Here is a 144,179-nt window from a genome sequence, read left to right on the forward strand (position 1 = left end):
GGGCACAACCCCCTCCTCTCTCGCCCTTCATCACCAGCCTCTGCAGGGAGGGCGCCTGCCAAGGCCCAGGGAAGACCTTGCCCTCCCCAAAGGTTACAGGGCTGGGGGGGGGGGGCTTCTGCCCTAAAGACCCCGGCGGAGGATAACCCTCGTCCCCCACTTTCTTTCTTTCTTTCTTTCTTTCTTTCTTTCTTTCTTTCTTTCTTCTTCCTCCTCTGAGGGAGAAGAAGGAGGCTGCCTGGGAGCCAAGGACCCCGCCACGAGGGGCTGCGGGCCCCTTCCTTCCTTCCTTCCTTCCATCCTTCCTTCCTTCCTTCCCTCCCTTCTTTCTTGCCTTCCTTGCTTCACTTCCTTTACCTCCCTCCCTTCCTTCTTTTCCCTTCCCTCCTCCCTTCCTCTCCTCCTCCCTTCTATCCTTTACTCCCTCCCCTTCTTTTCTTCTTCCTTCCCTTCCCTCCTCCTTTCTTTCCTCTCCTCCATCCTCCTGCCCTTCCCTCTTCCCTTCCTCCCTCTTTTCCTCCATTTGTCCGTCCCTTCTTCCCTTCCTCCTTTGCTTCCTCCCCTCCTTCCTTCCTCCTCCTTCGTTCCTTCATCCCCTCCTTCCCTCCCTCCCCCTTCTTTCCTCCTTCCTTCCCCTCTCCTTCCCTCTTCTCTTCTTTTCCCTGCTCCCTCTACCCCTTGTTCCCTCCCCCCTCTCCTTTCCCTCCTTCCTTCCCTCCATCCTTCCCTCTCCCCTCCCCTTCCCTCCCAAGAGCAGCGCCGCCCCTCTTTTGAGCGGCGGCGGAGGGGACCCCCCTTTCCCTCCCCTCTCCTCCGGCCAAAGAGAGAAGAAGGGAAGGAGAAGAAGAAGGAGGAGAAGAGACGCCGCTTCTTCTTCCTCCTCCTCCTCCGCCTGCCTTTCCCTCTCCTTCTCCTTCCCTTCCCTTCCTTCCTCCGGGGGAAACTTTCCTCTGGTCCTCCCTGGGAAGAGGAGAGGAGAGGATGCGGCGGAGGAGCCCCCTTCGCTGCAGCCCATGAGGAAGAGCAGCAGCAGCAGCAGCAGCAGCAGCAGCAGCAGCAGGAGCCCTGGCTAGGGACCCCTCCCCTGGGAAAGGGAGATGGGCTACTACAGCGACCCCACCTCCAGCCGGGACCTGCTGGGCAACCGGACTCTGCTCTTCATCTTCGTCTGCGCCTTCGCCGTGGTCACCTTGGTCCAGCAGATCCTCTACGGCAGGAACTACTACCTGAGGAGGTCAGGAAGGAGCAGCAGGAGCAGGAGAGGGAAGAAACTTCTCACCTGGAGGGTGGAGGGGGATCCAGCAGATGGGGGCCTATTTCCACACACACACACACACACACACACACACACACACGTGTGTGTGTGTGTATGCATATAGTTGTGGTTGTGTGCCTTTAAGCCTTTCCCGACTTACGGGGAGCCTAAGGCACTGAACCTGTCATGGGGTTTTCTTGGCAAGTGTGTTCAGAGGGGGGTTGCCTTTGACATCCTCTGAGGCTGAGAGAGTGTAGGTTTATGTGGCTGAGCCAAATTCGAACCCTGGTCTCCAGAGTCCTAGTCCAACACTCAAACCACTATGTCACACTGGCTCCCATATGCAGAAATGATCCAGTTAGATACCCCTTTACGGGTCATTGGTACGGAAATCTGGGATTTGCCAGTGCCTTCCTCTGAGGCTGAGAGAGTGTGGCTTGCCCAAGGTCTTGCCCAGTGTTTTTTTCATGGCCCAATGGGGAATCGCACTCTGGGCTCCAGAGTCCTAGTCCAACACTCAAACCACTCTGCTGCACTGGCTCTAACATTAGTATTCAGTGAGATATCTTGACACTTGTCTAGTCCCTTCATAGCTGCCATTAGTCTTCTTTTCAGATTTCTTAGCTGCAGTCAAGAAATTCTCTACAAATCCCAGAATTGGATAGCAGAGAGCCATGGCTGTTGCAGTGGTGTCAAATTGGATTATTTCAGCAGTGCAGCTGCAGCCTAACGCTTTGGAGGTTTTGAAAGAGGCTGGATAGCCATCTGCCTGGGATGCTTTGATGGTGTCTTCCAAGTTCCAACAAGGTGGAATGGGGTTGGAGTAGATGGTTCTTGGGGTCTCTTCCAACTCTAGAATTCTGTGATCCCAGATTCACCCAAAAGGGATACCTTTATGGGGCCAGCCAGAATGCAGGTTGCATGCTTCACAGCTTGCTTTATCAGGCAAAGGTGTGAACAATATTTAACAGCCTTTGAGTTGACCCTGACTCATGGCAACCCTGTGGATGAGACATCTCCAAGACTCCCCATCCTCCACTGCTCTGCTTAGGTCCTGTAAATTCATACCCATGACCTCCCTCGATAGTCTATCCATCCGCCTCTCTTTCTGCTTCCCTCCACCTTTCCTAGCATTATTGTCTTTTCTAATGAGCCTTGCCTTCTCATAATGTGTCTGAAGTACATCAGCCTCCGTTTGACCATCTTGGCTTCCAGGGAGCTTTCAGGCTCGATCTCTTCAAGGGCCCATTTGTTTTTCTTTTTGCATCCACAGTATCCTCAGCACTCTTCTCCAGCACCACATCTCAAACAAATTTATTATCTGTTTTCCCACTTCCTTCATTGTCCATCTCCTGCATCTGTTCCTGGTGATGGGCAACACAATGCCCTGGACAATTCTAACTCGAGTGCTCATTTGTATATCTTTACCTTTTAGGATCTTTTCTAGTTCTTAAATTGCCCTTCCTATTCCTAGTCTTCTTCAGATTCCTTAACTGCAGCCCCCCTTCTGATCCATTTTCGATCTTAGCTGGGGCAATTCTTTTACTATTTCTGTTTCCTCATACCTTGGTTGAATGTATGAAGTTCCTCCGTGGTTGTTATTAAAAATCATACAGGAGAGAAAACTATATTATGAGGATGTTAGGCAGAAGCTTGCATGTTGCCAAGATGCAGCTATTCTCAATCCAGGTGGCATTAGAGTGATGCTAGGAAGTATCATTGTAGGTATGTGAGGAGCTTGTTTGGATTCCCTTTGAGAGATCTTGGGATGTGAGGTTGTGACAGTGTGATACAGCGGATAGAGAGATGGGTGGATTGAGCCCTGGCTCAGCCAGGAAGAAGTTCATGGCTTGATTCATTGGCTGGTAGTCATTCCATGGCTCCATTCCAGGGTTGTTACTGTGAGGACGGTGGAGGGAAAGGGAGAGCCCTGTATGCCCACCTTATTTATGTTCACTGGAGGAAAGGTGGATTGTTAATGTCATAAATATGTGATGAATACCAACAAAGAACCTTATGTGTACGTGTGTGTTGTGTGCCTTCAAGTCATTTCTGATCCTAAGGCAACCCAATCCTGGGGTTTTCTTGGCAAGATTTGTTCAGAGGAGGTTTGCATTGCCTTCCCCTGAGGCTGAGAAAGTGTGATTTGCCCAAGGTCATCCAGTGGGTCTCATGGCCAAGCTGGGACTCAAACCCTGGTCTCCAGAGTCATAGTCCAAGTCTCCAAACACTAAGTCATGCTGGCTCTAAACCTATCTATACATGACTATTAAAATCAGCAGCCTAATTATGTTGATAATACAAATAATCATAATAGGATTACTAGTATTATTTTGGTCATCCTCTTCTGGACATGCTCCAGCTTGTCAATTTGTTGTTGTTGTTGTTGTTTTTGTTGTTGTTGTTGTGTGCCTTCAAGTTGTTTGCAACTAACCCTGAGGCAAACCTATCATAGGATTTTCATGGCAAGATTGGTTCAGAGAAGGCTTGCTATTGCTTCCCTCTGAGGGTGAGAGAGTGTGCCTTGCCCAAAGTTATCCAGTGGGTTTCATGGCTTAGCTGGGAATCAAATCCTGGTCTCCAGGGTCATAACACAACACTTAAACCATTACGCCAGCCTTATAAAACCAACAGTGTATTTCCAAAAACAGGAACCAGAGAGTGAGCCCTGACTGAGCTCAGTACAACTTACTCCTGCACAGGATTGCATTCTCTGACCTTTTCCCTCTGACCTTTTCCATTGGGACTTTAAACCTCTGAGCACATGTGCATAGGATAAGGCCGCTTGATAGCTGTTATTCTCTCCCCACGTGCAATTCCTGTTTAACACAGTCGGAGTGACATCTGAGTCAAGATGCGCTGCACTCCGCCGTTTTGGATTTCTTGTGACATATGCTTTTATGTGCTAGAGCCCACCTCCTGCAACAGATGCAGGAAGTGGCATTATCTCTTGGCAGAGATATATGGCTCTGTGTGTGTGTGTGTGTGTGTGTGTATAGACAGACAGACAGACACACACACACACACACACTCACACATTTAATGGGCATATGGGAGAGCCACATAACCATAAAATACCACAATTAACAGTCAGTGGCAATGCAGAGTGTAAAGAGATAGTTATCAGTGAAGCAAGCAAGCTCAAGCCTGGATGGGTATACATTCCTGGCTACTTCTGCAAAATCTAGAAAGCACATCCAGGGGTAGCTGTGTTGGCCATACATAAAATACATTATGCAAGTTTTCAAAGCTCCACTGGAGCTTCAAAAGCTGGCATCATGTATTTTGTACCTTGTAGTTGGACAATAGAGGTATCACTGTTCTCTGGATTTTGGATGTTATCGTAATCTGCAAAAACTCTTACAGTAATTCCCTTCTATGCATGTTTTTACTCAGTCTTGAGCTTGAGGACTGTGCTTAGGGTAAACCTTGCACCCCACATTTTAACATTTAAGGGTATATCTTGTCACCCTTATTCAAAATATTCAAGCCATTGGGAGAGTCTCAGCTAGGTGAAACTTGACGAATGTAGGAGCAGCTCACTCCATGACCCACCAGCTGGTCCCTTTTGCAAAAGGCATACAGATAGAATTAAATAACTCTGAGTTCAGTCATTTGTTTTGAGTATCGGAAATGAAGGGAGCTTCAGTGCATGAACACATTCACCCCTTATTTCTGATTTCCCATTTCAACTATGTAATTGAGAGTGGAGACATGTTGACTGGGGGATGCTGGGAGGCTGTTGTGTTAAAAGTAACTTTTCCATATGATGATCTAGATCTACTGTACCTGTTACACACACCTGCCATAAGCAACTTGCTTGCTTGCATTCTGGAGACTGTTTGAATAGGACTGGTTGAACTGGACCACAAATCCTCAGTTGTACTGGAACAAGATAGGAATGAGACTGAAGACCTCTTAAACAGTGGAGTGGATTGTACAATTTTTGGGTTTTGGAACCTTGAATTTGAATGTTTCTCCACCTGATTATTCTCTAAATATAGACAGCTAGCAGGTCAGGGACAGACAGGGCTAGTAACCTCCCTGCTTGCAGCATTTTCTGCTTGTTGAAGAGAGTGTGTTACATAGGTATAAGATTGGGAAATGAGAAAGTTCACAGAAAGAATCAGGAGGTTCTGAGTTTTGTCTGCTTTTGTAATCCTGGCTAGCAGACACCAATAAATTAAATCACAGTTAAGCCTTATTAATAACAGATCTCTGGAGTGTTGTAGTTATTACTTGCTTAATAAAAGCAATAAATGGTCCCTTTAAATTGAGAGCATAGTAGAGAGGAAATGGAAAGAGGTTCAACAGAGAAAATGCCTTTTTAAATGTACGGTAATTGCAGATTATTTCACTGGGGTGTTACTGCCATGTAAGGCAGCATCTATACTGTGAAATTAATGCAGTTTGACACCACTTTAACTGCCATGGCTCAGTGCTATGGAATTCTGGGATTTGAAGTTTGTGAGATATTTAGCATTCTCTGTCAGAGATCTGTGGTTGCAGAACAAATTACAAATCCCAAGATTCCATAGGAGGGAGAAATAATAGTTAAAGTGGGGTCAAACTGCATTAATTCTGTAGTGTGGCAACAGTCTTTTAAGTGGGCTTCACATTGCAACTTCATATACTTACTTTTTGTGTAGGTTTAGCAAAGGATTGCATTATGAATTCCTGAAGCCCCTATGTTATATTTGCCCAAATTATTAATTTTCTTAATAAAATTGTATATCTTGCTTCAGTAAATTCAAGGTAGCACACATGGCTTTCTACCTCATCGCCTTATCTCCAGGGGGGAAATCCTGTGAGTTAGGTTAGACTGAGAATGTGTGAATGGCCAAAATCATCTAGGCTGCATCTGTACTGCAGAAATAATCCAGTTTGACACCACTTTAACAGCCATGGCTCAGTGCTATGGAATTCTGGGATTTGTAGCATCAGAGCTCTCTGACAGAGAGGGCTATATGTCTCACAAAACTACAGTTCTCAGAATTCCATAGCATTGAGCCATGGCAGTTAAAGTGTCAAACCAAATTATTTCTGCAGTGCAGATGCAGTCCTAGTGAGTTTCATAGCTCAGTTCAGATTTGAACCCCATGTCAGTCCGTGTCAGGCACTCTAACTACTGCATTGCATTGTCATATTAGGTGACTTTGGCCATCTGATTGCACCCAGACCTTTCCTCATCACATTATAGAAATTAGAATATTGATCTACCTATAGTATTGTTCAAAGGATTAAGGAGCAAATCACATGTGAAACAGACTTCTTGAAAGCACAATATGTATAAGCTAAATGATGTGGTCAAAGTATGACAGCCTCATTTTAGTCATCTTGAGGCCCAGTCCTTAGGACTGGAGCATGGCTTTGGCGCAGCTTCCAGCCTCTTAAGACACATGCATCATTTAAATAGCATACCTCCAAAGTGACTTGAAGCAGTTTTATTTTGGCTTGTCTGTTCAGGCCCTTGGTTTCCAAGGAGAGTTCAGTCTTGAAATCTGTTCTAGGACCCATTTGTTTGTCTTTTTGGCAATTATGTCCTCAGCACTCTTCTCCAGAACTACATCTTAAATAGCTGATTTTCTTTCTATCTGCTTTCTTCACTGTCCGGCTCTCACATCTGTACAATACTGAAATGGCCTTGTCCATCTAATTCAGTGGGGGCATTAAAATGGGAAGTATTTATAAGAGAAGGCACTCTTTCAGGCAACTTGGTTGTAGTCAGAGCAGCACTTTAAGTTGGGCCCATGAAGTGGAGTTAGGACCCATGTACAGCTCATTATTGTAGGCCAGATAGGTGGCTGCAGAGAAGGGAAAATCAGACCTCTAGAGATAAAGCATTAAACCTGGAATTCTTATGGTGCTGCTTGAAACATCACTTTCTGTTCTGTCATCACATTTGTTCAGAAAGCTCCTTCCACAGAAACAACCGTTAAATGCAAGTTCAGAATATTTCTCCTCCTACATTGAATATTTTTAAAAGCAATCTTGACTTTCCATGATGCTGGGGTAATTTACGCCAGAGGAGGCCACGGTTGCTGAATAGGTCTTCTGCAGCATTCTCCAGCAGCTGACAGAACCATTCTGGGTTGTTTGTCATGCAGCAGATATTTAATTGCTTCTCTTTAAATAGCTGTAATTTAGACGATTATAAAACCAAACGTCTCCTGATGTGGCAGAGGCAGTTAATGGGAACAGAATACAAAAGAAACAGTGCTTGAAAAAATAATAGTGGTATGCTATAAATGGTTATCAGACCCTGTTCTTGACACCACCATTCTCATGGTGTGTTTTTTTTTTTTTTAATTCTGTATCTATATCAAGCTCTTTCTGCAATGAGTATATGGTGGTATGTATAGGTTTTGGAGCTTATTTTTCTGGACTACAACTCCCATGAACCACACAGAATTCATGGCCATTGGCCATACCACTGACCATGATGACAAGGGAATACTAGGGATTGTAGTCCAGAAAAGTAACTTTCCCAAGCTTGGATCTGAAACATTGGTGTCCACTACATCTTACAATGAAAGGTCCTTAATCTTGCATTCCAAATCTTTTGTTGGTCAGTTTTATTCAAAGTGGCTTACAAGAAAAGAGGACAGAAATTCTGTATCCCTAAGACTGGTGTAGAAAAGGGAAATAATGACAATGACAATACAGGATTGAGTCTCCCTTATCCAAACTGCTTGGATCAGAGGTGTTTTGGATCTTTCTTTTTTTCTTTCTTTTTTAATTTTGGAACACTTGTATTTGCATGAATGTACATAAATAGAGATCTTGGAGATGGAACCCAAGACTAAACACAAAGTTCATTTATGTTTCATATACACCTCATACACTTATCCTGGAGGTAATTTCATACCCAGTATTTTTAATAATTTTGTGCATGAAACAAAGTTTGCGTACACTGAACCATCAGAAAGCAAGGGTATCACCATCTCAGCCACCTATGAAAAAAGTTTCTGGATAAGGGAGACTCAAGCTGTCATTGGATTACAGATGTGGCAATCATCAGGAGACGGCAGAATAAAAGACAAATAGAAGGAAATATTATGAAATAATGAGACTTACAAACAGAGGTCCCAAACACACTGCAGGAATAATCCAATTTGAGACTGCTTTAACTGTCCTGGTTCAATGCTAGGGAATTCTGGGAACTATAGTTTTGGGAAACATTTAGCCTTCTCTGTCAGAGAGCTCTGGGGCCACAATAAAATACAGTTCCCAGGACTCAGGGACGTAGTTAAGGGGGGGGGGGGTTCAGGGATCTGGACCCCCCCCCTTCCAGGAGAGAAAAGGGCCCTTGTTGGAGCGTGCGCGTGCACGCGCACAGCCCCAAAGAAACGCCGGGGAGAGCGCCAGTCTTGCTCTCCTCTAGGCTTCAGGAGGAGCAGAAGTGGCGCTCTCCCTGGCGTTTTTTGGGGGCTGTGCGCGTGCACACGCGCGCTCCAACAAAGGCCCTTTTCTCTCCTCCCGGCCCTGGCAAAGCCAGGAGGAGCGCAAGTGCCGCCCCTAAACTTTTTGCGGGGCCTGAGGGGGAGGAGCCAAAAAGCCCTGGAGGAGAGGGAGGGAGGGACAAGAAGCTGCATCAAGCTGCATTCACACTAAAGAAATAACCAGGTTTGGCAGCAACTTAACTCTTTTGTGGCTCATGGCTATGGAATTCTGGGAGTATGTTCTGTGGTCCAGATATTGAGGCTTGGCTCTATTCTGGCTCATTGCTATGGAATTCTGGGAGTTGGAGTATGTTCTGGGGTCCAGATATCAAGGCTTGGCTCTATTCTGGCTCACTGCTATGGAATTCTGGGAGTTGGAGTATGTTCTGGGGTCCAGATATTGAGGCATGGCTCTTTTCTGGCTCATGGCTATAGTACACATCCTACATTTCAGACTTCTGCCTAGAAGGAATTTCAAAAGTCCTCATTTTTTATAAGATGAGCAGATGTCCTCCTTTTATAGGACGTGTCCTATGTTTCAACCTTCTGGCCTGGATGAATGTAAAAATGTCTTCCATTTTTGGTAGGATGACATACATCCTCCTTTATCCAGGATACGGCACACATTTCAGCCCAGGAGCAATGTCAAAACATCCTCCATTTTATCAGGGCGACCAGACATCATTCTTTATCCAAGACACGTCCTACATTTCTGCCCAGGAGGAATTTCAAAACATCCTGGTTTGCCAGCCTTTCCTTGAGGCTGAGAGTGTGTGACTTCCTTGCCTAGTGGGTCTTCTTGGTTTGTTCAGAGAGTTTGCCTTTGCCAGCCTTTCCTTGAGGCTGAGAGTGTGTGATTTACTTGCCTAGTGGGTTTTCTTGCTTTGTTCAGAGAGTCTGCCTTTGGTGACTTGGGTGTGTGCGAGTGTGTGCCTTCAAGAGGTTTTCTTGGGAGGTTTGTTCAGAGAGGGTTTGACTTTGCCATCCTCTGAGGCTGAGAGAATGTGACTTGCCCAATGGTTTTTGGGGATTTGCCTTCACCTTCCCTTAAGGCTGAGAGAGTGTGACAAGCGCTGTGATGTCCCTTGTGTGCCGCACAATTTGGACATGATGCATAAGCCACGTCATCGACACGTACCCCGTGTAAGATATTTAGCCTTCTCTGTTGGAGAGAATCAGGTTTTCATTGAATCCTCGTCTCCAGAGTCATAGAATCCTAGAGTTGGAAGAGACTGCAAGGGCCACCCAGTCCAACTCCTTTATTCTGCCATGCAGGAACTCTCAATTAAAACATCCCCATTGACAGATGGCCATCCAGCCTCTGCTTAAAGACCTCCAAAGAAGGAGACTCTGCTGTACTCTGAAGAAGGAGTGTGTTCCACTGTTGAACAGCCCTTACTCTCAGGAAGTTCCTCCTAGTCTAACACACAAAGCTATATCCCAACCTCCTATCCAGGAAGAATGTCAAAATGTTCTCCATTTTGAGCATGACTGAGAAACACGAATTTATATTGTTTTTTTTTTAATGTTTTTGGCTTTTAGTTGGTGTGTTCTCCATTTTTGAACATCCTATAATTTGTCCTACATTTTGTCGTGCATCATGTCCTACATTTTTCCTACATTTTGTGTCTTGGGGGGGCTCTTAGCAACTCAAAATGGTGGCACTTAGTCTGGACCCCCCCCCTTCCCAAAATCCTGGCTACGTCCCTGCAGGACTCCCTAGCACTGAACTAAGGCAGTTAAAGCAATCTCAAATTAGATTACTTCTGAAGTGTATTTTGGACCTGAGATTCAGTATGTAGAGGGATCTTGTAGCACCTTTGAGACTGACTGAAAGAAAGAGGTTGGCAACATGAGCTTTCATAGACTTCAGTCTGCTGCCTCAGATACTTTGGGCCAGAAGTATCTGAGGAAGTAGACTGAAGTCTATGAAAGCTCATGCTGCCAATTTCTTTCTTATCAATTAGTCTCAAAGGTGCTACAAGATCTCTATATACTGATTCTACAGGCTACCAAACTGAGATTTAGGAGATTACCGCATATCGTTCTCAGAACGTTCTGCACGTAACGTGATGAGAACGTTCCTGGAACGGATATTACCGCATTGAGTAAACTGGAACGTGATCAGAACGTGATTGGAACGCATTTTACCGCACAGCGCTTCCTTTTTCTTGAAACCGTTCTCAGAACGGTTTGCTGTATTACGTTTTGTGGGCTGTGTACTGATGACGTCGCCACTCAGTGGATGGACGGCTCGGGAGAGGCGCTGCTCCCAGGAAAGAGGAAAAAGGGAGGCTTGGGGCATGGAGCTCGCCTCTCCTGAGTCCCTCGGCTTACTGAAATCCCTCACCTCCCTTCCCCATAGGAATCAATCCAGAAACGGAGTTTAAAAGGAGCAGAGAGCCCTATGGGTCTTCATCTGGGGAGGCAGAGGTTGCTTGGCTATGGGGATGTCCTGCCATCTCTCTCTCTCCCCCTCTTTCCCCATAGGAATCAATCCAAAAATGGAGTTTAAAAGGAGCAGAGAGCCCTATGGGTCTTCATCTGGGGAGGCAGAGGTTGCTTGGCTATGGGGATGTCCTGCCATCTCTCTCTCTCCCCCTCTTTCCCCATAGGAATCAATCCAAAAATGGAGTTTAAAATCTCTCCCAGATGCAGACCCAAAGGGCTTGCCTCTGCTCCTTTTAAACTCAGTTTTTGGATTGATTTCTACGGGGAAGGGAGGTGGGGAATTTCAGTAAGCCTAGGGACTCTGGCCGGGAGAGTGCTTCTCAGCCTCACTGAGAAGTCTTCCCTCCGAAGATTCCCTTGGGAGGGAAGGAAGGCAAGCCCCCCCCCCCCCAGCTTGTCTTCCCTCCGAAGGGAGTCCGAGGATTCTCTTGGGAGGGAAGGAAGGCAAGCCCCTATAAAACGTTGGGGCTTCATATGCTGGCATATGTTTGAAGAAAATAGGATAAAACCTATGTAACTTGATGGGCCAAGGGCAGAGTCCCCTCCTTGGCAGCCTGGGCTTTAAGGGAGCTCCACGGAGGTCCCTTCAAGCGGAGGGAAAGGGAGGGGACTGGACCAAGGGCAGAGCCCCGGCAGCCATTGCAGCTCTTTAAACCGGTTAGAAAAGAAGAGTCCTCTGCTGTCATCCCATTTCCCCTTTTTGGCAGCTTGACACCCTTTTGCTCCTGTGTGTGTGCATGTAATGTGTGCCTTCAGGTTGTGAGCTTCCCTCCCCGCTTTAACTCTTGTCTGGCTCTTTGCTATGGAATTCTGGGAGTTGTTTGCTTGCTTTTGTGTGGTGCTCCAAACAGAGGAGCTTTTGTGGGTTCCCTCCTGGAGGGAAGGAGGAGAAGGTCCTGGGCATCCCTGCCTCCTGCATTGTGACAGCACAGGAGCCCCACTGGACATGACACTAGAGGCCCCCGCAGAAGCAGCCAGACCCTCTCCCTCTTGCTCTCTGCTCTGGTCTCCTCTTTCCCTCTTTCTTTCTCTCTCTTTCCCTGCTTTCCTCTTCTCTTCCTTGTCCCACCTTTCCTCCCTTTTTCCTTCCTTCCCTCCCTCCTTCTTCCCCCCCCTCTCTCGCTCTCTCTCTCTCTCACACACACACACACACACCTTCCCTCACTGCAGTCGCTGGCCTGCCTGCCTCCCTGCCTGTCATTCTTTCAGCCAATCAGGAGACGGAGGAATGAGAGAACGGATTTGAGAACGATATGAATACCGCACAGACCTCTGTTGGAACGTTCTCATCACGTTACAGCACTCTGGGAACACATTCAATCTGTACCCTCCTGGAACACATGTAGAACACATTTAGAACGTTCTCAGAACCCAATTGGAACACATATGTGCGGTATTCTTAAATGTGTTCCGTTCTCATCACGTTCTGAGAACGTTCTCAGAACGCAGTGCGGTAATCTCCTTAGTTTCTCTGGGAAAAGAAAACAACAGTGGTTCCAGTGATGATAGGTGCTCTATGAGCAATTCCCAATGGACTGCCAAAAAATCTGAATGAAATCTCCATAGATAGGTTTGTTGTTGCTGTTGTTGCAGGTACCCTGGAGTTGGACGCAACTCATGGTGACCCTGTGGATGAGACTTCTCCAAGATCCCCTGTCCCCCCACTGCTCTGCTTAGGTCATGCAGATTCTGGCCCGTGGCCTCTCTGATTTTGTCCAGCCATTTGGCTTGTGGTCTTACTTTCTTTCTATTGCCATCTACCTTCCCTAGCACTTTTCCCCCCTAGTGAATCCTGCCTTCTCATGATGTGGCCAAAGTACAACAGTCTTAGTTTCATCATCTTGGCTTCTAGGCCCCTGTTCTAGGTGTAATCTGTTCAAGGAGCACTTTTATCCATGTACACTAGTTTGCATTAGTGCTGATGCTACTTGGAATATACCATATAGTCTGATAATAGCTCACTGATTCCTAGATTCTTGGATATAATTCAAATCACTGATGGTCCAAAACTGGTCAGTAACATTTGATGGATGATGAAACCAAGATGATGATGGCAATGATAGTCCTTATAGCCACTACAGAAGTAGAAATTTGAGCAGTTTGTACCTTCTCACGTGACACCTGATGAAATTCCCTAAATCTCAGCCCAAAAGATGACAACACACTTTAGAAGGGGAATTGAACCAGTGGAGCACTAGGTGGGAAATAAAGGTCTCTATGCTTTTCCAGCTAAACGAAGACCTCAAAAATCGGTGAACTGAAAGCATCTGTTTGTTCAGAAAGTTCAGATTGTTTTGTTCTATTTGGATTAGTTTAGTTATGATCAGATAACACTGGATGAACAAAGAAGGGGAAATGCATAGTAGGATGTTGAATTGTAGACAGGCTTCCAATGGTATGTTAGCATACACAGTGTGTGAACACTTAGAATTTGCCAAATTTATTTTGGGTTTTCTACTATCTGTTCCTTATTAAATGGTTTGGCATGTTTTAAGATTATTGGCATGGGCTGAAATCTTGCATCAAAGAGTGGCAACATAACTTTATGCTCATGGTGTTATACCTCCATTGAACCATGCCATTTTTGAATTGCAAGGATGCACAACCTAGTGTGCGTTGCATATTGATATGCAGTGCCCCAACCCTGCCCTCACTTTTAATTAATGCACAGTGTGCAACAGTGCACAATGTGAAGTGAACAACACACAGTATGCAATCATGTGCAATGACATGATATGAATAACTCCATTTTCATAACCAACTGAATATGAATGTTACGTATCGGCCAAAAAAAGTACAATTGCTTCAATAAGGGAACTTAAGAATGTGTAAGACACCAACAGGATGGCAGTCATGATTGAAAGCATGCTTCATATTCAGAGCTTGGAAACATTTCTTTTTTGGACTACAAATTTATTAGGCAAGAAGAGTGCCCCTTCGGGCTGGGAAATTTTAGGAGTTGTACTACAAAAAGCTTATACTGGCAAACTCTGCTTGCATTGAAATGATGCATTGGGCCAGAAGTCATGCTAGGGCCTCTCAGAAGGAGCATTCTCTTATTTGAGGCATTGTAATTTGGCCCTTGTCTTCTTTCTGGATGTAACCCCTCTCTCCAATTTTCTCTAATATGAAAACATATTGCAACACCCCCAGCTCTTTGGACCATAGAGAATGCTGGTGTAACATTTGCAGCCCATCCCTGGTGGTCAAGTGCAGCACTCATAGCCGGGCCTTTGGCTGTCATATGCCACACTCGCAGCCCAATTCTAGCTGCCAAGTGTGGGTTGAAGGGTATGAACAGGCGGAATGATCACTCAGTCCTGGGCTCAAGAAGGTTGTTCTATTTATTTAAGAAAGAGAGAGAATAAAGAATAAAGCAGAGATCAGTTTCCAGCAAGCAACCAAATGCATATAAAAGAGAAACAGATAAATCTAGCAGGCACTCTCTAACTTCAAACTAACTAACTAACTAACAACAACAACAACAATAAATACACATTAACTTGTGAAAAGGAAAGAAACCAGACAAACAGTGGCACTGCACACCATGGCAGAGCACACATGTACACATTGTCCACACAGGACTACAAGCTGGTCTGCAAAGCAAAGATCCTTTGTTTGCTAGCATCTTATATATTGTTGTCTTTTTCCTACCAGCTTAGCATATACTATGTCATCATCTACCCTACAGAGTCTGTGCCCAAGGAGAAGGGGGAAGAAAGCAAATTATTTATTCTTCAAATTGTTTATTTATTAAATCTCCAGGTGCCAGGAAGAGCTGGGAGTCTTATCTCTTAGCTCTGGAATGCCATCTCTTCTCCCCTCCGTGCCATCTTGGAGCAAGGGAGAACCTTCCTTGATCCATTCTCTGACAGAATACATGAGGACGACACATTTTTAAGACTAACTGCAGCCTGAACCAAGATTTTCCTAAAGCTATAAAGGCAAAGGCTGACGCTTGATCATATTATAAGCAGGACAGATTTGGGTGTGCTGGGGAAGTAAAAGGTATCCTCCCTGGTAACAAACAGCATGAAGGAGCTAGAATGGGAACTGGATGGCCCTCTAAATCTTGTGATTTCCAGTGTAGCCAGCATGGTGTAGTGCAGGGGTAGGCAACCTTTTTGAGCCTGGGGCCGGGTTGCTGTCCCTCAGACAACTGGGGGGCCGAAGCCGGGGGGGAGCTTCCACCCTCCGGGGGCGGGGCCGCATGCCGGGGACGGAGATTCCACCCTCTGGGGGTGGGGCTTTCTCTGCTCCCTTTCCCGACCTCCAGCTGTCTGAGAGACAGCTAGAAGTGGGGAGGGGGATTGGGAGAGGGGGGTGACAGGCGTGCGCCTGCTCCTCCAGCCCTTCCTTGGCCCCCAGCTGCCTCTCAGAGACAGCTGGGGACCAGTAAGGGCCCGTGAGGGGCAGGAGCAACAGGAAGGAAACCTCAGGTCTGCCGAAGCCCCGCAGGGAGAAGGAGGAGGAGGAGGCTGGCGGCCTCTGCTCCTTTCCTCACGGCTGGGCTTTGTCTGGCAGCTGCGGGAAGGGAAGGAAGGACGAGGAGGACCCTCGCCCCCTTCCTTCCCTCCCCGCTGCTGTCTGGCAGCTGCGGGAAGGGAAAGGAGGAGGAGGAGGACCCCCACCCCCTTCCTTCCCTCCCTGCGGCTGTCTGGCAGCCACGGGAAGGGAAAGAAGGACGAGGAGGACCCCCGCCCCAGGAGGAGAAACTCCTTCTATTTAGCCCTGCACACGGCCCTGCAGGTGCTCGCAGGGCTACAGGAAGCTGCCGGTGGGCGGCGGCGGCGGCGCACTGTGCGCGCTGCTGCTGCCACGCCTGCCTCTGCGCGTTCTTCCTTCGCCTCCTCGGCCATGGAGGCCGTCTGCGGCCCACCATCCTCAGCGCCCTCCCTGCCGCCACGGTACCGCCTGGTGTTGGTGGCAATCGGCAGCAGGACCGGGCTGGGGCCTGATCTGGCTTGTGGGCCGGGGGTTACCGACCCCTGGTGTAGTGGTTTGAACATTGAACTATGACTCTGGAGACCAGGGCTGAAATTTTAACTGGGCCATGTAAACCCACTGTGTGACATTGGATAAGTCACATTTTCTCATTCTCATAGGATGGCAATGGCAAACTCCCTCTGAAGAACCTTGCTAAGAAAACCCCATGACAGGTTTGGCTTAGGGTTGACATAAATTAGAAACAACTTGAAGGCACACAACAACAACACTTAACTTCCAGCAGCTCTAACCAGCCTGAAGTACTCTGGTAGTTGCATTCCAACAACATCTGGAGTTCTGCATTATTCCTACGCTTGATCTGAAAACAACAGGGAAGGGATGGGAGAACCTTTCTTCAGCTGAGGTCTGAATTGTCAGAATAATAATGTCAGTGGTAGTGTTGCCAGGTTTAGTGTTACCAGCAATAAGGGACAGTTAAAATTTATGACATGTGTAGTTGACTGTCAGAAAGTAGCTATTAATAAGTTTGTGACCTATCAAAATACCAGATTAAAGTATTAATTTCAGTTAATGTAGCCATGTATTTTTCTGTAAAATTAACATATTGTTCCCATTGATAAATTACATGATACACATATTGCTGTCTTTATTATGGTCCCACACCCAAAAATATAGGTTTCTTTCTTGTTTTGGCATCTTGTTCAGTCTATATAAAAGGAAAAGCTTTCCTGGTCTCAGATAAGAGGACATCCCTTGTAATAAGGGACACCTGCCAGTCTGGTAAAGGATAAGATTTCCAATTTTCAAATTAGAGATATTTCATATAATAGGGGACACCTGGCAACTTTAGGGAGTACTAACCACAGCCAAAAGTAAGTGTGTGTGTGTGTGTGTATGTATGGGGTTATCCCCTTTCTTTTGGCTACCTTATTTTTTTTTCTTTCTCTTCTCCCAGCATTTGTTGGGTTAAAGAGACAGATCACTCTTAGCAGAGATGAAATTGCTTGATTTGAACTGAATGCTTACAGAGGGCTTCTGAAATTAGGCCAAAGGCATATAATTATAGTGTGAGTTGATGCTACAGAAGGACTACAGGTTGTCCACCTCATGCACCTCTGGTCTGTGTGTAGTAGGCAGACAAAGAATGGACAAGAAAGTCTTAACGTTTGGTTGTTGGAGATGAGAAAACAGTTTGAGCAATTCAGACAAATAATAGAGGCGGGAGAGAGCTCTGTCTTTTGCAATGTGACGATTGAAAGAAATGAACTGTCATCATTTGTGTTAATCTTTTGGGCAAAAGGCTTCATGTACACCATTCACAAAAAGAGCCTAATTGTGGGTTTTATGAGATGGGTGGGATCATTTTTTGAGCACAAGTGCAAGATCTGCATTGTGTGTGGTGTTTAAATGTATTATTCTGCACCATTTACCCATATTCAGAAGTAAATTTGCCTGTTTGAATGTAATCTCTCCCCCCTCCCTGCCCCTTTCTGCTGTCTCTCATTTCTTCTGCCAATTGCATTACATAATGCTCTTTCCTTTGTGGACCTTAACAAAACAGAAAGGGTGGAAAGAGATCACACGCACTTGAACAGGGATGTAAAAACTGCAGGAATTTGCAAGTGCTAGCAGTTTAATTGTTCTCTATGAGGTACTATTTTGACTCTGAAAGTATCACCATACCATAGCTCCTGGTACATATATTAGTACTTCTACTAATCTGCAACCTTGTTAACAGCAGGAACATTTTCTTCTGACTCACTGGAAGTTGTTTGCCTTTCTCCCTCTCACATTTTTTTGACAAAGAAACTATAAGCAAATTGTCAAAAGGATCCTTGTTTTAACATAATTTTACTCTCCTCCTTTCTCATCTACAAAGATCTCAGCCAGGTTTGCAGCCATTCACAACCCCTTCCTCCAAAAACATTATTTAAAAAGTACCATTAAGTGGATAAGCCTTCTTTTTCAGAAACTCATAAACAGTTAAAGAAGAGATGATGCATAAAATGTGTTGAAAATGGCCATCAGGAACTCAGTTCATATCTCTGAGAATTTGAGCTGAGCTTACAACAGCTGAAATTTTGGACTATAACTCCCAAAATCCGTATGGCCACCATGTCCTGTGCCTGGTTGGCTGTGGGATTCTAAGAGCTGTGAACCAAGAAAGTAATCTTTCCAATTTTTGAATTTTTCAAGCTTCTAGATTGAGAATGCGAAACCTGTTGCCTTCAGACTGGAAACCTGATGCCTGTTCTACTGCAGCCTCCAGCATACTCCATGCTGGATGGGGACAGTGGAGGTGCAGTGCAGCAATATAGGAGGGCCAAAGATGGGTTGGGAATTCAGAGAAAGATGGACTAAAGCAAGATGAAGGAACATGGTTCCTGCATACCTAATAAGTGTTTAGAATAGGAGATGGGCATGACTGACCATAGCTGCTGTAGCTCCTGGTTTTACATGACTGTAAAGGTGAAGGAGCAGTGATGGCGAAGGCTCTCAAGGTTTGGGCACCAGGGCTTTTTGGTTAGCAGGGAAAATAAAATCATCTGTCACTCTGCTCAGTCTTTACTGATTTCTCTTGCTTAGTTGCAATTCATGATAGTATACAGCATGGTGTAGTGGTTTGAACATTGGACTATTACTCTGGAGATCAGGGTTACAATCCCAACACAGCCATGTAAACGTACTGGGTGACCTTGGGCAGGTCACACTCTCTTCAGCCTCAAAGGATGGCAATGGCAAACCTCTTCTAAGGAAACTTGACAAGAAAATAATGCGACAGGTTCACCTTACGGTTGCCATAAGTCGGAAACAACATGAAAGCAGACAACAGTGATAACTCTCTCTCTCTCTCTCTCTCTCTCTCTCTCTGTGTGTGTGTGTGTGTGTGTGTGTGCATAAGACAGGGAGATAATTTTCTCAGCAACAATATATTGTTGTGAATTCTCCCTGTGACCAAAATGGTACATCTGAACTGGGAACCATGCTCTATGACAGTGATTTAAGGAGCTGGGTATGTTTAGCCTGGAGAAGAGATGGTTAAGAGGTCATATGATAGCCCTGTTTAAGTATTTGAAGGGGTGTCATACTGAGGATGGATCAAGCTTGTTTTCTGCTGATCCAGAGATTAGGACATGGAGCAATGGATTCAAATTAGAAGAAAAGAGATTTCATCTCAACATTAAGAAGAACCTCCTGAGAGTAAGATCTGTTTGACAGTGTAACACAGTCACTCAGAGAGTAGTGGAGTCTCCTTCTTTGAAAGTTTTTAAATAGAGGCTGGAAGGCCATCTGTTAGGAGTGCTTGGATTGTGTATTCCTGCATGAAAAGAGGTTGGACTAGATGGCCCTTGTGGTCTCTTCCAACTCCATGATTCTGTGATTCTGTTTTGTTGTTGCTTGGTCTTGATTGGGCAATTATGACCCATTAGATTTACAAAATACGTCTCGTAGTAGAGATATAAACTGCTAGGATTAGTTTGTAGTTATGGATTGATGTCTGTATTTTTAAAGCTTTATTTATTGCATTACAACGACAGCAACAATCATCATCATCATCCCTCCCCATTTGCCCCTCTCCCAGCTTAGCAGTTTTTATAAAAAGAAAGAAATGGAAATGGGCCTTGTTCAATGCTATTACCTTCATATAAATTCTAACATAATAATAGACTCCGTAATTTTTTTTAAAAGGAGTGTTCAAATTAATCCTCCAAATTACACTTATTTTAACCCTTCTGCTCTGTATTTCTGCCTCATATCTGTGTTTTCAGCATTAATATATTGAGTAAAAATATACTAGCTTAAATAAAATGCTTTTGGTTTTGCTTTTGGTTTGCTCAATAAAATATTATAAGATAATTTTGACAATATTATAAAAAGTCTGTAATGACTATAAACCTTTTTTTTACAGATAATGTATACTTGTGACCATTTTCCTATCCATGAGCTATCATCAATCTGATGAAATCCTTATATAAAAAAATGTATTGTTATTCTTTTCAAAAAGACCTAATAGACATCACTTAGGATCCTTCACAATTAGTTTCTTTAAAGTAGAAGAAAGCTCTTGAATTATTAAGTCCAAGAAGGAACGGACATGTTGGCAACATCACTAAATATATATATGCGCCAAGGGGTGCCCCAGAACTACAATGCCTCAAAGATAGATGTCATCCTAAATCCTTGTGCTCTTGCTGCCTGTATTTTTGGACTTTCCTTGGGGGCATGGTTATCATGAACACCTGCCACTGTGACATTTATTACAGCACCAGTTCACAGGGGCCATGTCCTTTCTTGTAACTCACCACGCGAAGAAAGTAGAGATGTGAAGACCTAGAAAAAAACTTGACAAATTCAGAAAACCTCTTGGAAGTCTCAGCTAAATGGGCTTTGGAGCATTCTTTTTTAGAATGAAGAATAAAGAATGTAAGACAAAGTATTCATGTATTTGCTCCTCCAACTTTATTTCTAAAAGCTATATAGCCGATAAGCTTTTATGTAAGTCTGCATTTTGTGGAAACCTGAGGCACTAGAAATTTCTGGCTGATAATTCTAAATACCTCACTAAACTACAAATTCCAGGACTCTGTAGGAAGGAACAATGGGATTTAAAGGATTCATGGTGCTATAACTGCACAGTCTGAAAGGGCTCATGCTTAGTCTCTGAAATGCAGCAGAAGTTCAGAGAAAATGTTGCTTCCCTACTCTCGCCAGTGTTACGCTTGGAGTTGTGAGGTCAGGGAACAGGTAAGAAACAAGTTTCTCTCTCCTAACAGTTCTAGAATAGACATATGCATTGGGGAGCTGGTAACTTCCATGTCACTGGGGTGGTGAATCCTCTCTGGATTTAACTTTAACTTTAAAAGGAGTTGTCCAAGGTGCTGAACCCTGTCCCCCAAATAGGGTTGCAGAGATCTTGCAGCACCTTTGAGACTAACTGAAGGATGGAAGTGGGTAGCATGTGCTCTCTTGTAGGCCTGAATCTACTTCCAGTAGGTTCAAGTCTGCAAAAGCTCAGGCTACTAACTCCTCTCTTTCAGTTTGTCTCAAAGGTGCTGCATGATCCCTTTGCATAATGATTTTCCAGACTAACACAGCTATGTCTTTGAATTCTACTGTAAATAGATTGAGCATCTTGGATGTTTTTTTAAAAAATCCAGACTATAATTTAGAGCAAATTCATGGTTTCCTGGATATGGCAGCCACCAGACACTTAGGACGCCATCACACCAGCCTGTTATCCCACAGCAACCGCATCATAAGATACAGATGACATACCAGTTTAAAAACACTCACTATTGCATTTTCTGTAATTGTGCAATTGTGCCATTGGTTTGAAAACACACATTTGATTGCATCCTGTGCTTCTCGTCTTCCAGTTCTCTCTTTTCCTGTCTTATCTTCCCCCCACCCCACTCCCTCCCTTTCTGTAGGCTTTGCAGATTGGGTCTTCCCCAAAAGATTATTTTTAAAAAAATGTCAGGAGGAGAAGCAGATGTGGACCCATGGGAAATGTGTTAGAAAAATATCTCTTGCTCTGTCAAAGGGAACAACTCTGCTGTCAACCATGGGAGGGGAGAGATGCAGTGTGACAGGCCCAACAGGAGGGCATGTTGGATTAAGGCAGTGCTTCTCAATTATTTTCTGTCATGCCCCCCCCCCCCCCGCCCCAGGAAGAAGAAAACATTTCGCGCCCCCCGCACGACTGTAAATAGTATAATTTGCCTATAAAATTGTTATAAGTACACCTCTGCATAACAGAGCCTCGCGCCCCCCTTTATGGAGCCTCGCGCCCCCCCTGGGGGGCCCGCCCCACTATTTGAGAAAGGCTGGATTAAGGAGAGGGGGTGTTTCCTGGGTGGGAGAGGAGTGAAATGGGAGCTAACCTTGCTAAGCCTCCTTCTTTCTTCCCCAGGGCTCTTTCTTAGGCCTTTGCCATGGCAGCCTGTTGTCTAAAAGTGAGAGGGGGAGGGAAGGGGAGAGGAGAAGAATCATGCCTACCCATGCCATGTGGCTGTTGGTATTGGAACTGTAGCAGAAGGAACCTATCACAGTAGGGGCAGAAGGGGAAAAGTCATGCTACTGAACACCATTGATGGGTTTCCCTGTCAATGAAAAGGTGTACTCCACCAATTAAATAAAGCAGCAAAGAGGTATCATGTGACAAGTACTGCCCCCAAAATGCTATTATCCTGCTGTAATTTTGGTTTACCAGCTTGTGTGATAAACTCCTTTGTGTGATTAGCCAGAGTGACCATGAATTTCAGAGGCAAGTGAACTGTGTTGTTGTTATTGTATGTCTTCAAGTAATTTTCTGCCTCAGTGCCTCAAGAGAGATTGGTTCCATGTATTTATTTTCATAACAGACCTCTCATCTTCCAACAATTTGTGTAGTTCAGGAGGGCCACATGTGGCCCCCCAAACTCCTTGGACTTCCCTTTGTTCGTTTCAATCCCCACAAGAAGAATGTATTCAAGAATGACTGTTCACCTTGTAAATAGCATCATAGAATCATAGAATCATAGAGTTGGAAGAGACTGCAAGGGCCATCCAGTCCAACTCCCTGCCATGCAGGAAATCCAGATCAAAGCATCCCCGACAGATGGCCATCCAGCCTCCGTTTGAAGACCTCCAAGGAGGAAGACTCCATTACACTCCTAGGAAGTGTGTTCCACTGCCGAACAGCCCTTACTGTCAGGAAGTTCCTCCTAATGTTGAGGTGGAACCTCTTTTCCTGCAGCTTGCATCCATTGCTCTGGGTCCTAGTCTCTGGAGCAGCAGATAACAAGCTTGCTCCCTCCTCAATATGACATCCCTTCAAATATTTAAATAGGGCTATCATATCACCTCTTAACCTCCTTTTCTCCAGGCTAAACATACCCAGCTCCCTAAGGGCATGGTTTCCAGACCTTTCACCATTTTGGTCGCCCTCCTTTGGACACGCTCCAGTTTCTCAATGTCCTTTTTGAATTGTGGTGCCCAGAACTGGACACAATATTCCAGGTGGGGCCTGACCAGAGCAGAATATAGTGGCACTATTACTTCCTTTGATCTAGACACTATACTTCTATTGATGCAGCCTAAAATCGCATTGGCCTTGTTAGCTGCCGCATCGCACTGTTGACTCATGTTTAACTTGTGGTCTACTTGGACTCCTAGATCCCTTTCACATGTTGTCTCCTTAAGCCAGGTGTCTCCCATCCTATATCTGTGCATTTCATTTTTTCGCCCTAAGTGCAGTACCTTACATTTCTCCCTGTTGAAGTTCATTCTGTTAGCTGTGGCCCAGCTTTCTAGTCTATTCAGGTCATTTTGAATTGTGATCCTGTCCTCTGGAGTATTAGCTATTCCTCCTAATTTGGTGTCATCTGCAAATTTGATAAGTATTCCCCCATTTTTTTCCTCCAAGTCATTGATAAAGATGTTGATGAAGATGATGAAAATAGGTTGCGGGACACCGCCTGGAGTATAGTGTAGTGGTTAGACCTTAGGAAATCAGTGTTCAGATCCCTGCATAGCCATGGAAATCCAGTTAGTGACCTTGCATTCACATCCCTGCTCAGCTATGGAAGCCCATTTGGGTGATTCATGTAGTGATTCTCAGCCTAAGAGGAATGGCAATCATCCTCTGAACAAATCTTTCCAAGAAAACCCTAGGAGATTGATTGCTTGATTTGATTGATATCCTGCTTTTCTCCTGAATGAGCCTCAAAGTGGCTTACAGTATACATTATAACTGAATGTCTCAAACAATATGAAGTATAAAATAGGATAGGATTGCCCTAGGTCAGAGTTGACCTTAAGTACACTTCTAGGGAGCAGTGGTGATTTTGAGGTTACTCCTTGTCCTACTCCTGACTTCTTAATGTTACACCTACCCAGTCTGGCCCAGCTCCATCAGGGCTAGGCTGAAGAAAGAGTCTCCTCCCTGCATAACTGTCATCTTTCGGCCCGAGAGGGAGAGAATTAGGCTGGCCCAGCTCCATCAGGGCTAGGCTGAAGAAGAAGAGCCCTCCCTCCAGTCCATCTGCTTTGGTCCAGGCCCCAGAGGGAGAGAAGAATGCTGGACCTGATCCCCCCCCCCCCCCCACCATTTCCTTCTCCTTTTGTGTCGTGTCTTTTTAGATTGTAAGCCTGAGGGCAGGGAACTGTCTATTATCCCCTCTGTTGTAAGCTGCCCGGATTCCCAGTGATTGGGCGGTATATAAATAAATCCTATTATTATTATTACCCCTACACCAGTAAAACCTTCTTACTCCTTTACTCCTACTTCCCAGTCCTGGGGAACAGCCCCAGTTGTTTTTCAAGGCTGGTGTGTGTAAGTGTTTCTCTTTGTCTCCCAGTCCCTACCCCAGTGCAGTATATTAAAATTGTTTTGAGGTGTTTGCATGTACAATATAATAACAGGGATAAGGAGCAACAAATATATTTTGTTACTCCTTATTCCTACTTCTACTCCTGTAAAAACCTCTTACTCCTTTACTCCTTACTTATTACTCCTATTCTCCAGCCCTGAGTAATATAATAATAAAATGCTGTCCTGAACTTTTTAATGCAGTGCGCCCGTGTCTTATGCAGCTTTAACCATATGTGGGAAGCCACGCGGGAGCGCGGGGGGCACAAGGGGCAGTGCATCCCATTGGAATGAATATGGCGCACGCTCATGGCACATGCACACCACCGTGCCACTGCATTGCCGCATGCACAAGCCCCATTCATTCCAATGCAGCTTGAGCATGTGTGGAATTCGGCTTACGTGGGTGTGTGTGTGTGTCCGGAACAGATCCCCCACATAAGCTGAGGGCGTGCTGTATTAACAAAAATGTCTATCTTTTGGAATCAGATGTGGACTTGTAGCTGTGGCCCTTTTTAAAAATAATTTTTTGGTAGTCTGTGAGCACACATTCACATCCTGCATCTCAGGGTCACAGACTGGAATCCAGATCTGCTGCAGATCCTCACACCTTGTTTAGCTCCCCTTTAAACCACCAGCACATCATAGCATCATAGAATCATAGAGTTGGAAGAGACCACAAGCGCCATCCAGTCCAACCCCCTGCCATGCAGGAAATCACAATCAAAGCATCCCTGACAGATGGTCATCCAGCCTCTGTTTGAAGACCTCCAAGGAAGGAGACTCCACTACATTCTGAGGGAGTGTGTTCCACTGTTGAACAGCCCTTTCTGTCAGGAAGTTCCTCCTAATGTTGAGGTGGAATCTCTTTTCCTGCAGTTTGTAAGCAAGAAATTTCATAAATGGACTACACATGTTGCAAAGAAAATATACCTTTTGTCTTTCTGTATACTCTATGTTCTAGCACTATGGGAAAGGCTTGGCAGCTACCTCATCCCATGCATAATTTTTTTGTAAAAATTTTAAATCTTCCCCTCTTACTTTCTTCTTTCATTTAGGGGGAGAAAATCTCAAACTTCTTTACTTGCAGGAAATGAACAAATGGAATTAGTACAAACTGGATGAGAATTTTCAGAATGCCATCTCAAGGCAGCTGTCAGATACTGTCAAAACATTGACTGCTGCTGCAAAATTGTCCCATGTCAGAGGCAGATGATGAATAGCAAATGTTCACTGAATACTGCAAACAGAGAGAGGATTTGGAGAGCACGCTGGCCATCGGAATCAAAGGAAGAATTTTGACAAGAGTAATTCGGTGAAGGACTTTGTTTCAGCTCTAATTCAGTAAACTAGGCCATATTATTCTGTTCCTTCTCTTTTAAGAAAGGGGAGGGGATGCCTTTTACTGTAGCTAAATGCCTTCTTGTCATTCTCAACCATGATTAATATGTACGTTTCCTTTTTGATGGTTAAATCCAAGTGTATTTATTGCTCAGTATGGCTGCAGAGCTGTAGGGCACGTGGGGACAAAACTTGCCAGTTCCCCTTGAGCAACCTTGAGCTCACTCTTGCTTCTGTCGGATCAATTCCACTCAGTGCTTGCCTCATTCTGCTACAGAGCCCTTTGTTGACAATTGTTATCCATTTCCCCCATCAGTTGCTGTGTACAGCTTGCCATACTGAAAAAGGCCATGCTGGCACAATGGGGGTATGTCCGCTTTGTACTGGCACAGTCCCTAAGTGTCATTCTGCTAGCAGTGGAGGGAGGGATGATGGAAGGGAGGACAGTATTAGACAACACTATGTTGTAATGGTTATTGAAGTAAGTCAAGATGGAAAGTGCAAAGGCAGGTTTATAGGTGAATGTTACGATAACAAAAATAATGACCGCTGATGATTTACATAAGTTTAAAGTAGATAATTAAGACATTGAAATAGTTCAAGATTTTCCATACTTTGGTTCAGCCATTAATCAAAATAGAGAGTGCAGAAAAGAAGGTTAGGACTTGGATGGGCAGCTATGAAAGAATTAGACAAGTGTCAAAATATATAGTTGAATACTGAAATTAGGATTGTCATGCCATCGTGTGTACATGTGTGTGTGTTAATATGAGAATTCAGGCTGAGTATCCCTTATCTGCAATGCTTGAGATTAGAAGTGTTTTGGATTTCTGATTTTTTTTTTTTTTTAGATCTTGGAATATTTGCATATACCAAATGAGAGTAAAGACATACAACTGAGCATTAAACTTAGAATCATCCAGTCTATTGTATTTCCCATTGCCATGTATGGCTGTGAGAGATGGGCAGTTAAGAAGGAAGATAAAAAGAAAATAATCTCATCTGAGATGTGGTACTGGAGAAGAGTGCTGAGAATACCATGGATAGCCAAAAGGGACGAACAAATGGGTCCTTTAACAGATCAAGCCTGAACTCTCCCTGGAAGCCAAGATGACCAAATTCAGCCTGCTGTACTTTGGCCACATCGTGATAAAACATGACTCATTAGAAAAGGCAATTATGCTAAGAAAGGTGGAAGGTGATAGAAAGAGGAGAAGATGGCATGCCAGATGGCTAGACTCAGTCAGGGAAGCCATGGGCCTGAATCTACAAGACCTAAGCAGAGCAATGGAGGATAGAAGGGCTTGGAGATGTCTCATTCACAGGGTTGCCATGAGTTGAGCTTGGCTCGAGGGCAGTTAACACTAACAATAACAAATGATATATGATATTCAACCTGAATTAATATAGCAATACATTTTTTTTACTTATTTGAAATTCTGGTTTTGACCTATAAAGTCCTAGATGGGTTTGTGAAGTTGAAGGCTTTCATGGCCGGCATCCATAGTTTTTAGTGGTTTTTTGGGCTATGTGGCCATGTTTTAGATGAGTTTATTCCTGATGTTTTGCCAGCATCTGTGGCTGGCATCTTCAGAAAATGCCAGCCACAGATGTTGTCAAAACTTCAGGAATAAACTCATCTAGAGCATGGCCACATAGCCCTAAAACCCCACAAAAAACCTATATGGGTTGTTTCCAGGTTATGTGAAGAACTCTGTATCCCCTTATGAACTTGTCCATGTTTTGAGATCTTCTGGGGAGGCCCTTCTCTCTGTCCTGCCACTCATACAGGTATATTTGGTGGGAATGTGAAATAGGGCATTCTCAGCCGCCTCCTTCAGGGCATGGAACTCCCTTCCCAAATAAGTTAGACTAACACTTTCTAATTTTCCTTCCCTGTAAACAGATGATTTTAACAAGCCTTTGAGGACTGATTTTTTAGGTGGGATGTGCACTGTTTTTTACTTTATTCTACGTGTATTTAACTGGTTTTTAATTTTTTTGATGGTTGAATCACTTTTTAACTTTTGTATTTTGCAAACTTTACTATTTTTTAAAATATGTTGTAAACCGCTTTGTTTCCTGAATTGGGCCAAAGCCAGGATAATAATAATAATAATAATAATAATAATAATAATAATTTCACTTTTTGTATTGCATAGTAATAGTGGTAGTTTGGGCATTGTTACAACATAAAATTACATTTGGATTCAAATGAAAATTAAACACTGGCAAATAAGTCAACTATAAAATTAAAGAAATGGCTTTCAAACATAGATCAAGAGACTGCAGTGTTGGCAGAATAAAGTATGTGGGCCCAGAGCTGGAAGAATAAAAATACCACAGAATAAAATAACCTCACTAAAATCGTATTAACGCAAAACCGTATTGATAAAACCATGCCCATAGTTGTACACATGTTTCCAGCAGAGGTCTCCAGAAATCCATTTCAAATAAGGAATGGCCAGACTTTGAGACTGTTATTGATTGATTGATTACAGTTCCCAGAATCCTCTAGCCATAGTGACAGTGACATGTTGTCTGTGGTACATAGGGAGTTGTAGTCCAAAAAAGAAACATTTTCAGGCTTTAATCTGGAATGCAGGAACTCTGCAAAAGAGAATCCACAACAAATACAAAACATTGAATGTCCTCTTTGATGCTAATTGACTGTTAATGTCTTTGATCTGGTTGTGGATGAAAGTATTTCTGAAGAGGAACCCAAAAGGAATGAGCGTGTGGGAAAGGATAGAACATAGTTTGCTCATTCTGTAATTGCTCTTGACCTGGCTCTCTCTTTGGGGCTTTTCTGTGCTTTATTCAGTAAATCAAATTTAACAGATGTCCATTGCACACACAACTCTTGCCTCTTGGATCAAGGCCAAAGCAAGATCAGTCATGCTACTTTGGGGAATGAACATTTGTATCTTATGAGGGAAGGCTTAACATACTTGCCCTTCAGATAGCAGGCAGTGAGAGGATCCAATTAAGCATTGCAAATGCTAAGAGACTTCAAGTTAGGATGTGGTTATAATGAAGCCAGTGGCTTATTATATAATAAAGTCCAAGCCCTAAGGCTGGGACAGTATGTGATGTAGTGCATCATCCAAAACTCTACATTTGGCTGGGAGAGTTCACATCTAAATTGCTTCTCCAAAATGTTCTCAGGAAGCGTAGTCTCTCTTGGCTTCAGAGCTACATCATCTATTTGGAGAAGGCCCATGTAGTGGTGTCTGGTGGCTTCCATGTCAGTGGGGCAGTGATCCACTCGAAGGTTTAGTCCAGATTTTAAAGGCACTATCCCTCCCCATACCCAAAATGACACCTCAGCTTGCTCCTTTAAAATTTAGACACATTCACCACCCTCTGTTGTTACTGGGCACATGGCATAGCTCATTTGGGGAGTACTGCATGTGGGTGGCCAATTGCATTTTTCTTGCTAAGAGGTCCATGCCAGCTTTTACCAGGTTGGACAATTGATGAGAGGCTGTTTTGCACTCCTCACCCCATCTAGGGGGCACCACCAGCATGCCCAGTGTAAGATGTTGCAACATTACCAGTTTTGTTTTTGGCCATTTTAAAAAGTTTTTAAGGAGTGCTGTGAGTTGGGGGCTTAAAGAGTTTGACCAGAACACTTTATAGTCCACAAGTGGGCAGCTGCACAGAGGGCAAGGTCTATTTCCCCAGTCTTCTCCCATCTGCTGGGTCACACTGACATATTTTGGCCTCTCCAAAGTGATGCAGCATCACTTCTGGCTGCAGTTCTGGCCAATTCTCAGCTAGTTTTTAACATTTATTTTGTGTTTTGGGGATGTTTGGGCTTGGAGGATCAAGGGAAGCCAACCATTGTGGTTTGGTTGTATTTGGGGCACTTTGGGGCAAAATATAACTCAAGGTTTTTTTAAAAAAAGAAAACAGTCTGGGAGTTTCAGGGCCCTCACTTAGAATCACAGAATGATAGAGTTGGAAGAGACTTTGAGGGCCATCCAGTCCAACCCCCTGTCATGCAGAAATACTCAAGTCAAAGCACCTCTGACAGATGGCCATTCAGCCTCTGTTTAAAAACCTCCAAAGAAAGAAACTCCACCACTTTCCAAGGCTGTGTCTTCCACTGTTGAACAGCTCTTACTGTCAGGATGTTATTCCTAATGTTGAGGTAGAATCTCTTTTCCATTGCTCTGTCTCTGATCTAATACAAGGAGAGACGGGATTAAATAAACACTATTATTATTATTCTCTAGAGCAGCAGAAAACAATCTTGCTCCATCCTCAATATGACACTTCTTCAAATATTTAAACAGGGTTATTATATCACCTCTTAACCGTCTCTTCTCCAAGCTAAACATACTCAGCTCCCTAATAGGGCATGGTTTCCAGACTTTTCACCATTTTGCTTGCCCTCCTTAGAAGTCCTAGGGCTGCATGTAGCCTATGGGCTGCACTTCATCCACTGCTGTTGTCATCTGAAACAACTACTTCAAGAAGTAGATTCTGGAGGACATCAGTGACTGACCCCTTGTTAATCTTAGATGTTATGAAGGACAATATCCAGTTGTCAGTACTTGTTTGTTTCTTTGTTTGTTTATCACTACCACCTTTCTCTCAATATTGCACCCAAAGCAGCTAACAATATAATCTTTTTGTCTATTAATGCCAGACTTGCCTGAATTGGCTGTATCATTCCAAATGTGCTTATTGTTAGTTTTGAATAAAAAGTTCCCTGAAATATCTTCTCTTCTTTCTGTAGTGTTAGGAATCTATTCTTATTCTTTCTGTGTTATTTCAGTGCAAGGAAGGAATGGAGGTGTGCTTAATGAAGCCGATGCTTTGCTGGACATTACTTTTTTAAACAGACATTTGGTACTTCTGATGTCATTCCTTCCTTCCTCTGAATGTTCAGGGGAATGCAACTAGGAGTCTCTGAACAAATCTTGCCAAGAAACTCCATGATAGGTTTGTCTTAGAGCTGTTGTCATAAATTGGAAATGACTTAGAGGCACATAATAACACAATAAGATATGGGGAAAACTACTACAAATACAGGACCTACAGGGCTGCTTATCTTTTAAAAAATTTCCCCCTGAAATCTAGTCTTCAGATTAAAGAAGGGAGGAGGGAAATAACCCACTTTACCACAATCTTTCAGAATAAGATGGGTCTTTTCATTCTTCCTACTTTTGTTGGAAACTGTATTCTGTGATCGATTATATATCACTGATGCTGAAAAGAACTGAGCCGATGAAAGATTTGAAATATCAACTGCCTCATTTTCTCACTAGTAGGCTGCAGTTTAGCTGGCAGAATGGAGAGGAAATGGCCAATTGGACCAGCAGCCTCAATTTCACGGATGGCGGAGCTCTGAGGAGTGGCGGTAACACAGGCACCAGGTACAAACACAGATGACATGATGCTGGAAGGGACAGATGCTTTCACCAGGGACTCTTTTGTGCTACACAGTTATAGCATTATGATTCCACTTTGACTGACATGGCAATATCCTGTAGTTCAGCGAAGCACTAGAGCTCTCTCTGGCTGAGAATTCTTGGTACCACAATTCAAAAAGGATGTTGAGAAACGAGTGTGTCCAGAGGAGGGTGGCCAAAATGGTGAAAAGTCTGGAAACCATGCCCTATAAGGCGTGATTTAGAGAGCTGGGGATGTTTAGCCTGGAGAAGAGAAAGTTAAGAGGTGATATGAGAGCCCTGTTTAAATATTTAAAGGAATGTCATATTGAGGATTGAGCAAGCTTGTTTTCCGCTGCTCCAGAGACTAGGACCTGGAGCAATAGTAAATAAATCAGAGTTTTTATTTGTTATTTTTATACCTAAATGGTTTGTTTTACTTGTTATTTTTAGATTGATTGTTTTTCCAATATTAGCTCCTCTCTTTTATCCATATTCTTGGTTAAAGTTGTTTTCTCAATATTTATCTTTAAACCTGAGATATTCCCAAATTCTCTAACTTTCATTATTAAGGATTTCAAAGACAATAAAGACAATACTGAGTCCTCAGTGAAAGCCTTGTGAAATTCTCTAAATTCTCTAAATTTCATTAAGGATTTTATATCATTAGTAGGGTCACTTAAAGGCAATACTGAATCGTCAGTGAAAGCCTTGAACTTAAACTCACTACCTTTAATTTTTATCTCCTTTATATTTAAGTCACTTTATATATCAATTAAGAGGCCCTCTAAAGTCATGATAAATAATAGTAGGGACAAGGGACAACCCTGCCTTGTACTTTATGTAATTCTAATTACTTTGTTGGGATGTCATATTAAGGTGGAGCAAGCTTGTTTTCTGATGCTCCAGAGAATAGGACATGGAGCGATGGATGCAAGCTACAGGTAAAGAGATTCCACCTAAACATTAGGAGGCACTTTGTGACAGTTAATACTGTTCAACAGTGGAATACTCTCCCTCACAGTGTAGTGGAGTCTCCTTCTTTGGAGGTTTTTAAACAGAGGCTGGATGGCCATCTATCAGAGGTGCTTTGATTCTGTGTTCCTGTATGGCAGGGGGTTGGACTGTATGGCCTTTGTGGTTTCTTCCAACTCTGTGATTTTATGAATTCTAAATGCTCCTCCCTAAATGCCACATCCCAAGATTCATAGCACAGAGTCGAGGCAGTTAAAGTGGAATAATAACCCTGAGACTGTGTAGTGTGAAAGAATCCCAGTAAGTCATTTCATAATTCGATGGTAGAGCTGGAGCATTGGAAAGTTTGTTTTGCACTGGAGATTCTGAGAGCTGTAGTGTAAAAAAGGAATGTTTCCAAGCTCTGCCGGCAGGTGGTATTTACCATGTCAGTGGGACAATGAATTTGTTCTGGGTTTTAGTGCAACCTTTAAAAGAGCTGAGTGTGAGTGTGTGTGTGTGTGTGTGTGTGGTGTTTCTTCAAGTTGTTTCCATATGGTGATCCTAAGGCAAACCTATCATGGAATTTTCTTGGCAAGATTTGTTCATAGGAGGTTTGCCATTGCCTTCCCCTGAGGCTGAGAACATGTGACTTGCCCAAGGTGATCCAGTGGGTTTTCATGGTCTCCAGAGTTGCAGAATTATAGTCCAACACTCAAACCACTATGCCATGCTGGCTCACAGAGTTGAGCACTGCCCCCAGATTTGTTCCTTGGGTAGTTCTTTTAAAGGTCAGACTGAAACTCAAAGCAGATTTACTCCTCCACTGACATGGAAGCCACCAGCTAGTACTTCTGGGTGGAGCTAATCCTTTGCTTAAGATGTGAGATGGTGTGTTCCAGGTTCAGGTGGTCAGCATGAGGCGTTTGGGAGATCCTGGTCTGAATCCCAGGGAAACCTCCTGCTGGTTCTGGTTGACAGGACTGGAATAGAAAGACCAATGGTCCTGTTGAGCTTAAACCTTCTTCCAACTTTGCTATATTTTCAGGGGCTTGTCCTGATTAAGGTGGACAATTTTGGATCTAGCATTTGGGTACTGATGGGTACCATTTAAAAAACAACAAAACAAGGCTCCAGAGTCTAGACTGAGGGCAGGAATTATCTCTATGTAGATTGCCCCAGGATGATGATGCCCATTCCTAGTGAGGGCAATTCAGTTTTATTGACAAGACAGCTACTTGCCCTTGTATGAAGAAATCTATACTGGTTGAGTCTCCCTTATCTGAAATGCTTGGGGCTAGAAATACTTTGGATTTCAGATTCCCCTCCCCCCCCCCAAGATTTTAGAATATTTGCATATACACAATGAGATAACTTGGAGAAGGGACCCAAGTCTAAATGCAATATTCATTTGTTTCATACACACCTTACACACATGAAAAAGAAGTTTCATAATACACCTTGTATACATACCCTGAATGTAATTTTATACAATACTTTAAATAGTTTTGTGCATGAAACAAAGTATGTGTACACTGAACCATCAAAAATCTAAGGTGTCACTGCCCCAGCCATGTTTTGGATTTTAGAGCATTTCAGATTTTGGATGTTCAAAAAAGGGATACTCAGCCTGTATAATGTGATCTGCATGAACCATTAATAGTTGGCAGGAGGTTTGATTTGCCCCCCTGTGCAATCTTTCTTAAAGCAGACAAATAGGTTATTTAAATTTTAGGTATTTATTTATTTTGGCTCAGTTATGTTTTAAATGTGTTTTACATGGTTCCATCTTTGTGCATTTAATTTAATATTATTATTATTATTATTATTATTATTATTATTATTATTATTATTATTTAGGTGTAACTTGCTGTAATGGGTTGTATACCATCTTGGTTTCTGCATAGGGAAAAATATAAATAAAATAAAATAGTGCATTTCAAGCATTTAAACAATGGGTCATATGCATGGTTTGTAGGCATAATCCTTATTGCTATTCTGTAAGGGCATCCTATATTGTTATTTCTATATTGGAGATGCCAAAGTAGGGTGGATTGGCTCACTTAATTTCTTTTTTTCAAACTAAAGATTTTGAAGCTGAAAATTAAGAAGGAGGTAAATCAAACATACATATGTACACATGTAATGTATTCTTCCCAGAGAACTGAAAGACCTTGTGCAGAGCCATCTTTACCTGTGGTAGGCAGACTTGTACATCTGTTGTCTCTGATCACAGATTGTTTGCTGCTTTAGAAAACATGCAAAATCTTCAAAGAAACCTGGGGCCATTTCACACTACACAGTTCTAATACTAAGATGGGCAGGTTACCACAGGCAAGTCCTGTAGTATCTTGCCTGTGGTTCCATCTCAAGTCAGTCCCTAGGATGGTGTGGTGACAGGGGGGTGGGGGTATTCACATGCTAGCCCACAGCCACACCATGGATCTGCTGCTGCTGCAGCACACTCCTTACATGCCGCTGATCTTGCACCCTCTCCGCAGACCATAAAGGTGAAAGTGGGGTATCTGACTACACCCACATTGCCATCACAGGCTGTGGCAGACACCTTCAGAGAGGATGCCACAGTGGCAGTAGGTAAGGAGTCAATGGGCTTGTCCAGTCTGCCAGCTGTTACATCTGAGTTTCACAAAAACTTTGCTTCACACAGCTGGGCTTTTTAGACTGGATTGCCTTTTGGACTGGGATTGTACCAGATCCTAAGGATCTGTGTCCAGTTTGCCCAAGCTTGGCCAGTGACTATTGGCCTGTGTCATCTGGCTAGGCCAACACCAGGAGAACATGGGCCTTTTGTCCTGTATGTGTACAGCCTCACAATTCCACTTTAATTGGCATGGCTGTGTCCTGTGGAATCCTGAGATTTGTAGTTTGGTGAGGCACTAGAGCTCTCTAGCTGAGAATTCTGAATACTCCTCTTTTAACTGCAGGTCCCAGGATTTCATAGGATGGAGCATGAGAGCCAACATGGAACCATAGTGTTGTCACTGTGTAGTGTGGAAGGGCTCATGATCTCTCTGATTAAGAAATCTCAGTGCCCTATTCTAAATTGCCAATCCTAGGATTCTGGAGGATGCAGCCATGACAGTCTATGTGGTATCAGTGTTATAATCATGTAGAGTGAAAATGCCACTAGGCTATACAACCAATTGTCAGGGGGGAAGGCAGAAGACTGTTTCTTCATCATACATCCTAATTCAGCATTGGGAATATGTGGGCTTTGAGTAGTTGTAGGATTGTGACTCCCATCAGTCATAGCAGACATAGACAGAGGTGAGGGGTGTTGGGAATTGCAGTCTAATAACCACATGCAGATCTGCTCTTTGTGGGTATTATGTGTAAACCACTATGGAGTGAGAGGTGCAGTATCATGTACATGTACAGGCAAACATCTATTTGTTTACCAGTTCACACTCTGAATGCTATTCCTAATCCTGTTTTGTACTCCTTAAGTTTAAAATGAATTAAGTTTAAAATTAATTAAAGCTATGTGTACAGAAGAGTTTTTGTAAAACCTGTCAAGCAAAGTGTTTTTACTTGCTGGCTACAACAGTTTGTTTAATTGCCTTTTACCTTTTTGTCATTAGGGTTTTTTAGATGTATGTGCCATGTTTTAATTCATGATGTGAGCCACCTTGGGTCCTAAATTGGGACAAAGAATATTAAAACCATAGAATTACAGAACTGAAAGAGACCACAAGGGCCATTCAGTCTAGGCCCCTGCCATGCAGGAAGACACAGCTGAAGCACCCCCAACAGATGAACATCCAGCCTCCGTTTATAAACCTCCAAAGTAGGAGACGCCACTATGCTGGGGCCTCTCCTGTTCTCCAAGAATTCTCAAAGATTATTGCCAGTGATTCTGCGATTATTTCTGCCAGTTCTTGTAATACCCTTGGATGAAGTTCATATGACCCTGGAGACATGAATTCATTTAGAATAGTCAGGTGTTCCTGCACTACCTCTTTAGCTATTCTGTGCTGCATTTTCCTTATTGCTCCATTTCCCCCTGGTTGACCATTGTTCTCCTTCTCAGAAAAGACCGAGGCAAAGAAAGTGTTGAGTAGTTCTGCATTCTCTCTGTTCCCTGTTAGCATTTCACCATCTTCTCCATGCAGTGGCCTTACCATTTCCTTGCTGTAAGGATGGATTTTTGTTTTAAAAAAAAAATAAACATTTCCACTTAGGCATAGTGTTAGCAGCTGTGGTTCAACACTAATGGGGAAGAGAAACTGGCTGTAATGCTCCCTACAAGTCATGTGCTACTGTACAGGATCATAAGGATGTGAAGGCAGGGATGGCTTTAGAGTTCTCTAGACATAAGCATTAAGCTTATATAGTGCTGCATTCATTTTGAAGGTCAGACGTAGCATGTGATGCAATGTGAACCTGAGCAAAGAATATAGAGAAAGCTGATCAGTACAGTAAATTCTAAAAGGCTAATATGTCTCCTGTACAGCAGTAGTTTCAAGAGCCAGGTTGTTAGCATTTGCAAAATGCATCACTCTGAAACCACTGACCTTCCTTTAATTTTCTTTAAAAAAAAGGCTTGGGGAATTTTGGCCCTTGGTATTTTCTCCAGTCAGTGGCTATTTAAGGCCCAAAAAGCTCTTGCATAGAATTCAGTTTTTGTTTTTTCATTCTGCATGGGGTCACTTGAAATTGTGTTGTGATTTGCACCCCAGCAGTCTATTGCCTGGAACTGTCCAAAATATTCCCACACAACTTGTGACCCATCAGGTTCAATGCATCCCATCAGCCACTTAACAGCCTATCAGGAACTCACTAAATGTTACAACTGAACTTGAAATTACAGTTAATGAACTGGATGAGTTCCAGGGCATTAGCTCTTTAATGGAAAATTTATATCAAAGCTAGAAATAACCTGGAACAGATTGGTATAAATTCTTATACTACAAAAAAGAAAAGCAGGTCAACATGTTTCACGAAGTTTTTTATTCAAAGCTGACAATAAGCACATGTGAAATGAAACAACTAGGCCTGATAAGTAAATGTATAAAAGTGTATAAGTAAATAAAAAGATTTTGAACCTTTTAGAAAATACCTAAAAGCTTCTTCCAAAATGCATACGGAACTGATTCATTTTTCACCAGCTGCCACTTTTCTTATGATTGCTGTTTTGGTATTCAGATTTACAGATTTGTGCTTTTTTAAAAAAACAAATTTGCTTGGGATAACTGGTGAAGTGTGCCTAACTGGCCTCTCCGTTTCTCTGTTTTGCTGTTCCCACATGCACAGTGAGGGATCCTGGGTGCAGATGCTCTTTACCTTACCTGTTGTAAGGAGACACTTGCAGCCACAGTAGGTTTGGGTAGAGTAGAATCCCATTCTTTCCCAGGTCAAGCTTTATTGCATTGTTTACTGCAGGTTGTATTTCTCCAGCTCTCCATCACCAGCTTCCCATTGCTGTTGGAACTAAAAAAACCTTCCCACTAGCTAGACAGAGGACAAAGAGGAGGGGGACCTAAGTGGATATTAAAAGGGCTTTGTAAAAAAGAATTTGTCAGAACCCTTGTTAACTTAGGTATGTCTCTATTGCTTATTTCATTATTAGATTTTTAATTCCACCGTTTGTTTGAGGCAAGGTGGACAGCTTCCTGCACATTCTCACATGTCCCCCATTTCCATTAAATTTTTTATTGAAGAATCCCCTTTGCCAGGCTGTTTCAAAGTTCAAGGAGAATTAGAACTTGGCTGTCCTCACTCTAGTCTAATACACTAATCCGTTGAGAATGACTTGATACCTGAGTAAGCTGCAGAAAAAGTCATGACCTTTGGCCACTACTTTCCTCAAGGCATTTGATTTAGAAGGGTCATCTGCAAACTTTCTGCAATGATACTGGAATCTTAGGGATCAGTTGTTAATTGTTATGAAGTCAGCTTTAACTTATGGTGACCCTATGAATGAGCGACTTTCAAGATGTCCTGCCATCACCAGCCCTGCTCAGGCCCTTCATAGTCAGGGCAGTACTTCCTTGATCGAGTCTATCCCCCTGTAACACTGGTCCAAAACGCACTGCAGAAATAATCCAATTTGCGACCGCTTTAATCACCCTGGCTCAATACAGTGGACTCTTGTTATCGTCTGGGGTATGGCTTTACGACACCCTCCACCCCGTGGATATCAAAATCTGTGGATGCTAAAGTCCCATTAAATACAATGGGATAGTAAAATTGTGTCCTGTATATAAAATGGCAAAATCAAGATTTGCTATTTGGAATTTCTACTTTTAAAAAAAATATTTTTAAGCCGTGGATACTTGAATCCATGGATAAAAAAATCAGTGGATAAGGACTGTACTTGGAATTCTGGGAACTGTAGTTTTGTGAAACATTTAGCCTTCTCTGTCAGAGAGCTCTGGTGCCACAATTACAGTTCCCAGGATTCCCTAGCACTGAGCCAGGGCAGTTAAAGTGGACTCAAACTGGATGATTTCTGCATTGTGTTTTGGACCAAAGTCTTCCTCTTTTCCTACTGTCTCCCACTTTACCAATCATTATTGGCTTTGCTAATGAGTCATGTTGGAGTTTATCAAACGGGAAGAATTTCTCTTAAATTCGAATGAAAAGAAAGTGGGGCCAGAACGCATTCACTTAAAGTCGCTAGTTTCGCGCAATTACGTGAATGCGCATTGTGTTCGAACTGATTTCCCATTGCCTGAAAATTGAATGCCATTGCCTGAATTTGCGTGTGGCAGTCTATAACGCAATAACGTGAAACCACATGATTGCATTTGGACTGACTTCCCATTGCTCGAATTTGTGTGTAGTGGGTTATCACGCAATAACGTTAAACCCCATGATTGTGTTCAGATTGCCATTGGATTATACTTCCAATTCTCCTTGTCTGATAAAGTCCGGTGTCTCATGACATATGGAAAGTAGGATAGCTTCAGTTTCTTTTGGCTTCTAGGGGGACTTCAGGATTGCTTTGCTTTCCAGTACCATTTTTCAAATAGAGTTGCTACATTTTCAAAATACCAGTAAGGGACAGTTGAAACTCTTGACATATATGTCAACTCTTGACATATGTTTGCTGCCTTGGGTCCCATTTTGGGAGAAAGGTGGGATAAAAATACAATAAAAAAATAAATATAAGATTGACAGTCATGAAGTACTAATTAACAGTGATCTGCCTAAATGTCAAATTAAAGTGTTGATTTCTGTTAACATAGCCATTCATTTCTTTGTAAAATTAACATATTGAACACACTCATAAATTACATGAGGCACACATTTTTGTTTTTAATGGAGTACCCAAAACATATAAGGGTTTTGGGGCACTTTTTGTTCAGACTGTATAAAAGCAAAAGCCTTTAAACTCTCAAACAGGGAACATACTTTTAAATAAGGGACACCTGTTACTCCTTATTTTTGCTAACTGCTGTTGAATCAGCTTTGACCCATAGTGGCCCTTTGAATGAAAGACCTCCAAGTCACCCTATCATCCTCAGTCCTGCTCAGATCTTGAAGAATCAGGGCCAAGGTTTCCTTGATTGAATCTATCCATCTGAAATGCAGTCTTCCTTTTTTGCCTTCTGCCTTCTACATACCCAAGCATCATTGTCTTTTCCAGTGAGTCATGTCTTCTCATAAGACACCCATGTACAACAGTCTCAGTTTCATCATCTTGGCTTCTAGGGATAGTTCAGGCCTCATTTGCTCCAAAACACCAGTTGTTTGTCTTTTTAATAGTCCATAGTACCCACAGAACTCTTCTGACTGCAGCACCATATTTCAAATGACTTGATTCTATCAGCTTTCTTCACTGTCCAGTTTTCACAAGCATGAGCAGAAATGGGAAATACAATGGTATGGACAATCCTGAGTTTGATATTACATTGAATATGTTTACACTTCATGATCTTATCTAACTGCTTCATAGATGCTCTTCCAAGTCCTAGTCTTGTTCTGATTTCTTGGTTGCAGTCTCCATTCTGATTAATGACTGAGCCAAGGTATGGAAAATCTTGAACTATTTCAATGTCTTCATTATTTATTTTAAAGTTATGCAGTTCATCTGTGGTCATTATTTTTTTTTGTTTTCTCTGTGTTTTACTGTAAATCTGCACTTGCACTTTCTAGTCCTATTAGGGACAAACTTTTCAACCTTTGGAATCCTCTATAATAATGTACACCTGACAACCCTGATTCCAAATAAGTTGATTTCCTTCCTGTCAGCTTTCTTCACTGTCCTTCACTGCCATCACTTCACTTGGTATTGGACATACCCAGCCTCAAGGCTCTTGCTGTTGGAGTGTTACAAAGCCAGCTGTTTGGCAAGGTAACTTTGCTATAAGGAAATGTTGTGGTTTTTATCCTTTGATAGCAGGAGGCATCGAGAATATGTATTTATTTATTATGTGAATGCCAAACTTGCTGTTTAGCACAAAGGCTCCAACATCAAGAAATGAGAGAAATCACCATTAAAAATCCTGGCAACACTAAAACCACTAACAAGAAGGTCAGAATAAAAAACAAACAAGCCCAAAGTGTTAGTGATTTTGACAGAAGGGACTTTATTGTCTGTTGGAAAGGACTGTTGCAGTTTTTGGTTCACATGCTTTATTTTAGTATTTCCTGTGCTTAGAACTGTACTCTTGAGGACTGTATTCTGACTGTTTCTCATTATTTAGTTTTCTACTCTGTAAACAATTATTGATGTTAAAAAACTGGGATATGGATTAGGCAAATAAACAAGCCCAAACATCTCAGAAGGCATGTGCAAAGGGGGAAAAGGTGTAGCAATGAGCAAGCGATAAACCAAACCGTATTTAGCCCCAGGCAAGTTGCTGTGGAGAGGGCATTTGAAACCTGGCATGTCACCATCAAGTCTCTCCTTACCTAATTTTCTCTGGAAGTAATGTAGCCAGGTTTATGAGGGAAAAGGTTTAAAGTTCACCAATCCTAAATCAGAAGACCAGAATCAGAATTGTGAGTAAATCAGAAAAACAGATTGGCAGTCAGAGGAATTATTTTAAGAGTGACTGGATGTGTTGCAGTGCCTGTCTGTACTCCCATTGCTTTAACCCAACCTAGTTTAAAGCAGCCATCCCTGGTTCATAGTGAAACTCAGAGTGGATTCATCATTCATTCTTCTGACCTGAGAGTCACCATTTTCAACTTTCCACAGGATAAGGGCACATTTTTAAAAAATGGGGACTCCTGTCCCAAAGCAAAGCACTATGTGGACTATTCCAGCAGCATTGTAAGGAAGTAGAAACCTATTTTGTATGAGCAAATAAACACTAAACTGACTTCTGTCTACCAGCCATCATGCTGCTGAACTTGAGGTTGCTCAAGTAAGGCTGAGTGCAGCAAATAGGGTGATTTCCTTTCTCTGCTCTTAATGCAGCTTTTAAAAGTCTGCATAATTGCATTGTTCACAGTGAGAGTAAGGAGATGTGCAAGCCACACTGGCGGCAGCAAGCGTATGGGCAGAAATGCAGAGATTTTTCAGGGGGAGGTGTCACAAGTGCTGCATTTGGTAAGAGGCCTTTTTGCACAGCTGCAAACTGACTGCGCTAATCAGTTGCAGAGGAGGATGTGAGTTGGGAGAGACAGTAATTCAGGGGTGGGAGCAGCAATGTAGCTATGGGGTGTGTATGTGCAAAATGAGGGCATTGCCCCCTCCCCCAAATAAGTATTCTGCCCAACCAAATGACATTTTCATTCATTCTTCACATTTCTAGCACGGCAGTACCTTAATATTTCAGTAATATGCAGTAACAATTAGTAATACTGCTTAGGCATCCAAAGAAAAGGGACAGGCAAAGGCTAAAATTGTAGAGACATAGAGCTGGAATAGATCACCAGGGGCCTTCTGCTATGCAGGTATACACAATTAAAGTGCTCCCTGTGACAGGTAGCCATCCAACCTCTATTGAAAAACCTCCAAAGGGGCCAGATAGGCCAAAATAAAGCTGCTTTGGGTCACTTTGGAGGTATGCTGTTTAAATGCTGCATGTGTCCTAAGAGGCCGGAAGCCGGGCCAAAGCTACGCTCCAATCCTAAGGACTGGAGCACAGATTTTGGCCTCTTAAGATGCATGTGTCATTTAAACAGCATACCTCCAAAATGACCCGAAGCAGCTTTATTTTGGGCTTCATTCCCACCTCCATAGTTACACTCTATGAGAAACATATGACTTTACAGATGTAGTTGTACTGTGATTCCCAGTAATCTTCACCATTGGCTATGCTGACTAGAGCAACAGCAAGTGCTGCCTAGCAACATCTGGAGGGCAACAGAAGTCCCTTGTTTTAAAGCAAAACAAATGAGCAGAGGAAGAAACTGGCAAAACCACCTCTGAGGATTCATTGCCTAAGAAAACCCTATGAAATTCATTGAGTTGCCTAAGTCAACAGGTGGCCTGAAAGAAGTTACATGCACACACATATTTTGTGCAGCATCTGGTGTAACATTTGGTGTGTCTGTGTGTGAGAGAGCAAGAGTGAGAGAGTGAGCACTAACACGACATTAATGCCTTTTGGGGAGCATGGGCTTTAGAGTGTACTTATAACCCAGCCTAAATTCTGGCCTTCTTCCAGCATAGTTTTGTAGTTTGCTAAAATTTTATTTAGTGCTGGGCAAACATTTCCTTGCTGTTCCTTCTTCCGCCTAGAGCCCAGGTTTACTTCATTGTTTGCTTGTTTTTGAGCCACTTATCTGGGTAAACAGGAAACAACTGAGGGGAAAACTGCAGGATACCTTGGAAAATGTTTATAGCCTTCTTATCAAATTGGCTGGCAGCCCCATCTCCAAACTTCTCTCTTTCTTTCGCTCTTGGAAGTCCTTTATGAGCCAACTTTCCCTCTTGTCTGTCAGATCCCCATAAGCCAGATGAGCTGTTGAAATGTGATTATTATTATTATTATTATTATTATTATTATTATTTCTAATTTAGGAATGTCAGGCAGCACAACCACTCCATGGCAGACATGGAGATTGATTCACCCATCTTCATTTACTTTTCCCTGTGATCATGGGCTAATAGCTTCATGGTAAAGGAGCATCCTTTAATCTGCCACAGATTTCTATTTAGAAAGGCAAAGGCAGCTCCAAAGGTGGTGACTCTGGACTTACTGGGATGGTGAATCTGTTCCAGATTTTAGTCTGAACCTTAATAGTCTTTTTCAAAGTGCTGAACCGATTTTGGGGGATAGGATTTAACACCTTGAATAGCTTCTTTTAAGTTAAGACTGAAACCCATAACAGAGTCACTGCCCAAGTGACCTCAGGGCTATTTGGTAGTCTGGTCCTAGCTATGCCAGTGGTCTGTCTTGGCCACTTCTGTACCCATCAGACTTGCAAGGGCTTCTGAACTTGGGCATCCATGTTTTATCCACCAGATTACCTTTGAAAACCACCCAGGAACTTTGGTTGGCTATAAACAGAATAAGTTAGGATCATATTAGAAAGACTTTCACTTGCTCATCCTCTAATGTCGTGTATGCCATCCTCTGTCAACAAGGCCCTTCAGCACCCTACAGTGGGCAAACAGGCAAGTCTCTGTGCTAGAGGATGTCAGATATTAGGAATAGGAATACACAAAAACCTGTTGCAGAACATTTCAGTTTTCCTAGCCATTCCATCTCTAACCTCAGGACAGCTGTCCTTGAACAAAAAAAGTACTGCAAAGGAAGACTGGAAAGAGAAATAGCTAAATTAGAATATATCTACAAACTCTATTGAGTTTGTTGATGGGCAGGAAAGCAATTTTAAAAAATGTTTAACAGCAACAACACACCTACCAAAGCATACTTGTTTGAAGAATCAGTGACAGCCCTCTATTTCTGAAGACGCAAAGCTGACTATAAGCTAGTCTCTTTTGCACTGCAGAAATAATGCAGCTTGAGAACACTTTGACTGCCATGGCTCAATGCTATGGAATTCTTGGATTTGTAGTTTCCTGTGGCACCAGAGCTGTCTGTCAGAAAAGACTAAATATCTCACAAGAATACAATTCCCAGAATTCCATAGCATTGAGCCTTGGCAGTTCAAGTGGTGCCAAACTGGATTATTTCTGCAGTGGAGATGCAGCTCATAAGATTTATCCATTGCTTTTGGGGGAATGCATAGGTTCCAGAGAGGCATGGGAGATGTAAATCAGTGGTCCTCCAGGTATTTTGCATATCAATTGCCACAGCAATGGTGAGGAATTGTGGGAGTTGGAGTCCAAAATATCTGTACAACCAAAGTTTGAGAACTGCTGGTAGACATTACATAATCCAACTGCCCCAAAAGGCATTTTTTCTACTTTAGCACAGATAATGTTCCCAAAGGAGGACTGTGGTCATTCAGGTTTGAAATGTAAAGGCAAAGGAGAGGACATACAAGAATGAGATAACACATCCTGTTTATTGCTGTCCTCAGTCTTAAGCTTAATTACACGTTTTGCATGTCTCCCATCAAAACTAATGAACGAGTGCTGGGAAAAAGCCAGTAGAATGGATTTTTGCTATATGAGTCTACCTAAGTTTTATGATACAGTACTTGGGGGAAGGCTTCATCTCAGTTGCAATGTCAAAATCAGTTCCCAGTATGGACACCCTGACCGTAGATGGACTGCGGTCAGACAGTGAATCTGTGTGGAAAGATCATTATCCTTGGCTGGATCCACACTGCAGAAATAATCCAGTTTGATGCCACTTTAACTACCATGGCTGAATGCCATGGAATTCTGGGAATTGTAGTTTTGTGAAATATTTAGCCTTCTCTATCAGAGAGCTTTGGTGCAGTAACAAACTACAGCCCCCAGAATTTCATAGCATTGAGCCATGGTAATCAAACTGGATTATTTCTGCAGTGCGGATGCAGCCCTTGAGCGAAGAGATTCCCTTCTCCTCCTGAACCAATCCTGTACCAGGAGCAAAGAACAGCTTTATTGGAACAAATCAGAAATGTATAAGCTCACACTGTGAAAATACAAAAAGCTGTAAACCCATGTTTGCAGTAGAGAGGTTCTCATGACTTCATTAGATGAAAAGTATCATTTCAGAATTAATTTTAACAACCAACAATGAGATATTTGTTTCCTTAGCATTGGTTAGTCTATGCTGCCCAAATGTAACAGTAAATGATACATTGAGCGGTGAGAACCAGAATTTCCATCAGCTTGCAACCAACTGCAACAATATAACATTCCAGGCTGGCCAAGGTCAATTTCCACTCTGCGTATCCACACCCGCACGGTCAGTATGGTTGAACTGTAGTTTGCTAATGATACAGTAATTGATTTTAGATATTTGTGAAATTTTCTTCATCTATAGAAAATCAGACCTTGAGAGCATCTAGTTTGACCCCAACTAAAAGGGAACTTGGGACTCTTGCTTTGAACTTTATAAATAATTGAATTACTGATGAGCTCTCAGGACTTTGCTTACAGGCAAATCTATTTAGGATGCAGGAAAGGGCCTTCTTGATAGTTGCTCCCAGACAGTGGAGCTGCTCCCCATGGAAGACTAGGGTCCAAAACACACTGCAGACATAATCCAGTTTGAGGCCACTTTAACTACCCTGGCTCAGTGCAAGGGAATTGTAGTTTCTTGTGGCACCAGAGTTCTCTCACAGAGAAGGCTAAATGTCTTACAAAACTATAGTTCCCAGAATTCCCTAGCATTGAGACAGGGCAGTTAAAACAGTCGCAAACTGGATTATTTCTGCAGTGTGTTTTGGGCCTAGGCTAGTCATTTCTCTGTGTTTTTAGTTTAGACAGGTTTTTCGATATTGGCTGATTGATGAAGAATAATTGTTTAACAGAGGGGGCTGTGCTTTTGCCTTCATTTTTTAAATGTTTCAAACTGTTTTAATTTAGTGGTTTTTTAAAAATAGAATTGCTTATTTGTTTGATTTTTTAAAAAAGCCTTTTGTACCATAAATTGCTTTAACTGTGTTTATCAGTAAATTGCCTTGGTTTCCGTATTGGAAGAAAAACAGGATACAGACACACAAATGAAAAAGAGAAATGAGATAGCCTTTTTTTCCAGAAAGAAAGACATGATTCAACTAATGTTAGAGACTGGCAAGTTTCAGACTATAGCAGCTGGGTTTCACCCTTGCCTAAGTTTCAAAAAATTTGTGCAAGCGATCAATTCAGACCTTTGCTAGGGGAGATCTTTCCTAACACAAAATCCCAGATGCACAAAATAGCAATAGCTGTATTGGCCGACCAAAATACATCATGCAATCCTCTGAAGCTTCACTTGCATTTTCATCAGGCAAAGATGCTAACAATCATACAGGAGAAGAAAAGTGATGATGTCAGAATCACAGGCCTACATTTTGTCTCAGTTGTTGCTTCTGTTATCAGATGGTCCGGAGGGATCTCAGTGCAGGTAGAGGCATCTGCCCTTCTTGTCCTGACACTCTCCTGATACTTCTTTGGTCATCTCCTGCTGCTCCAAAATAAAAAGAACGAACAGGGCTGTAGCTCAAGACAGATGGAACAAGGCAGCATACTCCTGCTTTCATTTAAATTCTTAGTTGTTAGGGTCTCCCAGTTTATTTGAATGGACACTTGATTGCTCTGGACCATTGGGAGGTGGTTGGGAAATGAGAGATTTTGCTGTATGCACAGATTTGAACTGACATGGGGAACATGTAAAGCAATATAGAGAATTGCTCTTCTCAGTTCTTTCAAGCACATTTCCTCTAGCTTCTGGGTGCATGCAGCTAAAGTTTGGAAATGGCTGTGCTGTCTGGGGGAGCCTGGGAGTTGTAGTCCAAAAAAGTAACTTTTGTGCATAACAGTATACTATGGTCTGTGCATAACTTTGCAGGTGAATAGTGTCAGTGATGGTTTCCACTCAGGTTAAATAAATAAATAAGTAGTTTCTGGTGTCTTGCAAAGAGATGTGTACATGTTTATGCTTATTTGATAAAATGGTAAGTTGTGATTAAATTTTTTTTCTTTTCTTTTCCTTCTGTCTCTCCCTCCTGCTCACTTCATCCCATTTAGGTATTTTGAATTTTACGAAGGTCCTTTAGAGTTCAACTCTTCAAAATGCCTGGAACTGAGAAGGGGTATCACTGATGTGAAGGTGCTCTCAATGTAAGTAGCAGACATGTTCTTTCATTTCAGCCAGACAAAATTGGGGTTGAGTCACCACTTAGGTATAAAGCTCAGGGAGGACTCCACTTTAGTGTCTGGTCATGGGTTTGCTTGGTAATAAGAAGCAGAATGGCAGTGTGAGAGGATTACTTTTTAGACTATATCTCCCAGAATCCCCAACAGGCATGGTGGCCATATCAGCGGAGGATTCTGGAGTTATAGCTCACCTACCTACCCCTGCAAAAATACACATTCCAACTGTCCTGATTTGGTAGGGACTGTGCTGATTAATACCCAGACATCTGATTTTTTCCAGCTGCATTTAAAATGTCCCAGTTTCTCTCTCCTGCTCCCATTTTCCCTTTTTGCCTTTGGCTTATTTCAGTTTCTGCAAATTGAGTTTGAAGTGCAAAACTGGTTTGCACTCAATTAATTCAGCAGGAAGCAAAGGAGGGGAGAAGGTGGAATCTTGTCCCAGTAGACTCAAGCAAAAGGAAACTGCTGTAGCTTTTCCTAGCTTGTCTGTTTTTTTCTGTTCTCATTAATAACTTTTGCCATCTTGACCTTACTTAAATGTTGCTTGGCCATACATGTCCCAATTTTCATCTGTGAAATGCTAGAGGGTGTGAAATAACTTCTCCCAGCTCTGTTTAGAATGCTAAAGGAAAGGCATCGTTAGAAGAGAACTGTGGGGGAAGGCCCAGTTAGGAAGGTTAATACAAAAGAGGCAAAAAGTCCCAGGATATTTAGAAAAATGGACATTATTCTTTTAAGACCAACACATTCCAGACAGAAAATATTTGTGTGGCCCTCATCAGGGACTGTTATGGAGGGCAATACTTACACATTAATAAGTATAGATTAAAATGCATTAAAATAAGTACAATATCTGAATGCACATTTCTCTTTTTCTCATATTAGTTTACAGATGCAGTTAGTATCTATAAGGCATACCAAAGTAATCCAGATAGAGTACATTACTCTGCATAAACCTATAAAACATAATAGGAGTCTGCCTGTAGGGATTTCAATAAAATGTGTCTATGTTTGATAAACAAACAAACTGATCATTTTTTAAAAGTATAGTAGCCAATAGAAATAAAAGTAGGGGTCACAAGGATGCAACCCTCTGTTCTGTTGCTCCTCCCAGCATCTCCCACCATCAGCTATGCTGACTAGAATTGCTGGGATTTACAATCCAGTGATACCTGGAGATCCTAAGTATTACTTTCTTACTCTGGAGGAGATACCAAGAACCCAGCATCTGTGGGCATCAGCCATGTAGTCCTACCTGTCGGCAATAGCATTAACTTCCCACAATGCCCCCATTGTAGTAACATTCAAGACATCATGGGAAATCAAAATGTCCTTTGGGTATATTCATACCCAAGGATTTAGAATGGTGCCCTCAAAGGGCACTTAGCTATTGCCCTCCTCAAAATCTGAGTATTCCCCTCGTCCCAGTCTCAAGGTGGCAGTTAGCATTGGGAATGACATAAAATACCATGTTGGCCATGCTGAATCAGCATATCTGACTCACCACCTCCTCTGTTGGGATGTGCATTGATGTGTTTTCTCAGCATGTTTAGCTTCCCTTCCAAAACCCATTTCTCCCTACCTCCACACCCTGCACACCTTTTTGCTATTCTCTACCTTGGGAAGATGCCCACATTTTCATGCTCTGCTGGTCTAAAGCACAAAATGACCTAGTTCTTTAAGTATGGCTTATGGAAAATAGTCATACCACTTTTAAATATTAAACCCCTACTCTGCAGAAGAGCCATAGGAGAAAAGAACCTTGTTGCATTCAAGAAAAGGTTATACAGTACAGAAATGCACATGGGTATATAACTTTTAATGGCTTTCTAATCTGGTATGCCCTCTTTAGAAAGAGACGATTTCCCGATAGATCTGAGGTGCCCTCTTCTGAAGCACTAGAGGTTGATGCATATTTAAAGACAGGTTGTCAGGTGATTTAGAAACCAGCTGCCCCTCAAAGTTTCTTGAAGGTGGCTTGTCAGAAAGGCAGGCAAAAATGTCCATCATTGATTTATGGACAGACAAAAATTTCCATCATTTTGATGGATAGGGTGTGTGGAAAGAGAGGTCTGGTAAACTGCAAGTCTCCCAACTGCCCCTCCAGTGTGTGTGTGCGCACACACACAGTCTATGAGGGTGGGAGGGAGGCTCTTGTCATTCTGAACAACTGTGTCTCAGGGGTCTAAATTACCACCATTGCCATGACAGTAACTCATTTTATTTTTATTGGAGGAAATCCTGTCCTTTGGATCATATCTCAATTTCATCAGTGAGGGCCTAAGGGTCTTCTCAGTACTACCCCCCAAAAAACTACAATTCCCAGAATTCCCTATCCAGCATGGCCACAGTTCTGCAGAGCTTTTAGAATCTTGAGGGGAAAACTCAAGGGTTTAATTGTGCAAAAGTGAGACACCATTTCTCTGACTAACTTATTTTAGTAACATGCTGAGTCAAACCATTAGTCAGTTTACTCCAGTATTTTCAGTTATTGCCACCTAATACTGAATACAGTGTTGTCAAGTACATATTCTTTAACTGTCCCGATTAATCTTCTGGCATTCCAGTTTTTTCAGCTGCTTTTAAAATGTCCCAATTTCTCTCTCCTCCAACTACTTCCCCGCTTTGTCCTTGGCTTCTTTCATTTGGCACACAATGAGCTAAAATTGCAAAAAATAGTTTGCACTCATCTAACTGTGAAGGCAGAGAGAGGAGAGGAGGAAGTCTGTTCATTCCCAGAAAAAGCAAACTGGTGCAGCCCCTCCTAGCTTAATAACTTTCACCATCTTGATCGCACGTTGATGGTGCTTGTCCATGCATGTCCCAGTTTTCATCTATGAAAGGTTGGAGGTTATGTATGAAGCAGGATTCTTTCCCAGCCCAACCTGGAGATTCTTGCGATTCCCTGGCAGTTCACCATCCAAGTAATAACCAGGCTTGACACTGCTTAGATTCCAAAATCAGACAAGATTGAGTGCATTTGGGGAGATATGAACATTATGCTGACTATGACCTGCAGTTATGTTCAGATATAACAGTGTGTCCATGATGAGCACACTGGGGAGGAAGCATGTCCTGTTCCTTGCCCCTGATATCTTTGGACATTAGGAACCAAAGAGTACTTCTCTGCCTGGGGACATCTTACATTCTCTTTCTTGGATGAGTCAAGCTGGCATCATTTTTCCCAAAGTGGCAAATGATCCTGTCCTCAAGTTGGGAAATTGACTTTATCGCTACTTTGGCGCAAGTGGGAAGATAACAAAAAATGTTCACACAAACACCAGCTTTGATTTATATATTTATTTTACTGATTAAAATATTTCTATCCTGCTCTATGACAGTTTATCTCAAAGTAGTGTACAAGTAAAGTTAATACAAACAAGTTAAAACAGTTTAAAACAATTTGTATAAATTAAAACAACAACAACAACAACAACAACAGAAGGTCAGCATGGTGTAGTGGTTTGAACACTGGACTCCGACTCTGGAGACCAGGGTTCAAATCCCCACTGAGCCATGGAAAACCGCATTGGAAAAGTTTCACTCTCTCAGCTTCAGAGGAAGGCAAAGGCAAACCCCATCTGAATAATATCTTGACAAGAAAACCCTGTGACAGGTTGCCATAAGTTGGAAGCAACCTGAAGGCACACAACAAGAAACATATTTATAGATCTAAAACATACTGCAGAAATCATTCAGTTTGAGACCGCTTTAACTGCCCTGGCTCAGTGCTAGGGAATCCTGACTTTATTGTGGCACCAGAGCTCTCTGACAGAGAAAGCTAAATGTCTCACAAACATACAGTTCCCAGAATTCCCTAGCATTGAACCAGGGCAGTTAAAGCGATCTCAAACTGAATAATTTCTGCAGTGTGTTTTGGACCATAGTTAACAAATTAAAACAGATTAGAAGAAATTTAAAACCATGTGCCTTAGCACAGTGGTTCTCAGATTTTTTTTTACTCTTGTGGCCCTCTTTACATCTGCTTCTGGACATTGGCTTGACATGGTATATGAATAAAAGTATTTTATAGTGTTGGTGGGTTTTTTGAGCTATGTGACTGTGTTCTGGGAGAGTTTGTTCCAGAACACGTCCACATAACCCAAAAACCCCCACAAAAAACTATTGATGCCAGCCACAAAAGCCTTCAACATCACATAAAGAGATTATGTTTGCTTAGTGTGCTTATTTTTGTTTGCACATTTGTGTATATTTTAGTGTCTTTTAAGGAAATAGCTTTCCTCTTCCGTTGGACATAGGCTCCAATCACCCTCCTTGCCTTTCTCTTTTCCTTCAGGATGGAAAACATTTGGGAAGAGGAAGAGCAGAAGGTGGGAGCAGGGCCTCCCTTGAGCAAGTCTTGTGCCTCTGCAGGGGGGTCCCACCCCACAGTTTGAGAACCATTGCCTTAGAATTTGAGATAGATCAGTGAGACCCAAAGGCTTTGGTTTTCATTCGCACCTAAATGAAACCAGTGTTGATGCCAGCTGAGTCTCCAGAGGAAGGGTATTCCACAATTTGGGTGCTATGGCTGAGAAGGCCCTCTCCTAAGTTATCACACAATGTATTGAGTGAGACACAGAAGAAGGTCCCTGCAGCAGACCTTAGACTCCAGGAAGGTATATATAGTGAGAGGTGTTCCTTCAAGTATCAATGTCCCAATCTATTTAGGAATTTAAATGTCATCTTTTCCTGTTTTTATAGGGTGAAGCAGACGGAATTGTTTGAGAGATGGAAGAATCTTCAGATGTGCAAATGGGAGATGAATGTCACCGAAGCCAGCATCTTCAAGTAAGACGGTGCTTGGCTCAAAATAATTATACTGTTTGTTGCTGTTGTTAACTGCCCTTGAATCGAGCTCAACTCATAGTGACCATGTGGATGAAACATCTCCAAGCCCCCCCTATCCTTTACTGTTCTGCATAGTTCTTGTAGGTTCAGGTCTATGACCTTCCTGATTGAGTCTATCCATCTGGTTTATGGTTTTCCTCTCTTTCTGCTGCCTTCTACCTTTCCCAGGATTATTGTCTTTTCTAATGAGTCCTGCCTTCTCATGATATGGCCAAAATACGATCTTGGCATCCAGGGAGAGTTCAGGCTTGATCTGTTCCAGGACCCATTTGTTTGACTTTTTAACTGTCCACAGTATCCTTAGCACTCTTTTCCAGTGCCACATCTCAAATGAGTTGATTGTCTTTTTATCCACTTTCTTCACTGTCCACTTGTCACATCAGTATATAGTGGATCAGTTGTCAAAGCTTGGAAAAAAATTAAGAAATCCCCTATCAATGTAGCCCAGTGGTAATGATTCCAAGCCTTCAGGAAAACAGGAGCAGGCTGATGGAAAGTTAAATATTCTCCCTCCCAAAGCAGAGCAGATTTGTGTGTGCACAGACTGTCTGACTACAATTCAGTTGACAATTTAATTGCCAAAAAAGAACAGAGGATCTAGTAATAGATCTCTAGTGTAGTTTGCCCCACATCTAGGAGATAAATCTATTCTCTTGGATAGATTGATAATTCCCTTATTCATTTTTCCTCCTAATAAGGGCATTGGAAAATTACATTACAAAAGTAACTCAATCAGTGGAAACAATGGGGTTTTGGGCTATGTGCCTGAAATGAGTAACTTTTCTCACATTTTAAAAAGGTGACTTCTAAAAGGCATTTTTAGAATCATTTTGAACAGAATTTAATTTATTTTTATGCCAGTCTCTCATTAATCCTAAGGGTTTTAAGTGTCAGAAAAGTAAAGTGTAATGTGAGGAGTAATGTAACCATTTGTTAAAAAATGATGATGAAGATTATGATAATGAAGATGTTGCTGATGACTGAAATGGAAACAGTAGCAAACTTGTGGAGCTTTGTAACAAGTTGCACAGCAAGTTACTATTAAAAAGTAACTTTTCAAGTTCACCCAGAGGTCATCTTGTTCATCCACTGTCACTGCACTCCTCTGGCATCTCTGATAGCATCCATCTGTCCTTTGATTAAGAACCTCTAATGAAGAAGAGCCCATCTGCTATTTGACCCTGTTGAAACAGGTCTTACCCTCTGAAACTACAGGGAACAAATTTGCTCCATCATCTGTGTGATGGCCCTTCAAATATTTGAAGAGGGTTCTCATATTGCCTCTTAATCACTTCTTCTCCAGTGTAAAGATACCCAGCTTCTTCAGCCTTTCTTCACAGGACTCGTCCTCTTGCTCTGTCTTCACTGCCCTCTTCTGGATATGTTCCATTTGTTGATCTTTAATTTAAGTTAGTTGGGTAAAACTTTAAAAGCTTTATGTAAGGTTTCAAAGGACAGTGCATTTAACCAGCTTGTTGCCCTAATTCACAGTCCTGCATTCAGGATATGTATTGAGCACCTGACCCAACCCATTCATTTCAAAGGAAGGAGGGAAAGGATGCATGGTTAGGAATGTGTAGTGGCTGGAAAAGTTTTTCTTTTCAGATTACAGTTTCCAACCATCATGGCCAGAATTCTGAGAGTTGTCATCCAAATAAAGAACTCATCCAGATTCTTGAAATGTACATATGAAACTCTTTTCTCCACTGAATTGAGTGGAAAAGTCCTAGGGTTGAAAGGATATTGGAGATTCAACTAGAAGAAATGTACCTGGGGAGGGGAAAGTGCCTGAGAAGGGAAGCTAAACCACAGGTACCATCAGAAGTGTATGTTCTGCCCCCCTCCCCTGCGTGCCTTGTTTTGCTTTTTTAAATATAAGATTACCATTTTCAGTTTGATAGGGATGGTTCCATGTTTAAACACACTGTTACCATGTCTAGTTTGGGAGATGGGTTGATGTCAAATTCCATTCCAAACAGAGTACAGAGTTGCACCTAAGTGTGCACCATTACTCAGTGCTTAGACAGCAACAGTGAGGATTATATGGTATTTTGAGAGGAGCAGAGAAAAAATACACTGGAAACAGAAGATGCAGACTTTTTCAGATCAAAACCATTGGACCTTCATCTGTATTGTTCACATGGAGGATTCCATGTGATTTTTCAAATGTTGTTCACATGTGATTCTCCAGATGTTTTTGTCCTACAACTCCCATCAGTCCCAGCCAGAGCAAACAGTGATGATGGATGATGGGACTTGCAGGTCAAGAATGTCCAAGGTGCCACAGTATCTCACTTTGGTACTACACTGTCTGACAGCTGCTCTCTTGAGCTTCAGTCTCATTAGCTGAAAATGCTAGAAATGAAACCAAAGGGCTTCTTCATGGATAGTTTATGTTCTGTTACCAAGCTGGTGTGAGTGTGTGTGTGTGCATGCATGTATACATATCTCAAGACTGAGCTCCTCCTTTGTCTACACAGACACACAGAAGGACTCTGTGCCCAGGACATTTTGCAACACCCATCAGCAAAGTGGCAAGGTGACATCTTATGATCATTCCATGGACAAGAGCCATCCAGATTGGCAATTCAGTCTTATTTCAACACTCGTCATAGGGAGACTGTGTTCTCAAATGTGTCTGAGGCATCAGGCTAGTTTTAGGGTTCAAGGACAAGTTGGCAGAGCGGAACAGCTTGTAAGTAATAGTCTGAGGCTGCCACTTCTATTCCTTAGCATCTGCTGCCTGAGTCAGCGGCATCACACTGACTTACAGTAGATTCAACCACAAAGTCTCATAGCATTCTGCTTGATTTTCTGGGTGTCTTGTGTTGGGTTTACATTTGCAACTCAGCTGCATTCATGTTGCAACTGTGAGTTTATTCATATGACTTGATATGACTCTCCCTAGATCAACTTTGTTCAGGTGTTGCAATGCCCCAGCCTTTCTCTTCACCACTCAGAAGAACACTCCCTTGGGAACAAAACTGAAATATGAAGTGGATACGAGTGGGATATTCCATATCAACCAAGAAGTGTTCAGAATGTTTCCAAAGGTACAGTAGCTGTGTGCCTCTGACCATTTTCTTTAAAACCATTGCTCTCTTGCATATTGCAGTTGTAGTTGTTGTTTTCTTACTCATTTGCAACAAATGGGAGAAAGAGATTGGGAAAGTTACATTTTGAACTACGACTCCTAGAATCCCCGGCAACATTTTGGAGAAAGGTGGGATATCAATCCAGCAAATAAATAAATAAATAAATAAATAAATAAATAAATAAATAAAATGAGGATGATAATTTTTCCAATGAGTCATGTCATCACATGATGTGACTTAACTATGAAAGCCTCTGTTTAGACATTTAGGCTTCTGGTAAGAGCTCAGGCTTGATTTGCACTTGGACTCATTTATTTGTCTTCTTGGTGGTCTTTGGTGTAGTCTCTTCCAGTACCCCATTCCAAATGAGTTGATTTTAGCCATAAGCCTTCTTTGATATCCATGCATTACAATAATCTCTTCCATAACTGTTCTGATCAGGCCCTTGTGCACTTTCTTTGCCATCACTTTCCTGCATAGCTGGTGGCAGGCAGTCTAACTTATATTTAGCTTATATTTAGCCTATCACACCACAGAAATATCCTAGTCGTGTGGGAAATGGCTGGACAACAGCCTTAATCTCTGGAAGGACTGCATGAGTACTGCTTGGCTTCTGCTGTGCAGTTAAGAAAATAGGACAGTGCCTGATGATCACAATGTGCTGCCAAAAATGTATTATTAATAATAAAGTGTTTCAGGTACATACCTCATTGTTCCACATCATAGATTCAGTGGATGGTCTGTGAACTCCAATTATGGTAGCTGAAGAAGAGCAGGGTGCAAGTGGTGGCCTAGGGCTGCTGTGTCAGTGAGCTGGTAAGACTGTTCTGGGTTTCAGTCTAAACTTATAGAATCATAGAGTTGGAAGAGACCTCAAGGGCCATCCAGTTCAAACCACTGCCATGTAGGAACTCACAGTCAAAGCACCCCTGACAGATGAATATCTGGCCTCTGCTTAGAAACCTCCAAAGAAAGGTTTTAAAAGGATTTATCCAAGATACTGAGACCTTTTGAGAAATAAAGATGGTACTAAAAACCAGAACAGATTCATGGCTGAACTGACATGGAGTCCACAAGCCACCACTTGGGAAGTGTATATAGGAAATGGTCTGGAGGGGAGCGGAACCAGTACGGCATAGCAGTTTGAGCATTGTACTGTAATTTTGGAGATCAGGATTTGAATCCCATTTTGGCTATGTAATCCTACTGGGTGACCATGAGCAAGTCACTTTATATCAGACTGAGGGGGATGGCAATAGTAAACTCCCTTTGAAGAAACTTGCCAAGAAAACCCTGTGATAGGTTCATCTTAGAGTTGCCATAAGTTGGAAACAACTTTACAGTACACAGCAACAACAACTTGAGAAGTCATATAGCAGCATGATCAGAAAGCTTGGGAATTTTGTTACTACAAGTCCCAGCATCCTCCACCTACTATTGTCAGGAGGGGGAGGGCTTGGGAGATGCACTCCAAAAAGGAATGCTTCTAAACCCCAGCTATACATACTACAGAGCTAGGACAACTTCCTAGATAGGTTGAGAGTTTGGTAAATATTACTTTGAAAACTTACAGTAACCATGCCAGGTATTCTGGGAGTTGTAGTCCAAAATGTAACTTTCCCAACCTCTAAGCAGGATTTCAGAAAGAAGGAAAATGTGTCTCCCATTTACTCACATATTTATTGGATGTTTACCTTGTCTTAATCCAAGAATCACACAGATGGCATCTAACAGTCATAAAATCAAATAAAGCAAATAGAGTTAAAAGATAAATCAAATTCAAAATGTGACTAAAACACATCATAAAAAGAACATTGTATAAAGCTAGCCCCCTCTCATCAGACCAGGGAACGTGTTGCTCATGGGCCACATGCAGGCTTTGAGCCATTGTTCCACCAAACCCCACCAATATAGTTATTTCCTGGTCCATTTCTGTCTGAAAAAATGGCCCCATATACACCAAAACACCCCCGGTGCAGCAATTTAATTCACCCAGAAGTCCTAACCCTCATCTCATGCCCCAAAACAATGGAAATCATCCAAAAATGGAAGCCAGAAGTGACATTTTGTTAGGTCTGGTACACTTGGAAAGTGGGGTTTGTGGGGGTCAGAAACCCCTCTGGTGGACCTGCTTTATAGCTGGGCATGTAGCCAAATGATTTTTAGTCCCTTTGCCACTCACACATGTGATTTTCTCAGGGGACAACAAGTCAAATATATTTTTTCCAATCCCAAGAAATAATACATGTGTATGGTACATATGCCAACTTCCATCCTGATGCTGATGGCCTTTCATCTATTTGTTCCAAAATCAGACTGAACAGACTGTTTATTAGCCCCTTCAGGCCTTCTGCCTTTATGAGCACTGATGTGCAATGTGTCCTATAAATAAACATTTTTAAAAATCCATTTCACATCACTGTTTCCTTTGGGTGTATTTTTGTTTTTAAGTTGTGAAGTTGCTCATAAACTATGCATGCACTAATAGCTGCGTTTGCATGCTTATATAAGCAAGTCCTTCCATTGCCAGCTGTTTAAGGAGCCACTGGCTCAGACCATTCATCCATTTCAATCCAATGCTGTCAGCAGCTCACCAAGGTCTCAGGCAGAGGACTTTCTCAACTCTGCAACACTAGATATTCTGGAGATTAAACCTTGAGACCTGATATTTGCAAAGCATCTGCTTTGCTGCTGAACTCTGTCCCTTTGCAGTTGGAGCTGGTCCAAATTATTTTTTTCTTTGTTTATTAAATGATTCAGAAACTACCTTTTATGGCACAATTACCTGCCATTAAATAACTATTCAGTACAAATCACATTGCACCCCTGTGAAAGTTTAAGATTTCTTGTAAAAAAAATTAACAACAGTTTCCTAGGGAAATTAATGCATATCGTTTGTGGGGAAGAGTGAATGTCAGAGATGAAATCTCCCTAGAAACCAATGATGAAACTGAGGCCATTGTATGTTGGTCACACCATGAGAAGGCATGACTCTTTAGAAAAAGGAATAATGAAAGGTGGAGGGTAGTAGGAAGAGAGGAAGACTGCACACCAATTGGATAGACTCAGTCAAGGAGGTTATGGGCTTAGGCCTGCAGGACCTAAGCAAACCAGGGGTGGAGAGGAGGTCTTGGATATGTCTCATCCACCATGAGTCAGTGTTGACTTGAGGGCAGTTAACAACAACAATTGAGGTCACTACCATGCTAGCATATTTTCCATTTCTATCATACTGAACATCTCCCAATCCTGAAAAACCCCTCCCATTAAGCATGAAGATCTACCTTTTGGTGTTTACACTGTGTCCATCTGATGAGGTGGGTTTCAATCAGTAAAGTTTACACCAAATCAAGCATGTTCATTTTAAAGATATCCTGGTATGTGATGGTTTAAAGCCTCATCTGGCTATCATCATGAAGTGAAAAATAACTGGGGAAGGCATGTTTCTGTCAACTGGAAGTTAACTCCAGATATCTATTTTTTAAAAAAATCCTTGCTGTTTTGGGGCAAGGGCAACATTTCTGGATGAAAATGCACCAACCAGTGTCTGCTTTGGCCATTAAAAAGGGGAGGGGGTTAGAGGGGTGTTCAGGAGACCACCTGTGTTCTTCCAGGGCTGCATATGATCCATAATTTTATGAGTTTTATCCCTTTAGGATAATTATTAGATATGTTGCTACAATTAATGACCTGGCTTGTCCCATTTTGCCATAGGAGATGCCGTACTCTCGTTCCCAGTTTAAAAAATGTGCTGTGGTTGGAAATGGAGGGATTCTGAAGAACAGCAGATGTGGACGGGAGATTGACAGTGCAGATTTTGTGTTCCGGTAATTGCCTCTGCATGATGCTTTTCTGTCTGCCTAAATGATAGCCAGGAGTTACCAATGAGTATTTCAGCATCTCAGTAATTCACTTCAGCTTTGTGCATGCATTTCTTGGGCTGCATGGGTCAGCTTCCCCATTATTAAAACAAGTATGAATAAGATTAGATGGAGGAAGTTGGATGGGATTTTAAATCATATTTTCTGATTTCTGATAGTGCTGCAAATTTAGTCTAAAAGCCATGTGCACACTGGAAAGAAATAGATTATAAAAATAAATTCTGTTATAAAAATTGAATTGCCCAAACATAATTGAAAGAATATATATATATATATATATATATATATATATATATATATATATTAAACTGTTTTAAATAAGTAAATTAGAAAAATATAACACTTTGCATAAGTTTCCATTCCTTGAAATGTCTGTTATGTTTCTTCTCTCCCCTGGGCCTTTCAGTTAAGAAGATTGTCTCTGGAACTTATTAATTAGTACTGATCTGTATATCTGATCAGTATTAATCAGTGTCAGTATTTGATTCATACTGTATGCGTGTAGCCTTTTTGTAACAGACATGAATTTGCTTATTAATGTATCTATATCTGTAGGTTATAGATAGATAGATAGATAGATAGATAGATAGATAGATAGATGAATTAATGTTGTGTGCTTTCAAGGTGTTTTTGATGTATGGCAACGCTAAGGCAAACCTGCCACAGGGTTTTTGCAAAATTTGGGGAGGGGTGAGTCCTGTTGTCTTCCTTTAAGGCTGGGGGAAAATAATTTTCTCAAGGTGGATTTCCATAGCAGAATGGGGATTTGAACCTAGGTCTCTCAGAGTCAGTCCAGCACTCACTTTGAAAAACAACAACCACCAGGAATGGGTTGCTTGCCTCCACTTTAATTAGCTTGAAAGATGAGCCATTTGGCACAGACACCATTTTCTCCAAGCTGGTATTATCTCTGAAGGCCAAATTCTATCTTTCAGTGGCTGACTATTACAGCCTCACTTATTCTGACACTCTGCTATCTCCTAAACGTTTGTGAGATAAAGAAGAGTTCAAAGGCTGGAAAATTGGAAGCAGTGTTGATTTTGTTGCATTTGAAACAAGAACTCACTGTTGCTTGGTGTGAACGTCAGAGGTTAAGTTGCTACTGTTGATTTCTTTAAACCAGGAACATTAAATGTGTGTTGCGTATACTGACTGTATATATTTTGGAGGAATTCCAAAATGTCATTACAGATCCAGATAAGTGGGAGAATCGTTTACATTGAGTTCAGTAGATTTGTGTGTAAACTTATGGTTTTAATGGCATATAATGTTTATATCAGTAAACATTACTGTTAGAGCAGTACTGTTCTGCTGTTAAAAGTTCTGCTATTCTACAGTAGAGGCTACGATTAGAACAGAATATGGATAAACAGAATAGTTCCGAATTGCCAAAGAGGTCAGGCAAGGCTGCATCCTTTCAACCCTTTTGTTCAACTTGTATACAGAAAATATTTCACAAAGAACAGGCTTAGGTCTGAAACACGCTGCAGAAATAATCCAGTTTGAGACTGCTTTAACTGCCCTGGCTCAATGCTAGGGAATTCTGAGAACTGTAGTTTTGTGAGACATTTAGCCTTCTCTATCAGAGAGCTCTGGTGCCACAATAAACTACAGTTCCCAGGATTCTCTAGCACTGAGCCAGGACTGTTAAAGTGGCCTCAACCTGGATTATTTCTGCAGCATGTTATAATAATAATAATAATAATAATAATAATAATAATAATATTATTTATATTTCTCGCCTCTCCTTGCGGATCGAGGCGGGATTACTTCCAATAAAATAAATACAAAATACAAATACAAAGATACAATCAATAAAATACTGACATTATTAATAAAATTGCACAACAATCATAGCAAACATGGCAGACATAATCAAAGGAGTGGAATATTTTATTTAATAAGGCTCCTATACAAGGTCGGGTGGGTAGGTCCACCGGAAGAGATCCATCTTAAGTGACTTCTTAAAAGCATCCAAGGTGGTAATAAAACGGATCTCTTCTGGTAGGCCATTCCACAGTTTAGGAACAGCGGCTGTAAAAGCTCTATGGGAAGTTGTTGTTGATCTAGTCATTTGATATTCTAATAGATTTTTCCCAGATGTTCTAAGAGTGTGGGGTGTATTATGTAGAGAGAGGTGTTCCCACAAGTAACTCAGGCCCGAGCCATGTAGGGCTTTAAAGGTGATAACCAACACCTTACACTGCACCCAGAAGCTAATTGGCAGCCAGTGAAGAGATTTTAACACAGGTGTTATGTGGTCAGACCTAGATGTACCAGTGACCAATCTGGCTGCCGCATTTTGTACCAATTGAAGCTTCCAAACTTGGTATAAGGGTAGTCCCATGTAGATCGCATTACAGAAGTCTAAACGAGAGATTACCAGTGCATGTACCACTGGTTCATGGACCTTTGGGTCCAGGTAGGGACACAGTTGGCGTATCAACCGAAGTTGGTACCAAGCACTCCTGGCCGTCACATCTATTTGAGATGACAACTGTAGGGACGAGTCCAGGAGCACTCCCAAACTGCAAACTTCATCCTTTAGGGGATGTGACCCCATCCAGGACAGGTTGACAAATCTCCTTCCCCGGACTTGGGGTACCTATCACGAGTACCTCTGTTTTCTCTGGATTCAGCTTGAGTTTGTTTTCTCTCATCCAGCCCATTACCGACCCAAGGCAGGCATCTAAAGGAGAGATGCCATCCTTAGTCACTGCAGGGCCAAAGCTAACAAAATGAAATTCAACATGGAGAAATGTAAGGTATTGCACTTAGGGCGGAAAAATGAAAAGCACAGATATAGGATGGGGGACACCTGGCTGAATGAAACTATGTGTGAAAGGGATCTAGGAGTCCAAGTAGACCACAAGTTGAACATGAGTCAGCAGTGTAATGCGGCAGCTAACAAGGCCAATATGATTTTAGGCTGCATCAATAGAAGTATAGTGTCTAGATCCAGGGAAGTAATAGTGCCACTCTATTCTGCTCTGGTCAGGCCCCACATGGAATACTGTGTCCAGTTCTGGGCACCACAATTCAAAAAGGACATTGAGAAACTGGAGCGTGTCCAAAGGAGAGCGACTAAAATGGTGAAAGGTCTGGAAACCATGCCCTATGAGGAACGACTTAGGGAGCTGGGTATGTTTAGCCTGGAGAAGAGAAGGTTAAGAGGTGATATGATAGCCCTGTTTAAATATTTGAAGGGATGTCATATTGAGGAGGGAGCAAGCTTGTTTTCTGCTGCTCCAGAGACTAGGACCCAGAGCAATGGATGAAAACTGCAGGAAAAGAGATTCCACCTCAACATTAGGAGGAACTTTCTGACAGTGAGGGCTGTTCGACAGTGGAACAAACTCCCCTGGAGTGTAGTGGAGTCTCTTTCCTTGGAGGTCTTCAAACAGAGGCTGGATGGCCATCTGTTGGGGATGCTTTGATTGTGATTTCCTGCATGGCAGGGGGTTGGACTGGATGGCCCTTGTGGTCTCTTCCAACTCTACAATTCTATGATTCTATGATTCGAGGAGTCGGAGTAATAGAGAAATAGATTTGGGTGTCATCAGCGTATTGATAACACTGTGCCCCATGTCTCCAGATGATCTTGCCCAGCCGTTTTGAACCTTAGACTCAGAAAAAGGAGGTGTAAAGATAGGAGAAAGGAATATCAACAACCCAAGATATATGGATGATAGTATACTACTAGTGAAAAACCGCATGGACTTGAAACAATTACTCAGGAAAGACAAAGAAGAAAGTGCAAGGGCAAGCCTAATGCTGAACACAAAGAAAACAAAAATAAGGACTGCTGAGGACCCACACACATTCAACCTAGACAATGAGGAAATCTAAATAATAAATGAATTCTTGTACCTTGGTTGAAACATTGATCAGGAAGGAGATGGCAGTTAAGAAATCAGAAGAAGACTAGGAATGGGTAGGCCAGCTATGAAAGAATTAGAAAAGACCCTAAAGAGTACAGATATACAACTGAACACTAAAATTAGAATGGTACAACCATGGTATTCCCCATTAAAATGTATGGTTGTGGGGTGTGGGTAGCTGAGAAAGTGGATAAGAAGAAAATCAATTCATTTGAAATGAGGTCCTGGAGAAGAGAACTGAGGATAACATGTACAGGCAAAAAGACAAACAAATGGATCCTTGAACAGATTAAACTTGAAATCCCGTTGGAAGCCAAGATGATTAAATTTAGACTATTGTACTTTGGTCACATCATGAGAAAGCATTACGAATTAGAAGAGGCAATGATGTAGGGGAATGTGAAGGGAGGCAGAAAGAGAGGAAGACTACACGCTAGATGGTTGGGTTGTATTAAGGAGGTCATGGGTATGAATTTACAGGACCTAAGCAGAGCAGTGGAAGATAGGGAGACTTGGAGATGTTTCACCCACATGGTTGCCATGATCCGGTGTTGACTCAAAGGTGGTTAACAACAACAACAATGTTTACATAGTGAATAAGTCTAAAGTAGATTATCTAACATCTGTTGATCAGTCTATCAGTCAGTCACTGGGGTGGGCAACTGTGGAGGAAGTGGGGCCCATTCCTTTCCTTATGACCCCCACACTCCATGGTCTGTCCCAGAACAATCAGAAGGATCTCACATCATTTCTGTTTCAGGTTTTGGCCTTGTATTGCTGCATGCCTTAAAGTAGTGTCCAACTTGTGGCGAATGTATGAGAAACCTATCAGAAAGCTTTCTTGGCAAAATTTGTTCAGAGGGGGTTTGCCGTGGCCTTCCTCTGAGGCTGAGAGAGCGTGGCTTGTCCAAGGTCATCCAGTGGGTTTCCATGCCTGAGCAGGGATTCGAAGTCTAATCTCCAGAATACTAGTCCAATGGTCAAACCACTACACTATGCTGGCTCTCCACGTTGGCTTAGGAACAGCCAATTTTTGTGGATTATCTGGGAGTGTGTCCAGCCACCACTACCAGCTATAGTAAACCAGCTTTCTCTAAGCTGCCCAACTTCAAAAAGTTTTGCATTACTGTGACCATTATCCAAAACATCATGGTTAATGATTGGGGATGGTAAGAGGTGAACTGAAAAACACCTGGAAGGTGCCAGTTTGGAGAAGCCTGCAGTGGTGGCTGGTGGCTTCCCCATCACAACTACATTAAAGGAGCTATCTAAGGTGATGACCCCTATCCTTCCATAGTTCCTTTCAACTTCAGGCTAAAAGCTGGAGTGGTTTCACTGCTACACTAACATGGAAACCACCAGCTGCCTTTGGAAGCCTGAGATGCTGCTGCTGTTTGTGGGCTTTCCATAGTCAACTAGTTGGCCATTTTGTGAACAGAATGCAGGCTTTTGGCTTGAGCTAGCAAACCTAAGGAGTCCTTAGGAGACAACGCGAAGCTAGATGGACAAATACACCTATGGAATAAAGCAGCTTCCTCTGTAAGGACAGACACCTTTCCTTGGGGATCAAGTTACCCATCTTTATTCAGATTCATCTGCACTGTGCAGCTGCAGGAAAAGCATGTTGTGTGCTTGGTGATGCCAAGGACCCAAACTCTACTTTGCTCTGTTTCCTAAATTACCCTGAAGGCAGAAAGTTTAGAACAGCTGCTCTGTTAGCTGCTTGGCTCCACCTAGAGTTCAGATATTAAAAACACAAGAGCTCAGCTGGGATGAGATGTGAATTCATGGGGAGTAATTTGTTCAGTGAAGCCCATTTTGTATTTTTTTTTTTTTTGTTAAAAAATGCAATACATTAAAAGAAATCACAAGCAACATTTGCCTCTACTGTTGACACTTAGAAATCATTACATTTTTAGAATATGTAATTTCTCTCAGGGAGACTTCTTATTGGAGACTGTGTTTATTTTATTTTATTTTATTTAAAACTTTTGTATGTTTTAAAAATAATTTTATACAGTTTTAAATGTGACAATTTTAAGTGGGCCAGGTTTTAACTGATATCTTCTGTAAGCCGCCTTAGGTCTCACTTCAGGAGAAAGATGGCATATAAATAAAATATACATACTCTCATGACAGTGGATCAACTAGGAAGATTTGTTTAGGCTACCATGTGGGCCTCCAGATGTGTTTCCATGACAACTCTCAACATTCCTTACCATTGGCTATTCAAGGCAGGGCTGCTGGGAGTTGCAGTCAGCAACATCTGACATGTTATATCGTTTCCCATACCTGATCAAGTAGAAGAAAAGCCCCTTAAAAAACAGAAGCTTTTTCTAAGCTAATCATCTACTAGAATTGGTGTATATATTACATTTGCCCTAGGATTTCTGCCAAAAAATTGCTTCTCCATGATGAGCAAATCATAGGTATTTTAAAAAGCTGTCTTTACAATGAGGTAGATCACTGCTCCATTTAGCCTAGCCTTTTCCAACCTGGATCCCTTCAGGCATTTTCTGTATTAGTTTCTTCGAGCTCTCACTACTCTCATGGCCAGTGGTCAGAATAATGGCACTTTTAGACAAACAGATATAAATTTTCTGGAGAGAATGAGTGGAAATGTGCTGTTGTGTTTGCATCTTATTCATAGGTTTTCATTAGTATTGGGCTGGCAACTGTGGGAGCAGAACTAGAAAGATCTTTGGTTGGACCCAATACAGCACTTCTCACATTCTTATGGTCTATTTTTAATTATATATTTTTTTCTAAAATCCCTTATTTTTTAAATGGGATATACAGGTAGATATCCTCTGTCTGGAATTCTGAAATCCTAAATACTCCAAAATACAAAACTTTTAAAACTATGTGTGCCTGTGTTGCATTTGCCAGACTAAAGAGTGTGCTTAGCATGAATCCACATGCTTGTGGATTGGAGAGAGATGTGAAGATCTGGCAGGAGGTGTGGATTCATGCCAAGCACTATGCTTGGACCACTGCCATTTCACAGATCCTCAGTCTCTCTCCAATCTTGTTATGCGCCATTATGTATGTAGAAATACAGGCATTCCAAAATCCAAAGAAAATCCGAAATATGAAACACTTCTGGTCCCAAGCTTTTTGGATAAGGGATAGTCAACCTGTAATGTGTTTCAAAAGATATAATGCCTTTATAACTTGTGAAAACATGTATATTACATATTATCAAAACAACGCATTTCTAATTCTCAGTGATTTCATTCTCTCCAACCAATTTCAGTTCTGTCCAGCAGCTATGCTGGATTGAGACTCTGGGGAGTTTATCAAACGTGAAATTGGAACTCCAATCCAAAGCCAATCCGAAGGAAAGGGGAAGCAGAGTCAATTCGAATTCAAGGCAATTCACGTGATTAATTATCTCACATGAAGAGTGAAATTGTGGTCATTCCTGAGGCAAAGCGGAGCAAGTGCAAAATAAATTATCACACCAGTACATACCATGCAGATTCACCAATTTGAATTGGCACCCTTGCGCATGCTCAGTGGGGCTCTGAATGCATTGTGAACCTTTGCACTTTCAAAGCAAAGAAGGGGGCCACTTCCTGGTTCCTGTTTCACATAAATGCTAGCTTCACGTGAATGATTGCTTCATGTTCTATGGGCTTTATAGTCCATTTTGGCACTTAAACTAGCACTCTTTGTATGGGCTTTATAGTCTGTTTTGGCACTCAAACCAGCACTCTTTCTATGGGCTTTATAGTCCATTTTGGCACTCAAACTATCACTCTTTGTATGGGCTTTATAGTCTGTTTTGGCACTCAAACCAGCACTCTTTCTATGGGCTTTATAGTTCGTTTTGGCACCAAAACAAGCACCCTTTCTATGGGCTTTATAGTCTGTTTTTGCATCCAAACAAGCAGCCTTCCCATGGGCTTTAAAGTCCATTTTTGCATCCAAACAAGCAGACTTCCCCAGCGGCATCGGAAACAGCTGCTTTCCCCCCTCCTCGCCAGCATGTCTCCTTCCTATGCACACATATGTAGCACAAGCATTCACACACATTGTGCAAATGCTGGTGCTTTTAGATTGATACAATCTGTCAGAAAAAATGTTGCTTGCGAAGCGAAGTGACTGGTGCGAGAGGGGAGGCATATTCCACCCACTCCCCCCCTGCTCTGTCCATGTTAAAACGTGAATACATTCATTCCTGAGTCGCTTTCCCCAGCAGCATCGGAAATAACTGCATTTCCCCTTCAGCAGCAATGGAAGCGGAGGGAGTACCGGAAGCAAATGGAGCAAAATTGCAGTGCAGCATCATGGGAAATGTGGCACCTTGGAGGTTGTGGGGGGGTATACGAGGACCGAAGCAAAGTTGCATTACACACCAAGACCAATTCTAATTGGATGTGAATTGACTGTGGAAAAAGGCTTTGGGGTTGAGACTGCCATGGTTGCCTTGACCGACGATCTGCGTCTGAGCATCGACAGGGGTAGTGTGACCCTGTTGGTGCTCCTAGACCTCTCAGCGACTTTCGATACTATAGATCACGGCATCCTCTTGGACCGCCTGAGGGGGTTAGGTATTGGGGGCACTGCTTTGCAGTGGTTCCGATCCTTCCTCTCGGGTCGGTCCCAGAGGGTGCTGCTCGGGGACTGTAGCTCCAGTAAGAGGAACCTCATTTGTGGGGTTCCTCAGGGGCTATTCTGTCCCTGATGTTATTCAACATCTATATGAAGCCGCTGGGTGAGATAATACGGAGTTATGGTGCTGGGTGTTATCAGTACGCTGATGACACCCAAATCTATTTCTCCATGTCTCGTTCGTCGGCCTCGAATTCCAATGGCATCTTTTCTCTCAATGAATGTCTTCAAGCGGTAATGGGCTGGATGAGGGAAAACAGATTGAAACTGAATCCAGATAAGACGGAGGTGCTCATGGTAGCGGCCCCGAAACCAAGAATTGGGTTGCAACCTCCAGTCCTGGATGGGGTCACACTCTCCTCCAGTGACTGTGTTCGCAGTCTGGGGGTGCTCCTTGACTCGTCGCTCCTGATGATAGATCAGGTAAATGCGACGGTCAGGAGCGCCTGCTATCAGCTTCGGCTGATACGCCAGCTGCGCCCTTTTCTAGAAGTAAGGGATTTTGAAACTGTTGTGCACGCACTGGTAACCTCACGCCTGGACTTCTGTAATGCACTCTACTTGGGTCTACCCTTGTGCTTGGTTCGGAAGCTTCAGCTGGTACAAAATATGGCAGCCAGGCTTGTTTCTGGTACATCTAGGAGGGACCACATTACTCCGGTTCTGAGGTCCCTCCACTGGCTGCCTATTAGCTTCCGGGCCCGGTACAAGGTGTTGGTTATTACCTTTAAAGCCCTAAATGGCTTGGGTCCAAGCTATCTCAGGGACCGCCTCCTCCCGTATAATCCTCCCCGCGCTCTCCGGTCCTCTGGGAGGAACTTACTGCAGCCTCTAAAATCTAGGCTTGCGGCGACCTCCCAGAGGGCGTTCTCTGCTGTCGCCCCCAAACTCTGGAACGACCTGCCGGATGAGATCCGACAGTTGACATCGCTGTCAAGACGGATCTCTTCCGGCAGGCCTTTCCAGAATAACCATCCCGGCCAGGGCTCCCTGATCCCCTCTTTCCTCTCGTGGCCCCATCTTTAGTGATGGTTGAGGATCTCCAGAGGGACACCAGGGTTTTTAGTTTGTTTTAATTATGTTTTATGCTTTGATATTGTGTTTTTAATCTGTCATATTTTTTAATACTTTCTTAAGGAGGGGAGGGATTATAATGTTTTTAATTTTATATCTTACTCTTGTTATATTTACTGTTGTCAACCGCCCGGATTGGTTCGCCACAGGGCGGTATACAAATAAATATTATTATTATTATTATTTCTGAATTCGCTAGTTCACTGAATTCACCTACATCAGGACTGACCTTGGATTGACTTAGGATCGGCTTTGGAATGACCCCCCCATAGAAAGCAATCATGTGTGATAATCTATCACATTATAATGTGAATTCGTATGGTTGGGCTTGGAATGGCTTCGGATTGGAGATGCAAAAATCGTTGTGTGATATCATCTTGTGAGTGGTAGTCACCAAATGGAACTGATCTGGCATGATCAGGAAGGATTGGAACTTGGGACTTTTTGCGTGCACTGAGCCATGGCTCCTACCAACATGTGGACTACTCTTGATAGGTTGGGTCAGCTATCAGAATTTTAGATGAAGCCCTTAGTCTGAATTTCCAACTTTTGCTGATCCTTCTATGCACCATTCCCTTGTACAGAAGTGGCTATTGTATCATACTGCTTAATATGTTGGACTTGAACTAGGAGGACCTGGGTAAATAAATCCCCATTTAGGAGAATCACAGTTGCATTCTCTGTGTTTTAGTCTTCCACGGTCATTTGGATAAAATGATGCAAGCCTTAAATCTACCTTTAAAAAATCTTCCTCGTGGAAAAAGTGTGGGCAAGAAATAAGAAAAATACTAATAACCTCTTTAATGTTCTGTTCTTTGCCTTTAGATGCAATTTACCTCCCATTTCTGAGAAATACATTGTTGACGTTGGCGTAAAGACCGACATCGTGACAGTTAATCCCAGCATAATTACTGAAAGGTCAGTTGTTTATCTGGTGCCCACCTTTGCCCACACTTTCCTCCTGTGTCTTTGAGAAACTGACAAACCTCTTAAAGGAGAGACTGTGCTTTATTATTAGTACTGGTGGTGCATTCTCTCAATGTGGTAATTTCATAGCAACTGGAAATCAGAATAATTTGAGCTTTCTAATCAAAGGGAAAAGAAAAGTTCAAAAGAGGCCTGTGGACTTCCATTCCATTTTACCACGCACTTCCTTCTTTTATCCTTGCCTTTGTTCACAAAGAAATACTCCTAATGGAACTCCACCCATTCTTTCTTACAGCTTCTATCATACTCTGAACCTCACAATAGCAATACACTACCCAAACACAAAGGTTATCAGTAGCTTTATTAATGGAGTCTGTGTATTACCTCGAGTTTCAGTGTCCATCTGTCTTTAAATATCAGTTGCAGGGGAACATGAGTGGGAAGATACTATTGAACTTTTGTTTTGTTTGTTGGCAAAACTGATACACAGTTGTTTTCATGTTCTTGATCTAAACCCTATTGTTAGTCTCAACTAGGGTAGACCCCCATTGAATCAATGGAATTTGCTTATGTGTTGACATACTAGTCAGCCATTGATTCAGTGAGGCTGTCGCAACACCGCAGAAAGAATGCAGTTTGACACCACTTTAATTGTCATGGCTCTATCCTATGGGATCCTGGGATTTGTAGCTTGTTGTGGAATCAGAGCTCTCTGACAGAAGGCTATATATCTCACAAAACTACAAATCCCAGAATTCCATAACATTAATTAACTGAACTAATTTTGTGGTGTAGATGCACCCTGAGCTTCCTTTACTTGGGATTTGCCAACAAGATTTAGGTTGTTTAATTATTTTTTAATGTGTATTTTCACAACTCTTTTTTTTAAAGGAATATATTATATAGGCACTAGTGCATTTATAGTGTATAAAAATTTATGGATTTCACATGTAGGCCCCCTTCCCACTGGCCCATTTGCCCTGGATGGAACTGGGCAGATCTGGGTCCCCCTCTCCTGAATCTCTCCGGAAGCAAGTGCCCACTATCATTTACATTAAGCGGGATAATTTATCCCTCCGAAGTTCACATTTGCAGTACCGGTTTAAAATGAAGGCTCCTTTGCTGTCAGTCAAATTCACTTCTGCTTTCATCAAAGGTGACATTTCCTACAGCCATTGGCCAATGGAATAGGTGCTTCCCCCTCCTTTTTTAAAAAAACTGGCGGCAGCGTGCATATATTCTGTCAAATTTAAAAACCTTTGTGTGTGTGTGTGTGTGTGTTGTGTCTATTTGGGTCATTATGCATTATGGCAACCCTAAAACGACCCCATCATGGGGTTTTCTTCGCAAGATTGGTTCCGAGGAGATTTGCCATTGCCTTTCCCCTGAGGCTGAGAGAGTGTGACTCCCCCAAAGTCATGGGTTTCCACATCCTTCCAGTTTTCCCTTCGCTTCCAGCCCAATGCTACAGCCCTTGCCTCCCCCATGCCATGCCATCCTGTTCCAATAATAATAATAATAATAATAATAATAATTCCTCATCCCAGAATGCCATCTCTGCATCCTCTTGCTTTGTTTTCCCTCCTTATGATCCCAGAATGCACAGACATTCATATGTAGCAAAAGCATTAACATATTGTATCAATTTGCCAAATTGAAAGGGAAACATTTGTAACATTTGCATTGTAGCATTTGCATTTTACACTAATAATAATAATAATAATAATAATCGCCTCTTGCAAAGTGAGGTGCCCTGACGGGAGCAAGGGAAATGTAGCAGAAGCACACACACATTCTATCTATATGTATCATCCTGTAGCAAAAAGCATTCACATCATAGTCTGTCAAAAATAAAAATTAAAAAATAAGGTGAGAGAGAGCTGCCTGCGAGAGGGAGGCATGTTCTGTTCTCTGCTCTCCCTCTGACCATCCCTCCCCTGAACATGACCCTTTCTCCAGCTCCATCCTCCTCCTCCTCCTCCCAGTTAGCCCCGATTCTCCCCTTGGCACCCTTTCTCCGGCTCCTTCCTTCTCCTCCTCCTCCTCCTTTGCCCAGATGAAGCGGAAGCATGTTCTGCCCTCCCTCTGACCTAAATCCCTCCCCTGAACTTGACCTGATCATGACCGGGGCGAAGTTCATATTTGCCAGACCCAGTTTTTCTCAAAAGATACAGCTTTTACTCCGCTTTCAAAAGATCTGCACCAGGGCATTTGCCCCTGAACGGGTGTGGAAGCCTTGATTTCACTTGTGGAAGAATCGGGGCCAATATGAACTTCCCATGTTTAATCCAGTTTCTGAACTGGGGTAAAAGGTAGTCTGAATGGCCCCATATATGACATACTGTCCATACTGAAGTGCTTCTAATTCCCACTGATTTCAGCCTCTCCAACTAAAATCAGAACTTAAATTTGGCAAGGTCTGTTTAGATCTAACAAGGAGAACATTGGCTAGCAAACTGAGTTACATAGGGCACTCTTTGCTGTGCCTCTGTTGATGCCACTCTCCATCCAATTAGCCCCAATTAGCACATAATTTGAAGCTGATCCTGGGCTTATTTACACTGCTGGAAAACCCCATCCATGCCTGTAGTGGCTCTGACCTGGGGACATGACATTTTTCAGGATCCACAGACAATGCAGGGCTTTTCTCCAAAAATCAGGAGGAAAAAAAAAAAAAGAACTGCCTTTTGCCCTGATTTTGCCTTGAAAATCTGCATTGGAGGATATGGCAGTATGGCTGGAAATACTCCACACTATAGGACATGCGATCATCATAGGACGACCCTTTTCTTCCAAGTTATTATGATCTTGGCATAGTGAGTATAGCATTATCGGAGTCACTTCAGACTGGGAAACTGTGCTGCAGGTATGGGGTGATTGCAAGGTTCTCCGCCGGTGTAGACAAGCCCCCAGTTACAGGAAGGCAGATTTTAATGTGTATTGACTCTCCTGACAGCCCAGTTCCTATTTTGGGGCCATTGCATGCATCTGAAGACATTAGGTGTGGTCCATGAGAACTTGTGCCAAATAAAACTTGTTATTCATTAATATCTCACTATTTCTTCATCATTTTTGCTGTGACAGACTAACATGGCTACCTTTCTGGAAAATTTCTTCTGTTCTGTTGTAATTAATTTCTCTCCCCTGTCATTAGGTTCCACAAACTGGAGAAATGGAGGAAGCCTTTTTTTAACGTCTTGCAAAATTATGAAAACGCCTCAGTGCTGCTTCCCGCTTTCTACAATACCCGCAACACAGATGTCTCTATCCGGGTTAGGTATGCCCTGGATGACTTTGAATCCCAGCAGCCTGTCTACTTTTTCCATCCGCAATATCTCATCAACCTTTCACGCTATTGGCTGAATCAAGGCGTGCGGGCCAAACGCATCAGCACCGGCCTGATCCTCGTGACAGCGGCTTTGGAATTGTGTGAAGAAGTGCACCTTTTTGGATTCTGGGCCTTCCCCATGAACCCCTCAGGGATATATATAACCCATCACTACTATGACAATGTCAAACCTCGACCAGGATTCCATGCCATGCCTTCTGAAATCTTCAACTTTCTCCATATGCACAGCAAAGGGATTTTGAGGGTACACACAGATGTCTGCAATTGCTGTTGATGAGATGATGGTTGATTGTTCTTGTGCTATATAAAGAAGAAGGAAGAAGGGAGAGAACATAACAGGACCTCTGGGGCTTTGGAACCAATCCATGTGGTTGTTTTTGAAGCAGAAGGATCTCTACAGGGTGTTTTTGGCTCCTTCCAATATTCATGTCTTCTGAATGTGCTTCTGTGGTAAAATGGAAAAGTTACCATGTTCTAGAGGGGGGAAATAGTCATGACTATGTGAATTAGCCCAGGGTATTCAATGCAGCAGAGTTATAATATATTGTGACTTATGCAATAGTGGTTAAAAAACGTACATTTTTTGAAAGGTTTTGTCTTTCTTGAGAGCTGGTGTTCCCAACACTTTCCCTCAATAGTTAACTGTGTAGGCAAACCTTGTCCATCCATTCTGGTGTCCTCAATATATGTTGGACTACAACACATCATTCTAATCTAGAAAGGACAGTGATGGGTATTTTAGACTAACATAAGTCAAGGGCTCTGTTTTTGGGGGAGGTGTCATAGGATTTTTAACATTTGGATTAGGCTGATCATATTTGTTAGAAGAATTCAAACACTGCCCTGGCACCTATAGTGAACCAAGAAGCACATGAAACTAGAGGTTGTAGAGTAGAGCTAGAGCACATCACTGTAGGGTTTCATTGATCCAGCTCTGGGGAAACACCAAACCTGAGCATCCTTGGCCAAGCACAGGGCTTAGCCTTGATGTTCTTAGAATGTGGTATTAATACCCATGTGACTTACCAGGTAATATACCAAGCCAATACTGTGAGAGATATTGTTTTTGTATAGAGTGCTAGCAGCTTCATCTGCTTCCATCCTCATTTCCCACAGGTCCCACAGATACCACTGTTAATGAAGAATGTGGTCCAGCGGGCCTTGAAATAACACAAATCACTCTCCTCTTGTTTTCCTAAACCACTTGAAATGTGAACTATTTACCATTTCACTGTTAAAGACCTACTTGTCCTTAGTCTCTGCCCTACTCTCGGGGCAACCTGGAGTATCTTTGCCCTGGAACTCCTCCATTACAAAGGCCCTCTGTTCTGGTGCCAGATGGCTATTGGCAGGAATGTCTGGCTGAGCCACCCGGTGGATCTGTCACTTCACTCTGAGGTCAGAACAAGGCCCTCAGCATCTCATTCTGACTTCTGCTGCATTGGGCAGCAGAGTGGGACACATTTTAAACAGCCATTGGAATGGAGGTCTTCAGGGAAGATCCAGAGCAAAAAATAATTTATTTAAATGTGTTTTAAAAGGGGTATATCCCAGTGCCAGATGTCATATGGTCTGTTCACATCTGAACCAGGGTTTTGGCTATGTGTTGTCTAGTCTCCCCACAGAGAGAATGGAGAGAAGCTGTTGTCTTTGGCCCATGAAGACCAGGCCTCAGTTAACACAGGCCTGGTACAGATGATGAGAAAGGGGCAGCCAGAGGCTGCTCCTTTCTCCTCCAGGTCATTGCCATGGCAACCATATGCCCACAACAACAATCCACAGGAAAAAGGAGCTCCAAAATGGAACTCCTTGCCATGATGCCACCAAGATGCCATCTCCGCCCTGGGGCGTCATGGTGACATCATGCACATGCCATGCTGTTTGAGCGTGGCACACACGTGTCGTCATTGATACACGTGCTGCATGGACAGTGCTATAATAATGGCGCCATCCACACAAACTAGAGCTTGGGAGCATGCGGTTGGTGTGTGCTCCTGAACCCTAGTTTTGGCCTGAGGGCACCACAAGGCGCCTGTTTGTATCAGGCCAAAGCCAACAAAGAAGCTAGTTTTATAGTCTTTTGATGCCTCTCAATGCCTCCTTTTCTTCCTCATTCTCTCTCCAGCGGGTATTTCATTTTTAAAAATTGCTAGGGGATATGTTGTGAGCCCCATCATGGTGTAGTGGTTTGAGTGTTGGACTACCCCTCTGGAGACCAGGGTTTGATTCCCCGCTCGTCCATGAAACCCACTGGGTGGTGTTGGGCAAGTCGTATCTCTCAGCTTCAGGGGACAGGAATGACAAATGTCCTCTGCGCAAATCTTGCCAAGAAAACCCCATAATAGGGTCACCTTAGAGTTGCCATAAGTCAGAAACGATTTTAAGGCACACAACAACATGTTAAACCATGCATCCCAGCATACTAAAGAAGCATAGATCTACAAATTTGGACACCAAGAAAGCAATCATAAAAATGTGGAGGCTTTTTGAAAGAATAACCACTGGATGTATTTTGGAAGAAGCCTTCAAGTGGTCGCTAGAAAGCTTAAAATGTTTTTGTTTACTTAATGCTATGCTCACCTGGCCTGGTTGTTTCATTTTACATCAGCATATTTTTAGTTTTGGATTTTAAAAATTGCTGAACCATGTTGAAGAGCTCTTCTGTTTTGTGGCGCAGAAACATATTTGTATTCTTTAAGGTACATCTAGTCTGATGGGAAAGTCCTAGTGGTGTACTGGGTTAAAATATACTAATCTGGGGAGATGGTATAAAAAGTCTCGAGTTGTTCCAAGAGTTGACAGCAAATTTTCTGTGACAAACAACTAGATCTCCAAAATAAAATTGGAAAGAACAGGAGCATAATCTGGGACTTCAGACTGATTTAAAATACAAGAAAGTTCCCAGATTTTGTTCCTGTTCTTTCCGATTTTATTTTTGTTTATCCCAGAATACTTTGGGTCAGGCCCCAGTATGGAGACTTTTTATAGCAACTTGGTTTATTCTTATGCATTATAAAAACAGGGGGGGAAACCCACCAGAAACAACATCTGGGACTTTTCAGTCAGTCTGGATGCACCTTTTCTGGTCTTTTTCATCAGCCCATGTGCCTTGAGCCTGTGTAGTATAATGATTTGTGCACTGGGCTGTGACCAGGGTTCAGATCCCCATTCAGCCATGAAAACCCACTGGATGACCTTGGGCAAGACTCACTCTCTCAGCCCCAGAGAAAGGCAAGGGTAAATCTTCTCTGAACAAATCTTGCCAAGAAACCCCCATGATAAGTTGCTATAATTTGGTCATGACTAGAAGGCATGCAACAACAAATTCTCTTAGCTTCATTAAAGGCCTTTACAAAGAAAAAGTACACGAGGAAAGAAAACCCCACAGCGCTGATGAGGCCAGCTTCTTCATATTTTGAGGGTAGGATTAACCTTCTGGTACTAACAAAACTTGAAATATAAATTTAAAATATTATTTACCATAAATAATATTCTTAGTCCCATTTAGGTACAAGAGAAGCACTTTACAGATTTGTTGATCTCATTGACTAACCATTTACTGAAATTGTTGACCTTATAGTTTTACTACTTTGATGTATATTTTCTTAACTAGACTGTATGATGTGAAAGAAAGCCTATAAATTGATGTAAGCCATAACTTAAAAACAGCAATCAGGGTATTTTCACCCTTCACTGTGTCATTGTATTTGGAGATAATTTAACATGTTAACAAATAAACCAGTTCTACCAGTTCCATTTGGGAAAAAAAAAGTCAAATTGCAGGATTTTGTATATTTGGGTTGTCATGGTTACATCCCATTGGATGGATCTGTTGTAGAAGACATGATTTAGCCCTTTTAAAAAATCATGACAATTTGCACTTGTTTTCAAGCACCTTTGCCCCTGACACTTCCATCACGTATGTAATGTTCTCTGATATTTGGATTTCAGCATGCATATTTTTCCAATATATAAAAACTTGTAGCAATCTTTCCAACTCATACATTCAAGTATTCTCTGATATGTACATCTAAGTTTGCACTTGTAAACCTGGAAACTACAGAACAAAATTCTGAAAAATGCACATTCTTAGGATTCTTCTATTCCAATAGCCATATAGTTGGGGAAATGGAAATTAGATCTGCTTGCTTTAAAAAACAGGCCAAATAGTTCTTCTCGTCCCAAATTAATAGCATGATGACCCATACGGGTGACATCCAGTGTGGTGTAGGGTTTGAGGTTTGGTCTAGGACTCTGGGAAAATCATTGGGTGACACTGGCTGAATCGCAGTGGGCAAGTCACACTCTTAGCCTCAGAGGAAGATGAAGGCAAACCCCATCTGAACAAATCTTGCTAAAAAAAGCCTTGTGATAGGTTTGCTTTAGGGTTGTCATAAGTCAGAACTGACTTAAAGGCACACAACAACAATCTCATACAAACACTGTAAGGTGTTAGCAAGTGGTTTTTTAAAAAATAATTTTAAAAATTCTTTTAAAATTTACAAACACCACACCTTACCAAATTTTCACTTTAGCAAAGAAACTACTGTTGCCTCTTCAGATTCACAACCCTCGCTTACTTGCAAGGAGCAAATGGAGGGGGTTAGAATGGGGCGCGTGCCTGAAGCACTCACCCACAGCCACTTATGGGCATGCTCCCCCATTCAGACCTATGGGGCTTGAATATCTGCGAGTTTCCGTTTTCACAGGAGGGGTTGTGAAACAGCTCCCCCATGAAAATGGAAAGCTAACTGTGTCTACATGTAAATACATTTAGGCTGTGTGTAGGATATTGTAATTTAAAAGGTATTTTAATTTTGCACTTGTTTATGTCACAACTGTTACCATTACATTCACTGATATATGGGAATTATGATTTATGAGTAATGCCAGTACAAAAAACATTACTATGGATTACTAAGTGTGGTGTGGTATGGGAGAAGGTCAGTGGGAGGGGGTGACACCATGAGTTACTGTGTTGGGTGACACCAACCCAAGTGACACCACTGGCCCATACATTTTGAACTCTGCACAAGTATTAACTTGTCTTTGGCCCTTCTAATCCTTGCCTGTTGCTGTAGAACTGGAATCCTTCCTCTATGGGACCATACACCTGTTTCCGGGCCACTTGACTGAGCTCCCTTCTGTGCTGGAACCCAATGGACTGGACCTTGATACTTAAAAATCTTCACAGCCCATATCTTCTTAGTAAGGGAGCATAATGTCTCATGTTCCAACGAGGCCAGTCTGATCCTCAACAGTTGCCTGCTCCTGCATTAGGGACATACCTATTCATGTGTTCAAGTAGATCTCCTTAATAACACTTCAATAGGATTTCAGACTTCAAGGTGTCATGTTGCTTTCACTCCTTTCTTCATCCTAGTGGCCAATAGTGGTTGGTGACTCCCATATCCATCTAGTTGTGACTCACTTAAGATTTTGAATTAGTTTGATGGAGCTATTCAAGGTTACCTTGGATAACTCCTTTAAAATTTAAACTAAAACCTGTAGTAGATTCTCATCTCTAATGCCATGGGAGCTACCAACTACTATTACTGACAGTGATACAACTGAGTGAGGGTGGGGGGAAGCATAAAGGAGATGCCTGGGTACTCACAGATACTCCACAGAAAAAACTGCATTTTTGGAGTGCTTATCTGTTCTTTCAGGAAGCCATAAAAATAAAATAGGATTATTCTGGACATGAAAGAGTGTGATGAATTCAGGCAGAATCGATTCTCATTACAGCTTTTCAGTAACACTCCCTAAGATTTTTCTCTTTGCAGCTGCTGGTGATACATACAGCTTTACCATTATTGCTGCACAAAAAGAGAGAAATGCAGTAGAGGAAAGAACAGCTGCATGAAATTGTACCATAGGATATGATGACATCAAAAAAGTCAATAGAGGAAGGAAGGAAGGAAGGAAGGAAGGAAGGAAGGACTGATTTATCTGCATGCATCCTTCTGATGGTCTGATCCGCATTCATCTCTTTTACTGCTGCATTTTGGTAGCAAATTTAGCAGTCAAACATTGCCCAAACTTGCCCTGTTCCATGTCGTGAACCTTAACAAAGATTAATTCATTCCATGACCAGGGACCTGGCCACCAGCTCCAGTGATGTTGCAGTGTTATGATCTGTGGGGCTGTGCAGCACATCACTTCTGGACTTATATGTCTTTGGGACAAGTGTTGTGTGAGTAGAGCTTCCTGGAAGGTTATGCTAAATATCTCCACACCCCAAACTGCAAATCTAAGGATTCTGTAGGCTGCAGCTGGTTCAAAGAGCTGCATCCAGAGTGTTAACTAAGGCAGGTTATGGAGACCATTCTATTCCTCTGTTAAAACAGTTCCACTGGCTGCCAGTTTGTTTCTGAGCACAATTTAAAGTGCTGGTTGTGAATTATAAAACCTTATATGGCTCAGGTCCAGGCTATTTGGCAGACCGTATCTCCCCGTATGAACTAGCCCGGGCTCTGAGGTCCTCAGGAGAGGCCCTTCTCTCAGTCCTACCGCCATCACAAGGATGGTTGGTGGGGACATGAGGGCCTTCCTGGTGTGGCTGCCCCTAGACTCTGGAACTCCCTTCTTAGGGAAGCCAGAATGGCCTCCTCTTTGTTGTTCTTCCATTGGCAGGCTAAAACATTTTTAAAACTTTTGTTTTTTAAAAAACAGGCTAGGAAATGCTGCATTGTTTTCAATTGAACTGTTTTTTAATAGCTTTTTATCTTTTTTAAATTGCATTTTACTCTTCGTTTTAATGCTGTGAATAGTTTATTTCTATTTTAATGTTCACTTTTTCTTCACTTTTAATTGTATTCTTTTCAATTGTAAGCAAATTTATTTTTGAGGAAAATTCAGAATGATGACATGATGATGATGATGACGATGACAGTTAAAGTGAAATCATAGTGCTATAATTGTGTAGCATGAAAGAGCCCCAGCTGTGGGCCTATACTTATGTCATTCACTGTTCTCTTTGATCAAATCCACCTTTGCTCTGCAGTACAAGAATGTAAATTCATTTTGCTTTACACTGTTGGTGAAGTCACCTTGTACCAAATGAGGTGACTGAGAACTCAGCCAATTCCCACCACCACCACTGCATCATAGACAGAAACTACACACACACACACACACACACACACACACATTGTTCTAGCACTTGTTTGAATCAGTCCCCCCCAACAGCTTGTTGCTTTCTTCCTTTTCATGTGTCTTGTACTCCTTCCACACACATGCTTTGGTTTATTTCATTCAGCAATTTAGCTCTTGCTCTCTATTCATGTTAGAAGCACTTTCCAGACTGAGAGAATATCTTCTTCCATCCCTTATACCAGTTTATGTAACAAAAAGAGATATTTAGGCAGTTTAGGAGTAGGGGTAATTTAATAGCATAGGCCCTGCAATTTCAGCATCAAAATGCATTCTCAGCAGCAAGATAGATCTGATAAATATGAAAAGCTAGATGGGTACTTCACTGTCAATACATTAATCTACAGTCATGTCATTATATTGTGCTTGCACTATACCTGCCTTCAGCTGAATATCAGCATTCTGCAACCAATTGTCTGTGTGCCAGATTGCCTGCTTATTGTCCCATTGTGAAATAGAGAATGCACAGTGGCTGTTTCTTCTGTCTCAGGACATTACTGCATGCAGCTTTTAAACTGCAAGAACACTGGAAAGGAAGCGGCTTTGGCAATACGCATTGCATGATGACTCCTACAACCCATATCTGCCCTGCCCTGTACACGACATGTCCTTTTTCATTCATGGAGGAAACCTGTGAATGATGTGGCAGTCATGCAAAACCCAAAGTGCAAAATGTTGCTTCCAAGGCAATTGCGTGATTGCCTCATCTCCCCTGTCGCTCCCAGGGCAGTTCCCCCTTGCTATTCTGAAGCACTCTGGTTACCTTCCCCCCTATTTATTTTCTTTCTTTTTTACTTCCACGGGGCAGTTGAACTCTAGAATTGTGCAAAAAGAGGGAGGAAACAAAAACAAAAATCCCTAAAGCCATGTTGAGTAGGAAAAGGCAGGGAGGCAGGCTTAAGGGGTTAAGGGAGATTTCGCATTAGTTAAAGGAGAGTTCAGGAAGAGAGCAAGATGAGGGCAGTAGCCCTGAGGTGCAATGATGGATGGCTGTAAAGTGGTATGTTGCCATTTTATTTTTTCTAGCATGACTGCTGTGAGAATGGGGCTGATGCGGTAAAGTCCTCAGTGAATAGTGTTGCACTGAAGGTACTGATGAACATTCCTACACTATCTAAGCATGTGCAACATTGTGTAACATCATTAGTCTCAAAGGTGTTACAAGATGCCTTTGCTGACTGAAATTCCAGACTAACACAACCATGTCTCTGAATTCATGTGAAATGACCAGATTTGCAGAATTCCACTTAAGCAGCTAGACACTGCTCTGCAAAGAATAAAAAGCTGAATACCAAAGTTAGAACCATCCAACCCATCATATTCCCCATCACCATGTACGGATGTGAGAGCTAGACAGTAAAGAAGGGACAGGAAGAAAATCAACTCATTTGAGATGTGGCACTGGAGAAGAGTGCTGAGGATACTGTGGATGGTCAAAAAGACAAACAAATGGGCCCAAGAACAGATCAAGTCTGAAATCTCACTGGAAGCCAGGATGACTAAACTGAGACTGTCATACTTTGGCCACATCATGAGAAAAGATGGCCTGGTACATACCGCCAGGAAGCGGCATCCAGGTGGCAATTCTAGGGTTAGGGACTGCACATGTAATGGCGGTGGCATAATGGTGGCCTCCTGTTCATATAGCGACCACCATGGTGATGTAAGCAATGCACAGCAATGGCACACTCGTGACATGCACACGGCATCCCAAGAAGAACCTGTTTTTTCGGGTTCTTTTTGGTGCGGAGGGACGCCACACAGTTTGGTTGCTGCGGCATCCCTCCGGAAGAGAAACAGCCTCCTCCAGCCCACCCTTCCTACAATAATGGTAGGAAAGGTGGAGGGCAGTAGAAAGAGAAGAAGACCACATACTGGATGGATAGATTCTATCAATAAAGCCAAGACCATGAGCATGCAGGACTTGAAGAGGGCAGTGAAGGACAGGGGGCTTGGAGGTGTCTCGTTCATGGGGTTACCATGAGTTGAGACCAACTCAAGGGCAGTTAACCACAACAACAACAAAAACTATTGACCACTATCACCACATCTTATTGCAGTACCAATGGGTGCATATGCACTGTAAAAATAATGCTGTTAGACATCACTTTAAGTACTGTTGCTCTATCTTTTGTGAGGCAGCAGCATTATTTGGCAGAGAAGGCTAAAGACTTTGTAAAACTACAGATCCCAGGATTCCATAAGATGGAATTACAGTACTTGAAGTGGTGTTAAACTACAGTCTTTCTAGTGTTGATGCACTCTCAGCCAGGCATTGCAGTAAAGAATCTTGTGACACCTTAGAAATGAATGTATTTTTATAAAATTTTATTTGTCTTTAGGTTTATTACTTGTTACAGTGCTGCAATGCTCATTGCAGTCACTGAATTAAGCATTGCAAATCTGTTAAATAAAGACAAACCAGAAATATGATCCCGATATTATAGATAAGGCACTGTGACTTAGAGAATGTGGCACGCCAAGGTATGGTTTTAAAAATTCCTGAGAATGCAAATAGGCTTGAGGAAAATACAACAATAAAATAAGGATGGTGACAGAACACATAATCCATATTTGTGAAGTCATGACTCAGAAAGGGCAGAGCCAAAAAATGAAGCTGTATAAAGAGCACTTCTGTGGTGGTATAAAATTTGATAAAAGTGTTCATCCATTTTCATTTGAAGGCACCTTCATTCTGAATTGGCTTGATAACATCACCATGTAGCCAGATCTGACTGATGATACAATGTGAGTGTCACACTCCATATAGGACCCTCTAATATCTGGGTTCAGGATTCCAAACACTACTTTTACACTGAAAAAAGTTGTAGGAGAATGTACGATGCAGCCTTACTTATATGTGGATTGATCAGAAGCAGGGCAAAAATTTCGGTTCATGATTCAGAAACATTGGAATCGTAATACTCTTTAAAATAATTTTAAAAAGGTCAACGGCTCCACATCTCTTTAGTGTTCCTCCATTTTTTATAGTTTTTTATGTTGTTGTTGCTATATGTCTTCAAGTTGACTCCAACATATGGTGACTTTACCCTAGAAGATTTAGTCAAAGGAGGTTTGACAATGTCTTTTTTCTAAGGCTGAGGCTATGTGACTTGTCGAAGGTGGCAAGTGGGTTTCCATGGCTGAGCAGGAATTCAAATCTTGGTCTCCAGAAGTCCTAGTCCAAATGCTCAAATGTCTATACTGTGCTGGCTCTTTTTTTACATTTCATATGAGTGCATTTTGTTGGGTAAACCTGTTCATTACAGGTTTACAAAAAACACCAAGCTGTTCCTGGCAAAACATGCTCTGTGTCCTAGCATCCTTCCCACCCAATGCCACCTCCAAAGCCCTTGCCTCCCTTCCCAGCCCATCCTCTCCCCTTCCCTTCCAGTCCAAAGCATGCACATAACCTGTCACAATAATAATAATAATAATAATAATAATAATAATAATAATAATACTGTAATAATAATAATAGTAATAATATCTCACCTCAGAATGCCATCTCTGCATCCTCTTTCTTTGCTTTAACTCTGATTGCCACCCCAGAATAGTTTGGGTTTGTGGAAGTGGAATTGCACATGTGATGCCATTGTGCAATGTGCATGTAAATGCATGTGCATATTTAGTTATGCATTTGATTGCCCATTTAGGTACTTATGCAGTTGTGCCATCTTGCCATTCTACACAAGGGGTGGGTAATACAATCAGTGTATAATTCTACAAGCAGAGATTTACTCTATGTGACCTGATGTAGGACCTCAGCCAGTGTATTTCTCTTCTCTGACCTGTTAATGATGGAGAGTGGAGAAACACACGATTACATCAAGACATATGAGGATATTTACAGTGCATTACAGGCACGAGAAATCAGACACAGGCCATTTGCAGTGGGAGCTCTATGATTAAAAAGCGTGCTGCCTCTCAGACGTGGAAAAGACAGATTATTCCACTCAAGCAGGACCTTCAGTGCAGTTTCTCTTATCTATGTTTTTCAGGCCTTGATCAGAATAGGAAATGAGTGTTGAAACATGGAAATTAGCATCTCTCCCTCTCCCTCTTCCCTTCCCTTTTGCTCTCTCTCTCTCTCATGCCTTCTTATTTTAAGACATTGGTATAGCAGTTCTTAGAGGTGTCTACTCTCCTGTGCATACAAATGATAGCTGATTGGGCAATTGCGATTAATCAAAAATAACAACCTTCACAATATCTCTGAATTGCCTGCTCCTAAGGTAGAAGAATATGCATGCACAAAAAGTAAGACATCTCGGATTCCATCAGAATTCAAACCTCCATGGGCTCATTTGAGGAATGTCAAGAGGAGAATTTGCTCATATTCTCTGACTGTCCCTCCAACTTGGATTTAAACAGAGGTTAGATGGTTCCCAGATGAGGAATGCTTTAGATGTTGAGTCGTGCACTAGCTCCTTCTATGATCCTCTTACATTGCAGCTGGAGGGCAAAGATGGGAGTTGAGCCACAAACTTCCACAGCTGGATCTTAGGTTGGCATAGGCAAAGTACACCCCATGGATCATTTGTGGCCCCATGACAATTTGTGTGGTTCCCATGTGTCATGCACCAGGACTCAGACTCAGAATCCAAGGCTGAGAAGAGTCCTGCATCTTTTCATGTTGAAGGGCAACCTCAAGAGACACAAAGTCAGGACTCACCTGAAGCTGGTCCAGCAAAGTCACCAGCAGAACAGCTGGAAGGCTCAAAGAAAGAGGCACAAGGTCCCAAGCCCTTTGACCCGGTAAGCAAAGACAGTCTATGAGGCTCCTTGCCAAAAACCAGGACAAGCACTCTTAATCAAAGGGTAGCTAGCTGCAGAGAATTGAAGAGATGGCCCACACTCAGGGGTGTCACTATGGAAGTGTGGGGAGCATGGATTGCAGTAAGGAGGGATGATTCCACTGCTCTGTAAATATCTGCCCTTTGGCATAAATGGCTGCAGCGTTTGCCTTGTCCCCTTAAAACACTGGAGCTCAGTGGAAGAGATGGGGTGAATGGGGTGAGGTTCAGTGGGAGCAGAAAGGAGAGGTCTCAGGAGATTTTTTAAAAATTAAAATTAATTCCCCCCCCCCAAATAAATCTTACCGAATTTTCAGATTAACCACATGAAACGATATGCATGTAAATACATGTAGGCTGTGCGTATGATATTGTCATTTAAAGGCATAATTTTAATTTTGTGAGTTGTTTAGGTCACAACTATTGCTGTTACATTTAGTAATAAACAAGACTTACAATTTATAACATTAGTACAAAACAAACAAATAAATAAAAACAAACCACCATTACTAAGGATTCTGTCTGTTGTGGCATGGGAGGAGGTCAATGGGAGGGTGACACCATGATTTGCCACACCGGGTGATGCCAACCCTAGGGATGCCACTGCTCACACTCATGATTCTTGTTGGTAACAATGGTCTGTTTTCCCAGCTCTGACTTGTTGTATTTGCTCACGGTTCCTGTGACACCTTGATCCTTGTACTGGCTGTCAATTTTGGTCATCTCTCATCATCATCTCAGATTAGAGAATGACTTTCCTTGATTCACAGAGCCACAGACTGGCTTAATGTCTCTCTGTGCAAATGAACCCTTCCAGGCAAGCATGCTCTCAGAGGCTCTTGTTGGATTTACTGCCTTGTCTTAGCTGCTGTTATTGGTGCTCAAGCAGTGCACCCCCAGGGGGCACATGACAGTTGGTCAAGAGGGACATGGAGGTCCTGATCCCGCCTTCTGTTCCTCCCCCTCTTTTTATTATTTTTATTTTTGTTATTTCCTTATAAAATGTGAAAATACGAATATACATGGATGTGTGGATGAAAATACACTAAATAAACAAAATATTTTTTTCACGCAATAGTGAGTGGAGAAGGTGCAATGTCCACATGTAGAAAAAAAAAAGGGGGGGGGGTGCCAAGGGTACAAAGTTGGAGATGTCTCATCCACCGGATTGGCATGAGTTGAGATCAACAACAACCACCACTGCAGAGGCATTTTTACCATCTTTTCCCTCCTTCCATGTTTGAAATGGCATTTCATGGGCATATAATGAGCCACCCCCTCAAAAATGTTGAAAATGCACCCCATACTTCAGAAGATGTTTTGGGGCATTTTGTGGGGCGCATGGGGTGTGCAAACCTCCAAGGCCTTCTGGGTGGCTCAAGCAGCCCCTTCTGCAAAGTCTTCAAAGGTACTGGAGCTCTGCCTGTTTTTCACTTGGCAACCTTAGCTCTTTTAAGGAAGGAAGGAAGGGCAGAGAACAGAAACATGGACATGTTTGGGCCACCTCCTTCTGCCAGAAAAGGTAATTCCAGCTCAGTTTCCTTATACAAATAATAATAACGCAAAATAAGAAAGCTCTGGGATCAGATATCAAGGTCTGTTATTATGAACCTTAATTGGCTGTCAGGCTACTATGAGGATGAGGTCTAAAAAAAGCTTTTGACTACTGACATCTCCTGCATTATTTATTTATCAGGCTAGGTATTTAATGGTTAATGTCCAGTATCAGAAATGGTTGCACGCCAGCTGTTGGCTGCCTCACACAAGGTTGCAGCTTCTTCTGATGAAAAGATAAATGTCATAAAGAGTCCATGCCAGCAAATTCTATTCAGTCAGTATCTGCCTGGAAGCATCCAGATTTTAGCCACTGTAAAGGTGACACTGGCTAGTGAAACAAGACACCCTACTTAAAAGGATAATTTTGGTTGAGATGAGTTTCTGTATTTATAGCACTAATCAAATAGTATATTTTTTAAATGTATTATAGATAATAAGATTTCAAAATCATGATTGTGAGAGGACTTCCAGTTGGAAGGTAACCCAACTGAGTTCCTAAATCAGAACATGGAGAAATTACAGTACTGTTTTGGATGGCAAGTCCCAGAATTCCCCCAGCAAACGTAGCCATTGTACATTCAGAGAATTCTTAATGTTAGAGAACAGGAAATTCAAAACAAGATAAACTAAACTGATTTCAAATCCCAGATCTGAAGTCCAAGTTTGAGATGTGAATGAGATGTAAAACTTGTACTAAATTCACAGAAATCTCTTCATTCAACATAAATTCTGTTGTGAGTATCCTAAAGATGTTTCCCTTTTATCCACAAGTAACTGTGCCTTTGTATACACAATCACAATTTAAGATATATATATATATATATATATATATGCAACAATTGTATACATTAAATTGAACTTATATCCTATATCCCAGAGGTTTCATACATTTAATGAGGTGCCAGTGCAGGATTTGATAGAAATGTTCGGTATGTGTTGCTCAGTAGTGTATCAAGCCAACCTGGAGGCAAATATTAAAGCCCTTATTCAAAGCAAAAAGAATCTAGCTGTGGCAACTGCATCTTCTCTCCTTTGCAGTTATCTCCCCCTTTCTGAACTCAGCTAGTAAAAGCAACCTCTGTTCCACAGTTTCCCCATCCATTGAACTAAACCTATACTTTACATGGGTTACATTAGCATATTGGAGACTGATCTGGATTGGGCTCATCACGTGCAGAGAGAGCAGGTTTAAATCTTTCTGCATTTATTGTTGTTGTATTAAACTTAACAAATTACTCTTGTGTGGTGTAGTCATTTCAGCATTGGACTTTGACCAGGATTTTATTCTCTGCTCAGTCATGGAAACCCACTGTGTGATTTCAGGCAAAGTCACACACTCTCAACCACAAAAAGACCCATGAGAGGTTTGCCTTAGCGTCACCATGAGTTGGAAATGTCTTGAAGACACAGAACAACACAACACTGTATTATCTTCACATGATATCTTGGAGACATTTTTCTTCTTTTTAAAAGACCCATATAAAGTGAACAAATCATCTTATTTATTAGAGATGGACCAAGCCGCCATGTGCTTATTGGGTCTTGGCCCCTGACTTATAGATTCTTGCCCTCATAGAATCACAGAATCATAAAGTTGGAAGAGATCCAAGGGCCATCCAATCCAACCCCCTGCCATGCAGGAATACACAGTCAACACCCCCCCCCCCCCCGCAACAGATGGCCATCTAGCCTATGTTTAAAAACCTGAGGCAAAACTTTGGGGATCGGAGAGGTGAGTGTGGAAGTCTGAGTGAGGTGTTTCTTTGTTTAAAAGCCTATTACAATGGCTGTCTGATTATAATCTTGAAAGTGAGTAATCTGAAAGCACTTGGTTGTGCTTGACAGCTTGTGATGTGTTTATTAGGTACTGTATTTTCAGTAATACAATTGGGTAATAATAATAATAATAGTTTTATTTATATCCCACCTCTCTGTCCATGACAATCGAGGCAGCTTGACTGGGTACCAGTGACGGACCTTGAAGATTAACATTTGATGGGATGAAATGTATACAGTGACTGGAATCCAGTTGGCACCTTATTCATGTGTAAATTCCCCTATCAAAGTTCTCAGGGATTTTTATTAAATACAGAATGTTCAAGCAGGAAGCTCTAAATTATAGAAGCAGAGTTGTTCATGGAGATGCTTTTTGCACATTTGATTGTGCATTGTTATATGTTTGGTGACTTGGTTCAGTTGTGCAATGCTGCCTTCCAGCAAAAGGGTTGTGTAGCACAATTAATCAGTAAACTCTGCATGAGGACAAGTATGCTACACCTCTCATGTAGGATTTCAGCCATACTCTAATGTTCCTCTCTTCACATCTCTGCCTTTCCTAAGGGCATGCCTCCCTGCAAACGAAGGATCCTTTCAAAGATTTTCATAGAGGCACCATTCCCCACAAAACACAAGATCCACCTTCATCCCATATTGCCCTGATAATCCTATGATCCATCTATATTTCAATACCATCTTGCTAGAGGCCAGCATGGGCTGTTGAGGCTGCAATAACCTAGGTAACACCAGAAAAGGTAGTATTGTGAATATGGCATGTAGCCACGGACATGTGATATGCTGAAAACAATGGGTGAAAGGGCTAACTAGAGGGCACTCTCTCACACTCTGCATTTCTTACAAAAACTGAAAACCAAAAGATGAGTTCAGGCCAACGGATCAAAAAGACTGGATCCCTTTTCATCCTGTTGTGTTCCTAAATAACCTTCCTGTCTGCTCATTTTGGGGTATTCCAAATCTTGTTGGGGTGATGTGAAGTCAATTTTTTCATCTTTTGGATATAGGAATCCTTTTGGTCCTTCCAAATGGCTATCCAGTCTTTGTTTCCCATGAAATCATCTTAGCCTGGGGCTAGTTTTAAAGTATAAATATGATGGGGAAAATCTAGCTCCATGCTGCTGTCAACCCCCCCCCCCCCCATGCTCGGTGGCTGTCACTCTTGGACTCTTGGTCTGATTCATTCCTGCTTTCCTTGGCCCATTCTTCAAGACAGATGGATATTACCCTTCTAGCCAACACTCAGCCTCAGCTATCCTTTCGCTTTTACATTCCAGTGAGCTCTGTATGCTGGATGTTAGAGTGAGTCAATCTATGTATGTTCCTTAATATTCTTTCCAAATAAAAGTTATTTAGTTCACTCATGTCTGGAGTCTTCATCAGTGAATACTGGTATAGTTGGTGCTTTCAGTCCTAATATTACCTCTCTCTTGCAAGCCAAGCTAAATTTCCCCAGTTTATTAAGGATAGATTGCTACTAGAGGTGGAGGCTCTCCAAGCCTTACATCTTTGTGGGTAACAATCCTTCTGTCCCAAGTTTGATGCCTTCATTATTAACACACAAATAACTTTGAGCGAAGGTTCCCCTTTAATGCACTTTTGCAAAGCAGGTAGCATAAAACCTAAGTGGTCAATATCTGTATATAAGTACAGAAATTGCTTTCAAGTTCAGCATTTCCCCTCTCCCCTCCTCACCCTCAGTCGGTCTTTACTTATGTCATATTTCTTTAAAACACTCATTAAGTCTGAAAGAGCTCTGAGTTGGCTGATGCAGAGACTTAAAAAACAGGAGCAAAAGCTACCCATCTTGACTTCTTACTGGCATCAACCAAAGCTTCTTTGACAGCAGAACTATTCCTGGGGATTAAGGCAGTTAAAGGGTTGTTGACTTTCCTTTGTTGATTGCTGTTTGGACTGAAGCATTTGCTCAGAATCAAGGACCTGAACTAGGGGGAAAGAACAAGGCTGGTGTGACCAGTTACCATGCGGTGGAGAAAGAAACTTCTTTCTGTGAAGTTGAAGGCTTTCATGGCTGGCATTCATCTACTCTTAAGTAAAAAGAATAGTGGGTGTTTTTATTTGTGTTTTTTCCACGTTCACAGGGGTACTAAATCCCCAACCCCAGTGAATGTGGGGGGACCACCGTATTGGCAGTCCTGGGTTAAACAGTGCAACAAGGTGGACAGGCTAAGCTAACCAAGGTCCTCTAGATCAGTTCAGGATTTTAAAGGAGAGAATAAGCTAACTAGATCAAATTTGGTCAGATAAGCTGACCAAAGTTCAGATATTGAGGTCTGAAAGCGTGATTTCGTCTTGAAAAGTGCATGGCCTAGGCTAAGTAGAACTGCCTCTCTTAGGGGCATCTACACTGCAGAAATAATGCAGTTTGACACCACTTTAAGTGCTGTAGCGCCATCCTATGGTACCTTGGTATTTGTAGTTTTACAAAGTCTCTCATCTTCTCTGCTGAAGAGTGCTGGCACGCCCCACAAAACGACAAATCCCAGTATTCTGTAGGATGGAGCCATGGCAGTTAAAGTGGTGTCAAACTGCATTATTTCTACAAAGTAGATGCACTCTTAGAAGCCTTTGGGGAACCAGTTCAGCATTTCAGTAAGTCTCAGGCAATCCTTCTGCTGTTTAATATTTCTAAAAATATCTGTTTTCTAAAACCAGAAATGGACTTCTGGCCATTTCTAGGGACTTTGTTTTCTGGGCATTTGTTTGTTGTCCATTTGGCCTTCAGAGGGTTCCAGGTCATAAAATGGGGCCCTGGACCAGAGAAAGATGTCTACCCAAGGAGAGGGAATATGTTGAATCCTGTGGAACTATTTGGTCTTGGGTACTTTGCAATGTACTACCTCTGGCACACGTCTGGATTTTTTGCATTGGATAATGGGAGGATGGTAGATGGATGATCCTGTCTTTGGAGAGAGGTCAAACTAAACACTGCAATCCTATCCACACAGTTCTATCAGAAATAACTTGCTCTGTGTTTTGTGGGCTAACTGCCAAGTAAATGTCACAGAATTATAGAATTACAGTCAGAATTGCAGCATTATTATTATTATTTTTGCCATTGCTGATAGTGAATATTCTCTGGCTGTTCTCCAGATGTATAAGTATTTGCATCAGAATTTGACAATCAATGATCTTTCTGTAGCAATCAACATTTCATTGTATCTGATCACTACCAAACTTCATTCATTGATTCAGTGGATCCGGAAGCATTCTGTTGAGTGTATGAAACACCACAAAGAGTTGAATGTTAAGGAATGAGCTCGCCATTTGATATTATTGACATTTGAATGTTTGAATGCCCTTTTTGAAAATAGGGGAAATCACATTTCAGCAATCGACAGAAGACCTGATGGGCTTTCCCCCCATTGCACCTTCATGAGACTGTGATTGGATTATTTGTTACGTATTTATAAAGGCACCTCAATGGTAGATGAGGCTAAAGAAATGGCTTTCCCTTGTTTTCTTTCAGCTATTTCTTCAGCTTGTAGAGAAGCAGACGGAAGATTCCATTGGACAAGATTCCCTGGATGCCATGTCTGTGGCTATTGAACCCCTCCCATTTTTTTTTTTTTTAAAAAAACCCTAAGAACAAATCCAGAAAGGCCCACATACTTGTGAAAACATGCAAAAATACCTCACCCTGCCACCACAAGTACCTTCAAACCCTATACTGTCCCCAAATACCTCTATTTTCCTCTGCAGCCTCTCTCAAAATGGAGACTGGAAATGCCATTTTGAGAAAGCCTGCAGAGGAAAACTGAACCTGCAGTGCGATGTGTGTGGCCTATGGGGGGGGGGGATTTGGGGAGCAAATTGCCCCCTGGCCTCCATGCAGTTTCCCATGCTTGTGATAGCACTTGAACTTTAGCTGAAGATTTCTGCTGACATTCATGAGCCCCAGAGAGCATGGCTTTCAATAGGGTGGGATGCAGACAAGAAAAGAAACATTGGCGGGTTACAGACCGCCATTAAAGTACGGACTCAGTCCGTACTAGGGTTAGGAAGGTGCGGTGCTTCCGCACCCCCCTAACCCTAGTATGGACTGAGTCCGTACAAAATGGCGGCTCCCCTTCCACAAGAGGGCCGCCATGACGATATCACGACCACGCCGCCTCTACACGGGGCGGCGCGGACGTGATGTCGTCGGTCCGCACCAGGGTGCCTAGGGTGCCCTTTCCGCGGACCAGGAAGGAGCTCCATTTCAGAGCTCCTTCCTGGTTTTCGGCGGCGCTTTGCTTCGCTGGGCGCAGCCTTCAGACGGTTGCGCCTAGCGAAGCAATGGAAAAAGGGGCCAAGCGGCCCCTTTCTCCTTCTCCCCGCCGCCGCAGGGTGTCCTTGGGGCTTGAAGCCCCAGGGACACCCCTTTTCAGGCTGCGGGGAAGCGGTGTTTTGCTGCTTCCCCGCAGCCTGAAAAGCGGCGGATCGGGGCCTCAGCGGCTGCCGTTCTGGCAGCTGAGGCCCCAATACACCGGGGAAAGGGGCGGGTGCAGCCCGCCCCAAATGGGCGGTCTATAACCCGCCATTAAAACCAATTAAAGAACTTGAAACAATTCATTGGACTGAATCCTACTGTTAGGCCTAAGTAGAGTAGACCCATTGAAACAGCCGGATTTACTGAACATATGTGTTTTACCTTACAGTTGATTCAGGCTGCTGTAATTGGGTCTAATCTGTAGGACCCAAACTAATGTGTTTTTAAGATGCAAGGGAGTGGGATTGTGAAATGAGATGCTGTGGGTGGGGTCTCCAAGGCAGTCCGTACCCCAGTCTTGGACACTGCATTTGTTCTGATCTGTTGTTGTTGTTTTTTACACCAAACATGTGTGCACAAATGTAATACAATGAGACTAGGAGGAGATCCTATTATTATTATTATTAAGCTTTATTTATATAGCGCTGTAAATTTCAACAGCACTGTACATATAATCTTTTAATTAGACGGTTCCCTGCCCTCAGGCTTACAATCTAAGAAGACATGACACAAAAGGGGAAGGGAGTGGAGGATGGAGCCAGCTGCTTTCTGGGAAGGGCTCAGTTCCTTTGGGGAGGCCTGATGGGATTGGCCCACCCCTCTCTCCCTCAGAAGCCAGGATGGAGCTACTGCAAACTGAAACAGAAAACTGTCACAGACTCATAAGAGTTGGAAGTAGTCCCTCATATCTGGGTGTCTAATTTGCATACTGTGAAAATTATTATAATTATGCATATTGTTATTTTGCAGTCTGAATATGCAAATTCAACACACTAATCATTGCACCTTTTCTACCATTATATTTCAACCTCAGTACCAGTAACCAGCAAAGAACTATCTTTTTCTTCTTTCCTCTCTTAGCTGGTGTGAACAAAGGAGGCTTCCAATCAGCCCAGGAAGTAAAGGGACAACTTTTAGATTCTTGAGCTGTTTGGAACATTTTTTTAGCCCCTTCAATCTGGAGTTTTCTGGGACAAATGGCAACCCTAGTTGGAAAGAGCCCCATGGGCCACTAAATCCAACCACCTGCTCAATGTAAGATCTACTCTTACTGTCAAGAATTCCTTCTAACATTCACTTGAAATCTACCCTCCTGTAACTTGAAATCATTAGACTTCATCCTACCCTCTGGGGCAGTACAGAACAAACCTATGTGTTCCTCTTTGTGACAACCCTCATGGTCTTTAAAGAGTGCAGCCATGTCACCCCTCAGTCTTCTCTTCACTGAGTTGAACATGCCCAGCTTCTTCAACTTTTTGTCATATGTTTTGTTCTCCGTACCTCTTATTATTCTTTTTGTATGTTGTGTATCAGATAAAAATGCCATACACTTCCATAAAGGTTACATACCAGCCTATGCACCACATGTGTAAGAAACCAACAGGATTCTGTCCAATGCCAGAACTGGTGTTGGAATCACCTAGGCTGTTAGTCCTGGGTGACCTCAACATCCCCCTCAAGGCTGATTTCACTAGTCTTACTGGTGCGGCTCGGGAGTTCATGGGTTTCATGACAAACATGGGCCTCTCCCAGATAGTCTCTGAGCCCACGCATTCCGCAGGTCATGCTCTTGATGTGGTCTTCTGCACGGAACAGGCATATCCATTGGCAGAAATAACTAGTATCTCCGCATTATCATGGACAGATCACTTTCTGGTTAAGGTTGGACTGGAGACTACTATTCCTCCCTCTAGGGGTGGAGGACCAGTTAGAATGGTCCACCCTTGAAGGCTGATGGAACCCATTAGGTTCCAAGAAGCCCTAGGGAGTTCTATGGTTGGCAGTGCCGGCGACTCTGTCGAAGTTCTGGTTAATTTGTGGAATAACAACATCACCAGAGCTATAGACATGATCGCTTCCAAGCATCCTTTCCAACCTGCTAAAAAGTGTAACCCTTGGTACACTGAAGAGCTTAAACAAATGAAGCGGGTTGGACAATGATAGAGGAGCGTTGGCTGAAATCTCAACTCATATCTGATAAGACACTTCATTGAACTTTTCTTAGGTCCTATCAAGTGGTGATAGATGCAGCCAAGAAATATTTCTACTCTGCATCTATTGCGTCTGTGAAATCTTGTCCAGCTGAGCTGTTCAGGGTGGTAAGGAGTTTAACACAACTGCCTCCCACCCAGAACCCTCTATTAGATTCAACCATAACTTGCTGTGACACTTTTAATGATTATTTCACAGATAAAATCTCTCGGATAAGAGCTGATTTGGATGCCAACTTTAAGTCAGAAGCAATGAGAGAGGCATTCAACGCCTCCGCCATTACTGTTAGACTGGATCAATTTGAGTCAGTAAGTACTGAGGACGTGGACAAGCTCCTTAGTAGTCTTAAAAAAACAACTTGCCCTCTCGACCCTTGCCCATCCTGGCTGGCTGTCCAGGGGGGTGATACAGTCAAGTTGATGCTGAAAAATATAATCAATGCATCCTTCATGTCTTAAGGAGGCGGTGGTCAGACCACTCTTAAAAAAGCCCTCCCTGGACCCCCTGGATAGAAATAACTATAGGCCAGTCTCGTTGTTGCCATTCTTGAGCAAGGTGATCGAGAGGGCGGTCGCCAATCAACTACAGGCAGCCTTGGATGAAGCTGATTATCTGGACCCATTTCAAACTGGATTCAGGGTGGGATACGGCCATGGTCGCCTTAGTTGATGATCTCCGTCTGGGCATCAACAGGGGAAGTGTGACCCTGCTGGTGCTCTTAGACCTCTCAGCAGCCGTCAATAACACTGACCACGGTATCCTTCTGGAATGCCTGATGGAGTTGGTTATCTGAGGTACTGTTCTACAGTGGTTCCGGTCCTACCTCTCAGGCAGATTCCAGATGGTGGCATTGGGAGACAGCTGCTCTTCTAAAAGAGAGCTAAAATTTGGCATTCCCCAGGGCACCATATTGTCTCCCATGCTGTTTAACATTTACATGAAGCCACTGGGAGAAATCATCCGGAGTCATGGGGCAGGATGTTATCAGTACGCTGATGACATCCAAATATATTTCTCTATGTCTCAGACTGATGCAGTGACTAAGGATGGCATCTCTCCTCTGAATGCCTGTCTTGGGGCGGTAATGGACTGGATGAGGGAAAACTGACTCAAGCTGAATTCAGGTAAGACAGAGGTACTCATTATAGGAAACCCAAGCCCAGGTATAGAATTATGTCAGCCAGTCCTGGATGGGGTCACACTTCCCCCGAAAGACTCTGTCTGCAGCATGGGGTGCTCCTCGACTCGTCGCTTCACCTGACAGCTCAGGTGGATGCGACAGTCAGGAGCACTCGTTATCAGCTTCGGTTGATACGCCAGCTGCGCCCCTTCCTGGAGCAGGGAGACCTTGAAACAGTAGTACAGTGGGCCCTTGGTATACGCGGGGGATCCATTCCGGACCCCCCTGCATATACCAAAATCTGCGTATACTCAAGTCCCATTTGTCCCAATGGCGGTGCATGTGCACGCACGCCGCCTTTGGGACAAAAGTTCCTGCCCCCCGCCTCCCCTCCCTCACTTCCCTCCTCCCTTCCCTCCCTGCCTCCCTCCCTTTCCTTCCCCTTACTTACCTTTAAAGTTTCGGTGCGCCTGCTTGGCCTCCGCCGTCGCCGCTGCGGGGCAAGCTGGGTGGCAGCGGTGGCAGCGGAGGCCAAGTCTTGGCTTCCTCACTGCCACCGTGAAAGGGTGCGATGGCAGTGCTGGAGGCCTCGTGGCCCCCAACAGCACCGCCACCGGGCCTTTCCTGCAGTGGCGGTGAGGAGGCAGAGCCGCCGCGCTGGAGGCCTTCAAGGCCTCTAGCGCCGGCATCCGGCCTCCTCCATGCCTCCGCCGCCACGGAAGGGCCAGATACCGGTGCTGGAGGCCAAGAGGGCCCCAGCACCGATACTTGCCCCTTTCGTGGCGGCAGTGGCGGTGAGGAGGCCAGGTGACGGTGCCAGAGGCCTTGAAGGCCTCTGGCGCTGCTGCCCTCCGCGCTTCCTCTTCACTGCCTCCATGCCGTGCCTCCGTGCCTCCAGCACTGCCATCGTGCCCTTTCACAGCAGCGGCGAGGAAGCCAAGACTTGGTCTCCGCTGCCACCGCTGCCACCCAGCTTGCCCTGCAGCGGCGACAGTGGAGGCCAAGCAGGCGCGTCAAAACTTTAAAGGTAAGTAAGGGGAAGGAAAGGGAGGGAGGCAGGGAGAGAAGGGAGGAGGGAAGCGAGGGGGGGAGGGAGAAGTAAGTTGTCCCCAATGGCGGCGCGTGTGCACGCATGCCGCCATTGGGGACAATTTCCCAATTTGCCATCCGCGGATGCTCAAATCAGCGGATGGCAAATCCGCGTATAAGAAGGGCCGACTGTACATGCGCTGGTCACCTCTCGATTAGACTTCTGTAATGCGCTCTACATGGGGCTACCCTTGTGCCAAGTTCAGAAACTTCAACTTGTACAAAATATGGCAGCCAGGTTAATTACAGGTTCTCATCGTAATGATCACATAACACCGGTTTGAAATCCCTTCACTGGCTGCCAATTAGTTTCCGGGCAAGGTACAAGGTATTGGTGATTACCTTTAAAGCCCTACATGGCTTGGGTCCAGAATACTTAAGGGATCGCCTACTTCCATACTGTCCGTACTGCACTCTAAGGTCCTCGGGGAAGAATCTACTTCAGCCAATAAAATCTTGGCTAACTTCAGCCACTCAGAGGGCCATTTCATTCGCAGCTCCGAAGCTATGGAATGACCTGCCGAAGGAGATCTGTGACATTTCTACTCTTACAGCCTTTAAGAAGGCTCTTAAGACGGATCTCTTCTGGCAGGCCTTCCTTACCTAATTCCTCTCTCCGTTTACTGTGACTTACGTCAGTCTGTCCACCAATTCTTCTCTTAAATTAATGAGAAGAATTAAATTAAAATTAATAAAAATTATATTCTTCCCTCAAGAAAAAGAGCCCTCCTTCCATCCCAATTGTCATCATCGGACCTGAGAGGGAGTGAAAAAGACAGGCCCAATTTCCATCAGGCCTAACTGTGAATTACTGTAACGAATGTCGCTGTATTGTATTGTATTGTATTGTATTGTATTGTATTGTATTGTATTGTTGTAACCTGCCTGGATTCCTTGTGAGTGGGCGGGCTATAAATTAATCATCATCATCATTATTATTATTATTATTATTATTATTATTATTATTATGCAGCCTCAGACCAAGAGGTATCAACAAAGTCACTGGGAACTGGTGGGTGAACCATGAATACACATCTGGCTGCTAGTTAAGAAACAAAGCTCTAAAATTTTCACGAGAAATGACTTCATTTGCCTGGGGTTTCACTGCCATTATGCTCCTTCATGTTTACCCTCTCTTCACAGGACTTTCTTCTCATTGGTTTCGAAGGCTTGAATTTCTTCTTAGTCTTTCTTTTTTATATATGTACCTGTGTTACTACTTTTTCTGTGACACTGGAAGCCCACGTTTCCCATTGTCTTGAGGGCCCTTTTGTCTGAAGGATGGCAAGGTCGGGTAACTCTATCACTCTGCTCTTATTTCTGGAGTTTGGCTGCAAAGTGACATGATGTGCCAAATCCTTACTTAGATGATATTGTTGATTCGTTTTAAATAACATCTCCAAGGGCTTGAATGCACACAGTGTGGAAATGATAACACTGCATGCACACAAGCAATTTTCATGCTTCACTCACTTATTCTTCAGAGTCCCATAACACAGAGCTAGAAGGATGTCATAAATATTTCTGCATATGGAGGAAGGATGGAAGTGAGGGTGGTTAGGTGCACCATTTATGTCTTTCAAAACTCTTAACCCTGACAAGACAGAACTGTCAGGGATGATGGGAGTTGTAGCTCTTCACCTCTGGCTCGAACTCACCACCTTGTTACGCACCGGCGCTGACCAGTTTTGGCCAGTGGTTAAAGCTTTGCTCTAAAGCAGCAGAGTTACAGAGAATAGGCTGAAGACCCTGACAAACTCTCCAAGCCTTCTCACTCTTGCTTCCACAGAAGTCTTCTCACTTCTTCAGGATCCAGCTGGCTCTTGTATCTTCACTCAAGACACCAGACAACTCTGTAGTCTTATATAAAAGATCTACTTTATTCTACTATATACAGCTCCAAAACTATCCAACACAACTCCAATACAACAATACTCCTCACTACTACTACCCACTGCTACTACCCACAAAATACATTAGGAATCATAGCCATTATTATAGTCCTTGGATCATACCACCCACTCTTGTCAGTTTCCACCCAGTGGGCGTGTACATCCACTCTCATTGGTTCTCTTGTTTCTACCCAGAATTAATGATTTCATCATCTCAGCCTTGACCACTTAACAATTCTCAGGTGTGTTCAATTATCCACTTAGCATTTCTTGTCCTTGGCATTCAGGACTTGTTAATTGTATTGCCATTTACACCTGTGTGGCTCTTAATTTGCTTCTGCTGAGTCACCCTGACTCTCACATACATGTTTTATTTCAATCACTGTATGTCCCATGTTGCTTTTTCCTTAACAATCAAGTCCTCAGTTACTATGAAGGAAAAGGAACAATATTAAACAACAGAGTGTATTTCATAGGTGCACTTAAATGGAGAATCTAGTCAAGAAATCAGAAGAAGACTAAGACCTGGAAGGGCATCTCCGAAAGAATTATATAAGATTGCCAAGTGTAGTGATAAATAATTGAATACCAAGGTCAGGATCACTCATGTAGTCGTGTTTCTCATTTCTATGTATGGTTATGAAAGCCGGACAGAGAAGAAAGCACATTGGCATCACTATGGAGTGTACTCTAGGACAGATCCATTGTTTACATTACAAGAAACACCAGACTCCTGCAAACTCTGGAGAAAACTGTGAGTTTTTAAAAATTGGATTAAGATAACCTCCGTTTGGTGTGAATAGGGCTATATGTCATGTGACCTTATTGTGCCAGATTTGATCGGGGAAGAGGGTGGTTTTTCTTGGCTTGTGTAGCCATCACCTGAGAAAGAGAGAGGTTGGCTAGGAAAGAAAGAGAGAATGAAAACAGAGAAAGAGAAAGTAGAAAAGGGAGAGGGAGAAAACAGGGGAGAGAAAAACCTTTATAAAAATAAATAAGAACTATCTTCCTCCTCCTCCTCCTCCTCCTCCAGCTCAGATGATGCAACTGGCTCAAGAATTTCCTTGCTCATGCCTAAAGATAAATCTAAATTTAGGATTCCCCAGGCCACGTTTGTCTCTCAGGTCTTAACATTTCAGTGCCCTTTCTGCTAGCAGTAATAAATATACAGCAATAATGTAACATGATTTTCTGTGATTGTGCAGTACAAGAATGAGGCTACAATCCTATATGCATTGACTATGGACTCCATGGGGCTTACTTCTGAATCAATTTCACTGGAATGGCACTGGCAGTTGCTGATTATTTCAGGCTTCTAGAAGAATGGGTCATTTGGTCTGCCGTTTTATAGAGAGTTTTTATATTTTTCATCTTCACCCCTCCTGACGGCACCTGATTCTTAAACAAAGCATTGCTCTAAGCAGATGCTGCCCTTGATTTTCTTCTGTCCTGGAGCCTAGGTTAGGATTACAGCAGAACAGAGGTTCTGCAAACCCCGCGGTTCCCTGAGCCACATCCCCTGTCACCCCATGTTTGTTTGATCCGTGCTGCAAAGCTTTCACCAATTTCCCACCATGCCTCCCAGCCAGGGGAAGGGGAACTGGCATACCATGATGATCAGATGGAGACAGGCAGCAGAATTATCAGAACTGCCCTGGGGTCTGGAAAAGATGTGACGGGATGACGACAGCCCACTGTAGAAAGGAAGATGATCAGATCCAGCAAAAGCATCACACACATCAGAAATGGGAGAGTTAGAACTTGTGCTGGCTGGCTGCTTTAAACCTGTTCCCTTTATTCTATTCTTTACTGGGCCTGGTGTTGTCTGACATTATTGTTATTTAGATGATGGGATAAAAGACATGCTTATCAAATTTGCAAATTTGCAGGAGGGGACAGTAGTGAATACTCCAGAGGATGGGATCAGAATTCAAAATGACCTCGACAGATTGGAGAGCTGGACCAAAATGAACTTCAGCAGGGATAAATGTAAGAAAAGAAACAAAATGCACAAATATAGGATGGGTGACACCTGGCCTGAAAGGGATACATATGAAAAAGATGTAGGGGTCTTAGTAGAACACTAGCTGCTGAACAGGAGTCAATTGTGTGATGCAGCCGCCCAAAAAGCCAATGCGGTTCTGGGCTACATAACAGGAACGTAGAATGAGGGAAGTGATAATGTCACTATATTCTGCTTTGGTCAGACTTCACTTGGAATATTGTGTCCAATTCTGGGCACCACAGTTCAAGAAGGATGTTGACAAGCTGGAATCTGTCCAGAGAAGGACATCCAAGATGATCAAAAGTCTGAAAAAAACAAGCCTTATGAGGAATGACTCTGGAGCTTATTGTATTAACAAATAAGCTGGTTCACCTCTTCTGGCTTGAATTCAGGATCCGGGATACCCCTGGATGTTATCATACCTAAATCGCCACTGATCTAGTTGGGATGCCACCGCCTGGATGCATCCCGGGTCGAAGTCTTGCTCAGCCAGCCAAATGAAGTTGGAAGCTCCCCAACTTCGAAAAAGTGTGGGCTGAGTGAGGCTTTGACCTGAGATGCACCCAGGCTAGATCAGTGGTGATTTAGGTATGATAACATTCAGGGGCATCCCAGATCCTGAATTCAAGCCAGAAGAGGTAAGCCAGTTTATTTGTTAATGTGATAAGCTCCTTAGAGAGCTGGTATGTTTAGCTTGGAGAAGAAAAGACTGAGAGGTGACATGATCACTATCTTTAAATATCTGAAGGGACACTATGTAGAAGATGAAGCAAGCTCATTTTCTGCTGCTCCTGAGCCTAGAATATGAAACAATGGACTGAGTTTACAAGAAAAGAAATTCTACCTAAACTTTGGGAAGAATTTCCTGTACTGTAGGAGGTAATTGACACTAAAATGGTCTGCCTCGGAGGCTGGTGAATTCTCAATTTTTAAAGATCTTTAAATAGAGGTCAGAGGGCCATTTTCCAGGACCGCTTTTGTTATGTATTTTTGCACTGACAGAGGGGTTGGTCTGGATGTCGCTTGTGGTTCCTTCCAACTCTAATATATAAGGTTCTATCTGTGCTACAGAGTTATAGCACTTTAATTTTTCTTTAACTGCCATGGATTCATTCTACAACCTCTGGGATTTGTTGTTAGGTGCGGGGCTTGGAATTCTGTGCTACAGAAAGAGGTACTAGAGGAGAGTCTTATGGCTCTTTAGCAGGGAGGTCTAACTACTTCACTAAACTACAACTCTTAGGGATGCCAACAGTTCAGTTACACATACATTTGTTCTTTATTGGTCATTGTGCTATGGACTTACTGTATACAGGTCATGGTTGCATATGTGAAGTTTCACAAGTATGGTCATTTCATCTGGGCCTAAATTGTATTGCTAGTCCTGACAAGAGTAGAACTATTGAAAGAGTTGGATTTAACTGAGGCTGTTGCCACGCTGCATAACTAATGCAGTTTGATACTGCTTTAACTGTCATGGCTATATTCTATGGAATTCTGAGATATGTAGTTTGTTGTGGCACCAGAACTCTGACAGAGAAGGCTAAATATCTCACAAAAGCCACAAATCCCAGAATTCTATAGCATTGAGACATGGCAGTTAAAGCAATGTGAAATTCATGAATTCTGCAGTATAAATGACCAAGACCAGCAAAAGGGCCCAAGCTCGACTCAGGCTTGCATCCTTCCGAGGTCGCTAAAATGAGTACCCAGACTGTTGGGGGCAAATTAGCTTACTTGCTAATTAGCTTACTTGCTGTTCACCGCTATGATCTTTGGAATAGCGGTATATAAATAAAACAAATTATTATTATTATTATTAAATGCAACCCTTGTCTTGATTCATCACTCAATATTACACTGAATCGATCAGTTCTAGGAGAGACTAACCAACAGGATTTTGGCCATGCAGCTTTGTATTCTTGGATTATGTGTGTAACTCTTTGTCATTACCTTCAATGCACTACTTTATTCATTGGGTTTGCATAAACAGATGTAGAATATTCCCACACCACCATTCCCTAGCATTTCAAATATGAAAACTGAGATATGTGTAGCCAAGGAACATCAGAGTGTGTGGTCAAGATTCAAAAGCTGTTACTGAGGAAGAATACACAAGCTAGGAGAGGCTAAAGCCATTTGTGTTTGCCTGAGTTGCTGGGAAGAGCAAGATTGTACCCCTTCTCTTCGGTCCTCCACATTGAGATAATGTACTGTTGCAGTTTGAACTCAGTTTTTGTAGCAACTGAAGTAAGCTGAAAACAAAATGGAAAAGTGGGAGGAGGGGAGAGAAACTGGGACATTTTAAAAGCAGCTGAAAAAGTGGGATGACAGAGGATTAATTGGGACTGTCCCTGTCAAATCAGATCAGTTGTAGGGCATGAAGTGCAGCTACTGTGGAGCTATATGAAAGTAGATTTACACTGCAAAGCATGATTTATGACCTTGACTGCTCTTTGACCATCCAGTAAGTTACTTGCGTCAGAGGAAAGAAAAACAAAATATGAAGCACAAAAAAAGTAGAATCTTTTAAGAAACACGAACACGCGTGCTGTCTATTTAGCCCATCTCCCGTAACAGAAATCTAATGAAGAGTTCCTCTTTTGCAAATATATTCACTCATTAGATAGCCAGCTGGGAAATGAAGAAGAGGTCATTTAATTGCTTGGAGGCTGGTGCTGAGATTGCAACAAGAGGCCAGAGGCCTCTTTCATTTCTTATAAGAGAACATTGAAGAAGTCAAGCGTGAATATCAAGGCTCTGCTGGGGAAACTAGATACACAAAGATAAGCAGTAAACAACTTCCTCCCCATTATATTTATTAATGATATCCGCTACCCTGCAAATAAAGGAATGCTCTCTGGACTTATGGAGAATGGGTGGCAGCATTTCAGTCATGCAAAAGAATTCCCTGCTCCATACACTATATTGTTGTTGTAGATGTTCTCTTATCTTGCAAAGAGACCATTTCCCCTGCCACAATAATTTTTTTTAAAGAGCAAAAGATAGTGGCTTGGGAGAAACATTGTTTCCCCATGAGATATCTCCATGCATTCTCTAATGCTACTTCTGTCACTGGTCTTTGCAAAGACTTTGCAAGGTTTTGCAATGGCACAGTAACCTACAGAATCTGTTGAGTTTAGCAGAAATAGAAGGTGGTTGAGTTTGTGATTTAGGTTTACCAGGGGTCCTTCATTATAAGGGATGTCCTTTATACTGAGATCTGGAAAGTTAATTTTTCCCTTATAAGACTAGCCATTGTCCCCTATTATAAGAGAGATCCCTTATTTGAAGTCTGGAAAGCTTGTCCTTTATAGAGCTAGCAGGTCTTGTTTAATAAAGAAATGTCCCTCATTTGAGGTCTAGACAGTTTTTCCCCCTATAGACTGAACAAGATACCAAGAAATCTCATAGTTAGGGGTGTGAGACCTTCATAAGCACTGAAATGTGTGCATCATGTAATATCTGAATGTGGATAATGCATGGAAGCAGTGCCCTGCTGCACCCTGATTGCTAACAAAACAGACCTCCATCACTCAGAGTGGCTGCTGGCTGTTAAAGTAGGTATTTGGGGAGCGGAGGGTGGGGTGGAGGTCAGGCCAGGACATTTAATTACAAATTTGTATCTAAGAAGATAATCGCACACGCTTCCCTCCTGATGCTGTTGTGGCTTTTTAAACACCCCAAACAGCAACAATTCTTTTTACATTACCACACAATTACAAATTGATAACAGATTGCCTCTGAATCTTATTGCACTACCATCCTGTTTACTTGTTAGCTATCTGAGCTTAATCAGTGAAGTAGTCTTACCTTTAGCAGTGGGGTGTGTGCAGTGTAAACCCTTTAAATCCTGTTTTATTGCCCCAGATGAAATGGTTGCCTCTTCAGCACTAAGAAGTCTTGCTTTCAATGGGAATGGTGTGTGTGTGTGTGTCCATGCAGTGAAAGCCCTTTAAATCCCCTTTCTTCTGCCCAAGAAAGAATGGAGACGAGTGTAGTGAATCTTGTTTAAATCCCTTTCTCTCTGAATTACTCCAGAATGACCTATTGCACATATGTCTACAGCACTATATAAATAAAGTATAATAATAATAATAATAATAATAATAATAAAATACTTCGATAATGGGCTAACTGTGGCATTGACAGCTATTCACAGGATTTCCCCATTCATTGAAAGCAGCAGCAGAAAGCTACTACCTAGCCACAATGTGGTGTGATAAGTTCCGCCAATTACAGTGTCAATCCCACTTCTATCTCACATTTGAAGAACGGTGCAATAATCTCCTAAATCAGTAGTGTAGGATACTGGCAACCTTATTTAAAGTCCTAGGAAGCTCCTTGTCAAGAGCCAGCGTAGTGTAGTGGTTTGAGTGTTGGATTATGATTTTGGAGAGGAGGTTCCAAATCCCAGTTTGGCTATGAAACACTACTGGGTGACCTTGGGCAAGTCATACTCTCTCAGCCTCAGAGGAGGGCAATGGCAAACATGCCATGAAGAAACATGCCACGAAAACCCTATGACAGGTTCATCTTAGGGTTGTCATAAATTGGAAACAACTTGAAGGCACACAACACACAAACAAGCTCTTTGCAACCGTTTCTTAACAGATATTTTCCAGAAGAGTTGGCAAGAAAGTATGGCGGGCAAATAGTCCAAAGAAAAACAGGACTACTCAATAAACTTTCAGTTTAGCTGAAGAAGTCTTGAGCTGAGGACTTCCATACGCCTGATCCATTCCTTCTCTTTGTGTTGTAACATTGCCCTCTTCTGGACACAACTCGGATGGGAATAGCAGCCATGATACTCAAAGTGGTTCCCCACAGACCAGTGCTAGTCCATGGTGAGTTTGCAGGAAAACAGAGACAGTTGTAGTCAATGCTGTAGTAACCAACAACACTATAGTCAATGTGTTGCATCTAAGGAAGTAGACCTAAGCCTAGGAAACCTTGTGTTACAACATATCTTGCACAGTTAGTCTCAAAGGTGCTACAAGATCCCTTTGCATGACTGTGGTCAATGGACACAATATAGTACCAGTCCTTAGCCCACTTGGGGGGAAAATTCTTCCAGTCCCACATATTGGATAGCTTAAGAAGCACTACTCAATAGCATTTCCAGTGGGAAACCACTGGGGAAAAAATCTTTCCTGAGAGATCCCAGTCTGCAATATCTGCAATAGTAAGATGCTGTTTTTTGTTTTAGTTTTGGCAGTCATTAAAAAAGGAGGATTCAGGACCTCAGACTAACGACTCGCTGTATTACCTAGTCAATCTCTAGAATCTAATCTGCACTACAGTTTGATGCCGCTTTAACTGCCCTGGCCTAATGCCATGGAATTCTGGGAATTGTAGTTTTGTGAGGCATTTAGCCTTCTCTGTCAGGGAGCTCTGGTGTCACCACAAACTACAATTCCCAGGATTCCCCAGCACTGAGCCATGACAGCTGAAGTGGTGTCAAACTGGATCATTTCTGCAGTGTGGATGCAATCTCAGAGAACTCCAATGCCACAACAAATTAGAAATTTCAGGATTCCATAGGATGGAGTCATGGCAGTTAAAGTGGTATTAAACTGCATTATTTCTGCAAATCCTTCCTTTTCTCTGTTCTGTATGAAACATGTTACCAATTGGAATGTTTTTCCCCAGCAGGGGGCACTCTGTCTCCAGACTTGACAATGAACAAATTTCAAGCAGTTGGCCACCTGGTCAGAAGATGAGTGACTTATCTTTTTCTCCCTTTGCTGCTTCTTTTCCAGTTTAGTGGCATTATATCCTGCTGCTTTGTTATACCATACTCCACAACTTTCCTGATTTGGCTGGACAGTTCAGATTAATTCTCTGTCATCCCACTATTTCAGCTTCTCAGTTTTTCCCCTCCTCCTTTCCACCTTTGTCCTCAGCTTACTTCAGTTGCTGCAAACTGAGTTCAAAGTGCAAAAGTAGTTTGGACTCCATTAATTCAATGGGGAGGGTATGGAATTTTGCCCTTCCCAATAGGCTCAGGCAAAAACAAAGTGCAGCAGCCTCTCCTATCTTGTGTTTTTTTTTTATCATTTAATAACTTCTGCCATCTTTGCTATACTCTGATGTTGCTTGGCCAAAGGACAAAGGGAAGAGACAAATGAAACTGGGACATTTTAAAAGCAGCTGAGAAAGTGGGATAACAGAGAATTAACTGGAGCTATTCCTATTGAATGTGGACAGTGGTAGGGTACCACTATGCTATATCCTTATTTTGTGAACGGTTACTAATTCTCGTGCCATTCCAGTGCCAAGTAAAAGCATGACTTTTAATTAAAGCCTTTGGGACCTAATTGATTTCATCCAAATCTGCATGTGTGCCATGGTTTTGACTTGTTTTGAACTATATTAATTGGTTTCTAGTGTCCTGCTGTATAATGCCAATAAGATTTTAGTCCATTTAGATGGCTTCTTACTATTTTATTGTTTTTTAAATTAGTTAAAGTGTTTTTATTGTACAATGCCCTGAGATCACATAATGCAAGGTGGGATTAAAAAAATAATTTCAATAAATAAATAAATATCCGGGGGGGGGGGGGGGGATATTGTGCTAAGCTCTGAGTTTTAACACATCTTTTAAACCCAAAGAACTATATTCTGACTTGCTTTATGGTTTTCTGATTGTATATTTGGGTGATCCTTGGGAGCAGAGTTTGGCTTAAGATGCCTTTAGAAAAGCCAGAACATAACAGGATTATGAACCCTGTCCACAGTTTTAACTAATGATTCTTGCCATTGACTTGGTTGCTTTCCCAGTCATTCTTTATGCATCAATGATCTCTTGTTGTGCAGCTTTCTCTGTTTGCTATTCAAAGAATGAATAAAAGGTACTCCAGTGTTCTTCGGTGTATTACTTTGAATTTAATTAAGGCCAGCATAGAGACAATGGACTTGATAAAAAGCTGTGATCTATGATTACATAGACCTATTCTGGCGGGCAGGCTGGGGTTAAAATCTGCATTCCATAAATTGATTTTTCATCTACCTATTTGCTCTTGATGAAATTTGCAGTTGCTAAACTGCAAGTGCACAAATGGTTAAAGGGTGTTGAAATTAAAAGCAATTAACATAGTGCATTTTCCTGGCACCTGGGAAGGCACTGGAGAAGCCAAACCCTCCAGCATTTCACAGATGAAAACTAAGAATTTTATCAAACCTGTTTTTTTCTCTGTCACAGGTATGGAAAGAGGACACTCGTGTGAGTGTACGACCTGCAAAAAACGCATTTTATCGCACACGAAAACGTCCTCCAAAAGGCCCTGTTCCATCCCTTGGCGCCCAGCCATCCCCGTACAGTGCTGAGGCACGTGAAATCTCCTGGTCAGAAGTCTTCAAACCGAGCAAAATGACACCCGTCAGCACTGGACGGGGATGGCTGGGCACCAGGGGACAGAACAGGGCCTTTTGGAGGACGTTTCCATGTGCGATAAAATGAGTTTTTTGCAGGTTGTGCACACACATGAGTGTCCTCTTTCTGTACCTATGATGGAGAAAAAAACAGGTGCAATAAAGTCCTAAGACACATGTAGTCAAGAAGGTAGAAGTTATCAGTGAGGAAGAACAGATGAACTAGGAGAGGCTGCAGCAGTCTTCTTTTGCCTGAGTCTACAGGGAAGGGAAAGATTCGGCCCCCTCCTGTCTTCTCCCCTCACTGACTTAATTGAGTACAAACTATTTCTCTCCTTTGAACTCAGTTTGCAACAATTGAAGCAAGCCAGGGGAAAGGGGGAGGGAGGATGGAAGAGAAACTGGGACATTTTAAAAGCATCTGAAAAGTGGGATGAGAGAGGATTAATCCAGACTATAATTACCAGATTGGGACAGTTGAAGATTATGGGAGACTACAGGGTACATTGGACTCTTGAGATCCTCTGAGGTCCAAGACAGATCTCCTATCTTGTACGATGGTGGTTCCCAAACTCTGGTCTTCCAGATCTTTTAGGTTTTAGCTCCCAGAATCCCTAACTACTGGCCAAAATGACTGAGGCTTCTGGGAGCTGAAGCCCCAAACACCTATTTTCTGCCCTGGAGGACCAGAGTTTGGGAATTACTGTAGGAGGAGATTTGCGTCTGGATCTCCTTGTCCTCCCCTTGTAGAAAGATAAGTACACCATACATCTCAGATAGGGCTGCCATAATTGTCCACTTTTACCAGGGACAAAATGTAGGACAAATTCAAGACCAAACTGTAGGGCAACTGCAGGACAAAACTCAGCTCAAAATGTAGGACATTTAAGGTTCACCATTTTTCTTTAATGTCCTACATTTTGGGCTGAGTTTTGTCCTGCAGTTGTCCTACAGTTTGGTCTTGAATTTGTTCCACATTTTGTCCCTGGTAAAAGTGGACAATTATGGCAACCCTAATCTCAGATGATGGCGCTCAGATTTTGGAGAAAATGAGAAAGAGGGGGGGTTGGAGATGGAGATGGATGGAGCAGGAGAAGTTTTGGAGATACACGATTCAAAGTGCACCAGTGCTTTAAAATGCCTCCAATACAGGAGATGATGCAGACCAGTCCTACTGGTGCTCTAATGGGTCTCCCTTTATTACTTTGTAATCAGAGAGAAACAGAAGAAGATTCATACTTTCCAACTGTCTCAGGTCCAAAACACACTGCAGAAATAATCCAGTTTGAGACTGCTTTAACTGCCCTGGCTCAATAGTAGGGAATTCTGGGAACTGTAGTTTTGTGAGACATTTAGTCTTCTCTGTTAGAGATGTCTGTTGTCACAATAAACTAGAAATCCTAGAATTCCCTAGCTTTGGCAGTTTACAGACCGCCCCTTTGGGGCGGCCTGTACCCACCCTTTTCCCCGACGGATTGGGGCCTCAGCTGCCACAGCGACAGCCCTGAGGCCCTGATCCACCACTTTTCCAGGCTGCGGGAAGCAGCCAAAGGCCGCTTCCCACGGCCTGGAAAGGGGTGTCCTTGGGGCTTCAAGTCCCAAAGACACCCCGACAGCAGCGGGGGAAAAAGAGAAAGGGGCCGCTTGGCCCCTTTCTCTTTTGTGTTGCTGGCACAGCCATGTAAAGGCTGCGTCAGCGACAGAAATGAAGGAAGGAGCTCCATTTCGGAGCTCCTTCCACGGCACCAGGATGTCACGTCCTCACTGCTCCGTTTGGAGGCGGTGCGGTCATGACGTCCTAATGGTGGCGCCCATGTAGAATGGGTGCCGCCATTTTGTACGTACTGTGTACGTACTACGGTTGGGGGGTGTCTGAAAGAGATGCCCCTGGGCAACCCTAGTACATACTGAGTACGTACTAGGATGCCCTTCTGGAAAGGGCCTTTGAGCCAAGTCAGTTAAAGCGGTCTCAGACTGGATTATTTCTGCAGTGTGTTTCAGTTAGGCAAGGACAGCCCTAATTAATCCTCTGTTTTTCCACTTTTGCAGCTGCTTTTAAAATATACTATTTTCTCCCCTCCCCTTTTTTCCCCTCCTTTATCATCAGCTCACTTCAGATGCTGCAAAGTGAATTCAAAGAGTAGTTTGTAGTCCATTAACTCAGCAGTGGGGAGATGACAGGAGGTGGAAGAATCTTGCTCTTCCCTGTAGACTCAAGCAAAAACAACCTGCTGCAGCCTCTCCTAACTTTTGTCTCCTTCCTGATTAACAACTTTTCCACCTTGACTACAATGTGATGTTGCTTGCCCACATGTCTCCCTCTTTTCATCTGCGAAATGTGGGAGGATATGGGCAGTGGCATCACTAGGGTTGTCGTCTCCAAGTGTGGTAACTCATGGTGTCTCCCCCCACATTGACTTCTTCCCATACCACACTGTACAGAATCCTTTGTAATGTTTTTTGTACTAATGTTACTCATAAATCGTAATTCCCATATATCACTGAATGCAATGGCAATAGTTCTGACATAAACAACCAGCAAAATTAAAATTACACAATTAAATTACAATTACCATGCATTTTAATCACAATATCATATGTACAGCCTACATTTACATAGTTCCATGCAGTTAAAATGAAAATTTCTTAAAATGTGATGTTTTTAAAGAAAATTTAAGAAGCATAATAAAAAAATAATTAAAATTTAATTTTTAAAACCTGGGGCCACTCCTTTCTCCTCCCAATGAGCCTCTACCCACTCACAGCATTTCAGCATTTTAAAGGGATGCAAATGCCACAGTGCATTTCTGCCAAAAGGCAGATGTTTGGGGAGCAGTGGTGTCACCCCCTTCTTAGGACGTCACCTGGTGTGGCCTGAACCCCCCTAGTGATGTCCCTGGTAAAGGAATAGATGGTACAAAAGCATCTCTGGGAAAGGATGCACTTTCTATTTCCCTGCACAGGAGCTCTTGCAAGGACAGTATTCACCTATAAGCCATGTTGCAACTACATTATTGACTAGGGACAGTTATAAGGATGGTGTTACTCTTTTTATTACAACAGCTTCACTGACTAGCTCCATTTTCATGTAATCGTGAAATTTACAAAATCACAGGAGAGTGTTTGTATATTATTTTACTTTATTTTATTGTGTGTCACTTGAAATTTATTGTTGAATTATGTATTATGCTTTGTACTTTTTAAAATCTTGCTGGTCATTGACCAAAATATATATACATACTCTCTCTGACTATGTCCTTTGTTTCTGCACTCAGATCAAAGTGCTGTTTAAGATGAGCTATAAAGCTCTGTATGACTTAGGTGCAAGCTATTTGCAGAAGCATATTCTTCCATACAACTCTGCCCCACGTTTGAGGGCTTCTGGGAAAACCCTTCTCTTGGTCCTGCCATATTGAAAGGTTTATGTGGCAGGGATAAAAGAGAAAACTTTTTTTTTTTTTGAAAAAGAAGAAGAGTTAAGAGACACAAGCTTCACATGAGAGCATAAAAATGAAATTAAATTACTTCAAAAGCAAGTGGATTCAGTGTTTACTATGGAAATAGAGATTTAAAAAAAAGAAAAGAATTGGCAACAGAAATATCTTGGGCATGCAAATAAACCTGGGAAATGGTTGGCACATAAAAAAAGAAAAAAAGAGAGAAGAAACTGATTTTGGAGATTAAAAGAGGAGACAAAATTCATACGGATCATGAATCAATTAAAAAAAGAATCCTTTTCACAGTGATTATGCAAATTTGTTTAATGAAACAGCTGTCACAAGAAACAAATCAGAAAAAAATGAGAAAATATCTGGATAAATAAGACATACCCAAATTATCAGAAGAACAGGGGGAAAAAATTCTTCCCTATCACTATGGCAGAGATATCTGGTGCAGTTCATAAATGTAAATCAGGGAAAGCTCCAGGACCTGTTGCTGATACAAAAAAAATTAAATGTCATGCTGAAAGGAGAAAGGCCAGACTCTTGGAGCAATGCAAACATAGTTATTATCCCTAAAGACAGGAAAGACCCAAAGGATCTGCATAATTATAGGCTGGTTTCATTATTGAATCTTTAAAGAGAGGGCCTTTTGGGTGAATTGGACAAATCACACTCTCTCAACCTCAGAAGAACACAAATCTTGCTAAATATAAATCCTGAATAAATCTTATTCAGAAAGCTCCATGATAGGTTTGCTTTAGGGTTGCCATAAGTTGGTAATGACTTGAAGGCACACAATAACAACAAGGCAGCAGCAGATATTTATTTCAATTATTAATTACCTTTTGCAGATAGAGTGCTATGACTAATTGGTAGCAACTTTATCCAAGGTCATGCAGTGAACACAAGGCTGAATGTGAGGTTAAGATCCTGAGTGGCTAGTGTCCCCCCCCCCCCCCCCCCCCGGTCACAGTTAAGTCTTTGAATGTTTTTAAATGTTGCTCATCTCCAGGAAAAATACCACACAATTACTATATATAAATACTAGCATGTCTTAAGGAAAGCTTAGTGAACATCCTCTTCTCTGGCAGCCACTTGGTGGAAGGATTCTTTTTTTAGTGAACATTTACAATAATCTTGTATGCTATTCAGTTGAGCTAGCATGGCATAGTGGTTTGAGTGTTGGACTGCTACTCTGGAGACGAGGGTTCAATTTCCTGCTCGGCCATTAAACCCATAGGATGACCTTGGGCAAGTCATATACTCTCAGCCCCAGGGGAAGGCAATGGCAAACCTCCTCTGAACAATTCATGCCACGAAAACCCCATGATAAGGTCACCTTAGAGTCACCAATGGGTCATTCACACTTTTTTTTTGAACGAAGAGATTTGTATCTCTGTGCTGATCAAGAACCAATTCAGAAACAATTTGGTGTTCTCATTACGTTTACCACAATCAAATATCTCCATGCCATTTTAACCCTTTTGTTCTTCACCTTTGCTACTGTATCGTTTTAAAATAGAGGTGCCTCCATTTCTGGGAACGATGCAGCTCAATCCAAATTCACTCGGTAGCGTGGTCACACTACCGAAGATGTGGATCACTGCCCCTCTTTTAAAAAGAACCGCTAAGGGGTCCGGAGCCAAATGTACTAGTTTACGTTGGCTTTTCAGCCAGCCCCCTGTAAACTGTATTGATTGTGGTTGGGGAGAGTGTGAACATAATGGAAATAAACTGGTTCCAAACCAGTTTATTTTCGTAGTCTGAATGGCTCCTGTAAATCAGTAACAACTTGAAGGCACACCACAATGACAAAAGTTACTCTATCCTTCTTTCCCATCTGAGATGATACAATCCAGGAATGCTTTTTTTTTTTATGTCATAGCAGGATTGGGAACATGAGGATCACAGAATGTTGATGGACTTCAGTCCTCATCAGCATCAGGGATGATGGGAATTGTAGTCTCCACATCTGGAAAGCTGCAGATTCCTCAGACTGATGTAACTCCTGCTTGTGTATAAGGGAGGTGTTTTAAAGTTATTCTTTGAGCCTTTGGGAAAGGACAAGCAAGATAAAACATCAGGACTAGTGTTGTCAGGTTTTCAAAACAGCAATAAAATTAAGTTGAAATTTTTGACCTGCAGGGTTGATAGACAGGAAGTAGCTATAAACAACCTAAATAACAGGTTAAAGTGTTGTCCACATTCATAATTTATACAATGTACACATTTTTATCTTTATAAATGGTCTGCACCAAAAAATATGGGATTTGGAAGATCTTTTTTTAGTCTATATAAAAGGAAAAACTTTTCAGCTCTCAAAGAGGAGACATCCCTCATAATAAGGGACATCTGCCAGGCCTGAAAGGGACAAGAATAAGAGACATTGCTTATAGGAAGAACCCCTGGCAACTCTAACTGGGACACATGAACCTTCAGGGAGGAAAATATTTCCCGACTCACACTAGACAATTATAGTGCTATGAGTCCGCTTTAACTACCATGGTTCCATGTGGTGGAACCCTGGGAGTTGCAGTTTAGGGACAGATATTTAGATTTCTAGGGAAGAGAGAAGTGCTTCTCCAGACTACAAATCCCAGAATTCCATAGAGTGCAGCCATGGCAGTTAAAGTGGAATCATATTGCTATACATTTGTTGTGCGAAAGGGCTCTAAGGCCTCTTAAAAAACTATATAGGGGCACTTAGTATGGGAGGAGTCCCCAGTGGCCCATAGTCTGAATCAGAGAGGTGCCTCATATACCATGATAGGAAATGGGATCCGCTGGTACTTGGACCACAGGCTGCTGATGGGATTGCAAGAGGGAACTCAAAACTTTCTTCTTCTTCTGACTTCGGGAGTCTCTCTGTGACAAAGTTTGAGGTTCTTTGCTGTAAAGCAATCCTGAAGGCCATGAATAATGGAGAGGCAACTGCAGACCAGCCAGATAAGGTAGCTGGACAGGTCTCTCTCTTTTCATCTCACTGTCTGTCTTGTGGTCACCTGATCGAAGGAACAGCAGGTAGGTTTTCCCCTATCTGAGCTTTCGGAAGCCATAGATTGTACTCTGAGAAAAAAGCAGCATAAGGTTTGCCCACTGCTGAAGTCTACCTCTGTGCAAAGGCCAAGATAGCATTTCATGAAGTTCTCCCACCTGACCTACATTCTGAAAGGATCCTTGCTTCCATTGGCCAGGTGTGACACAGTAGCCTCTTTGCATGATTTAATCTAGGCAGAGCAAAGCTCTTTGGAATAAAAAATGTGTAGAAGAAGAAGGAAGGGCTCTGCTCAAGTCAATGAATAAGTAATGGGCCCGAAAAAGAAGACAGCTCTATGGAAAGGGAAAACGGAAGATGTGAAAGGAAAAGAGGTTTTCACCAAATCAAGGGGAGGCAGGAGGAATCGTATTAAAGGAAGAAGGCAGACAAGGATACTTTTGATTAATGGGATTTTTTATCAAAGGAGGAAAGACAAGCTACAACATAGCCATCAAAGAAGAGACAGACACAGATGTGGAGAAATTAGAAGTAAGCAAGAATATTCAGAAAGCAGAAGGGAAGGAAGGAAACTAAGAAGCATCAGATAGAGGATCTGCTGCAGTCAAAAGAACTCAGAAGAAAAAATTGCTGAGAAGAACTGAATAATAGCATGAAAGAGAGGAGGAAGAGTAGATGAGAAGTGGAGGAAGAGGATGAGTAGATCATCATCAGAGGAAGAAGATGATGAGGAAATAGAGGAAGAGGAGGAGGAGGAAGAGGAAGAGGAAGAGGAGGAAGAAGAAGTGTATGAAAAGAAGAAATTGAAGAAGAGGGCTTCATCAGATGAAGAAGGTGGGAGCAGTGAAGAGAGAAATAAGAAGAAGAAGAAAAAGAAGAAAGAGTGGAGTGAGAGTGATGAAGAAGATGATGACTATGAGCGAAAGAAGAAGAAGAAGAAGAAAAAGAAGAAAAAGAAAAAAGGTAAGAAGTCCAAGAGCAAAGACAAGAAGAAAAAGAGAAAGGATGACGAGAATTTCGCAGAGATGTATGAACAGGAACTTCGGGCTTACCAGTCAGAATCTTCCCCTGAAACTGAAGACGAGTACAACAAGAAAAAAGGTGAGTGTGGAGGGCTGAGTAAGTTATCTTTCTGAACTACTGTTCAAAACAGTTCTAATAATGTCTTATTTCGAAAGCAACAGTTAGAAGTGGTGTGGTAACTGGACTGAATGTGAGATGGAGACCACTCTTCACATCATGACTCAGCCATGGAATTCACTGGGTTGCTTGATCTCAGAGGATTGTTGTGAGGACAGACTGGAGTGTGTGTGTGTGTGTGTGAGAGAGAGAGAGAGAGAGAGAGAGAGAAGGACAGAGAAGATGTTCTTTTAATTCTTTTAAGAATCTAACTATTAAAATAATAGCTGCAAAAAAGATGGGATAAAAACTTATGTTTTTTAAGAGAAGGCTGTTGTATTGTTTTAAAGTGCACTGTTTTAAACATTTTTATCTTTTTAACTGTATTTTCTTCTTTTAATGAGTAATCCATTTTAATATTGTAATAACTGAATTCTATTTTGATGCATCACTTTTGTATATTTTTAATTGTACTGTTCTTTAAAACTGTAAGCTGCTTGGCAAAAGCGGAAGAAAAATAATAACAACAGCTGAGGACTATGAGAGTAAAATTGAAGTACAGCTTCATAGATCTTGGAAAAGGCATTTATTTGGTCTATATCTTTTAAATCTCTTGGCCATCAGCCATGTTGCCTAAGGGATTAGGAGAATTGTATATCGTGTGTATGTGTGTGTGTTCTTTACTTTTGAAATGAGCTTTGATAGGGAGCAAGATGGGAGCATGGTGGAACTTTGTAATAGAGTTCTGTTCTAGAATAGCTACTAGAGTTCTTTTAAGTCTTAAAACCAGTGTCTAAAATTTAAGAGATAACTAGGGGTGGTACAGTTGAAAGAGCAATGGTCTGCTGAAATAACTGGGAGGAAAGAGAATAAATATGGGGTAGGTAGGGACATGTGCAGCCCTTGTTGTTACCCTCCAACTGTCCTGATGTGCAGCAACAGTCCTGCTTAATCCTCTGTCATCCCAGTTTTTCAGCTGTCTTTAAAATGTCCCAATTTCACTCTCTAACTGCCACGTTCCCTTTTTGCCAACAGCTTACTTCAATTGCTGCAAACAGTTCAAAGTACAAAAATAGTTTGCACTCAGTTAACTGGGAGGAGAGGACAAAAACTTGTCCTACCCAGTAGGCTCAGGCAAAAGCAAACTGCTGAATCCTAGCTTATGTGTTCTTCCTCTTTAATATCATTTATTATCACAACTTCACACTGACGTTTCTTGGTCACATGTGTTCCAGTTTTCATCTGTGAAATACTGCAGGGCCTGTTACTATTTATATTCTGCCATTGGTGTGCTCAGTGTTTTACAGAGAACAAATGGTCAGGTCACTGCCCCAAGCAGTTTACAAGTAGGTTAACAATGAATGACTGGGTGTATGAAGATGTCTGTGCAATGCATAAATGGCCCACACAGGATGAAGGTCCAAAGTTCATTGGGTATCTCTTGCACTGACACAATTTGCAATCCACTTGTGTATATAACATGTGAGAACACCTGCTAAAAAGAGGATAGTAGCTGAAAATATAACTCAGATTTGCAGGGCTGTGTGGCATGATCAGCACTTGGAAAAGTTACTTGGTTGGACAACAATTTCTCTAACAGTCACCATGGCACCCAGGATGATTGGGTACTTGTAGTCTGAAAAAGTAACCTTTCCAAGCTCTCCATCAATGCAGACAGTAGAATACTAGTGGACAATCAGATGTTTCTAATTTATAATGTCCACCTGTGCCAATCGACATAGCCAATGGATAAAAGATGATAGACAATGCAGCCGAACAACATATGGCAGGTCATAAATTGCTCACACTTGATCTGGACTGACTCCTTCAGACCATGCTAAGTCTAAGGAAACTATTGCATGGGCTTCCGCTAGGTCTCAGAACAGACTGAAAATTTGAGAATTTTTTTTGCAGATCACGTGTTATCGTGCACCTCTGTCTTCAGACCGGAGACATCTGTCCTAATACCATCTTCGTTCTTTGCAAAGGACAAGATTAGGTCAGATTGGGGATGGATCTGGCTAAGATTGGGCTGTGATACCTCCGGCCTGAGAACTGAGGTGTGTGATAACACGTGATCAGCTTACTGCTAAGCATAACCCCACCTCAAATAATAGCAATGGAAGATTTACATAAATTCAACCTAGATAGCGAGTGAATCAAAATAGTCAAAGAATTCCCATAACTTGCATCAAACATTGATCAGAATGGAGAATGAGGCCTCCCAGCTCATAAGAAAGAGCCTTAAGGGCCATCTAGTTAAATCCTTGCATGCAGAAATGCATACCTAAAGCACTCTCATGAGTCCATCTCACTATCAAAGAGTTCTTAACTCTGTAGGTACTGCTTTGGTAAAACATGGCAAATGTAATCCAAATTTTTAACAAAAATATTTCACACCTTAAGTTTACCACACCTTAACAATGCATCAGGATGTTGCTGGGGAATTCTACTGGTATTTCACTTGCTAACCTTAGGGGGGAACTGGTCCAAGCTCAGGCATGAAAAAGGATTGCAAAAGAGAGGAATATATATAGGATATATAGGATATAACTATATGAAGGACCAACTTGCTCTCCAGGCACGGGCAGAAAGTGCAAGCTACAGAACCAAGTTAATTCAGCCAGACTAGGAAAATAAATTCAAGACCTGATGCCCTTGACTGGTACATTTCCCCTAATCTTACTCTTACATCAGATGGGATTTGTAGCCCTGCTGATTAGAAGCCCCTCATGATCTACCAGGACAGAGCCAGATAGAAAGGCAGGCAGACAGACAGGCTGAAGCCTCATTGCTTCTTTTAGGTCTTCAGAACAATCTCGAAGGTTCGCATTGCTCCCCAACTGCCCATCACATTGGACAGTTGCCATCTCATGTTGTGTGCCTTCAAGTTGCTTCTAACCTGTAATGTAAAACCTCATTAAAATGTAATTGTACCTCCTCCCACATTTAAGCCCTTGTTATCTGGGGAGAAGGCTAGGATAAATGGAGGGATTCTCATTTATCACACCTATTCACCAAAATCAAAAGGTGCCCAGTCCACATATCCACAGAGTCTCTATCCATGGATTCAACTATCCATGGCTTGAAAATATTTTTTTTAAAAAAATTCCCAAAAGCAATTTTTGATTTTGTCATTTTATACAAGACACACCTTTTTGCTATGCCATTGTATTTAATGGCTCTTGAGCATCCACAGATTTTGGTCTCCACAGAGGGTCCTTGAACCTAACCACAGTGGATACCAAAGGCCCACTATAATCTATACTTTCCCAGGTTTGGTCCTCTTGGCTTCTTGGGTGTTAAGATTTAATGGTGTTTTCTATTCTTGTCAATTCAAAAATGGAAATAGCTCTGGACTATGGAAGTCACCATCCTGCCCGTGGGGTGCAGTTTTGTTCAACTTCATTGGGTCTGTCAAGACACATCATGCAACTTATTCCTTGAACACGAAGCTTTAAAGCCTCTAATTTGTATTCTAGTGACTTAAAATGCCCAAAGACATTCAGTGACAATGTTCTGTTCCCTTTTTGGAACATCACAGGCAGTGAGAATATTTGGAAGAGAATATATTCATATCACTTTTAAAACAGGCTGTAATTTGATAACAAGGGAAGTAAAGGTGAGTGCTAATTCACACATTCTGTTTGAGTAGATCTAATAAGTAAAGTATGGTTTTAATTGGATTACCTTCTATTTTGTTTCTAAAATTTTCTGGAAATGGCCATTTGCTTTGAATTGAGCAGATTGGTCAGTCATTGGGTATTAGATGACTGAAGGTATGCAGCATACTGTGTGAAACTAACTTGCACACGGTGATTTAAAAGATCCTTATGGAGATGGCAAGAAATGTGTCAATACACATATTGCTCAGTTGCTACATAAAATAGCACCTTTTTAATGAAGCCTTTCACCCATCTCCAGCTTATTGTCATTGTCGATATCATCATCATCATCATCATCATCATCATCATCATCATCATCCTCCTCCTCCTCCCACATTCTACATCACTGTCTACATTTCATAACTTTGAAAATCCATACTGATGTTGGAGAAATGCAATGAAACTCTGTTAGTGAATTGTGAGGGTGCTGCAATGCACATTAGCTACTTCTGGTGCTCATGGGCACTCCTGTTGTGTTCCAGCACTTCCTAGCCTGTGTCCAGATGCTCATTTAGTTGAATTATAAAACATCTGGAAATCAAATGGTTCCCCAACATTGGTATATAAAGAGATCACCAATGGTAGAACTGACAGATACAGGAAGAAGAGAAAGATTGCATTTGAACCAAATATTGCCTTTCTTCCCTGAAATAAAAATTCAGATTAGATCACAATATCTGCCCATTTCTGAACGAAAGCCTGCCACTGCTTTGATGAAACTGAGATGTTTGTATTTCCGCAGCATCTGAAAGGGAGATGGAGGTTTTGCTCTTGGCTATGACACCAAATGACTCAGAAGGCACTCTTCAGAGGCTGACTCAGAAATAATTTTGGACTTTGCAGTAGCTGGCCAATCAAGCATTAAGAAATCCAGACAATGGCTAACCTATCTATACCTCCTGGTACACAGCACTATTTTGGTCTGAGGATGTAGGAGGCAGAATGTTAGCTCTTTGTGCTAAAGCTAAATTACAAGCAGAGAACAACTAGAGTTGCCTGCCATTCATTTTTTTTTTAAGCGGACTTCCTACAATTTCAGAAGCCCTATCCAAAGTAAGTAGAAAGCTTTCTGTCAAGACTGCAATATTTAATTGGTCAGATGTAGCCTCGTTCAGACCTTAAAGGCTATCCAGTCCAACCCCCTGCCATGCAGGAGTACACAATCTAAGCATCCCTGACAGATGGCCATCCAGGCTCTGTTTAAAAGCCTCCATAGAAGGAGATTCCACCACTCTCCAAGGCAGCATCTTCCACTGTCAAACAGCTCAAACCATCTTAAGTACCAAAACTACTGTATGTAAAAGGGTTACACAAGCCCGGGATAGACCACTCCAAAAGGGCAGCCTGACGGCGGCCTGTTTCCCTCTAAAGGGACATTGCAGGAGCCAAATGGTGTGGCATCCCTCTGGACCAAAAAGAACCTAGAAAAACCAAGTTCTTTTTGGTGTGTGGGGACAATATCATCAGTGTGCCATTGGCGCACTGTGACACGTCCAAGACACAAGCGCGGTGCCTGGAGGTGCGGCCGTGGCGTCATGCTTGCATCATGCACCCATGCCACGTTTGGACGGTGCCACATAAAGATGGTGCCGCCCATATGTGTTAGAGTTCCAGAGAGTGCAGATGCTGTGAGTTCTGGAACCCTAAAATTGGCCCCAGGCCACCCAAAGTGGTGGTCTGTACTGGGCCAAAGTAACTTTATATATATATCTAGCTATGTAGCAGGGGCACTAAGAAATGCCTTTAATGAATTTCAGAGATACATAACTGAACACTGGTAAGAGTGCCCAGTGAGCATTGGTGCCCAATGTGCATCAAGACCATTATGATGAGCATCCTGTTGTGCATTAGTTGCATTGCACATTAGTCCTTTTCCCAACTCTGCTACACAGTAATAATAATAATAATAATAATAATAATAATAATAATAATAATTTATTTATAGCCTGCCCAATCACAAGGAATCTGGGCAGGTTACAGCAATAAAAATACAGAGATTACAATAAAATAAAATACAAAAAATAAATAAAATACAATAAAATAAAAAAGAGAGACATGAGTTACAGAATTCACAGTTAGACCTGATGGAACTGGGCCTGTCTTTTTCACTCCCTCCCAGGTCTGATGATGACAGTTGGGACGGAGGGAGGGCCCTTCTTCTTGAGGCAAGAATTTAATTTTAATTAATTTTAATTTAATTCTTCTCATTAAATTTAAGAGAAGAATTGGTGGACAGAGTGACGTAAGTCACAGTAAACGGGGAGAGGAACTAGATAGGGAAGGTCTGCCGAAGAGATCCATCTTAAGAGCCTTCTTAAAGGCTGTAAGAGTAAAAAGGTTGCAGATCTCCTTCAGCAGGTCATTCCATAGCTTCAGAGCAGCGATAGAAAAGGCCCTCTGGGTGACTGAAGTTAGCCTAGATTTTATTGGCTGAAGTAAATTCTTCCCTGAGGACCTTAGAGTGTGGGACAGACAGTATGGAAGAAGGCGTTCCTTTAAGTATTCTGGTCCCAAGCCATGTAGGGTACTGTAACTATAACAGCAGTCCTCTACTGCATACAGATGTTATGAAGCTGCCCAATTCTAATTCCAACAAACCTAAATTCACTTTTGAAAACATAAGATCCCAACAGGGTTCCAGTCACTCTCTTCTGCATATAGTTGTTTGAACATCCACTAAATATAGTTTACAGATCTAGTTTGCCAGCCAATTACAAAACATGGCTGGTCAAGTCAGAGATTGTGCCAACTTCTTTGATCACAGCACAATGCAGTGTCTGATTGAGCTGGTGATTGCTTCTTAAGGTCCAAAAGAAGTCTTGAAATTGGGGTTCACACTCTTCAGATTTAGGCTGTGTGCTGCTAATGAGCCACGGCTAGACTGAATGGACAAGCAGGAGCAATGGCTTCTTAGGGGTGCCCATAAACCAGTGTAGATTCTCATAACTTCTTCCAAGGATGCCTTGCCAAAGCTGCAGATGGATGTTGGGATCTAGGGCCTGGCTTGCATGCAGTTTTGAGCTTAATTTTTACGATGACTCCTGCAATGGGTCATAGGCAGAGTTTGGAAAGCACTTTTTCAAAATAAATCCTTCCCATTACTCATTACAGAGTTTCAAAAGTAACCTGTTCCTTTTACTTGTTATGATGATGGAAACAATTAACTTATCTTACTTGTTCAACCACTCATTACTGTCCTGTTATTTTCTTAGTTTTTAAGGAGGGAAAAAATCTTAGGATTGATAAAAGAATGTCAAAAAATGTAATAACTTCCTGTTGAAATGCCACAAAAAATGCTGTAAAAAGAAACGTTTGAAAATACCTGGAAACTGTTACTCATTACACCAAAAAAGTATTTTTGCTCTTGCTTATTATGTTGCTTCTAAAATGTAACTTTGCTCCACCCTTGTTACCCAAGAAATAACTAGTTATGGATAATGTTACTTGTAACTCATTACTTCAAGCTCTGGTCATAAGCAGGTGCTTTGTACTGAATCAGAGGCCCGTAACAAACGGGCATAAAGTACAGACGGGGTCCGTATTAGGATTGGAAAGGGGCGTCACTTCCGGACGCCCCTAACCCTAATACGGACCTAGTCCATACAAAATGGCGGCGCCCGTTCCACACGGGGGCTACCATATTTATGTAGTGGACGTGCACAGCATCGCACAGCACATATGACGCTGCGAGGTGCCATTGGTGCCTCGCGGTGTCATATCCGCACCACAAAGAGAAACGCCATTTTGGCGCTTCTTATTTGCAGCATGGAGGAGCCTCGCAGTTTGGATACTGGGGCTCCTCCGTGCTGCAAATGAAGGCGGCGGCAGACCGCCCCTTCTGGGCGGTCTGAAACACACCAGAGAGACCATTATTGTTGACACTGACTGGCAGCAGCTTTCCAGAGTTTCAAGCAAGATTCTTTCTTAGCCCTACCAGGCAATTAAACCTGGTACTTAGCATCTAGTATCTGGCCTAAGATAGTCACTTTCAGGTCAAAGAAGGAATTCCAGGCTTTCTCTTTTTTACTTTTTTAGAAGTCAGACATGTATTAAAGGAATCTTATAGTTAATCTTGACAATAAAGTCCATTTTAATCTGATTGCTCCAGATTGCTTATGGGGGTGGAAACGGATGAAGGTTGCTCTTTTTGTTGCTAAAGTTCTTATGTGTTTTTTTTTATACATCCACATTACATTTTTCTTTCCTGGAACATATAGACACAATTTCCAGTGCAAACAGAAATATTTTATTCTTCTCTAGAGGTTAAAAAAAACAACAACCCAGGATACAGCTCAGCAGAAAACAAAACAAAATGAAACCTCAAAACATGAACATCAACAACAAAAAGCTCACAATCAAAAAAAAAAAAAAAATTGGCCTGGTACAGACAGGCGCTTTGTGGTGCCCTGGGCCAAAACTAGGGTTCAGGAGAGCAGAGCAACCGCACACTCCCAAACCCTTTTATGTAATGGCACCACCATCATGGCAGCCTCCCGTCCACACAGGGGCTGCCATCATGACACAAGCACAGCACAGCAGCATCGACATGTGACAGTGCGCACTCATGGTGCACTCATGGCATCTGCTGCACACACCAAAAAGAACCTGCTTTTAGTGGGTTGTTTTTGGTGCGGAGGGAGGCCGCATGGTTTGGCTGCTGCAGCCTCCCTCAGAAGCAAAAACAGATGCCTTTTCAGGCAGTCTGTCAAGCCCCTTTGAAAACAATATGTGAAACTTTAAAAACAATACGTTGTTGTCTAGTTTTGATTGAAGGACTTTTTGATGGATGGGTGGTGGAACCACAGGACCTTTACACTATAATAGCAATTTAATTTTGAAATATTGTATCTTTTAAAAAGAAGACATGCCCTCCTCCAGAGCAAATGGTGAGCAAGATGTCTATGATTGTCTATAGCACTATGAAATCTGAATATATATTGGCCAAATTGTCTACCCAGCTTCCTTGAACATAATTCTCTAGGAAGCCCCAACCAGTAATTAAATGAAGCTTTCTGTTGTAAGAGAGCTCACTTTTTTTGCAAGAGTTTGGACAGATCCTAAGATAGTAAGGGCCACTTTTCCTTCTAGTTTCATGATCTTTCATTCCTTTGTGTCTACAGTCTATGAAGTGGTGACAGTGACCGGAGATATCCGGGGAGCAGGGACCGATGCCAATGTCTTCGTTACTCTCTTTGGTGAATTTGGCATCACCCCAAAGGCCCATCTGACAAGCAAGTGAGTACTGGAGAAATTCCATGAGCTTGTTGTTGCCCTGAAGTTATTGTTGCCCAGTAATGAGTGATGTGGTTGACTGATAAGTGGAGAACTTTCGGAATGCATGGAAAGCCTGTGAGAAGAAACAAGTTACACCTGCATGAGCTTCCCAAGCATGCACAAAACACACGTGCAAGTTAATTGTCCTGCTATCACCCTGATTCACAATGCCCATTCAGGCTTGTATTTTATTTTTATTTAATAGATTTCTAGCTAGCTTTTTGAAGGTAAAACATTTCCAAATCAGGGTGGGTCTAACTTTCCAGAATACTCCAGGTTCCCCCCAGAATATTCTGGCCCCAGATTTCCCACTTACCTGCTCTCTTTTGCTGTGGGTTTTCAGTTCCTGCAGCAAATGGGCAGTTGCCTTCCCACACGGTGCCCATTCATCACCTGGTGCCACAGCTGGGTTAGAATGAAGTGCCCAGCCATGCTAGCGATGCTAGGCACCTTGTTCTGACCTCAGAGCATCTCGCACCCACTACGGTGGTGCTGGAAAGCTTGCAGGAACTGCTAGTGAAAAGGCTGCCCCTGCTGTCACTGCAGACAGAGCTAAAAACCTACACAAAAGGTAAATTATTTAAATGCAGGTTACGGGGAGGAAGCCCCAATTTGGGTGCACGTGTCATCAATACAGTCTGTACCTGGTGTTTTGGGTTTTGGCTCTGCGTCATGTAAATAGGTCACAGAGCCTAGAGGGAATTTGCCCATTTACACAAGTTCTCAGATTATAGAACAATAATGATGTAATTTAGGCACTTTGGCTAAAGGCATCAACCCTTATATAGCACACCAATTTCTGTACCTTTGCATTATTATTATTATTATTATTATTATTATTATTATTATTATTAACCTTTATTTATAAAGCGCTGTAAATTTACACAGCGCTGTACATATAGTCTTTTTAATTGGACGGTTCCCTGCCCTCAGGCTTACAATCTAAAAAGACACGACACAGAAGGAGAAGGGAGTGGTGGTGGGGAAGGGGCCTGTCTAGTAACATAATACATATAAAATAAATAGCAATACAGGAAATGATTGAATAAAACAGACAACAAAAGAACATCAAATAGCAAGTGAGAATTATGCAATGCCTGGGAACGCTTCTCTGAACAGGATGGTTTTCAGCTCCGTTTTGAAGCTGGTTAAGGAAGTGATGGCTCTTGCTCACGGGGGAAGAAGGTTCCAGGAGTGAGGGGCAGCAAGTGAAAAGGGGCGAATCCGAGATGGGGCAGAGGAAATCCTGGGCTGGGATAGCAGACCTTGACTACCATAAAGTGCACTGTGGTTAATTGAATCACTTTAAACAGTTTTCAAAGTACAAGATGTTATTTCTTGCTGAACTTTCAGCAGATGTGACTGTTTTATTATATTATTATGTTTTGGGAGATGTTACAGTTATTATTTATTTATTTGATTTACATCCCTTTTCTCCTGAATGGGACTCAATGGGACTCCAGAATGGGACTGTTTTCCATATTTGTTGGCAGATTTTTCTTTGAATTTGAGTGGGCTCTGTCTCTGTAGCTTATAATAGCTCCATTGGTATGCCATCTGTTCCTGGTGAATTATTTTTCTGAAGTGCTCTGAGTGCAGCTTCATGTTCTAACACTGTAGGTTCATCTTCAAATGGTTCCTCCTTGAATTAATCTGTCATCCCTTCATCACTTTGATATAGTTCTTCAGTGTATTGTTTGCATTGCCTTTTTATTTGTATTTGGTCATGTAATGTGTTTCCCTGCTGGTTGTAGAGCTTTAAATTTAGAGCTCTTGCTTTAAATTTCCCTTTGATTTATCAGATCTTTTCGATGAGGTCTCTTGTTCTTCCTTTTTTGTTGTCACTTTCTATTTCTCTGCATTGATTATTATAATATGACTCCTTGTCCCTGCATACAAGTTGCATTCAGGGTTCTGACCCTATTTCTGTCCCCTTTTAAGTTTGCTTGTTGCCTGTTCTTAACTACTAGAACAGTTTCATCTGCCATCCATTGGATACTTCTCTGCTGTTTTGGCTGCAGATAGTGTCTTTTTTCATTTGATGATCTCCGTCTGGGCATTGACAGGGGAAGCGTGTCCTTGTTGGTGCTCTTGGACATCTCAGTGGCTTTTGATACCATAGACCATGGTATCCTTCTGGAGCGCCTGGCAGAGGTGGGAATCGGGGGCACTGCGCTCCAGTGGTTCCGGTCCTACCTCTCTGGGAGGTTCCAGATGGTGCAGCTGGGAGACGTGTGCTCCGATAAGAGGGCCCTTACATCTGGGGTCCCTCAAGGAGCCATTCTGTCTCCCATGCTATTTAACATTTACATGAAACCGCTGGGAGAGATCATCCGGAGACATGGGGCGCGGGGTTATCAGTACGCTGATGACACCCAAATAGTTTTCTCTATGTCTCCGACTGATGCAGTGACTGGGGATGGCATCTCTCCTCTCGTGGCCTGCCTGGAGTCGGTAATGGGCTGGATGAGGGGAAACCGACTCAGTCTGAATCCAGAGAAAACGGAGGTGCTCGTGATAGGTTCCCCTGGTCCGGGGATGGCGGTGGTTCCACCTGTCCTGAATGGGATCACGCTTCCCGTGAAGGACTCGGTACGCAGTCTGGGGGTGCTCCTTGACTCGTCACTACACCTTACATCTCAGGTGGATGCGACGGTCAGGAGCACCTGTTATCAGCTTCGGCTGATTCGCCAGTTGCGTCCCTACCTGGGCCAGGGGGACCTTGAAACGGTTGTACATGCTCTTTGAACCTCTCGACTGGATTTCTGCAATGCGCTCTACATGGGGCAACCCTTGTACCATACCCAGAAGCTACAATTGGTGCAGAATATGGCAGCCAGGCTGTTCACTGGTACATCCAGGGCCAGCCACATAACACCAGTGCTTAAGGAACTGCACTGGCTGCCTATTCGCTTCCGGGCGCAATACAAGGTGTTGGTCATTACCTATAAAGCCCTAAATGGCTTGGGCCCAGGATACCTTGAGGACCGCCTCTCCCCATACATTCCGCCCCGCACACTCAGAACATCTGGGCAGCAGCTATTGAGGGTCCCTGGGGCAAGATTAACCTCCACATCGAGGAGGTCCTTTTCCATCTCGGCTCCGACCCTCTGGAATTCGCTACCCATAGAGCTCCGCGCAACTACCTCCCTGGCCCAGTTCAAGAAGGAACTAAAAACCTTCTTGTTCAAGTTAGCATTCCCGGATATAGGTTCCAGTTAGTCTCCCCCCCCCCTCTGTCAGCAGTGGCAAGCTGGCGAGAATTGGTTTTAATGTAATTTTTTAATGTAATTTCTTTTATTGTATATGTATTTGTAATGTGTGTATTGTATAAGGTTGTACACTGCCCTGATCATAGGAAGGGCGGTATAGAAATAAAATTTTTATTTATTTATTATTTATTTATTCCTCCCTGACAATGTCCCTGGCTTCTGAGTTCTTCTGGCTCCTAGTCAATTAGCTTTAACAGTACAAATCTATGGTCCAAAACATATAGAAGAAATAATCCAATTTGAGACCACTTTAACTGCCCTGGCTCAATGCTAGGGAATTCTGGTAAGGGAATTTTTGTAAGGGAAAATCTGCCTATGCTCGAGCCCCATAGGAAATAACGGGGCTCGTGCATGTGGTGGAAAACGTCATTGTTTTTCATCCCCAAGCAGCTTCCACATAAGGGTCTCTCTCTCTGGCTTTGCTTCGCGAATGAAGATTCAGGAAGGACACATCCCAACAGGTCCGGTTGCAGAATGCACAGCGGAAAGTCTCCTTGGGTGATGTTTCTGGGTTGTGGTTCTTTCTGTGTTGTCATTTCTCTTCGAGACTCATTCACTGTGAGCTTTCGAAAAAGGCTGCAGCATCGAAAAAGGCTGCAGCATCCACAATGCCTCCCAATGCGAGGCCAGGGCAGACCATTGTTGGTGATCAATTTGGCCAGGTCTGAGATGTTGTTTCAGGGAGTCCTTGTATCTCTTCTTTGGGGCGCCCCCTTTTACGCTGACCCGTGGCGAGTTCACTGTAGAATACTATTTTGGGGAGGTGATGGTCCTTCATCCTAGAAACGTGTCCTGGCCAGCGCAGCTGTGTCCTCAACAGCATGGCCTCAATGCTGGTGATCCCTGCTTGCTCAAGGACAGCAACATTCGTCACATAGTCAGTCCAGTGTATATTTAGAATTGTGCGTAAACAGCGTTGATGAAAGCGTTCAAGGAGTCGTAGGTGTTGGCGATAGGTGACCCATGTTTCAGACCCATAGTGGAGAATAGACAGTACAATGGCTCTATACACACTGATTTTTGTGCTTCGCCTCAAGTGTTTGTTACTCCAGACTCTTTTGTGAAGCCTTCCGAATGCACTATATGCCTTTGCCAGTCTGTGATCAATCTCTTTATCAATCTTGGCGTTTGAGGAGATGATGCTTCCCAGGTAGGTGAACTGCTGGACGGACTTAAGCACAGATGTGCCTACAGTGATGTGGGGATGGTAGTGTTCTTCCTGAGGTGCTGGCTGGTAGAGAACTTCCGTTTTCTTCAGGCTGACTTCCAGTCCAAAGAGCTCTGCAGCTGTTGCAAAGCAGGATGTTAGGCACTGCAGAGCTGCTTCTGTATGGGCAACGAGGGCAGCATCGTCAGCAAAAAGCAGCTCACAGACTAGATAGTTTAGAGTCTTAGTGCAGGCCCTCAGGTTGCTTAGGTTAAACAGGCTACCATCAGTACGGTAGCGTATATAAATGCCATCTTCTTCTGTGAGATCTGCCAAGAAGGAATTGTTCAGGGAGCTTGCAGCTAGAGAATCGATTCGAAGCTCTTTCCCTTATCAAGGAGGGTGAAGAAGAGCAGCATGGACAGGCTTCGGGGACAGAACAGGGGAGCCTGAGAGTCCCACCCGAGGGAACAGTCGCTGCTAAGCCTCGGAGGAGGCGTGTGGTCGTAGTGGGGGACTCCTCCTGAGGGGTACAGAAGCAGTGATTTGTAGGCCTGACAAGATGTCTCGAGAGGTGTGTTGTCTTCCAGGTGCAAAGATCCGTGATGTGACAGAGAGGCTGACAAGACTGGTCAAGCCTACTGACCAATACCCCTTCCTTTTGGTCCACGTGGGAACTAATGATACTGCAAGACACAGCATACAGAACATCAAAAGGGATTACGAGGCGCTTGGTAGGAAGCTGAAAGGAATGGATGTACAGGTTGTCATCTCGTCTCTTCTGCCAGTTGAAGGGCATGGTCCAGGAAGGGAGAGGAAAATAGCAGATGTGAACAACTGGCTCCGCAGATGGTGCTGCCGAGAAGGATTTGGATTCTTCGATCATGGGCTGCGGTTCCATGAGGAGGGACTTCTTGCAACAGACGGGTTGCATCTCACGCCAGTTGGAAGAAATGTTTTTGCCAACAGTCTCAAGAACTTGATCAGGAGGGCTTTAAACTGAGTTCCGAGGGGAAGGGAGACAATATTAAGGAAGGCGAAAGGGATGGCGAAAATAGTCAAACTGACATAGAGGAAACAAGGCAAACAGTGCAAGGACCCAACAGTGGGAGGCAAAAAAACTTGCACAGGCAGCAAGTAAAAGGGAACCATGGTCTGCGATGTCTCTACACTAATGCACAGAGCATGGGAAATAAGCAAGATGAACTCGAACTCCTAGTACAACAAAGCAAATATGATATAATAGGCATCACTGAAACCTGGTGGGATGAGTCTCATGATTGGAATGTGGAAATAGAGGGGAATAACCTTATTAAGAGAAATAGGCCAAACAGGAAAGGAGGAGGAATAGCACTATATGTCAGAGATATTTACACCAGTGAAGAGATCCTGGACATCAATCATGGAAGCCAGGTGGAGAGCATCTGGATAAGAATCAAAGGGGAGGGAAACAACAAGGGTGTTACGGTGGGAGTCTACTACAGACCCCCAAGTCAGACTGAGGAATTGGATGATATCCTTCTAGAACAGATGACCACACAGTCAGAAAAGAGAGATGTAGTAGTGATGGGCGACTTCAACTATCCTGATATTTGCTGGAAGTCAAACTCAGCAAAATCCTCAAGGTCTAGCAAATTCCTCACTTGCCTGGAAGACAATTTCATGGTCCAAAAGGTGGAAGAGGCAACAAGGGGGTCAGCTATTTTAGATCTGATCCTAACCAACAAGGATGACTTGGTTAATGGGGTGCAAGTGGTGGGATCATTAGGTGGAAGTGACCATGTTCTCCTGGAGTTTGTAATACAGTGGAAAGGAGAAGCCAGGAAGAGTCAGACACGCATCCTAGACTTTAGGAGAGCGGATTTCAGTAAACTTAGAGAAGTATTGAGGGCGATTCCATGGTCAGAAATACTAAAAGATAAAGGAGTTCAGGACGGATGGGACTTTCTCAAAAGGGAGATACTGAAGGCACAATTTCAAACAGTTCCAGTGAGAAAGAAAAATGGGAGGTGTCTCAAGAAACCAGGATGGATGACTAAGGAACTTTCAACCGAGCTAAGTTTGAAACAGAACATGTATAAGAAATGGAAAAAGGGGGAAATCACGAAAAAGGAATTCAAAGAAATAGCAGGCATGTGTAGGGGTAAAGTCAGAAAAGCTAAAGTGCAGAATGAACTCAGGCTTGCTAGAGAGGTTAAGAACAATAAAAAGGGCTTTTTTGGATATGTCCGCAGCAAAACGAAGAAGAAGGAAACGATAGGGCCACTGCGTGGAGAAGATGGCAAAATACTAACAGGAGACAGAGAAAAGGCAGAATTACTCAACACCTTCTTTGCCTCAGTCTTCTCAGAAAAGGGAAAGGGTGCTCAACCTGAGGATAATGGAGCAGAGGACAGAATAGGGGAATTTCAGCACAGAATAAGTAAAGAGATAGTAGAGGAACACCTTGTTAATCTAAATGAATTTAAGTCTCCGGGACCAGATGAACTCCATCTAAGGGTATTAAAAGAACTGGCAAAAGTAATATCGGAGCCATTGGCAATCATATTTGAAAACTCCTGGAGAACAGGAGAGATCCCAGCAGACTGGCGAAGGGCAAACGTTGTCCCCATCTTCAAAAAGGGGAAAAAAGAGGATCCCAACAATTATCGTCCAGTTAGTCTGACATCAGTTCTAGGAAAGATTCTGGAGCAGATCATTAAACAGAGAGTCTGTGATCATCTAGAAGGCAATGCCATAATCACAAAAAGTCAACATGGGTTTCAGAGAAACAAGTCATGCCAGACAAATCTAATCTCTTTCTTTGATAAAATTACCAGCTTGGTAGATGAAGGGAATGCTGTGGATATAGTATATCTGGATTTCAGTAAGGCCTTTGACAAGGTTTCCCATGACATTCTTGCAAACAAGCTTGTAAAATGTGGGCTAGACAAAGGAACTGTTAAATGGATCTGTAATTGGTTGACCGGCCGAACCCAAAGGGTGCTCAACAATGGCTCCTTTTCATCCTGGAGAGAAGTGACCAGTGGGGTCCCACAGGGCTCTGTCCTGGGCCCAGTGCTATTCAACATCTTTATCAATGACCTGGATGACAGAATTGGGAGCATACTTATCAAATTTGCAGATGACACCAAATTAGGGGGAATAGCTAATACCCCAGAGGACAGGATCAAGATTCAAAATGACCTGAATAGACTAGAAAGCTGGGCCAAAGCTAACAAAATGAAATTAAACACAGAGAAATGTAAGGTATTGCACTTAGGGTGGAAAAATAAAATGCACAGATATAGGATGGGTGACACCTGGCTGAATGAAACTACGTGTGAAAGGGATCTAGGAGTCCAAGTAGACCACAAGTTGAACATGAGTGAACAGTGTGATGCGGCAACTAAAAAGGCCAATGCTATTTTAGGCTGCATCAATAGAAGTATAGTGTCTAGATCAAGAGAAGTAATAGGGACACTGTATTCTACTTTGGTCAGGCCCCACCTAGAATATTGTGTCCAGTTCTGGGCGCCACAATTCAGAAAGGACATTGAGAAACTGGAGCGTGTCCAAAGGAGGGCGACAAAAATGGTGAAGGGTCTGGAAACCATGCCCTATGAGGAACGACTTAGGGAGTTGGGGATGTTTAGCCTGGAGAAAAGAAGGTTAAGAGGTGATATGATAGCCCTGTTTAAATATTTGAAAGGATGTCATATTGAGGAGGGAGCAAGCTTGTTTTCTGCTGCTCCAGAGAACAGGACCCGGAACAATGGATGCAAGCTACAAGAAAAGAGATTCCACCTGAACATTAGGAGGAACTTCCTGACAGTAAGGGCTGTTCGACAGTGGAATGCACTTCCTCGGAAGGTGATAGAGTCTCCTTCCTTGGAGGTCTTTAAACAGAGGCTGGATGGCCATCTGTCAGGGATGCTTTGATTTGGATTTCCTGCATGGCAGGGGGTTGGACTGGATGGCCCTAGTGGTCTCTTCCAACTCTACGATTCTATGATTCTATGATTCTAGGATGGTCTTCAAGTTTTGTTTGCAAATTTGCCTGGAAGTTGTCTCTTATGGCAGCTTGTTGAAGACTGTTGACTTGGAGTCTCCTCTTTAGGATGCCACCCCTCTTAGGTTTGAACTTAAAATGAAGATTTAGGCAGGTTACAGACCGCCATAAAGGACGTCCTTAGGACGTCCCATTTTGAAAAAGGGGCGTCTCTTCCAGACACCCCTTACCCTATTACGGACAGAGTCCATGACAAATGGCGGCGGCCATTCCACACGGCCGCCGCCATTTTGACATAGCGGATGCTCTGCATCTGCACGTTGCGCGGCGGAAGTGACACCGCGAGTGCGCCCTTTGGCACTCGCGGCGCCTCTTCCGGGGCCTGAGAAGGAGCGTGATTTCTGCGCTCCTTCTCTGCAGCGTCCGGGAGCCACGTCGTTTAAAGGCTGCGGTTCCCGGATGCTGCAAGCGGAGGCAGAGCCAGACCGCCGCTTCTCGGCGGTCTGTAATCCCCCTTAGTTTGCATCTTACAAGGCGATGATCTGTTTGACATTCTGCACTGGGCATCACTCGGGTATGACGGACATCGCAAATATTTCTCTGGTGCACTAGGATATAGTCAATGAGGTGCCAGTGTTTGGATCGGGGATGCATCCAGGTTGTCTTCAGGCTATCTTTCTGCTGAAAGATGGTGTTTGTAATAGTCAGCTGCTATTCTGCACAAAACTCTAGCAGGAGGCGTCCGTTATCATTACAGTTTCCAACACCATGCTTGCCTAAAACACCTTTCCAGGCTTCGAAGTTCTTTCCTACTCTGGCATTGAAGTCACCAAGGATAATGATTTTGTCTTCTGCAGGGACTTTCTGTTTAAGGTGGCGTCGTTCTGAGTAGAATTTGTCTTTCTCTGCAGGGTCGGCTTGCATAGTTGGGGCATATATACTGAAGAGAACAACATGTGGGAGGCGTAAAGAGATAATGCGATCAGAGTGTCCTGTTGGCAAGGTTTTGAGTTTGGAGGCAATGGAGTTTTTGATCATGAAGCCTACACCTGAAAGATGTTTTCCTGTTTTAGGTTTGCCAGACCAATAGAGTATGTAGCCAGAGCCAGAATCTTTAAGGCTGCCTTCCTCGTGGAGACTAATTTCACTTAGAGCAGCAATGTCGATGTTAAGTCGTGACAGTTCATGGGCTATTAGAGCAGAACAACGTTTAGGGCGTCCACTATCTGCAGAATCTTGCATGGTTCTGATGTTCCAGTATGCAAGCGTTAGTCTATTTGCACCTTTGGAGGCTGGTGTGTGCCTTTGTCTGTTTGTCTTTGTTTGACCGCATCAGGAGATGCCCGTTGGCTGCGGCTAGCCAACCGGGTTGTTGGGGATGAGCTTTCTTTAGGCTACCTTTTCTAGGCCCCTCTCCATATGGAGCAAGCAGTGCTCTCCTTTAAAAAGGTTGCTTGGTCATTCAGGATGCTGCCAAACAAGACTGTCATCCCCAGTCAGTCTCAAGTGACCAAAGTCCTGAACCGCCTGCATGCATGGTTGGGTCTGCGGCTTCCAGTGCATCTTTACACCTGCAGTTTCGTCCCTCGCCTATCGCTACAGGGCTTTTTCAGAGATTGGATGTATCCTTCGAGCCTGTGCAATGGATTTTTCTGGTGGAGTGCAGCGTGCACAGAACTGGCCTCACCCTTTAAACCAATGGTTCGTCTGCTGAGGCCTTGACAAGCATGGACGATAGCAGCTAGGTCTTCGGGTCGTAGGTTTGATTAGAGTTTCCTTCTCTTAGATGGTTGACTTTACAGGGTTAGACGAGCACCATCTGCCCGGGTTTGGGATTAGAGTTTTCCTTCTCCTAGGATGGTTGCCATAAGGCTAGAGAGCCCATCCTGCCCTTTGGCGCTCTTGGTCAGACCCTTCGGTTGTGACCTGTTTGGCATGGGGGGCCCTGCCGGTGGCTATTATACCACCGCCAGCATAGCTCACAGCTTCATTAGGGTACGCAAGCCTCTCCCCCATGACAAGGGGGCGTCAATGGAGAGGTAAGCCTAAGGGTAAAGCCGTGTAAAATGTGTCCACACATAGCGCGGGTGCACTGTATTTATGATGAACAAACTGTTGGCCTCACAAAATTCATTCTATCTTCTTTATTTCTTAATCCTATGCCAAATTTTTCCTAAAGTCTTTGATTCTGCTCTGTTTCCTACCTTTGCATTCCAGTTACCTATGATCAACAAGTTATATTTTTGTGTGCAATCAAGTTCTTCTTAGACTCCAGCATAGAATATTGATATTTCTTTTCCTTCTGCCTCTATGGTTGAAACATAAACTTGGACTATGGTTGTATTGATGGGTTTTCCCTAAAGTCTTATTGATATGATTTGGTCAGACTTTGCAATACATCCCTTGACTGCTTTTCTCCATCTCTCCTCACTATTAATGCCACCCCATTTCTTCTTAGATTTTTGTTTCCTGAGTAAAACACTGTAATTATCTGACTTAAAATGTCCCTTCCCTGTCCATTTTAGCCCATTCAGCCCAGGTATTGCAATATTTATATGTTCCATTTCTTGTTTTACTATGGCCTGAAACAGACCATGGGCCACAGATTCAGGTTGTCCTGGGGGCATAGTGCCTGAAGGCGCACAGAGCATGTCATCCGCAAAGAACCAGGCTAAGAAGGAGTGGATAGAATCCACTCCATCTGGTGGCCTGATTAAAAACTGCAGTGACACCCTGGATTGGGCCGGGCATATGTGCTTGCCATGGTCCTGGAGTGAATGGTGCCAGAGCAGCCTTGCACCATCTCTTCTGGGCATCTGTTTTGTGCCTATGTCTAGCTTCTCCTTGTTCATGCGTCTCACATTTTATGTTCCTATAATATATGTTGTGTAGCTTCCAACTTTTCTTTCTCATCTAAGTACATCAACAGCTGAATATCATTAGCCACAGTGTGCCTTGTAATAATAATAATAATAATAATAATAATAATAATAATAATAATGATTTATTTCTAGCCCGCCCAATCATGAAGAATCCGGGCGGGTTACAAGAACAAAATACATCAAATTACAATAGAGTTAAAAAAAACCAAACCCTAGACCTACCCCCCCCCCCCATTCCCAGTACTAAAACAGAATTAAACAGTAATAGTATAAAAACATTAAAAACATTAAAGACATTAAATAAAACAAAAAAAAAATTGGCAGAAAGATAGGCGGGGAAGAATAGACAGATGAGGGGACAAATATTTCTATATCTGGGGAGGGTAACTAAGTTGGAAAGTTGTCCTCTTCTGTAGCCTAGTATCTTCTTGGGTGCCTTCTGATCTGAGATTTCATTTTCTGGTACTATCTCTTGTTTCAGTTTGGATTATCTCATCATAGGGTTATCATGGTAAAAGGCATTCAAAGGGGGGTTACTATGCCTTCTTCTGTGCTGTACTAAGAAGTGTTACCTATAATGCCATTGCTGTTGTCTCTGAGAGATCCTCTGCTTGTGTTACCTACCACTCACTGCTGCTGCCCAGGAGCTGCTGAGCACATTTATTCTGGCTCCTCAGCAAAAGCATGCCAGAGATAGGGAGACAGTATTAGAAGCACTGCTGTAGTCAGCATAATCTCTTGCCTCACAGAAGCATGCAATCCCATGCAATACACAGATAAGTAGTGCCATTGGGGGCCTTAAACCAAACATTCCATTAAAAGACTCCTTTTAAAATGTTAAAATTAAAATTATTTAAGCCCATAAAGTACCCATTACATCTCAAAAAATCTCAGCACACTCAGTTATACACCACTCTATCCTGCTCAGCCAAGGCTGAAGGCTGGTTTATACAAGAAGGCCTTTGAAAGACAACAGAGAGGGGGCTCGTTAAACCTCCCATGGGAGGGAGTTCAAAAGCCTTGGAGCAGCCACCAAGCAAGTTCTCTCCTGGGTCCTCATCAGCTAAGCCTGAGATGTTGTGGGGTGTCAAGAAAGATCCCCTTATGGGAAAGGTAGAGGAATGCAGGTAGATGTATTTTGGTGTGCAATAAGGCAAGAGCTTCATTTTGTTTTATTTTTAAATATATGAATCTCATTGGGTAGTGATAGCTGAGTTGTGTGAATCGTGAAATGATTATATAACACCTTCTTTGTTCTACCAATTTGGGTACAGTTTCATTTAATCCTCTTGGAAAAGATTCCTTTTTGGACTTCAATTGTCCCAAATTTCCTTTTTTTGTGGCTGGGGGATTCCAGGGGCTGTTTTTTTTAAAGTAACTTTTCCAAGCTCTACTTGATCCACAGCTGGACACATTTGTAGGGCTGCATAAATGACTGAATGGCTGAATTCTATTATTCTCAATCAGAAGAGGCTAATCTGCTTCTTTCTTTTTTATATTGTAGCTGGGGAAAGTGAAACAAAATGGAGTTCCCAGTCTGGTTGGTTAATGATACCATAGTCATAACCAGGGGTAGGAATTGTGTAACTGTCCAAATGTTATTTGAGTGTAACTCCCTGCATCCTGTATGCTGGCTAGGGCAGCTGGGACTTCCAAATTAACAACATCTGGAGGGCCACCTTCAGTCCTGGTCTTAATAAAGAACAGCACAGTGTTGTATGTATCTACTCAGAAGTAAGTCTCCTTGAGTTCAGTGGGACTTACTTCAAGGTAAGTGCATATATGACTACAATTTCAGCCTCCCTTACCTCTAGGGCCAAACTGTTTTCTATGCCTGCCTCTTTTCCTTTGGATGTAAAAGTGTACTGGAAAATGCTAATCTTGTGTCATAACTCCACATTTTCTCAATTTCTACAGCTCCGACAAGAGGTACCTGCAGCTATTTTAAATGTTGCCTTCCAAAGAGCTTCTTTCCCAAGTGAAGCAACTCAAAACATGAAACTCTTGTAAAGCCAAATAATATGGGACTGGTAAAGGAAATCCATGAAATTTCAGCCCTGTTTGCCATATTTGATCCAATGAACTTGGAAGCTGTTGATAGAGATTTCTGAGAACAGTTCAAAAAGAAATTTCTACCCTACTATGTCATATTGGGAGGGAGGGGAAAGAGTCTAAAGTTCATCATCATCATCATCATCATCATCATCATCATCATCATCATCATCATCTTCCTGCCTTTCCTCCAGTTTTGGGATTCAAAGCAACATGCAACAGTTAAAACAAACGTAGCTAAATATTCACAATATATAAAAGTTAAAAAGTGATTAAACTATATATATATTTAAAAGAAACCAATTAAAAATATAAAACATGTTTAAAAAATAAACTAGCACAACAAAAATAACAAATGGAAAATTCGGCAAATTATTTAGGTGGGGTGAGCCTTGTACAATCAATCCTCAAAGGTCAAAGGTAGACAGGAGGGTAATAGTCTGAGTTTTCTGGGAAATTCCAGAGCCTTGGGGCAGCTACTGAGAAGACCCTCTCCCTTGTTCCACGAAACGAACCTATGAAGATGGTAGAACAGAGAGAAGGGCACCTCCAGCAGATCTCAAAACACAGGGAGGTTCACAAAGGAGAATATGGTCCTTCAAACAGCCTGGACCTGCGCTGATAACAATCTCTGACTGAGGTCACAATTCTATCACCAAAGCTGTGCAAGTATAGCCCACTGAATTCAATGGACTTATGAGTCCACACCTGCAGGAATGCACTGCTGAAGTCATTCATTGGTGAAATTATCTAATTTCAGCAATGGACTTTATCATACGGGGAAAATCGGGGGTTTAAATAGCTGATTTTCCAATGCAAATCGCGATATCGCATTTAAGATTTTCAGGCACATCGCTATTAAAGAGGCAATAAAATGGCTATAAAGAGGCAATAAACAGCAACATATCATTTGGGAGATTTCCCCATGAATTCTTTGTTGCTGAATATTGCCTCTTTATAGCCACTTTAATAGCGATGTCATGTGAAAATCTTAAATGCGATATTGCATTTTGCTGTTTAAACCCCAATTTTGCCTTGTTTCCCCCATGTGATAAAGTCCAATGAATGACTTCAGCAGTGCAGTCCTGCAGATGTGGATTCATAGGTCCATTGAATTCAGTGGGGTATACTCCAAACATGGTCAAGTCTATTTACTGTTGGGAGCGGAGAGTTGTGGCTGAAAGTTTTGGAAGGTGAGGAGGGACAACTATTTTTGTCTGGCTCCAAGATTGGATAAGAATTAAAGCAAACCCTCCAAAAGTCCTCATTAGGCAGGGACAGTACCAGTTAAATCCTCTGTCATCCCACTTTCCCAGATGTTTTAAAAAAGTTCTAGTTTCTCTCTCCCACTTTCCTCCAGCTTACTTCAGTTACTGCAAGCTCTGTTTTAAATGCAAAAATAGTTTACACTCAATTAACTCAGCAAGGGAGAATAGAGAGAAGGATCAAAACCTTGTCCTTCCCTGTAGACACAGGCAAAGGTAAACTGCTGCAGCTTCTCCTAGCTGCTCTGTTCTTCTTCATTAATAACTCTTGCCATCTGGACCACACTCTGATGTTGCTTGGCCACACACGTCCCAGTTTACATCTGTCAAATGTTGGAGAGTATGATTTGGTTTCAGCATTCCCTACCACAGCCTCCTGTGCCTCAATCTCATTGCAGAAAAATGGAATTTATGAGGCTATGCTAGGAGAAAATTATTTCAACCTATTTACTTTCACTGGTGTTTGAATGTAATAATGGGCCAATTTCTTTTTCTCTGAAGTCGCATAGCTATGGGGCAGCAGGAACATGAAGCACTTCCCCAATTGGTCATGCTGTTCATGGAATATGGCAAAAGGATGGAAAAGCATGCATTTCCCTGTGAGCTGTTTTCCAGAGCATTCACGGATTAAAAGCCTTGCAAAATGTGTGACATTTTATTTATATATATAAAAAATCCCTGTTTGGCTCCACACTACAGATAAGATAAAATGCCACGCATTTCCTCAAAGGCAGCACCTTTCCTGATCACTCCACACAGCTTTCTGTTTCTTCTCCTTTCATGGCTGCTGGCTGGTTGGTAACCTCCTCTTCCCTTTCCTCTCCCTCAGTCGCATGACAATTTCACCTCCACACTTTGGTTAATGCAGTTGAAAGGATTCTCACAACAAGGCATGCTGAAGGCTCAGGGATCGCCACGTGTTTGAAACGTGACAGATTTTCATGATTTTTGCACAGCTATATATCATGAGAAATGTTTTCCATAGCTAAATACCACAAGCTTCATGCTACTTTCATATATTATTATTATTATTATTACAATCATTATATTATATTAATTGCATTGCATTATTACACTTTTATTTCAGGAGCTGCTCTGCTTTTGAAAGGAGCAAAACAGATGTATTTCGAGTGAGGACCAACAATGTTGGTACCATAAAGAAGATAAGGTAATATGACTGGATTATTGCCATTTTTATAGAATGATTCTAGATTAGGAGTAACTCTAGCCCTCTGAGACTGAGATCTGGGATTGCCAGATGAAATACAGGACAAGGCTCCTGTATCTTTAATTACTGTGCAGAAAAGAAAATTTCAGCAATTTAAACCTGAAACATTACAATCCTTTCCACTAATAACACAAAAATAGATAGCCATTCTTTCCAAATGGGTTCAGCAAGCAACAACTGCTGAAATTCTCTCTTCTATGCAATCATTAGAGGTACAGGAGCCCTGTTCCAAGTTTCACCTGACAGCCCTCTCCTTCATCACGTCCTTCTCTTAGACTTTTTAAATTTTTAGTTCCCTCCTCATTTTAAAACCTGGAAAAGGTCATATTTGAGGGTGAGGGTGGTCTGTTTCAGGCCCAGGATAAGCCATTACAATTCAGTTCCCATATCCAAGGGAATTTAGGTTCCCAGACTTACCAAGGAAACATGAGAGAGGTGTGATAAAAGTGACAAGTGAGACAAGGGTGAGGGAAGGAGGGAAGGGAGAGTGAAGGGTATGGTGGAAAGATGCAAGGAACAAGAGAGCAAGATATGCATGATGGGATGAGCAAAAGAGGGAAGAGATGCATCCCAAAGTGATTATTATTAACATGGACAGGTACTTATAACCCTACTGCATTCTTATCAGATCACTACAGTATTTTTAATCTTTCTCCACACCATTTAAGCTTGAGATGGGCAACTGTGGTCCTGTGATTACAACTTTGATCAACTTTATTAAGCAATGGAGGCTGATAGCTCTGGTGTCATTGGCTAGTTAATCTTCTCCAGGTCCTAGATTGTATTTCAAAAGAGCTATCCTAGGTGCTAAATCTATTTTGCTCATGAGGTTTAGCACCTTGGATAGTTCCACGAAACCTGGAGCTGAGTCCCTGACATCAGACAACTTTTGCTGCAATGGAGGAATCATTATGAGATTTGGTGTCCAAAAACATCTAGTTGCCCACCCCTTTTTAAATCATGGAGCTAAATGGAACCACTGTGTTCTGCAGCAGTAGTGCTCTGAAGATCTGTTGTTTGGGAAAGGGTGGAATTGGAGCTCTTGCTTGCCTCTAGCTACCCCATGTTACAAAAGAAAGCTCGGTTAGAAAGACTCTGGCAGTGATCCAGACCTTAGGAAAGTTACTCTTTTTGGACCACGACCCTCTGAAATCCAAACTAACTCCTAAAAAGAATCCCCCAGTAACACTTCCAAACTCTGTTGTAGTTGAGGAAGGCTCTCCTGATGTTCTCATGGTGTTTTCATAATTAGTATCAAATCAGAAATGTTGGAAGAGCACCTATGTAAGTATTACTACTTAATTCTTGACTGGGAATTTGAGAAATCTGTATTGAGACACCATATCTTTAATAGCCTGTTCTTGCTCAAATGGTTCATTTCTTGAGTGTTCTTTCATGCAAGATTAGCCAGTCTCTGATGGAAGATGTCTGGCTGGATAAACTGTTAATGAGTTTTTAAGCTGTCTTTGAATTCTGAATGGGCTCCTGCTCCTTGTTTGTGTTGCAGAATTGAGCATGACAATACGAGCCTGAGCCCCAGCTGGTATCTAGACCGTGTCATAGTGACAGACATGAACAGGCCACACCTCCGGTTTTATTTCCCCTGCAACAATTGGCTGAGCAAGGACGAAGGGGATGGACTTTATGTCCGAGATCTGATCGGCAGCCTCAACCCCATGGATGTTCCCAAAGGTACATTATTTTGTGATGTACTGAACTTAATGAGCAAACTGCAATATCCAAATGAGGCACCTGGAACAGAAGGGTAGCTAGAGGAATGAATGAATGAATGAATGAATGAATGAAATATTCGGTGCAGTAATGCTAACAAGAAATTTATAGGAGGGAAAAAAAGTAATTTATAGGTGCCAAGGACAAAACTGGGCTGTTTATCAAAGGGCTCACTCCCACTTACACTTTAAACTGGTTTGCCATTCGCCTTCGCTCCGTGTTGGTAATCGGTTTCAAAAGGTTTGTCATACCCACTATGAAAGTGGATCTTTCCATTAGTCCCATGTAATCGCTTCTTTTTTGGCATGGTTGTCATCCCCACTAGTTGCGCCGCTTCAAAATGCATGTGAATCATCAGTGACGTAAGTAGCAGCCCAAATTCTGGGTGGGGGGAGGGCATTGGCATGGCAGGCACTGGGCCTCTTTACAAGCCTATGCAGGGGGGGGGCACAGGAGGAGGAAGAGGAGGACAAGGAATGCGAGGCATGGGGGAAGAGGAGGAGAAGGAAGGGGCTGTGCAGCATTAGGGGAGGAAGAAGAAGGCGAGGCAGGAGGAAGAAGAGGAGGACGAGGAAGCGGTAGTGTGGTGCATTTCAAGGAGGAGGAACAGGAGGAAGATTAAGGCAAGGCACAGCGTGTTGAATGGGTTTTTTAAAAAATAAATTGATTGAAGAATCGATTCATTGTTTTAGCAACTACCTGCCTTTGCAAGTAGTTGCAAAATCAGTGAATCAGTTCTTCTCTTTATTTTTTTTTAAAAACATGCACCCATAGGTTACACCACAAACAAAAAGGCAGCATTGGTGTGTGTGTGAAATCTCCCAAAAACTGAGCAGGGATGGTAAACACCCCTCTGGCATTAGTCCCTCCCCTCCAGAATGATGCAATTCTGATCTGTCGTTCCCATTTGTTGAACACTCTTCAGAATTGATTCTTTTCAAAAGAACCACTTAGAAACTAGCGTCTGGGGAAACCGTTTGTGTGTGTGTGTGTGTGTTTGCCTTGCTTTATCATGATAGGAATTGATCACAGGAACTGGTTTCAAATGGCAACGAGAGTCATTTAAACTGATCAGAAATTCGATTTATTCCATTGTGGGAATGTGCCCCTGGATATAAATGTTATTAGTCGGTGGCAGTTAGTGGTTCCTATTTTAGTAGGAAGATTACTCCCCTCTATGTATCTATCAACTTTGAATGAGTAGATCTATCTATCTATCTATCTATCTATCTATCTATCTATCTATCTATCTATCTATCTACTTCCTCAAAGCTTCTTGGCAACTGTAATGTGGTAAGAATAACATAAATATCCTCATCACAAGTCAGCAATGTCAGGCAGATTAGAAAGTTGGGCCAAAACCTAACCCCCCCCCCCCCCCACACACACACCTGAATTTCAACAGGGAGAAATGTAAGGTACTACACTTGAGCAATACAGCATTTTATGAGACCTTGCAAATATTACTTCCCCTCTCCAATTATTTTTATTAAAATTCTACATATACTAAAATCTAAATGCAAAATATAAAAACATACACTAAAATACAATTCAACAAAAAGAAAATCATAACATACAAAAGGAAAAACAGAACTAAAGATCAAATTATAATACTGCATAATCTAACAAAATCATCCAATTATCTTTTCTGTGGTTATATATTATTTCCTGAAATATCACCTTGCTCTCTATAAAATAATTTATACACTCCACCCATCAATTTAATTAATTATAATTTTCCAAACCAATGGTCCCCTTATCACTATTATTTCTCAAAAACAAAAACAAAAACAAAAACAAAACAAAAAAAACCAAACCAATTCATCCTTGATAGGCAAAACATTACTTTTTCATTTCTAAACATATAATAATCTTGCTGCTATGGTCATACATTAAAAAAAATCTTCC

At 42.5% G+C, this 144,179-nt stretch overlaps 2 protein-coding genes across 4 annotated transcripts in view; both read left to right on the forward strand.

The window, feature by feature from the left end:
* The first annotated feature begins 417 nt into the window (after window positions 1-417).
* Window positions 418-76,960, forward strand: LOC149324214 (alpha-2,8-sialyltransferase 8E). Of its 3 annotated transcripts, none has more exons than XM_089497758.1 (8): window positions 418-1,234; window positions 31,069-31,176; window positions 47,141-47,233; window positions 51,974-52,060; window positions 55,029-55,173; window positions 58,930-59,042; window positions 69,494-69,586; window positions 72,750-76,960. In XM_089497758.1, the coding sequence occupies exons 1-8, from the start codon at window positions 1,098-1,100 to the stop codon at window positions 73,216-73,218; spliced, it is 1,245 nt and encodes a 414-aa protein (XP_089353884.1). In that variant the 5' UTR covers window positions 418-1,097; the 3' UTR covers window positions 73,219-76,960. The 3 variants fall into 3 exon arrangements, with proteins under 3 accessions (XP_089353884.1, XP_089353893.1, XP_089353902.1); XM_089497767.1 differs by having other exon boundaries at window positions 31,072-31,176; XM_089497776.1 differs by lacking the exon at window positions 31,069-31,176 and having other exon boundaries at window positions 419-1,234.
* A 38,710-nt stretch (window positions 76,961-115,670) lies between these two features.
* LOC149324215 (lipoxygenase homology domain-containing protein 1-like) overlaps window positions 115,671-144,179 on the forward strand; it is a 237,886-nt gene continuing 209,377 nt past the window's right edge. The window contains exons 1-4 of the mRNA XM_089487726.1: window positions 115,671-115,746; window positions 124,550-124,664; window positions 140,400-140,480; window positions 142,048-142,232. Of these exons, the coding sequence (XP_089343852.1) occupies window positions 115,671-115,746; window positions 124,550-124,664; window positions 140,400-140,480; window positions 142,048-142,232 (457 nt within the window). The remainder of the gene's footprint in view (window positions 115,747-124,549; window positions 124,665-140,399; window positions 140,481-142,047; window positions 142,233-144,179) is intronic.

Source organism: Sceloporus occidentalis, unplaced genomic scaffold (assembly GCF_023333645.1).
Source record: "Sceloporus occidentalis isolate IW3139 unplaced genomic scaffold, rSceOcc1.0.p SCAF_1, whole genome shotgun sequence".
NCBI classification, from domain to species: Eukaryota; Metazoa; Chordata; class Lepidosauria; order Squamata; family Phrynosomatidae; genus Sceloporus; species Sceloporus occidentalis.

Coding starts and splice junctions, on each gene's coding strand:
- LOC149324214 (XM_089497758.1), top strand. CDS start 1,098: ATGGGCTACTACAGCGACCCCACCTCCAGCCGGGACCTGCTGGGCAAC. Junction 1,235..31,068: donor AGGAACTACTACCTGAGGAG/GTCAGGAAGGAG, acceptor TTTTCTCACTAG/TAGGCTGCAGTTTAGCTGGC. Junction 69,587..72,749: donor CCCAGCATAATTACTGAAAG/GTCAGTTGTTTA, acceptor CCCTGTCATTAG/GTTCCACAAACTGGAGAAAT.